We start from the raw sequence: 144,179 nt of genomic DNA, 5'->3' as shown, positions 1-144,179 counted from the left end.
GGCCATTATATTTGCCATTGTGCCTGTTCCGCGGCGAAACCCTGTCTGATTTACCGGTATTTTATTGTTGGTATCAGACCATTTTGCGAGATCCGCTAGTACCAGGGATGCATAATATTTAGCTTCCGCGTCAATGAGGGCAATCAGACGATAATTGGCCGGATTTTTGCGGTCACCGCCTTTGTAAATTGGATTGATGATTGCTCCTCTCCAACTTTCTGGGAGCTGACGTGCGTTATTTATGGATCTAAACAGATGGTTAAATTTACTGGCCCAGTATTGAGGGTCCTCCTTGTATATTGCTTGCGGGATGCCATTTGGTCCAGGCGCACTGTCTTGCCTACTTTTACTAATTATTTGTGTTATTTGAAGTTCATCGCTAATCTGCAACAATTGATCTATACTTGCCTGTTGGGTTCTGGACATGTTTTGCCAATCATGAGGCTTATCTTTCGAGGCAGCAGTACTTGAAGATATTGCTGACGGCTGAAAAGCGGGTCTTATTGAAAAGGTGTCGGCTATGTGTTGGGACCATGCGCTTTCAGTTATACAGGTCATACTTATGACTTGTGACGGTCTGCTCAGGGAATTTACTTGCTGCCAAAAGGCCCGGCTATTGGATTTTTTTATGTTATACAACATTTTAGTCCAGAACTCGTTGGCTTGATTTTTTTTCTCTGTCCAGATTAGCTTCTTGTAGAGTTTTCTTATTGTTCGAACTTCTTGCCTAGCACTTGAATTGGCAGTATGGCCTTGGGCTCGTCTTGTGAGTTTCCGCAAGCGTTTTCTCAGGGTGAGTGCTGCCTTAGAAAAAGCAGTACTACTTGATGAATTGGTGTTCTTTTTGATATTGGTACTTTTCCTGGATAACCTGTTTAGATAGTTAGTCCAGGTCTCGGAGCACAGATTTTTATCTTGGATCAAAGATTGAAGTTCGTTCTTGGCATCCAGCGCTATTTGTGGCAGGGTGGTGCTTGTCCACCTCAATCGCTTCAAATTGATTGTAGATACTTCGCCTACCATTGTTCGTGCTTGCTTGTACCTTGATAAAGTCAGGTTCATTTCGATGTGCTGCATTGAATGATCACTATCTAATGAACTGATTATTTGAAAGTTTTTTATCAGTCTTAACAAGGGTAATGTGACTATCGTGTAGTCTAAGATTCTGCTTGTGCCTTGACCTGTGTAGGTTGTAGATGGTGGTTTATCTTGCTTGCATCTACCATTTATCACCCTTAGCCCAAGATGCTCGAGATCCCACATCAATTGCCTGCCAGCTGAATCGGTCTTCTTTACAGGTGGGATTTCTTGGGGGTCAACGCCCCACTGCTCGTTTGCTATAATGAAGTTATCCTCTTCTTCCGGCCAATGCAGGAGATTGGCATCGAAATCGCCTGTCAGTATGATGTCCCATCTTGGTTGTTCGAGCCGAAAGTCAGAAACAACATTATTAATGCGTTTGAAGAATTCTTTTTTGGCTGCATATTTCGGGTGGGCATAAACGTTAATCAGGATAGTTGTTCGAGTCTCTCCCTGGGTCTTCACATCCAATTTGATCATTTGCATATCCGCCGAGGATATGGGCAATTGAGAGGCCTTGATCTTAAGTGCGGTGGAAACATATACCGAGAGTCCCCCTTCGCACGCCCGTAACGTTGAGTTCGCGTCGCGTTGGCATGGAAACATAGTCTACCAGGTACATTGATTGGCTCCGTTAACCATGTTTCCTGGAGGGCTATAATGTCATACGTGCTGCAAGTGTCTGGTTTTCTAGTGTCATTTAAAATATCTTTTGCTCCGGCGATGTTCCAGGAGAGAAGTTTAATTGTATCTCCCTCTAGTCTGCCTGTTACATGACTGGTTCAATCATTGTTGGAGCACTGTGTCAATCTTGGGCTGTCATAGTTGTCATTATCTACTACCCTAGCGCCATGTAGTATGGTGTACGTGGTTTGACTTGTCCGTGTATGATCTCCTCTTTTGGTCTGCTTCCTTAAAAGGGGGGTTGGATATCCCGGTTTTGCCTCTTCTTTCAGACTGATTCCCCACTCCTCAAATTTAGTAGTTTCGGCAAGAATGCTCTTAACGATTCCCTCATTCCTCCATGTAGCCAGTGTGCCTTCCTTTGCTGCATTATCTCCGAGGGAGATACATTCTATTGACAGTAGGTCGGCTGTTGTTATTCGGCTCAGGCTTGTAATTGTAGATATTAGATGAAGAATGTTTCCTCGATTTAAGTAGTCTTGCTTACCGTGTACTTTATAATTGGGGATGAAGAGTAGTCTTCCAACTGTTGGGGTATTCAAATTTGGTGATAAGACTCTGGTGGAACGTACGTTGTCATTTGGTCCTGTCCATCTTGTTTGATTACTTCCGTGAACCCATGTATCAACACACGGGTGGTTTATTATTTGCTTGTTAGCGACCATTTGAGACTGTTCCATTAACATTCTGTCTTTCGAAGTTCCATTCCTGCAATCTCATTTTAGGCCACCTTTTTGTATATGCCGTCCATTTTCCCTAGCAACTGACGTGGGACTCGATCTATGTTTTACTACATTTTTTAAATCGATGTTTTGTAGTAGTTCTGTGTTGCCTGAGTTTATTATTACTTGCTTTTCATCGTAGCGACCCCTATCAACCTTGACTGTAAATGATCTAATGGTTTTGTTATCACTTTTGCCTGGTCTCGAGTCGGCGATTGGGACAGTGATCTGGATGGATGATACCTTCTTGTTGTTTACCGGACCTTTAATGGCTGTCCTTTGGCATCCCTGATTAATGTCTTCACGCTTATTTTGAGCAGGCTCATTAAGGTTGTGGTTTTTGCTCTTCGGTGGTGTGCATGCTTTTTTGTTGCAAATTATCGCCTTGTGTTGCGGGTCACTTTGCGGACTCGCTGCAGATTCTTCCAGTTGTGCTGCGTCGCTGTCCACTTGTTCCATGCTCCAATCCACCTCACCTAGGGCGGATGATAGGGTCGTAGTGTCAATATTGGTTCTGCTACCAACACCTAAAATGTGTGGTTGTGTAATCCCCTCAGAGTGCATTAGTGTTTTAGAAGACACCCTGTGCATCTGGTCAGTTGCTTTTTTGGACATGGATTTGCTTCTCTCTTTTTGGGGTATGAGCTTCAAATCTTTATGTTCTTTCGTTATCCTTGTGGGTGATGGTTGCACCCTTAGATTAAGGTCAACTTCTGATTTGTTTTGAGTGTTTACACGGTTAAAAATGGGGTAGCTAATCAGCACCTGCTTCTCGGCCAGCTGATTTCTGTTCTTTCTTGCTCGTTTTTTTTGCCGCTTTGTTAGACCTTTTTGAGTTATTTGTTTTTCTTTCCCATCCGACTCGGGTTTATCTTTCTCAGTTGGTGTATGATAATCCATTTTAGATGTATTGTTATCAGTAGATTTATAATTGTTGGAGTGTCCCACAGGGAAATTGGTTCTTGATGTTTTGGTATCCTCTGATGGAGCGTCATTAAGCTTTAATAATTCGTCCTGCCTGGTTTTATGATCCAGTATTTGTTGTGCTGACACTTCTGTTTTGTTTTCATGGCTCTTTTTGGGGGTGACTGTGTCTTTGATTGGAGTGTTTATACACTGCACAAAAGAGATAAGGTTGCTTCCATTTGGTGTGGTGATATTTCTCTGGTTAACTAGCTTGCATTCATGCAAAATATCTTTTAGTATGATTGGCAGATCTTTCAGTTTTTCCAGTATAGGGTTGCAACTACATATATTGGTTGGTCGCCACAGTCGGGTTTGCTCCTGGAGCGTATCTAATGTGCTGACCATGGTGTCTAGTTTTTTGTTTATGCCGGATATGTATCCGGCCATGGTGCTCATTAGTTGTATTTGTATGTTTGTTTGTCAGACTGCATATTTAAGGTTTTAATTGAGGTTTCCAGTATGCTCCCCAGTGCAGTATGTAATGCAATTATTGATTCCAGATTTGTATTTAGTTCTTTCCTTTGGTCTTGCTGATGTTGGTTTAGTTTATTGTAAGTTGCGTCAATTTTAGGGGTCTTGACTATATAAATGTAAATATAAATGTAAATGTCGGAATTTGTAAAGCGCACAGCTACCTCCACCGGAGGTGTCCCGGCGCTGTCCGTATACCGCTTAGGAACCCTTCCTGGCTTTCCTGGGAAATGTCCACTCCTGGGCACCCCCCAGGTGCAGCCAGGCATCCCAGCGCTTTTGGGGCCGTTGTGGAGACTAAGCAAGCTATTGCCCAGAGTTGCAGCGTGGGACCCATGATCAGAACAGGCACTGAGGCGAGAATATCCAGTCAGGGGAATTAATGAGCCAGAGACCCGCCAAGGAGGGAATCGAACCCTGGTCCCTAGCCAGAGCTCTGCATCAAGGTCTGCCTGCTCTAACCATTGAGCCACACTTCTCCACTGGAGCAGCTCCTTATCTTTTTTATGTGATTTGCCCAGACTTTTTATTGTTGATAGGCCAATCCCCACTGACACACTTGAAATTTCAATTACTGATGTTTCTTTGAGACCCTTTTCGCTGTGGCCTACAGGCGGGTGTGAGGTTACGTCCATGTCCCCAATGTCTGCACAATGATTCAGCCTGCTGGATATCTCGATTATGTTTGAGTTTACGGTATCCATGGTTATTGTGTTGTTTATATTTTTCAAAATTACTTCTTGGGGCTCCACGTTCGTCCCTTGCGATTTGTTATGGGGTTTTGTTTGCTCCAGGTTAGATGCTTTTGTATTGTCGTTTGGTTTCACCATGTGTGTTGGTGTACTGCCTTTGTTGTCCGTTTGGGTTTGGGGTGGGGGCCCTTCCCAGGGTTGTTTATTGACCTTTGTCTCTTTGTTGTGGTTTGTCGTTGCTTGATTAAGCCACGATTCGTGCCTTGGAGTGGAGTGACTGTTTGGATGTTCGTTATGAACTTCGTTGTAGGAGCTGATGTTGCACTGCCCTTCGTTACTGCAAAAGGCCTCTTGAGTTTCAGCCATTAAGTCATCCAAATTTATATCGAATGTCGGGGAGACAGGAAATGTGGTTTTCCTTTCAATTTTGTTTTGTTTTTTACTTATTTCCGTTATTGGTGAGGTCCCTTCACGTATATTATCCATGCTCCTATTGATTGCTTCTGGTAATATTTGGTGTTTTACTTGTCCCGGGTCTCCATCCTGATTTTTGTTTTCTGTGTGCACTTGGGCTTGAGTTTGTATCGTGTGTTTGCTATTTTCCTAAAGCATATCAACACCCTCAGTTTTTACCTCTACATCATTTACCCTCCCTGGGGTCAGGTTAGAGCTAGATTGTGATAATGCCCTTATGTCTGTTGTCTTTGTTGTTTTTGTTGGTTTGCTTGGTGACATTGGAGACATTGGCTTTTGAAGACCGTTCGGTGTTGCTGAAATAGTGTACATTACGGATACTGGGTCTTTTAAGAAAGTAAATTTGCCAGTGGAGTTCATTGTACCGAAGATGGGGTAGATAGGGGGTATTAGTGTGGTAACCATACTTTCCTCAGTGGAGGGGGTAGAGGTTTTGTTCTTGGCTTTCTTTTTAAGTACTTGCGGGGCGGGTTTCGTGTCCTCCCTGACCTCATCTCTCTACCGCCGCTTCCCTTTTTTGTTGTAATTAGGATTCTGCTTTGGTTGGTACGTTGGTGTTACCTTCCTCCTTACGTGAATTCGAGCAGCTGCCCCTTCTTTTCCCCTTCTTTGTACTTCCTTGGCAAAACTGCGGCGGGAGGGTTGCTTGAGAGAGTCCGGCCCGCAAGCGGAGCACGCGGGGGAACCGCAGGCAAATCAAACCCAGTCAGACTGCCTTCCCGGTCATCCCCTGGCTCTTACTTTGCGGCTGCCTCTTCCGGCAGCCACGCTCGCGTCACGTCTCGACTCCCGCACCCTACACGACCTCACTTCACTTCCTTTCTTGATTAGTTGTTGAGAGTGGTATGCTTGGTCGGTGCGCCCTCTTCACCGCCTCCTTTAATGCTTTTACTCAGAACTAGTTCTTATCAATATATTGTTCTGTCTTTGGCTGCCATGGTGGTGCTTAATGAAACGGTTGTGCCACCTACATTTCTAATTTGGTTACTATTCTATTCAACATGCCTTATTCTCCAATTTAAGTTTTGTCTCATCCAGGCTGATCCCGGCTGGATGGCAACCAGAGCTGAGATGAGACATATTAACTCTGCTATTTGACAGAAGACTTTGAATTTCAGACTTTGAAAGGTCAATTTTGCTGTCTTCTGGTTTCACCCTTTCCTGCATTTGGCCCACTTGGTTGTTGAAACAGGCAAGACTGTGGTTGGGAATCTTCAGATGATCCTGGCTGCCATCTACTAAACCGGCAGACTCATGCAAATGATCCACTCTACTTACAGGGTCTGGGATGAGATGAGGAAGATGGTGGGACATGTTCAAATCTATTCACCTGCACTTCTCCTCATGAATAACCCTTTAGGTCCACCAAAAGCAAGTAAATATTGTTATGGATATATTGGCTAACTGGGGTCTGTCATGCATTGGTCACCTATGAATGGTTGATCAATATTCAGGGGATATAGAAAACACATCGCTTGAGCTATTTACGCTCTCTAGATTGTGACAGCCTTTGCAGCTATGTGTTCTTTCCTTTCCTGACGAATCATTGGGGGCTGAGCCACTGACACAAGTGATACTTGCCCAAGACCCTAGATGACTGGTCTTCAAACTAGTTTCACAATGGCATGTGTGAACGTAGCTATCCCAGGTTGCACATCCCGGGAGGTAGATGTGGTCATTGATCCCACATAATCCTGCCTGTTGTAGGTCTTCTCACCCTAATGCTGATTTTATTCACTTGTACTGGAACTACCTGGATGTTTGGGTTCTGCAGATGGAAGTGGCTGATACGATATCTAAAATTGTTTGCCTTGATCCGGCACCATAGATATTGTTGATTGGTCAACTACTGGACATACTTAAAACATAGCCTTGCTGATGCTCCCAGCTGAATGATGAGTGACAATGACAATGTGGCCCTTGCCCACATTTGTGGAACTGGCAAGGAGACACTGGCCCTTATTAGAAGTTTGGCGTTCTAGGGTGTGGTATTTACCATATGTGGTAAATACCATTACCCCAGGGCCAAGTGTTCTCCACTGATTACAAATACCTCCTATTTAGGGATTTTAACAGGAAAATGAGCCATAACATTAGTAATAGGTTTAAAACATAATAAATTCCGCATATTTTTTCTTTTTTCTAAACCTTTTCCTGCTGATATATTTTGGCAGATTTGAGCTGTCAAAATTTATCAGGAGAAAACTGTGAGGGTACGGTAATCATCAGACAAGTTTGAATTCCAATCCATATGCAAACTCTTGTTTGAATAGGGAACAAAATTTGGCCCATAACTTAATATCAGGGCCACTACTTTTTGTAAAGATAATATTGAGGTGTACTGAGCCTTGCCCTTGGCCCCATTCTTGGCACAACCACGTGGCCTGCACACCTATCTTTATAGTTCAGAAGCTGAGGTGTGATGTAATATGTGTGCACATATGCTATTGGTCCATTTTAAGCTGTCTTCTTGCTACCCCTTATTTAAATGTTTCTCATTTAGATCCCAATGCCTGATTGACTTTACGCTTCCGGCTTTGTGGAAGTGTTCTTAGATATCCTGTCTCAAACAAGACAATGGCACTGCTTCATTCATGCTGACTCTGTTTGATAGTGTATATCTCTACTCAATGTAAACTAGAAGCATGGTTTCAGAGTACCTGTATTAATAAATGAATTTATAAATACATAAAAAGAATAAAAAAATCAATACATTGTACTGAGAACAAATAAAGTTCTTTGAGCACAGTAAACAGGTTATCTGTAACTGCTGAAAAAAACACAGATGAAATGGCAAACCAAATGGCATCCGCATAAAGTGGTAAACCCCCAGCGGTGTTATGATGAATATGATGTGTCTTGAATCTTCCTCTGTTGATGACAAGTAAATCCTGCTGAATTCTGTAGAATCCTTAACGTGTCGCCTGAATTGCTTAGTGGATGCCTATCCGTCCAAATTGCCAAATTCAAATGCCTCAGGTCGACACATATTCTTAAGGGGTTGTTCCCCCTTACAAACAATAACAATTGGAGTCAATCATTTTAAATGGCAGCCACAGCGTGAATTCTTAGCAGATGCACTCAGCAGGTGCTCTGCTGTCACACCAAAGGCAAGCCCACCTACTCCTGTTGGACCCTGTACTGCACCAGGAACACTGGTACAACCCTAAGTCTTCACTACCCCCACTGTGCTCCTCTAGGCCCTCAACCCTGGTCACCCATCTCCTTGCTGCTGCTGCGCCACAAAACACAGGAGCCTTCGCCTGCTCCTCCTGACGCTTCATCTGCACCACCACATCCACACTTGTCACCCCAACACCCACCACAACCACACAAACAGCACACAACACTTTCCTGGATCAAGAACGCTCAAACCAGACTCCATCTACACCCCACTCCTCACTCTCATGCATGCTCCTCAACAACTGCTCACTCAGCAAATATGGCACAGAGGCCTAGGACCTGCTGAACACCTCCACCAATAACCTTCTTTTCCTCACGAAAACATTGATGATACCACTTCGACACCAGACATCGCCACGACCATCCCCGCTGGATGTAAGATAATAAGGCAATACCACCACCATAGGTATGGGGGTGAAATCACCATCATTTTGAAGTATACCATCTGCTGCACCATCAAAGAAACTTAAACAAACTACATGGAGCAACCTTTAAGATGTGAATCACAGCCAACTACACCCTCTCCAGAACCCTGGTCTACAGACCGCAAGGACCCTGCACCAACTTCCGCAACAACACTGCGGACTTCGTCACTCCACTAATGACCGACCTCTGCACCTAAATCCTCTTAGGACAGCTCAACTTTCACCTGGAGGACCTCACAGACTCTAGCTCAGCTGCATTCCTCGAAAGCCGCAGAAACCTCGGACTCACCCAACATGTATTCAACCCCACCCACACCACAGGATACATTCTAGAGAAGAACTCAGAATGACCAAGCGGCAGTGCAAAGAACTGGTTCAGAGATGGAGAACAAGCCAGGGAGATGCGGATAATGATACCTTCAAATCTCCCTCCTCTCACATTTCAGTGTCTAGAGTTAGACAATTCTGCAATGCAGACAATACACTTCTACTCTCTGGGGAGACTGCACCACAAACTCTATTTTGTGCCATTTCGATATGTAAGTTTTAATAAAATAATATTGTTGAGCACCCAACCTGATTATTATTATGACTGGAATTGTGGTACATTATGACCAGAAGATATCGCGTTAGTATTATTTGAAGGCATCATTACATTAATAGTATATCCTGGTCCATCCATGATTTCTTGGGCAAAAATTGGAGAATAAGTTTATAGTATAGTGATGAAAGAAAACTCTCCATATCCCTACATTTTTTAAGAGCGTTTAGAGTTCTGCTTGATGAACTACTTCTAGGGAGGAGGCAAGTATGGAAAAAAATCAACAGAGAGGTACACATTTTATCAAACACCAAAAACAGAGTGAAATGGTTTATGAATATGTCGTAGGTGTAAGGCTTTTGATTGTTGATTACAAGTTCACTTGGAATAAAGACTAATATATTAAAGACCAATTGAAGATTCAGTCATGCGCTCCTAAAGTTCAAAAGAGTTTGTGGATGGCATGAGACCCCAAATTTAAGGAGGTGGCTACCAATGCATAAGGAAAAGAAATGGGGGTTGTTAGACTTGGCATCTTTTGGCGTGTTTCCCTGTCTTTTTGCTTTCAGACCTCCCGGTTTTGACTCTGTTATTGCTAGTTTAGTGTCTAAGGTATGCGGAAGGTACCCCTGTGGGCAGGGTTCTGTGTATGTTAAAGGTAGGACATGTACTGATTTGTGTGACATGTCCTGGTGGTGAATTACAGTGTATTTCGTTTTTCACCATTGCAAGGCTCCCTGTTCCCATAATACAGAATGGGGAGTTTGTTTATACCATCTTATAAACATAACTACCCCTCAGAACAAGGTAGAAGAATAAAGTTTAGAATGTCTGGACTCAGAATGTTAAAATGCATCTTTTATTGAAGATTTTTACATTCTGTGTTTGAAAATACCACTTTTAGAAAGTAGGTCTTTTCTTGCTTAGCCATCCTGTGCGCCTCTGCTGGGGTTGTAGATGGACCGTCTGGCTTTTGGATGACAGGGGATGAGAGGGGTAGTGGCTCCAGAGAGCCTGATGGGTCAGGGCTAGGCTGAATAGACCTGGGCAGCATTTAGAGTAGTGGGAGGAGATTCCCTTGGACCTGAATGGGCCTGGTCTGCCTCAATGCCGTCTCCACCTCCTGCCAAGAAACTGCACCAGTGAGGACAGAACTGGTTTGGGCTGGGTACAGACACCCTCTGCCTTCGGAGAACAAAGGATTTGCGGTATAAATATTGGGGCTCAGACTCCAGAACTTTAGAACTCTTTTGGAGCCAAGAAGACTACCTAGAAGAAGAGCTGGAGAAGCTGTGAGGAGGGACTACCACTTTGCTGTGTGCTTTGCTGTGTTGGCCTGCAGTGGCTGCTTCTGTCTTGGGCAATAAAAGGACTGGACTGAACTTTCTGCAATTTCTTTTTGTGAGTTTCTTGAAGGGCTTGAGGTAGAGCTTGCCCCCTGTTCAAGAAGTCTCAGGAACAGCACAGACTTCAAGTTCTTCTGCCCTCAGCACTAGGAACTGTGTGTTTTGTGCTGCAACAGAAGAAAAAGTAACCAAACACCGCCTACGATGCCGCTGCCGACTCTGTGTCCTGAAGGCACTGCCGCAACGCCGCACCCCAACCCTGGACTCACCGACGACGCCTGCTGATGCCGCCACTGAGCCGCTGCTTGCACCGCGACCTGTGGGCACTACACTCGGCACCGCCTCACTTCACATCGTCGCCGTGGTATCCCTGATGAAGCTGCTTCACTTCGAAATCGATGCTGCTGCTTGCACCGTGGTTCGAGGGCACCACTCATAAGTTACACGACTCACCATCCTCATCCTGCACCACAGCCTTGGCCTACCGACCCCGGCGCCATTGACACCAGTTCGTCAGCCGCCGGCATAGCTTTGGCAATGACGCCGCCGCTGCTTGCACCGTGGCCTGCCCGCACTGCGACGAGCATCACCTCACTTCGCACCATAGCCCTGGTGTCACTGACGCCACTGGACGACCATTACCGAGCCGCTGCCTGCAACGCGACCTGAGGACAAGCACGCCGCACTTCGCAGCACCTGACGCCTGCCGACGCCAGCGCTCCTGACTTCAACCGCGATGAGTTCGATTTGCAACGCATGTGACTTCAAAGGCCCAACAACTCCTGCACCGGCCTCCGGAACAAACGCCTGCGGATGCTGTGCTTTCGGAACTCAACGAGAGGTCACGGATGCACTGCATTTCTAAAAGGTACTGTTTTACGGGTATTCGTGATACCGTAGCTGGCCCACGATGCTGCGGTCAGACAGAACTGTTTGGATTTGTTGTTCAGGACGCCGTGATAGCCCCAGACGGAGCTATCGACTTCAAGGAACTGTTTTTCAAGTTTATTTTGATAACTGAAGTACTGTATCATGGATTTTTATGGTTTTTGGGCTAGTCTTAAGTATATAAAAATATTGGATACGTTTTCTAAACTGGTGTGGTGTCCTTTTGTATTGCTTACACTGTATTACTGTTGGTTATGTGCAAATGCTTTACACGCTGTCTCTAAGATAAGCCTGACTGCTCGTGCCAAGCTACCAAGGGGGTGAGCAGGGGTTATTTTAGGAGTGTCCCTGATCGTGACTAGAAGGAAGGGTCCCTACTTGGACAAGGTACAAACCATTAACAACTAGAGACCCCCATTTCTAACAGGGGTTGACTGTGACAACGCAGTGTATGAGTAGAAAGGGGGTGGTGTTGTAAATGTAATAAAAAGACAAAGTGTAAGAGATAGCAGAAATAAAGTTAATGACAGCCACAACAAAACTTTCAAGAATGTAAAATAGAGTACAGGAGCAACTGGATTCACAGGCTGGCAGCTCTAAAGACATGGCCATGTTGGGCAATTGGCCAGTGTCTTGGAATGTTCTAAATGAAGGGGTGTGTGCAAGTAGTATGGATGGAATTGTTATTTTGCCAAAATATGCCACTGTACAGGGTTCAAAACAAAAGTGAGATGTAAATCTTCTTGGAGAAAGCACTCCTTTTATTGATGCCCCAATAAAGGAACTAAATCTGTATACTCTTGGGAATATTGCATTTAAATAGGAATCTATCTTGTATAATTGCTATGGACTAATATGTCTGGCTGTCTAATGAACAGGTGAGTGCTTCCTCCTAGAAGATTTATGTTTGACTTAAAAGGTTGGGTTCATTGGTGGCTGAACCCGAAGGGGGTTGATATCACACTATAAAATGCCTCGATTCAGCATGCGCAATGTGTTTTTCCATAGCTGCCTTATATTTTGTGTGATTGTAGAGAAGCGAAGTGTTAACCTGCTAAGGTGGTTCCAATGGGGATTGTTGCATACAGATCTGGGTGATGAAGACGGTGACTAGTCAGTATGTGATATGGTTGTGGCGGTGCCTGATTCAGCTGAGGAGGGAGGCGACGAGGAAGGGCATGATATGAGGTTGTCAGTTCAGGTTTGGGCTCTAGGTGTGGTCGCTCTTGCACAGAGTCAGTATCGTCACTACCTGCTGTGAGAGCCATCACCTTTCACAAAGACTGTGTCTGCAGAGCAGAACAAACCCAAATATGAAACGGAACCACCCAAAACCGGTTCTAGGGCATTGACAGTGAGATCAGCCTCTCCTGTCTAGGCTGTGTGTATAACAGTAGGACCCGAACTAACCCACGGGGTTCCAGATCGGGTTTTTGAAGACCAAGGAAGAGACTGCTCCGCAGAGTACTCGAAGGACTGCTGAGACCCAGGGCTGGTGTCTGTCAGTCAGTCTCCCAAGAGTGAGGGACGTTGCATCTTGCTTCAAGAGCGGTGGGTCTGCCTGTGACCCATGAACTCGCTTGACTTGCTGAGAAGGAGGAGAAGCATATCTGCCCTACACATAAATGTAAATGTAAATGTACAGGAATTTATATAGCGCAAATCACCGAGCGGTTTCTAAGCGCTTGCTTAGGGAACCCGTCCTGGTATTCCCCTGTGAGATAACCCCGGCAGGGTGTCCGCAAGGTGAAATCCAGGCATCCCGCCGCGAGGGGCCGTTGTGGAGATTAAGCAAGCTATTGCCCAGAGTCGCAGAGTGTGAACCCATGAATCGAGTAGGCACCGGAGCGAGAATTGTCGAGTCCATGGACATTTTAGGACTCAAGACCCGGCCGAGCCGGGAATTGAACCCTGGTCCCGGGCTGACCTCTGCTTCCAGGTCTGCCTTCTCTAACCAGTGAGCCACACTTCTCCACATACTGACTACCCGAGGAAGTAGCAGTGCTTAATTTGTCAAAAAAAAGAAAAACATAAGTGCTGGGGCCCGAATTTTTGCTCAGAAGCTACCACTTGTGCTGCAGAATACCATGGACCACATAGTCGATTCCTTGCAATTCATGTTAATCCATCACCAGACACTCGCTGCCCCTATAGACATTCCTATGCTTTCTTTTTAATCTGTTTTCTCCATTTGCCACTGTTTACCCATCTTTCCCCTTCTCTTTCTTTCCTTCTTTCCCTCTTTTGTGTTCTTGTTTGTGTCAAAGTCTGATGAGGAAAAGTAAGTGTCTAAAAAAAAAAAGTGCTTGGGGGGAGGAGCTACGTGTCCACACAAGATGGCTGCGTAGGCCAGTGGCTCCGTGCGACCCGCGCCTCGCTCCTAACATACTGTCTTTCTCCTGTGGCGCCGTTGATCGATTTCTCTGGCGGAGGGGTAGCGGTGCAGGCTGGTGCAACTCCGGGCTCGCGATGTGGAGGAGAGCCGGAGTTGTGGACCCGAGAAGTTTAGGCCTCTGCCTGCGGTGGAGCCAGGGACTCGTGTGGTCGCGGCGGCGGCCTGCCTGAAGTGCGACAACACCGGGTGCGCAGACCGGAAGTCGCCAGCCACGCCCTGGAGCCAATCGAGTGAGCTGGCTGATGAGGCTGTGACGCCTGAGGGGCCACTCCTGGAGGTATCCTGCCGGTGGAGCGCAGGAGGACGACTCGGCCGCGCCTTCCCGGCCGGGTCGAAAGTCGGTGCCTGAGTGGGGGGGGGGGGGCCCACGAGAGTGCGTCCGTTGAGGCGCGACCATCAGAGATGGTCGCTGGTATCGCGGCCATCTGAGCGCCTGTGCTGTGCTGCTGACAACCCCCCTCCGGGTCAGACTCTGCCAAACACTGACCGGGCGGTGGTGTGGGCAGCTGGGAGGTGCCGCGGAGTGCCCGATCGCCTGGGCAGAGAAACGCCTACATACGAGAATTGGGCCCCCAGCAAACACGGACGGACCTTGCATAATCATACCCTGGGCCCATAAGTCTGGCACAGGTGTCGGCCCGTGGCGCTGAACTCGGTCCCCCCCTGTTTTTGGTTGGACCCTTGGGCCGTGTGGCGCCTTGACCCTTCCAGGGCAGAGGGTAAGGTCCAATGGTATACATCAGCCCTGCGGTGGTCCACACCTGTCAGTCTGCCGTCTCAGTACAACCCTGGCCAGTTGATGACCTACCAGCAGTGAAGTGACTGTTGGTGTGCATATTGCTGCAGGGGACTGGTCTCTGTCCCACCAGAACCGGATATCCTACTCTTTGGGATAGCAGCCTGGTGTTGAATTTCTTTTGTCCTGGCTGCTGAATAAGCACCTCTTGTGGAAAGAACTCCCAGCCCACCTGATAATGCTCTGTGGTCTCTGGAGGGTAACGTGGAGACCAGGCAGGGAACAGATCACCCACGCCGTGGAGCTCCGTGCGGCATCCTGAGGAGTTGGCCGTTGGTGTTCGATGGTCAGTCGGAGTATGCGATTTCTATGGAGATGGCCCCTGCAGTAACAGTCCGGAACTGGTGTGATTGGCTGGTGGATGCTGGTTCCCTCGGAGGGCTCCTCCTGATGCCGCTGGGTTATTGATAAGCTGTGCCCCGTGTAGTCGTCTGCTCGCATACCTCCTTACCTGACAACAGTGCCCGTGGAAGACTGAGGGTTGGGCCGAAACCTGGAGAGTTGCCTGGTGGGTCTGCGACGCTTACCTGTCCGATCTAGTGAGCGCTACGGGATGCAGGTGCGGGTTCACGTATCACAGGGCTAGTGGACTCCGATCTGGTGGGGTGCCATACCCGCACTCCGATATATTACTGTCGCAGCTGCTGTGACTGTGAGTTCGCACCTTCCGAGTACAGACCCAGAATGGCGGCACGGCCTGAGGGCGAGAGACAGCCTCCTAGATCGACTAAGGGATCCCGGGCCGTACAATCTAATAAGCTGGACCACTACACGCTGCCCAAGGGCTCGCCCTCTGGATCAGGACGGATATTGGAGGGAGGCAGGGAGTCCGTAGACTCTGCGTCAGAGCCTACACTACAGGATGTAATGGCTGCCATTGATGGCCTCAAGACTTCCCTGGGCAGCAGATGGAGTTGCTGGACCACAAACTGGATACTGTGACTATTGAGGTCAACCTGATTCGCGCCGATCTCACCAAAACCAGTGAGAAGGTTAAGTCGTTGGATATCAAAACCGCGAGCTTGACGGACGATGTCTCGCAGCTGCAGCGGGATGTTCGGGATCTCAAGGCTTCCGGTGACCTGGCACATTGCAAACTGGATGAATACGAAGGACGGGTCCGAAGGAATAATATACGCATAATTGGAGTTCCGGAGAAGGCTGAAGGACTGACCCCTGACCTCTTTGTGGAAGATATTATCCATAATTATTATTATTATTATTGGGACATTTGTAAAGCGCTGCGTTACGCACACCGGCGTGTCCACGCGCTGAAAGTGAGAGAGGCAGAGAAACAAAAACAAAAAAACAGGGAGCAGAGTAACTTACTAGTCATTTACTTCGTATAGAGGTGGGTTTTTAGTTTCGCTCGAAACCTCGCTTCTTCAGGTTCCAGACGCAAATCCACTGGGAGTTTATTCCAGTAGTTTGCCGCTAGACACCTGAAAGATCTGCCTCCCATGCGCGCTTTCTTCACCCTGGGGACCCTAAGCAGACCCCCATCGGCAGATCTGAGCGCTCGAGCGGGTATATAAGCTTCAACCAGTTTCCTAAGTGGTCGAGGAGCCCTATCATACAGGATACGGTGACACGTGCAGAGGGCTTTATATTCAACTCTGCGCCTCACCGGAAGCCAATGCAGCTTCTGCAGTGCCGCCTTCGAAGGCGCCCTTTTGGGCAGCCTGAGGATGAGACGGGCTGCCGCATTTTGCAGCACTTGGAGGCGAGCCATGCTCTTATCTGGCACCCCCAAGTAAAGCAGATTCCCGTAATCCATCCTGGCGGTTACCAAAGCATGTACCAGGGCTTGGCGCGCTTCCATCGGCAATAAGTCCAGGACTTTCCTCAGTCTTTTCAGTACCCCAAAACATACGCCTACCACACGGTTGATCTGGGGCCCGAAAGTAAGACCTGCATCAAACCACACCCCTAGATTTCTTGCCTCCAGGCAAGGGGTGGGGGTTGGTCCTAAACAGGGTGGCCACCATGCCGATGACCAGGCAGACTGGGCTCTCCCTACCACTAGCACCTCTGTCTTGTTGCCATTGAGTTTTAAACAGTTGATGGCCATCCAGTCGGCAAGTTCTTTCATGCACGACCGGAAGCCATCTGCAGCTAGACAGGGTGCGTGCGATAGGGAGATGACCAGCTGCGTATCATCGGCATATGATACCAATTGGAGACCATAGTTCTCCACAATGGAGGCCACCAGCGCTACATATAAATTAAAAAGGGTAGGACTCAGAGACGAGCCCTGAGGCACGCCCTGGCCCAAAGGTACCCCCCTTGAATAGCAGTCGCCTTGCCTCACTTGAAAGCTTCTTCCCGTTAGGAAGGCCTGGATCCACCTCAGCGCGGTATTGGTGATACCACCTCTGTTCAGACACTGTAGCAAGGTGGTATGTGCTACAGTGTCGAACGCCGCGCTGAGGTCTAATAGGATCAAGGCCATCGTTTGCCCCTTATCTACGCCCTGTCTCAGATGTTCCGTTGCCATGAGAAGGGCGGACTCAGTAGAATGGCGTGGTCTAAAGCCAAACTGTGTGGCATGCAGCAATCCCATCTCCTCCACATGTTTCATGATTTGGGTGTTAACCACCTTTTCCGCCACTTTGGACAGAAAAGGCAGGAGAGAAATGGGCCTCAGATTTTCCAACACCTCAAAACCAATGTGGGATTTCTTCCGGAGAGGGAGTACCACAGCCTGTTTCCACCCTTCAGGTAACATACCCGATTTGAAGGAGGTATCCAGGACATGCCTTATGTAAGGCTCCAGCACTTCCAGGCTGTCCCCCAAACGTTTAGGGGACACCGGGTCCAGGGGAGAGCCCGATTTGACAGAAAAACATACCCTGACTAGCTCTTCAGGGGAGGGGGTGTTAAAGTTCGTGAGGGACCCCTCTGTCTCCATGCCCTCCGTTGTTGCCACAAACTCAACCCCTACAGGGGGAGGATTAGGAAAAGTCGAATAAATTTTCTCGACTTTGGTGGAAAAATATTCGGCGATTCGATCGCACGTTTCGGGCGAACAACTCTCTGGGTCTGCCGATGAGTCAAGAGTAGTCAAAGATTTATAGATACTAAAAAGTTCTTTGGCCGAGTTTTTTGCCCCTAAAATTTGTCCTGCATAGAAGGCTGCCTTGGACTTTTTAATCAGCCTATGGTGCTGCCGCCTTTTTTCTAGGAACAGTTCCCTCGCCTGGGTATCATATGAGACCCTCCACACTCTTTCGGCTCGCCTGCATTCCGCCTTTGTTTGCCTCAGCTCTCCACTAAACCATGGGGCAGATCTTTCTTTACGGCCGGATGCAGATGTTCGACAAAGTGGGGCGGTCTGGTCCAGCGCTAGAGTGATGCGCTTATTGAGGTTCGAAACCGCTGTTTCAATATCCTCCCCTCCAGGTTGGCCGTCTCTAATCAGGGCATGATTAAAATCCTTCAATGAGAACTTAGCCCACTTCCTCCTTAAATAATTTAAGGGTGCCTGACTGGGTTTAGTGGTTTTAGGGGTCTTTATAGAAAAGACCACCAGAGAGTGGTCTGTCCAGGGGATAGGTTCAATAGTGGACACCTCAACCCCTTCCCAGTTAGCAAAAACCGGGTCCAGGAGGTGCCCCTGCCGGTGCGTGGGGCTCGAGAACTTAAGTTCAAGCTGAAGGGCTTGAATATCCCGGCAAAATTCCTCCACTCCTTTATCCTCTGGGCAGTCTAGATGCAAGTTCAAATCGCCCAGTAGGAGGAATGTGTCCCTACGTAGCGTTGCCTCTGTTAAGTTTTCTAACAGACTCTCCCTGAACTTGGCGCAAGGCCCTGGGGGTCTATAAACCAAAAAGCCTTTGATCGTCTTGCCCCCATTGACTTTTATAGTGAAAGCTCCCACCTCACTCTCAGCAACCAGCGTGCTTTCCAACAAGCATCCCAAGGGTTTCCTAAAAATAATTGCAATCCCCCCTCCCCTCCCCACTGGCCTGTCCTGCCTAACCATCGAGTAGCTCTCAGGCATAGCCTCGATGATGTCCGAGCCAGAGAACTGGTCTAACCATGTCTCCGTGATGAACAGTAGGTCAAACTTTCTCTCCGCAAGCAACTCGAAAATGTCGATTCTGTGCCTGCGCAGTGACCTCACATTGAGGAGACCACAGTTAAGGGCAGCTAGCTCCCCGACGTCTGGCAACATGGTGGTAAAGCAGAAGCCACAGTGAGCACAGACTATGTCATCACTCGACATACCGTGCCTGCATGTTGGTAACGTGGACGGACATAATCTGAGGAGCTGCTCCCTATCCCAGCAGATCTTAACAGCCGGACCAGGGGTTGTCGCCCTAGCCCGCCGTCGCCCGCGGACGGGCGCAGACGGGCTCGACTTTGGCGACACTTCGGCGCGCCTTCGTCGCGCCCGCTGCGCTTCCGGGTAAACATCCTCCTTATGAACCCTCAGCCCGTCTGCCTCCCATCTGAAACCGAAAGGGTTGGGGAATTTATTCACTATAGAACGTGCACATAGAATTCCGGGAGGAAGCCCGAAGCCGGGGGCCCCGCCGCGTCTGATGATCGCAAGGGTGCTCAACTTTAGAGATAGAGACGCTATCCTGCAGGCCTCCAGATCTGGAGGCCCCTTGAGATATGAGAATTCCACCCTTAACTTTTTCCCGGATTTTACTCAAGCGGTTCAGAGGCAACGACAGAGTTTTCTTGGAGTCAAGAGGCGGCTCAGGGTTAGGGGTTTGAAATACGCTATGCTGTTTCCTGCCAAGCTGCGGGTTGAGACCGAGGAGAACGTTTGGTTCTTTGAAGACCCGACAATTGCTTCTGACTGGCTGGAAAGTCTTTTGCTTTGGGGGATCCACGGGGGGGAGGTGGCGAGGATGGCCATGGTGTACAGGAACAAGAATGATAAGTATCAAACTGTATGGTTAATGCGGGGTGGTGGGTGAAGAGCTACTGGCAAGACATTTCTATGAGACTACCCCGTTCAATTGTGTGTTGCATTAGGCGTGGGATATGACTACGGGGGGCGAGGGCGGGGATGCGGGGTTCTGACGTCCTCCTCTAATATATATTTAGATAGTTGGTTAGTTAGACTATGGGGCGACAGGCACACTGCGAATTGGGGGTTGGCGAATGCCGAGAGCAGGGGTGCAGGGTGGGGGGCGGTGGGATGGGACTCTTTTTGTGTGGTTGTGAATTCTGTTCTTTGCTTTTTTCCTTTTTTCTTTTTGCATCAGGTGATAACGATGTTGTGAGACGCTTGCTATTCGGGTCGAATGGCGCAGGGTAGTCGAGGATCGGGGATGAGAGTGCTGAGCTGGAATGTAAATGGTTTGGGTGACAAGATCAAGAAAGGGATGGTTAGCCAACTTATCAGGAGGCATTCCCCAGATGTAGTATTGCTGCAGGAGACACACCTGGTCGGTAACAAATGTATGGCCCTCCATAAAGGGGGGTATAAGTTGGTGGCACACGCTGGGTTCACCTCCGGGTCCGGGGGGTAGGGATTTTGGTCAAAAACTCCTTTTCCCTGTCGGTGCAGGCTACATGGTTGGATCAGAGGCGCAGGTATGTGGGAGTCTCGGGGCTTGTGGAGGGTAAGACTGTCACCTTATTGTCGATATATGTACCTCCGGGCCTCCAGGCAGACACCTTTCGAGATCTGAGTTCGGTTTTTCTTGCGTTACCCCTAGGTAGCCTAGTTTTGGGGGGGTGACTTTAATGCTGTGCTTGACTGAGAGATTGATTGTAGCCCACCGCGTGTGCTTAGGCAATCACAGATATGGCTCTCGGAATTTTTAGAAACGTTAGGTTTGGTCGATAGCTGGCGAGTACGTAACCCAACGCTAATGCATTTCAGGCACGTGTCAGCTGCACACGGTAGCTTGTCGCGATTGGACTACATCCTGCTGCCGGCGGCTATGCCGCCTACGATCCAAGAGGTGAAATACCTCGGCAGAGGGATCTCTGACCATTCCCCACTGTGGCTTCAGCTACTACCTGACAGACCTGCGGTGGGTAGGGTGGCTCCACTTAGTGCCTGGCAGTTAAAAGACCCGGCCATTAAAAAAGAGGTCCTTCGTAAGGCCGACCGCTACTTCCTGGAAAATGTGGGGTCAGTTGACTCGGCACAGTCCCTCTGGGAAGCCTACAAAACGGTCGCGAGAGGCGAGGTTCTGTCCTTAGTTGCAGGGAAGAAGAAGAAAAGTCATGCCGAGTTGGCTCGGAAGGAAGCGGAGGTTATACTCTTGGAAGAAAGAGTGGCTGTGTCGCACATGGCTGCGGAGCTCCACCATCTGAGACTTCGGCAAAACAAATATAAAGGCCTTGTGCGTGATAGAGCGATCGCGCATAATAGTGCAGTGCAGAGTCGTATATACGAGCATGGCAATAAAGCAGGTAAATTGATCGCATGGCTTGAGCACGGTGAAAGGGCCTCTAGGCTGGTACCGGAATTAGAGGGATTGGAGTTGCGTAAAATTACAGATCCACAGGCGGTGGCAGACGAGTTTTCAGTGTACTATAAGAAGGTATATACTGCTGGCAGTGGGTATTCAGAGACTGAGAATAGCGATATGATTAGAGACATTGTTATGCCGAGTCTGTCGGAGGAGGATAGAAGTTATCTTGACTCTCCTATCTCTGATGATGAAGTGGCGCTGGCCATAAGGCAAATAAAATCAGGTAAAGCGACGGGCCCTAACGGGATACCGATTGAGTTGTATAAATTAAACGCCAGCCAACTCGCCCCGCACATTCGCGCCATGTTCCTGGAGAGTAGGAAGAAGGGCCAGATTCCCTACGACCAACAAGTGGCTAATATAGTGGTCATACACAAAGTGGGTAAACCCAAGACACAATGTTCTTCGTATAGACCTATCTTGCTCCTCAACGCGGAGCCCAAAATATTAGCAAAACTGCTTGCCACTCGGCTGGTCAAGGTGATTACGTCTTTGATTCACCCGGATCAATCTGGCTTTATGCCGCGTCGTAATACGGCACTGAATCTGCGGCGGCTACACGGTATCCTTGGGGGTTGCTCGCAGATAAATGAACCAACAGTGTTGGGGTTTCTAGACGCCACTATGGCGTTTGACAGGGTAGAATGGCAATATCTCTTTTGCGGTGCTGGCAAAGATGGGCTTTGGGCATGAGTTTATCGGTTGGGTACGACTGTTGTACGCAGAACCCCTGGCTCGGGTGGTAGTTAGTAATTATAAGTCCAATGATTTTTCTTTGGAGAGGGGCACGAGGCAGGGATGCCCGTTGTCCCCATTGCTTTTTGCGCTTGCGATGGAACCTTTAGCGGCCTGAGTCTGATGGGATAGAACGATTCGGGGCTTACGATGGTCACCTGACTGGGAAGATAAGATTTCACTGTATGCGGATGACGTTTTGCTTTATCTTACTAATCCCAAGGACTCCTTGTGCAAATTCTTGTATGTACTGGATATCTTTGGTAGGTACTCGGGACTAGCCATGAATTGGACAGATTCAGTGCTCTTTGTCCTTGTGGGTGATTCGCCGGTGGTCCCGCGATCGTGTCCAATTCAGATTGAGACAATAGGGTTTAAGTACTTAGGCATATTTATCACGCTTGATCCGCAGTTGCGATTCACCAATAATCTTGCTCTCCCATTGGACAGATGCAGGAAAGATGTGGAGCGCTGGAAAGCTCTTCCGCTGTCCATGCTCGGAAGAGCCGCTCTTTTCAAAATGATGGCCTTACCCCGGTTCTTGTATGCCTTGCAGAACTCGATGGACTTTGTACCGGCCTCCTATTTCAGGGGGATAGAGGCTCTCCAGAGGCAGCTCCTGTGGGACAGTAAACCCCGAATTGCGTTTGTCAAATTAACTCTCCCATGGTACGATGGCGGGGTCGGTCTCCCAGACTTAAAGAAATATTACTGGGCTTCACAATTGGCAGCTGTGAACCACATTGTTTACAGACCCCCTGGTGACCCAGGATATGCCATGGACCGAGGTCAGGCACCGGTAGGGATGATAGATAGAGCTCTATATGCCAAGCCGGGGAAGTTTGCGTTAACAGGCCTGACCGCACATGCGGTGCAGGTGTGGCATGTTGCTAATAGATATCTAGGGTGGGAAGGTAGGCTCACATTGGCCACTCCCCTGTTGAACTCAGAGAAATTGGGTAGCCTTTGGAAAACTAAGGGGTTCGATAAATGGTACACTATTGGGATCACTCGTATAAAGGATGTTTGGGGGAAAGGCGCGGTGCATACATTCGAGTCTCTTCAAAAAATATATAGTCTACATAATAATGAGCATTTCCGATATTTGCAGGTGAGGCACGCTCTTGACGCGCATTTGCCTAAAGACACGATACTTCCAGAGTCGTCGCCTCTTGAAGATCGGGTGCTAGACGGGCATATTCCCGAGAAGACTATCTCTTTGATATATAGGAAGCTGGTCAACAACATGGAGACCCCACTGGGGCGAATCAGAGCCAGTTGAGTATGGATGGGTTGGAATTGGATGATGAAGACTGGGTGGAGGCAGTTTCCTCTCCAAAGGTTGTGGCGATTCAGATGAGGCTCCAGCTAGTACAACTGAAGATACTGCACAGGTCATATATCACCGCGCCTCGACTGGCACGAATGGGACGAGGAGGGAGTGGTGAGTGTAGGAGGGAGTGTGGAGAATCCTGCACCCTAATTCACATTTTATGGCACTGTGTGGCGATACAGACTTTCTGGACAAAGATTCACGAAGTACTAAGAGATGTTTTGGGGCGGAGTTATTACCGGAAGCCCGAAAGTGTCCGGGAGCCTACGGATCTGAATGTGTAGCAGAAGCAGTGGGTCACTCTGGCATATATGGTGGCCAAGCGGAATATCGCTCAGCTCTGGGGTGCCAGTCAACCGCCCGAGTCACTAAGTGGGCCGAAGACCTTGACTGGTGCATGTTCAGGGAGAAGTCAGTGTTTGTAGCCAGAGGATGCCCGAAGAAGTGGGGGAAAGTGTGGGGAGCATGGAATACTCACCAGGGAGAGATTTGTGGACCACCGCTGCCAAGTTTGGGAGTAGAAGAGCAGGAATCCCCATGATCCTAGTATCGTATATTATTGCTTGAGATTCTGTACCTGGCCACAATGACCTATGTGTTGAAGACTGTACGAGATCACCTGGTATTTTTATTATTTGTTTCCTTTTTTGTATTGTCCTTGTTTTATTTAATAAAAAGAGTTTAAAATAAATAAATAACTAAGTGCTTGTGGGCACCACCTGCACCCACCGGCTCAAATTAAGCACTGGGAAGGAGAAACCCAGCTGCCGAACTCAGAAGAAGGGCGACCCAAAGAGCATATTGCTGTGGGAGAATAACTTGAGATGATCTGAATCTTCCCGAAGGCCTCCCCACCTCCTGGAGTGTTTGTAATTTCAAGCAGCGTGAGCAGAACCAGCTTATTGACCCCTCCGCATGCCCGCTCCAGTGACCACCAACAGAGGAACACAATAGGCGTGTGCTGACTCTATCTTCTGCACTCTGGAAGCCGCACACCAGCAGATGGTGAGCCAACCTTCAGAGATGTCCAATCGGAGCGGACTTCCCCAGAACCACTGCTTGTGCACTGAAGCCTACACGAAGCGATGGCGGCAGGCTGCCTGGCTGAGTCGCTGCACCAATGAGCGCATCCCCTCGTCTCTGTGCCCTACATTCTAGACTCTTCCCTCTTCTATCCCTCCATTCTCCTTTTCAATCCAACTAACAGACTCACATGTCTACCGGTCAAATTAATTTATATTTCCCTATAGTGATTCACCGCTGATCCTTTTTGGGTTCCATAGTAGCGTGCTACTCGAGGAAAATCGCTTCAATGCCAAATCAGGGCTGGTAAGAATATATGATGATACAACGAATTCCGTTGCAACGCATGCCTTTACCACGCATGCGTTACAACGGAATTCGTTTAGCACGCATAAACCTTTCACCGACTATTTGCGTGGTGACGTCATACGTCGTGAAGAGAAAACGGCATTTTTTTTACCGATTTCTCTTAATCGACTCTGATGCCGACATGACTTAAGGTGAGTTGTTTTATTTGGGGGGGAGACCCCCCCAATCCCCCCCCCCCCTTTTTTTAACTTTTACCACATATGCCTTTACTACAAACATCGTAGTAAAGGCATGCGTGGTAAAGGCATTAGTTGTAACCACGCATGCGTTGTACTGCATGCGTGGTTAAAGATTTCGGGGAAACGGCTTCGTTGTAAAAGCCGTTTCCCGGCTGGTAAGCGCTATATAAATACAATCACAATAACAAAGACCCAACAAGCACATAACATCTCAATCAGAACCACTGCCTGAACTGATCATTGACTGGGAGCCTTACTGGAGCTGTGCTGTAAGGACTACCCCACTTAAAGAGAACCGTCTAGTAAAGGAAATACAGGCTAGAGGTCGCGGACACCGGTGTACCTGTCCATTCGTATCTTTGGGTCTAAGCTTTAATCTAGTCTCCTGATTAGTGAGCAGGTAACCCCGGTAGAGCCACACTACTCGACCTCATATTGACCAACATTTCTTGTCTGTAGTTGCTCTTTCTCAAGATTGAATTATTTATATTTTCTCTAAAAGGCCGGCTCTTGGCTGGACTATTATTGTTTCTGTTGTTGGATGTTGAGATCTGAGTCTCTTCTCCCGCACTACGTCCCTGAGAAGCCTGTGACTGCTCGCCCTCGCTACCCTGAGTCAACTGCGGCAAGAGGTGTACTGGGACCCATGTGCAGAGCCACAATAGGCCAGTCCTGGGACACCGGTGCCCAACGACATAAGCCAGCAGGGTTGGGGGCCAATAACCCCTGCCGGCCCTAGGTCCCCCAGGACCAGGTCTGGTAGCCTCCACAGCTGAAGAGACCCTCTCTAATCACAGTGCAGCCAACAGGTAGCTGCGCAGAAGAACGAGGTGCTGCAGAAAGTCTGAGCACAGATGCAGGCTCCCCTGAGAGTACCTGTGATGCTCCTTTATCACAACACAATGCGTATTTATAACACAATGTGCATTTATAAAAAGTGCTGAACAACGGGTGTTTATTGTTGCCAACTCAATGGAACTCATTTTATCAACCTCAGAAGGATGAAAGGCTGAGTGGACCTGCCAGGATTTGAACTTGCCACCATGAGGTCAAACACAGGCCCCTGCAGTGGGCGCTTTAGTCCACTAAGCCACCAGACTCTTTCTACTGTCTGTTTCTCCCTTTCCTCCTCTCTTCTCCAACCCCTTAATATGCCCCCTGGTGATGTGCCCTACCCAGGACTTGTTAGGAGCAACTGGAGTGATCAGATTGTAACTGATGTCTCATAATCAATAACTATTGGCACTGGGACAATTAAACCTCCACCCAGTGTGCCCAAGCCTACCTCCACATGTCTGTTTCTCCATCAGTGACTCACCCTCAAATCCCTTTAAAACCCCAGAGGATCCCGAAACATCCATCACACTGCAACGCAGACATTAATTATTGCAAATAGTTTTAAACCTATTCTAAGCCTATATACACCGGTCTTTATACGGAGTGGTCTGGTGGTACTGGACTTCCGCCGGTAGAGGGAGCTACTGCATCCCCGGCGAGACCTGGCCACGAATAATGAAACCCCGAACAGCTCTGTCTTGCATGAATTTGCATACACATTTGCATACATCCCAAGCTTCACCCTGGCAGCGGGAGAGCACAGTACAGACCTGCTCCTGGTATAGCATTTTGTGTCACGGGGCCTCATTGTGCCAGTACTGCCCTCTGGCCCTGCCAGGGCAGTGTTCAGGAGAAGGGTACTGCCCGGTGTGGGAGGAGCTGGGAGCAGGAGCCGGCGGGGGCTGGAAGAGGCAAGGATGGGGGAGGGAGCAGAGCTAGGCGATTGGCAGAGAGCTGGTAGGGGTCTGACATGGACTGGGTGGGAAAAGGGCAGAACTGGGGCAGGCGTAGTGGGAGTAGGTGGGTTTGGCGATGGGTAGGGGGCAGGGCTCTGTAAGGATAGGGTGGGAGGGAGAGTACTGCTTTGATAGAAGAGTTGGAAAGGGACTTGAATAGTTGCCTGGGTGGGTGCATAGAGGGTGGGGGCAGATTATATTGGAAGAAGGATCTCTGGGTGAATAGGTGGGTCTGAGGGAGGGTCATGGGTGGTCACTGGGAAGGACACTGGAGGTTTAGCCCACCTTGGGGTGGGAAGATGTGGAAGGATACAGGGGTGGGTATCCTGTGGAAGGATGCATGGGTGGGTATCCTGTGGAAGGATGCATGGGTGGGTATCCTGAAGGGACAGATGGGTGGGTATCTTGAGGAAGGACGCATGGGTGTTTATCGTGACAAAGGACGCATGGGTGGGTATCCTGTGGAAGGATGCATGGGTGGGTATCTTGAAGAAGGAAGCATGGGTGGGCATCCTGTGGAAGGATATATGGGTGGGTATCCTGGTAGGACGCATGGGTGGGTACCCTGGAAGGACGCATGGGTGGGTATCCTGTGGAAGGACACATGGGTGGGTATCCTGTGGAAGGACACATGGGTGGGTATCCTGTGGAAGGATACATGGGTGAGTATCCTGTGTAAGGACACATGGGTGGGTATCCTGTGGAAGGATGCATGGGTGGGTATCCTGAAGGGACAGATGGGTGGGTATCTTGAGGAAGGACGCATGGGTGTTTATCGTGACAAAGGACGCATGGGTGGGTATCCTGTGGAAGGATGCATGGGTGGGTATCTTGAAGAAGGAAGCATGGGTGGGCATCCTGTGGAAGGATATATGGGTGGGTATCCTGGTAGGACGCATGGGTGGGTACCCTGGAAGGACGCATGGGTGGGTATCCTGTGGAAGGACACATGGGTGGGTATCCTGTGGAAGGACACATGGGTGGGTATCCTGTGGAAGGATACATGGGTGAGTATCCTGTGTAAGGACACATGGGTGGGTATCCTGTGGAAGGATGCATGGGTGGGTATCCTGAAGGGACAGATGGGTGGGTATCTTGAGGAAGGACGCATGGGTGTTTATCGTGACAAAGGACGCATGGGTGGGTATCCTGTGGAAGGATGCATGGGTGGGTATCTTGAAGAAGGAAGCATGGGTGGGCATCCTGTGGAAGGATATATGGGTGGGTATCCTGGTAGGACGCATGGGTGGGTACCCTGGAAGGACGCATGGGTGGGTATCCTGTGGAAGGACACATGGGTGGGTATCCTGTGGAAGGACACATGGGTGGGTATCCTGTGGAAGGATACATGGGTGAGTATCCTGTGTAAGGACACATGGGTGGGTATCCTGTGGAAGGACACATGGGTGGGTATCCTGGAAGGATGCATGGGTGGGTATCCTTTGGAAGGACACATGGGTGGGTATCCTGGAAGGATGCATGGGTGGGTATCCTTTGGAAAGGCGCATGGGTGGGTATCCTGTGGAAGGACACATGGGTGGGTATCCTGGAAGGATGCATGGGTGGGTATCCTTTGGAAGGATGCATGGGTGGGTATCCTTTGGAAAGGCGCATGGGTGGGTATCCTGTGGAAGGATACATGGGTGGGTATCCTGTGGAAGGATATATGGGTGGGTATCCTGGTAGGACGCATGGGTGGGTACCCTGGAAGGACGCATGGGTGGGTATCCTGTGGAAGGACACATGGGTAGGAATCTTGAAGAAGGAAGCATGGGTGGGTACCCTGTGGAAGGACGCATGGGTGGGTATCCTGTGGAAGGATACTTGGGTGGGTATCCTGTGGAAGGATACGTGGGTGGGTATCCTGGAAGGATGCATGGGTGGGTATCCTGTGGAAGGATACATGGGTGAGTATCCTGTGGAAGGACACATGGGTGGGTATCCTGGAAGGATACGTGGGTGGGTATCCTGGAAGGATGCATGGGTGGGTATCCTGTGGAAGGATACATGGGTGGGTATCCTGTGGAAGGACACATGGGTGGGTATCCTGGAAGGATGCATGGGTGGGTATCCTTTGGAAGGACACATGGGTGGGTATCCTGGAAGGATGCATGGGTGGGTATCCTTTGGAAAGGCGCATGGGTGGGTATCCTGTGGAAGGATACGTGGGTGGGTATCCTGGAAGGATGCATGGGTGGGTATCCTGTGGAAGGATACGTGGGTGGGTATCCTGGAAGGATGCATGGGTGGGTATCCTGTGGAAGGATACGTGGGTGGGTATCCTGGAAGGATGTATGGGTGGGTATCCTGTGGAAGGATACGTGGGTGGGTATCCTGGAAGGATGCATGGGTGGGTATCCTGTGGAAGGATGCATGGGTGGGTATCCTGTGGAAGGACACGTGGGTGGGTATCCCTGGAAGGATGCATGGGTGGGTATCCTGTGGAAGGATACGTGGGTGGGTATCCTGTGGAAAGATGGATGGGTCGGAGAAAGGGCCTTGGGAGGCTACTTTCCCTGGCATTTATGGGGGGCGGAGGCAGGGCCCTGGAAGGGCAGACCGGGCTCTGGAGCGTAGAAAGGTGGGTGTGACTGTGGAGAGGGGGGTGAGCCCGGCTGGGGGGGGGGGCGGGGTTAAGACTGGCAGATGGCAGAGGAAAAGAAAGAGCAGTGACTCGGGTGGGAGGTGGCAGAATTGCAAGGGGCAGGTCCGGGAGGGGCTGTCTGGCTCCGAGGGTTGTGGGAGCGATCCCTGGTAGGCGGGGCCTCAGAAGGGAGCGGAGGGGGGGGCGGGCTCTGAAGGGGGGGTGGGCTTGGCAGGTCCTAGGAGGTAGCCGCGGTGGGCGGGCCTTAGAAGAAGAGACTCAAGCCTGGGAGGGAGCGGGGGGCGTGAGCGGAGCTGCACACAGTCAGAAGCATTGAACCCCCATCCCCAGGCCGCCGGATGAGGGAGAGGAGAGCCGGGCCCCCCAAGTGACCCTGGGGTCTGAGGTCTGCGTGAGGCCGGACTCAGCGCTGCCCCTGCTCCAGGTCTGTGGCTTCCTTCATGTCGGTGTCTCGCTTCAGATGAGCGGGGATGAGGGCGGCATCCCCCCCCTGGTATCCCGGGGCTCTATCCCCCCCCCCCTCTCCTTTAGTCTTATTCAGCCCACGCTGTTATTTCCTGTGGATTTAGGTGTTAGGACAGACCCATCGCTCTATTTTCTTATTTGTAGTTGCACACCCACACGAGTAGGACTACAATTCCCAGCATGCACCGTTTGTGAGTAAAAACCAAAACTATCCTTCCATTTGCCCTTGTTTTACTTTTGTGTAGCGCGCATTGAGCAGCGGTTCGCGTCTATGCGCTTACCAGTACGAGATTCGCGGCGCGTGAGGTACCTTGCAATCTGCTATGTGTATTCTTGGACCTCTCGGGGCTCTCCTCACGCATGCCCCAGCCACGAATGTCTGCCCTCGCATATTTACATCTCGCCCTGGGCCACCGCCCCGCTCGCAGTCCTCTTACACCTCCTCCTTGTCTGCCCCCCCCTCCCCACACGTTAGACCCCCGTGTCCTCCTTTCTCCTCCTCCACCACGATTTCCCTCTCGCCCGTTACCATCTTTATTGGCCTTTTAACCCCTCCGCCCTCTAAGTAGCGTCGCTTGTACGGCTTTCGCCTTTCCATTTTTCACTTGTTTTTCGTTTTCACTTTGACCAAGTCTTGAACTTGTCTCTTCAAACCCCGGACTTCCTTTCTTCCTCTGGTTCTGTCTTTCTTCCTCTGGTTCTGTCTTTCTTCCTCTGGTTCTGTCTTTCTTCCTCTGGTTCTGTCTTTCTTCCTCTGGTTCTGTCTTTCTTCCTCCGGTTCTGTCTTTCTTCCTCCGGTTCTGTCTTTCTTCCTCCGGTTCTGTCTTTCTTCCTCCGGTTCTGTCTTTCTTCCTCCGGTTCTGTCTTTCTTCCTCTGGTTCTGTCTTCCTCCGTTCCTTTCTTCCTCCGTTTCTTTCTTTCTTCCTCCGTTTCTTTCTTTCTTCCTCCGTTTCTTTTTTCCTCTCTCCTATTCCTCCCGCCTCCCCCGTCTGTGATGTATTATAAAGGGACCAGCTGTTGCATTTTTCTAGCATTAACACACCCGACACATGCGCGCGCGTCCTCCCCTCTCCACCCATACACTTGTTTGGCCTCCATCTCCTGGCTGCGGGGCGCTCCCTGCTCCCACCGAGAAAAAAAACACAAGCTAAAGGCAACAAAAAGTCCTTAAACCCAGCCTTTCAGGAGGAGAGGCTTTTGGGGAACATTAGAGGCAAGGAAAGTGGTGACTTCTGTCGACCCCGAAAAAGCAGTCGATGAACTCACATTTATTTCTCTTTTTGTAGGTCTTGAGAACACAAGTCAGTCAGCCCCGGGGTGAGACGGGTTTTGTGCACTGACTGCCGAAGAACCAGTTCTCATTCGCGTCCTGACTCGTTGCATTTGTACATCAAGAGTTTTTTTTTGTAATCGAATGTGAGCAGTGTTTTGTAGATTGGATTTGATACAGCAATTTGAGAGCCAATATTCAATCCAGCTGGCGATAGTGCATTGGGGGTATTAACCACCTTTTGGATGGAAAAATAACTTTTTTGTGATTCACCTGCTTCCACCGTTAAAAGAAGATTCCATTTTTCAACCACTTTTTATGACCAGAGGATTTTTCTGCAGTGGGCGTGTGTGTCTTTGTCGGCATTTGATCCACCAGGAATTACTGCTGTCGGCCACGATGATACACCTTTGACTTTAGTTAGGCCTTGCTGGAATATATAACAAAAGTTATTGGGTCTTTTTTCGCTTTGGATGCCAAGAGCTGTTCTTGTAAACGGGTCACTTGAGTTGGAGATTTTCTTGTCATCATTTAGTCCACTTGGTGTTAGTGTGTCCAGTTTCATTATCCTTTGACAATGGCCTGTCTCTCCTCCTTTGGCAAATACACTCACGCCGTTGTGCGGGCGATACCGGAGTCGCTGGGTCAGGAGACTGTGCCAGAGGGTGAACCGGGGTCTCCACCCTCATCGCCAACACGTCGGCGGGAAAGGCAGGAGCCTGTGGACCTGGCTAAGGCCCACCGGCAATATGGTGTCTACACGGGCATCCTGAGGCAGAAACTGGGCCTGCAGGTGATCGAGATCGCTGCTGACGAGGAGTTACCAGAGGCCGTGCTGGTGGAGGACCTGGCGGTGGTGCAAGGAGACACGGCGCTCATCACTCGGCCCTGGGCCCCTTCCCGCAGAAAGGAGGTGAGTAATGTTTGGTGAGTGTGAGGGCTTGAGACTGGAGCATGGTTAGGGCCCCTCCACCTGTTTCTACCTCCGTTTGACCTGCCTCAGTACAACCACAGCTGACACCCCCCCTCCTCATTATGGAGGTGTCTTGAATGGTTGCTGCATGGGGCCCTATCCTGGACAAGCAGGAGTGCAGCAGGTATGAAGTGGGTTACATTGGCTGATCCCTGTGTTTGTTCCAGGATTGAGGTACATTGGCTGATCTGTTTGTGGGTCCCAGTACTGGAATGGGAGGGCCACTGGCCAGGACTGTGATTCATTAGAGGAGATGTTTGTGGTTCACTGCTGGAGTACCGGAGAGGGCTGCAGGTCCAGACTGAGGTGCATCGGCTGAGCTGAGTCTTGGTCTCCGTGCTGGAGTAGCGGAGGGGGCTGCAGGTCCGAACTGAGGTGCACCGGGTGAGCTGAGTCTTGGTCTCAGTACCAGGGTAGCAGAGGTTCCATGGGCAATGTTTGAGATTCACTAGCAGAGATGCTCGGGGTCCCACTACTGGAATATCGGGGGATTTGAGGAAAGCGAGGGGACCCGAGGAACTTACACCCCTCAGACGAGGCTACAGTAAGCCAGGGCGGAGTTTAAGCGGAACTCCGCGAAGTGACAAAAAACCCTGCTGCGCTACACGGAGTTCCGCAAGCAGCGGAGTGCGTTAGGGTCATGCCGTTTGCGGTGATTTTGAGCGCCAGGTTTTTTTCCTGCACTGTAAAATCATGTTGAACAGTACTATGCGCAGCTTCCTTTCGGCTGCTTGAGTTGATTTTCGACTCGAGATGCAGCTTTCTCAACGCAAACGGAAGGTTTCTCTATCGAGTGGTCGCAACCTGCCGCAACCACTCGCTTTGAGAAATCCGGCCACCCACGTTGAGAAATCTCGCCAGGAGCTTGCTTTTTCGATTCGCCATCTATACGTTGAGGAGGGTGAGCGAGGAAAAAACTACGCTCTGCAGAGCGGAGTTTTGGGGAACTCTGTGTGCTCTGCTGAGTGCGTATAACTAAGGGTGGGCGTAGTTCGCGAAGTAGCGCTACGCGAAGCTACGCGAAGTGCACTTCGCGAACTTCACGTAGCACTACGCGAGCTGCGTAGTAGCATGTTCGCACTGTGCAAGATGCGTTTTCAATGATTGCACAGTGCGAACAAGCATCCGGCACTGTGCAAGCATTGAAAACGGCATCTTGCACAGTGCGAGCTGTAGTTTTCTGCTGCTCGAGTAGATTATTACTCGAGCGGCAGCTTTCTCAACGCGAACAGGTAGTTTCTCATTGAGAGCGGTCGCGAGCATGCGCAACCACTCACAATGAGAAACCTGACCTCCTCGCGTTGAGAATCTCGCTGGGATGTCATTTTGCTTGCTCGCGGTCGCGAACATGACGTTCAGTACCGCGAACAAGCAAAAAATGACCGCTGCACTACGCTACGCTGCACTACGCATGTTCGCACTGTGCTACGTGCCGCTCGCGTAGTGCGAAGTTGCGAAAACTTCGCAAACTCTGCGAGCGTAGTGTAGTGCTTCGCCCAGGGTTACGTATAACTCGGCGAACGGAGCAGGGTTCACCGCCCAGGGTTAGGCTACAGTCAGGTGAGTTGTGTCCTGGTGTTTCCCTGAGATGGGTAAGTCCCCGGAGCCTTTGGAAGTCAGGAAATGTCAGTACAGAAAATACATTTACCTGGGTTATGTATTTTTTAAATATATATATAATCTGAAGCACAGATCTATTGATACAGTTTCTTTATGGAAAAGCAAGTACTGCCCCTGTCCTCTCTTGTTTCAGTACTGTGTGGGGTACAGACAGCACGTGCTCGGGCCCTAATGACGCTCAGGCCAGGGGGGTTTCAAGGCTGCATGGTTATACAGATACAATAAAACATTCATCCGTTGGTTTGCTGCTGGTCCAAACACGCGATACTCCCTGAAATCTCCTGCAAGTCACGCGAGATCCCCCGTACGACACTGGAGACGTCATATGTGAGGGTGGGATTGGCCTTTGGGGCCCTACTGGAGTCCACCCATGAAACAGACGGATCTGACTGTGAATATGGGAAGAGAAAATCCCAAATATGCCGCAACTCCTATTAATATCCAGGAATTTGGTAAAAGGGCGGTGCTGTTGGTCCGGATGGAAGTGCAATGGCAGAGCTGCGTATGAGTCCCAGAAAATGAATATTAGTGGAGCTACAGGTCAGAGGTGATCTGTGCGAGTCTGCGTGCACTGGCTGAGCTGTGTGTGGGGAGGTGCACTGGCTGAGCTGTGTTTGGGGAGGTGCCCCGGCTGAACTGTGTGTGGGGAGGTGCACTGGCTGAGCTGTGTGTTGGATGGTGCCCTGGCTGAGCTGTGTGTTGGATGGTGCCCTGGCTGAGCTGTGTGTTGGATGGTGCCCTGGCTGAGCTGTGTGTTGGATGGTGCCCTGGCTGAGCTGTGTGTTGGATGGTGCCCTGGCTGAGCTGTGTGTTGGATGGTGCACTGGCTGAGCTGTGGGTGGGGAGGTGCCCTAGGGGAGGTGCACTGGCCGAGCTGTGTGTTGGATGGTGCCTTGTCTGAGCTTTGTGTGGGGAGGTACCCTGGCTGAGCTGTGTGTTGGATGGTGCCCTGGCTGAGCTGTGTGTTGGATGGTGCCCTGGCTGAGCTGTGTGTTGGATGGTGCCTTGTCTGAGCTGTGTGTTGGATGGTGCCCTGGCTGAGCTGTGTGTTGGATGGTGCCCTGGCTGAGCTGTGTGTTGGATGGTGCCCTGGCTGAGCTGTGTGTTGGATAGTGCCCTGGCTGAGCTGTGTGTTGGATGGTGCACTGGCTGAGCTGTGTGTGGGGAGGTGCCCTGGCTGAACTGTGTGTGGGGAGGTGCCCTGGCTGAACTGTGTGTGGGGAGGTGCCCTGGCTGAACTGTGTGTGGGGAGGTGCACTGGCTGAGCTGTGTGTTGGATGGTGCCTTGTCTGAGCTTTGTGTGGGGTGGTGCCCTGGCTGAGCTGTGTGTTGGATGGTGCCCTGGCTGAGCTGTTTGTTGGATAGTGCCCTGGCTGAGCTGTGTGTTGGATGGTGCACTGGCTGAGCTGTGGGTGGGGAGGTGCCCTGGCTGAGGTGTGTGGGGAGGTGCACTGGCTGAGCTGTGTGTTGGATGGTGCCTTGTCTGAGCTTTGTGTGGGGATGTGCCCTGGCTGAGCTGTGTGTTGGATGGTGCCCTGGCTGAGCTGTGTGTTGGATGGTGCCTTGTCTGAGCTGTGTGTGGGGTGGTGCCCTGGCTGAGCTGTGTGTTGGATGGTGCCCTGGCTGAGCTGTGTGTTGGATGGTGCCCTGGCTGAGCTGTGTGTTGGATGGTGCCCTGGCTGAGCTGTGTGTTGGATGGTGCACTGGCTGAGCTGTGTGTTGGATGGTGCCCTGGCTGAGCTGTGTGTTGGATGGTGCACTGGCTGAGCTGTGGGTGGGGAGGTGCCCAGGCAGCTGTATGTTGGAGGGTGCACAGGCTCATGTTGCTCCTCTATAACACAGTGGGGGCGCCAGTTAGAGCTGCCCCTCCTCATCCATGACAACTACCTAAATATGAATGCACATATCGTGGGTGGACTCGCCCTGCACCCCCAAGGTGGGGGTCAGTGAAAGTCCTGGGCATACTGGGGTGGATGCCACCGGTCCCCGCTGGTGTGCTTGAATCAGTCTCTCTCTATATTCTTGGTGGTGGGGGCTACTATTTATCCAGCATGGATGTGGGGGCAGAGATCATGCGGGGGGGGTGATTATGGGTAGGAGGAGTCTGAGTACAGTGCCAGTCAGGTGCGTGTTTTGAGGCTAATTGGGGGTCCTAAAGAGTCGTTTAATATGGAGAGAGATTTCCACTCTGGGACGGACGCTCGGCCGCAACTTGTGACCCTGGGCACCTTTGGGGATTCTAGTTACCGAAGAAGTCAGACTGTGATTGGTCCTTAGATAATGTTGTTAAGTGCTTTGGGAATCCGGGCCTTTCAGGGAAGGTCAGGGCTTCTGAGGTAGTGGCCGGGTCTGAATCACTCCTGTATCGGCCTAACCCCTGGCATACTTGCCAACTCGCACGGTGCCACAGAGCGACACACGATTTCGGCTCCCATCACACGGTCACCCGGCGAGGAGCCGATATCACACGGTGGCATGGAAAACGAGCTGAAATCACTGTAAATAGTGGGTTTCCAGCTCCGTTTCCGAGGCTTTGAACTGCCGACCACCATTCAGGGGCGGGAAAACACCCCCAGGACATCGGCACCTGCCTCGGCAAGCTTCTACAAAAGGGCCTCCTAGGTACTAATGGCACGAGGCCCCTCTCCCTTCAAGGCCACGCCTCCCTCCTCACACGGCGAGATTGTTCTTCAAGTTGGCAGGTATGCGCTCGTCCGGCCTGTCCCTTCCCCAGTGGCAGTGGTGTGTGTGTGTGTGGGGGGAGGGGGGGGGGAGTTTGGCCTCTCTGACGGCCAGCTGTTGTCGTAGGGATAGCTGCCCATGGGTAGTGATGTGACATTGATGGGGGAGGGGCCCACTCCGTGGGCAGGCGTGTGTGGGGGGTGGTCGGCTCACTATGGGCGTGCCTGGTTCACTGTTCGTGGCGTCACCCCCGGGTGGAGAGGGTGTTTGATAACTAGGGAGACGCCACTGGTCTGTGGATGGATGTGTTTTTGTAGGTGGTGGTAAAACAAACACAGAGACATGGTTTTGTAGGCTCTGGAAAAAAACTGTGGCTAGAGGTGTGGTTTTGTAGGCAGTAGTTTAACTAACCATGGACAGGGACGTGGTTTTGTAGAGCAACAAAGTGTGGCCAGACAGAAATGTGGGTTTCTAGATAGTAGTATAACAAACTTTGGACACAGATGTGGTTTTCTAGATAGTGGTATAACAAACGTTGGACACGTGTGGTTTTGTAGACAATGATAAACTTAGGACACAGATGTTGTTTTCTACATAGTGGTTTAACAAACTTTGGACATGTGTGGTTTTGTAGACAATGACATAACACACTGTGGACACTGATATGGTTTTGTAGATAGTGGTATGACCCAGCGTGGACATAGATGTGGTTTTTAGATAGTGGTATGACACTGTAGAGACAAGTGGTTTCTAGATAGTGGTATGACACACTGTGAACACAGATGTGGTTTCTAGATAGTGGTATGACACACTGTGAACACAGATGTGGTTTCTAGATAGTGGTATGACACACTGTGAACACAGATGTGGTTTTTAGATAGTGGTATGACACACTGTGGACACAGATGTGGTTTCTAGATAGTGGTATGACACACTGTGGACACAGATGTGGTTTCTAGATAGTGGTATGACACACTGTGGACACATATGTGGTTTCTAGATAGTGGTATGACACACTGTGGACACAGATGTGGTTTCTAGATAGTGGTATGACACACTGTGGACACAGATGTGGTTTTTAGATAGTGGTATGACACACTGTGGACACAGATGTGGTTTCTAGATAGTGGTATGACCCAGCGTGGACATAGATGTGGTTTCTAGATAGTGGTATGACACACTGTGAACACAGATGTGGTTTCTAGATAGTGGTATGACACACTGTGGACACAGATGTGGTCTTTAGATAGTGGTATGACACACTGTGGACACAGATGTGGTTTCTAGATAATGGTATGACCCACTGTGGACACAGATGTGGTTTTTAGATAGTGGTATGACACACTGTGAACACAGATGTGGTTTCTAGATAGTGGTATGACACACTGTGGACACAGATGTGGTTTTTAGATAGTGGTATGACCCAGCGTGGACATGGATGTGGTTTCTAGATAGTGGTATGACCCAGCGTGGACATGGATGTGGTTTCTAGATAGTGGTATGACACACTGCGACACAGATGTGGTTTCTAGATAATGGTATGACACACTGTGGACACAGATGTGGTTTTTAGATAGTGGTATGACACACTGGAGACAGATGTGGTTTTTAGATAGTGGTATGACCCAGCGTGGACATGGATGTGGTTTCTAGATAGTGGTATGACCCAGCGTGGACATGGATGTGGTTTCTAGATAGTGGTATGACCCAGCGTGGACACAGATGTGGTTTCTAGATAGTGGTATGACACACTGCGACACAGATGTGGTCTTTTGATAGTGATATGACACAGTGGACACCGATGTGGTTTCTAGATAGTGGTATGACCCAGCGTGGACATAGATGTGGTTTCTAGATAGTGGTATGACCCAGCGTGGACACAGATGTGGTTTCTAGATAGTGGCATGACCCAGCGTGGACACAGATGTGGTTTTGTAGATAGTGTTTTAACAAACTGCGGACACAGCTGTGGTTTTCTTGGCTGCGGTACAATGTGTGCTGAGAGATGCCGTTTTGTAAGTCATGTTTACGTGTGAGGCAGGCCGGGTGAAGCACTGGCGTGAAACCAATAAGGTGACCCAGTAAATATTGCACTTGCTGCTGAAAACTTCGAAAGGGTAACGCTTTTGAACAGGCAGTGGGGTGACTCTGCCTTTCATCCACACAAAGCCAATACAATCTGTTCCGTTGACTCTGGGTGATGCTGAAAGTCTGAAAAGAGACTTGAGGGCGATAGATTTACTAAAATACACACGCACAGCTCACACGCGGAGACCTCGGCACAGACCCTGTTTGTTGATAAACACGGTCACAGCTGCTGATGACGTGTAATAAGCGTGCGCTGTGAGGAGAGCGCCAATCTGCGGATTGAGGTATTTAAAGTATAAATCCATTCTTTTAAGCGGGTCAGTGCAAGACCCTGTCAGAGCTGGGTGTGCGATAGCCTGCGGGGGGGAGGGGGCGGGGCTTCAAGTGCATCGCGACCTTCACCCTCGCACATCTGCCACCGTCCGAGGAAGAAGCCCAGATGTAAAACCGAGCCCGCGAAGCTGGCAAAAATCATCTACACTTAGCAGGGCTCTAGGCTAGACCCATTTCTCGAGTTCACCCCGGAAAAGTGATGCACAGAGCGTGGGGTTTTCAGACTCTTTCGCATCCTTAACCACTTCTATCCGCAAGATGGCCGCGGTTTTTGTTGTTTTAGATCATAACTTTGCAACCACAAATTTCCGTCGCAAGATCCATGTCGTTCATGTGAGCTTCACGGATGAATGATTACTTTTTCAGGGTAGAACGTTGAGCAGAAGGGCGGGCCTTGCATGGTGTGAGTGACAGCTGGGTGTCTGCTCCGGAAGCTGCTGCCCACTCTGATGGCTTTGGCACGCGGTGTCGTGACGTCACAACTCAACCACCATCACAGGAGGGAAGTGATGTCATAACTTGACTGGAATAATAAAATGACACATGGTTCAAGTTATTCATTTTATTGCTAATAATAAGTTGGCCAAGAAACTTTATTTTGAAAATCATCAGTAATCTGGCAAATCCCTTGTTTTCTGAGAAAAGTACGTAAACAATGCAAACTAATGCAATCTGCAGGCCTAAAACTACAGAGCAACAACTCTAGTAGCTTCCTACCTCGAGTGTGGCAGTACTCCAGTGGTGTAACACCCACCCACCCCCACACACACAATGTGACGAGGGGCCCCTTCGGTCTCCCATGCCTGTTATTCCTAGATCTTGGACTGGAGGGGGTCACCTGGAGAGCAAGGCCCCCCTGTACCCCAAGGGCTGCAGGGGCCTGGGTTACGCTTGCAGTGCCCTCTTCAGGGGCCTGCGAAGATGGCACCAGACCCCTTTAAAGGGTGTCCTTTACGTCGAGTCTTTAAATCCCGTAAATAAACATGACTATATCACACCTCTCACTTGACGTCACTAAATGGCGCCCGCTTGAGACAGGTGCATCAATTAACCTGTCAGCAACATGCAGCCCTCGAGGCTTAATCGCCGCTAATGATGTCTCTCTGGCAACAGAACATCTCCAGGGAATACTGTGTGCTTAGAAGCAGAGGAAAGTGGCGCCTAGCGATACCTTTCTGGAACTCTCCAAGGTACATGACTGGGCTCTGGGCTCACTAACCGTCAGGATATATATTATAAGAATGGAACAAGGCGAACAACGACAGACCGGGATAGCCGCACTTCCCTGCTATATTCCCTGTGTGGTAAATCCAAAGATGGTTCAAATTGGTGTGCACATACAACTTCTGCACCTGCCGTTGTTGGGTGCCAACTGCCAAGCAGAGAAAGAACGACACCAAAGTTTGAAGTGGTGCACTACCCATATGGTCAGTTCGGATGTATGACGTTACAACGCATGCTTTTACCACGCATGCTGTTACAACGCAGTTTTTACAACGCATACCATTACAACGCATAGCGCTTTGGGGTGCTGGATAGTGAATAGTTTAATTTACTATTCCAACTCCAGTGTCCGTGGACACTAGGGAAGGTGTTGGATAGTAAATTAAATCTATTCCCTATCCTAGAGCGCCTCCCAGCGCAATGCGTTGTAATGGTTTTTGTTGTAAAACCTGCGTTGTAATAGTACTGCGTGGTAAAAGTTGCGTTGTAAAGGATGTTTACCGGTCAGTTCAATAAATATGTTCACTTGTTTCGGGTGTATCAAAATCAATCCTTTATTTTCAATGTCATCCGACAATACAAAGTTCCAGCCAACGCGTTTCGTTCATTAAGCAATGATCTTCTTCCGGTCTGACCGGATCGGGACGCACCCAGGCGTACTGCGTTTTCAGAACCACGGATCATTGGCCCTTATCAAGGAGGCCGCATCTGTTTCAATATTGAGACTATTGGCAATTGTGGAACTGATGCTTTTTTTGTGACAAACAACACAGGCTCAACAGAGCTGGCCCACCCACGCGCATCACAGTTCAGGGCTGTAGGACGAACTTTTCTCCTCGCCGTCCCATTAACCACGATCGCCCTGAAGAAGTTCATTGTTTAATGAACGAAACGTGTTGGCTGGAACTTTGTATTGTCGGATGACATTGAAAATAAAGGATTGATTTTTATACAACCCAATCAGGTGAACATATTTATTGAACTGACCACCTGGGCAGTGCACCACTCCAAACTTTGGTGATGATATATATTATAATACTGAACTCTTTCAGACCTGGAAGTGTCCCTGGCAAGGCGCCTTTTCGAGAAATACCGCACACCTCTCGTTCACCTGAAAACCAGGTGATCTTCCGCACAGTTTTATAAGACATAGCTAGGGGATGGCTTTTAGAAAAGCTAGTGCGTCTCAGATACAATCTTTGGGAATGAGAACCAATCCCAGCGCAGGCTCCTGCTCGTGCACCAGAGGCTATTGTGAGGCGCCCTGGGCTTCTATGCGCTATTATGAAACATTACAATCATTTGAAAGCGGGCCTCTTGCTGGCGCGGGGCCCTGTGCGATGGCCCCTATCCAGAGCCCAGCCCCGCCCTCTCTGGTCTTCCTCCCCTTTGAGGATGAGGAGGGCGGGCAGGCCTCGCTGGCTCTGTTTCTGGCCGGCCTTCCTCTGAGCTCAGCAGCTCCGTCAGCGCTTCCTGAGAGGGGAATTAATGGCCGGGGCGGGGAGGGGCGCGCCCGGGATGAGGCTGCAGTGAGGTCTGGGGGAGGGGAGGGGGCGGCGGGGGTGCTCTTTCTGTGCCCCGCCCCCCATTAAAAGGGCAAGTATTAGTGGGAGAGACTGGGAGACAACGTGTATCATGGTGAGGGTGGCGGGGAGACAGAAGAACTAACGTGTGAGGAAGGAGAGAGGGAGGGAGACACTGGAGAGACAGAAGAACTAACAAGTGTGATGGAGAGAGGGAGGGATACACTGGAAGGACAGAAGAACTAACAAGTGTGATGGAGAGAGGGAGGGATACACTGGAGGGACAGAAGAACTAACAAGTGTGATGGAGAGAGGGAGGGATACACTGGAGGGACAGAAGAACTAACAAGTGTGATGGAGAGAGGGAGGGATACACTGGAGGGACAGAAGAACGGATGTGTGTGGAGGAGAGGCAGAAGAACTAACGCGTATGATGGAGGAGAGAATGAGGGAAACACTGGAGAAACCCAAGATCTAATGAGTGTGACTGAGGAGTGAGACAGTGGATGGACAGGCCAGGAGAGGCCAGTCTCTCCTGTGTCTCGCTCCACGTAGGCCCAGGTGACGGCTCTGGTGCCCTTCCATAAAACCTATGCATTATGTCGTATTTTGTGTCCACGCCCCCCAGCCGCATCGGCTCACTCATGTGACCTCACACCTGTCACCAGTAAACACCTGCGCAGCGCCCCCTGGTGCAGCTGCGCCGAGAGAGCATGCCTCCCAGTGCCACCCTCCTCCCGGACTGGGGGTCCAGATGCATGTCCCCTGGTGCCATTCTTCTCCCTAACTCGGGGTACTGATGCCCCCTCCCCCTCTAAAATTGAGTTCCTCACGGGGGCACCTGCTTCCCGCCTTCATCCGATTAACTGTTGTTTTTAGGTCGAGCAGACAGAGTGTCGGCTCGAGACCTATTGCTGCCCGTATTTGGGAATGTAGACACGAGAGAAGCACGAGCGCAGATTTCACCTCGTGGGCGCGCACGGCGCCGTGCCCCTCTCGTGCCTCATATTCCCGTGCGCAAACACACTCACTCAGCCACACTCACGCATGCGCACATACACAGCCACACGCATACACAGGCACACACACACACTGCATACACACACGCACCCCCCTTAAACAGACCCCCGCGCACACAGACACTCGAACACACACAGACACACGCGCGTACCCCCCCCTCCACTTACCGGACTCTTTCCGCGTGTCCCTCGGCAGCCAGCATTCTGCGTGCAGGGTTCCAGGACGTTCTCCCGGCAGTTCCTTCCTGTTGCTTTGCAGGCCCCGCCCACGTCCCAACAAAGGCTGCCTGACTTCCGCTAGTTTCACTTTTGTTGCCGGCTCGTTTCGAAAAGCGTGTTGTGACTGTTAAGTCCTGAGGGGCAGAATCGGGCACCTTTACTTTTCATTGTCGCGAAAACTTCCTGGAAGACGAGGAGTGTAGGAGAGCACGAGCTCTCTGGCTGTGGACTCGGCAGGATGCTGCACCTCGTCGTTTCTTGGCCCCCGAATGAGTGCACTTGTGAAACGGCACTTACCTTCCGTCTGCTCAGTTCGTTCAAGGACCGTGAAGCGCCTGCGACCTCTGCAGCAATCACAGCATGTTAAATACTGTGTAAAAGTTGTTGCGATCACGGACTACAAATAAAGAACAAGCGCCAGTCTCCGTTATTTTGCTTTTATTAGACAGCTTCGTAACATCACTAACTATATTAGCTTGATGAACCAGAAGATCGAGGCTCAAGTAAGAGACTTAACTGATTGTATGAGGTATGATTAATCATGCCCGTTCCAGTGTGACCCCTCCTTGTCGCACACTCACATTCTGCTATGCAGTAGGTAGAGCCAGACAATACAGCACCACATGAAGTCGCACCACAGCACAAAGTTAAGCAAGTGATTTTTCTGCTTAACTCAGCATTGCCGTGGCTTCGCCCATTTTCACCAACTTTCACTGTAAGCTTGCCTGCCTGAGTAGTTCCCGTATTAATAGCTGTGTTTTTGCGTCACAAGTCAGGAAATTGTCGTGTTAGAGAGACAGGTGAGCTGCAGCTCCGCCTGCGGGCCCTAAGCACCACGCTGGTGCCAAGGTGAGCACAGATGGATGTTAAAGCTCCCTTACCCACGATATGAATTGATGACTTCAGCTCATTTCATTCCAACATAAGCATCACTAAATAGTTTCAGCATGCAATTTAAAGGGGCACAGCAGTGTAGGAAAAATAAAAACATCTCCTTGCATCTCTAGTTTTTAGATCCTGTACTCTGAGCTCTGTAATAAACACAACGGCATGACCCTGCTGGGAAGTGCACTTCCTGAGAGCACTGAATGTGCGGAGGGAGGATAAACGTTGCAGAGCTTCAGTTCAGACTCAATTAAATCACGTCACCGAAACACAGGAGACGAGGACGCGCTGAGTCACTGGTGTCCTCTCCCGGAGCAGGGGGGAAAGGTACCAGTGCCTTCTGCAGAGCAGGCGGATAAACACGGGTGCCAAGTGGCAATTCGTTCAAAAGAGCACCTGGGCAAACGATGCCAGGCGATAATTCTCTGCCCGCTCACACATAGTAGCTAATATTGGTACAAGGTCTTATCCCAAGGAAAACATAGGTTATCATGTCCAACTGGGTCGAAAGGCCTAAAGGAAAAATATCAACGTTAGTTCTGCATCAGTACACGGCATTGCCCACCCTTACAAATAGTTGAATAAATACTATGGGTGTACTTTCTTTCAGTACAGCTAAGGTTTGCGCTTAACGTCTCTTCTTAATAAGACCTACAAAGAAACTAGAATTGGCAATGCCAATAGCTCTGGCTTTTAAATGAAAGGGCCTCTTCAGTCATTGATGAGTATAAGCACTCAATACGTCGTCATACATGCAACTTTATCACTATGCACTCAAGCATCCATCCAGTCACCTGCTGACTGATTTTTGCATCCATTCACTTACACAATTACAATAACACACACACACAAAACACCATGTGGAAGATACACTCATGGAATGAAGTAAAAAAAAAACATAAAACATACTGCTGTCTAAACAGAACAGGCATACAAATGTAATAACAATTAATTAAACATAGCAAAGGGTAGATGCCTTGTGGGGAAAATTCCAGCATGGGGGGCACTACCAACCAGAATATAAGATCCTTAATTATTGCCCGGCGATGTCGCCTCTTGAACCCACAAAGAAGTTAAACTATTGAAGAGGCAGGCGCTGGAGACTGGAAGGCAGGAAACAAGGTTTTTATTCTCTCCGGAGGAGAACACAACGAAACGGACAGAAGGTATCGTTCTGAGGTGCTCTAACTGCATCCCTGAGGCCTGGCCTCTTATACACAAGTTTATCTCTTTATTACATGTCACACATTCTCGTTGATACTTTGATGTAAGGAAAGACATCCTCAGAATCCCCCCTTCCCAGCCCGTTCCCATGCAAGGCTACAGTGGAAGTCCCCGCCCCGTTCACAACAGGTGATGATCATCGCGCAGCTGGGTATTCCGCCGATTCACGGAGTGTGCGGGTTTCGATCGGATCTCGTGGGATGGGGGGGGGGCTTTGATCATCTCGGGGGTCCTTTGAGGAGGGAAGCTTCCTATTGTATGGGGAGGGGCGAGAGATTGGTATCGGCAGAGCTAGGTGTCGGCCTGGGAACGGGGAAGACAAACGGGCACACGGGGAAAAGGGGGTTGCATCAAAAGGGCCGGGGGTCATGACGGGGAAGCAGGGAGGTGTCGCGCTGGGAACAGGATGAGGGCCTGGGGCAGAGCAGCGCCGAAGAGGGGTTTATGACTCAAGGCAGGTGCAAGCAGGGGGGGGGGTTGCCAGCGAAGTTAGGAGAGAGAGAGAGAGACGCGCTGGCTCTCGGCGAGAGCAGGGAAGCCATGGTGTCCAAAATGGCGGCTGTTTTACGCGCACAAAAGGTTTAAGGAGAGCAAGAGGGCGCCGATAATGTTGACGGTTTTCAGCCTAACTTTTAACAGTCCTCCCTTTTCAACATATCTAGCCAACTTGCTTACTCAATGTCAATTTTCATCAAATTCCTAACTTCGGTATCATATAATGCCCTCATATGTTCGCTTCCAATGTCCACAGTTTTGGGAAAAATACAACTCGCACATAAAGAACACATAGGTGGCAAACATTGAATTCCTAAGCATAGGCCACATATTACAACTACGGGAATCAGGATAATGGTGAGCAGTCTCCAGCCCCAGCTTTTGACGGTGTCCCAGAACCAACCACCAAGCGACCATTCTTCTTGCTCTTGGTGAACTTCCGAAGAGAGTCTGTGAAGATGTTCGATGGCTTTGTACACTGAGGGTGAGTTGTCCGGTATGTATGTACAACAGCTGGCCCCAATAATGCGGCATGCTCCTCCACGGTCCGCCAGAACCACATCTAGAACGAGGCGGTTCTGAAGAGCCACCAAACGGACCGCTTGGAGCTCGGCAGTGTTGTTGGCAAAGATGCCCGCTGTGATGTTCATGGTTGTCTCGACTGCCTGAGTCAAATGTCGGATGGCACGGCTGTTTGCCATCGGGCCCCAGAGGGGGACGAGTCCTTTCATAGCATCGAGGAACTGTGCCCCTGTTGAGTCGGCTTGCTCAACGTCTTTGGCTCGTTTTTGTCTGTGGTGATTCGCTGGGGCCACATAAGTTGGAGGAAGGACGAAGGAGATGTAGCAAGTGCCCCCCCAGCCTTTGGGGAGCCAGGTGTAGGCCTTCGTGCCACAGATGAAATACATGTTTGGGGATGACACAAAGGAAGGTGGATCCGTGGAGTCCAAAGTTCTGGTAAAGCGGCAAGCGCTGTGACCCACCAGCTGTGTCCCAAGTCCTTCTACACACATGTGGCCTGTGACGTTGATGACCGTCAGGGCCACAGTCAGAGTGGCAGCCGTTCGTTTCCGCAGATAGGAGAAGGTGGGTCTGGTTGGATTGTTGAACACCTGCATTTCGATTCGTTCTTTGGCCGGAATGTCCATTTGGATTGAGTCGCTGGGGGTCAGCGGGCAGAAGTGTGTCTTTGTCTTGTTTCGCCCGGCCCCATGAGAAGAATGTGCTGCAGCTCTGCTGGAAGTGGCATTTCCCGTATAGCTCTCTTGCAGGAGGATCAGCCAGGCAAGGCAGGAGCCGTGGACGGAGAAGGGTGAAGGGATGAATGGTATTGAATGTCCAGTGGCATGGGGTAGCAACCCACAGATCCAGCAGTTGGTGGCGTTGGTGGCAAGATTGTGCTGGTGAAGTAGCTGCACGAAAGAGTTGTTCCAAAACTCCTTTCGCCTCTCTCTTAGTTGAGGAGAGAGCGAAATTAGATAATGTTCCTTCATGGTGGTAGGCTGAGCAGTGGTTAGGAATGTTTCGTGAGCAGGTGCGTGTTCTTCCATAATCCAGAGCGTAGTCATGAGGAGAAAACAGAGGAGGATTACGATGAAGAGTGCAATTGTCTTTGAGCTATGGAGTCTGTCTGTTCTCGGATTTCTGTAGTGGGTATTTCCTGTTGTCTCAGTCGGCTTCTTGTTTGGCGCTTCCATCATCTTCTTATCTGGCGCTTCCATCATCTTCGTCTTCAAGGTGCTCGGTAGTGGGCAGGACCACAGACTCAGTTTTAGCTTCTCTCCAGGTAACCCTTGGTAGTTTGGGTCACCGTTCTGAGATTCTTTAACCTAGTCCGTGGCCTACTTAGCCGAAGCTCCCTCCTTTCGACGCAGGAAATACCCTTCTCGAGATGGCACAGTGGGGTCAGGATGTTTTGAAAGTTCAAGTGTCTCTGTATCAGGGTAGCAGTTCAACGATGGTCGGTCCCGGTTCAGGAGCTCTTCTTGGGTGCTGACGGTGTCTGTCGTGGCCAGGGCTGGAGAGACCTTTTTGCAGTGATGAGCGTGCAGCCAGTGTTTCTTCCCCTCCACTCGAAGTGCGGTCCGAGTGGTGATCAGCACTTGCCAGGGGCCCGTCCACCGGGGTTCCAAACTCTTTGATCGCTGAAAGTTTCGGATCAGCACGAAGTCCCCCGGCTGGATGGCGTGACCCGGACCCCTGGAAGCATCGGGGATGGCCTGCCGCACCTGCTGATGAAGGACAGACAAAGTTTCAGTCAATTTGTACAGATAATCAGACATTAGGACATCCGGAACGTCATGAATGGACGTTGGTTTCGGGGCAGACCAGACGCTCATGGGTCGACCGAAGACAACTTCATAAGGGGTTAAGTGATGTCGGGTGGGGGTAGAGCGCATCGATAGCAATGCCAATGGGAGGGCGTCTGGCCATTTCAGGCCCGTCGTAGCCACTATTTTGGCCAGTTTAAGCTTTAGTGTGGCGTTGTGTCGTTCGACAAGCCCAGCAGATTGAGGGTGGAAGACTGCGTGGAATTTCTGTTTGATACCCAGCCCATTTAGGATGAGCTGGATAACGTTGGCTACGAAGTGGGGGCCATTATCACTCCATAAAACACGACAGAGGCCATAACGGGGGAAAAACTCCTTTAACAGGACCTTTGCAGTGGCCATAGCGGTGTTGTCACGGGTTGGATATGCTTCCACCCATTTGCTAAATGCGCACACCACGACAAGTACATATTTCAGGCCTTGGCATCTGTCTAGCTGGATGTAGTCCATCTGCAGGACTTCAAATGGGTGGTTTGGGACCCCAAATCCCCCCCGGGGTACTACAGTTCCCTTCCCGGGGTTGTGTTGCAGGCATATTAAGCATTGTTGGACCAGGCGTTTGGCGGAATCTGGGATCTTGTCATTGTGCCAAACCCTGGAGACAAGTTCGATCATGGGGGCTGATCCTATGTGGGCTGGGGAGTGTGCCATGGTTAATATGGAAATCAAGTATGAATCAGGTAGCAACCATCTGTTCGTGTCTTTTGTCCGCCAGCAGCCTTCATCGTCTTTCAATCCCACCCGTGCCCATTCAGTCAATTCGTGTTGTGTGCTAGCCGTTTGTATGTCTCTAATTGTGTCCTTGGCGTCAGTCCAGTTTTCTGCTTGTGACCTGGTCACGTACATACGTGTTGTCGTTCTATTTTCAGCTGTCGTTCGGGCGGTGATGTCGGCTAGTGCATTTCCCTGTCCAATAATGTCTGTCACCTTCTTGTGTGCCTGGCATTTGATAACGGCAAGTTTGTTGGGGAGGAGGACAGCTTCGATTAAGGCGGAGACTAAATCCCCGTGCAGAATGGGTGTGCCGTGTGAGGTCAAGTATCCTCTCTCCCTCCAGAGGAGCCCAAAATGGTGAACCACCCCGAAGGCATACTGGCTGTCGGTGTAAATGTTCGCCGTGGTTCCTGTTGCCAGGATGCAGGCTCTCGTCAAAGCAATCAGTTCCGCTGCCTGGGCAGATCGCTGGGTGATGCGGGCTGTTTCTACTACAGTTCGAGCCGTGGTGACTGCATAGGCAGCGGAAGTGGTACCATCGGAGAGTTTGATGCAAGAACCGTCCACCCACAACTCCCCGTCGGGGTCAGGGAAAGCTGTGTCTCTGAGATCGACCCTACTCCTGGTCTGTTCGTCCGTAAGAGTCACGCAGTCATGTACGGGGTGCACATTGGGGTCGTTCTCTGGCAAGGGTAACAGAGTTGCTGGGTTCAGTGTGGTGCATCTTTTCAGGGTGATATGGGGGGCAAGCAAGGTTAGTTCGTATCCAGTCAGTCGTGCACTCGTCAGATGTTGCGTCTTGGTTTGGTTCAGGAGGGTGTCGACTGCATGGGGTACCAGTACCGTGAGGGAATTCGAGAGTACAATCCCCTCACTCTGTCGGATAGAGACTGCAGCAGCAGCTACAGCTCGAAGGCAGGCAGGCAAGGCTCTGGCGACAGGGTCAAGAGTGGCAGAGAAGTAAGCGCACGGTCGTTGCTTAGGACCGATGGCCTGGGTCAGGACAGATAAAGCGCACCCCTCCCTTTCGTGAGTGTAAAGGGAGAAGGGCTTTCTGTAATCAGGGGTACCCAGGACAGGGGCTGAGCAAAGGGCATCTCGTAGTTCTGTGAAGGAGGTTTGACACTCAGGAGTCCAAGGGAGTGGGAAAGGGACGTCTTTGTTTAGGAGAGAGAGCAGTGGTTTTACAACGAGGCTGAAGTTTGGCAACCATTGTCGGCAGAAGGAGGTGAGGCCTAATAGGGAGCGAACCTGCTTCTGGGTTTTAGGGACAGGGGTGTCTAGAATGGTCTGGATTCGATCAGGGGTGAGTTTCCTTCCATCTTTGGACAGAAGGTGGCCTAGGTAAGTGACCTGGGGTAGGCAGAATTGCAACTTCTTCTTGGAGACCTTGTGGCCATTTTCCGCAAGGAAGTGCAAGAGTTGAATGGTGGCGGTAACCGCTAGAGGGGTGGTGTCGGCTGCCAAAAGGATGTCATCGACATATTGTACCAACACCACCCCGTCGGGTAACCGGACTTGGTCTAGTTGCCTTTTGAGGGCCTGGCTGTAGATGCTAGGGCTCTCCGTGTAGCCTTGAGGGGCTCGGCAAAACCTATATGAGCGGGATTTTAGGGTAAAGCCGAAGAGATATCGGCTGTCTGGGTGGATGGGGATGGAGAAGAATGCGTTCTTGAGGTCGATGACGGAAAAGGTGGTGGCAGTGGATGGAATCAAGGTCAGGATGGTGGTGATGTCTGAGACCACAGGGTACTGGGGTACCACCACTTTGTTGATCTCTCGGAGGTCGATGATGAAACGGTATGCTTTCTCATCTCCCTCTCCCTGCTTCTTGATAATGGGCAAGATAGGGCTGTTGCAAACGTTGCTAACCACTTCCTCTACCACTCCTGCGTCTATCAGTGACTGGATAATCATTACCAATGCCTTCTCGCCCTCTGGCGATATCCGATATTGTGGGAGTTTTGGGAGTGTTGCGTCTGGTCGGACAGTAATGTGCACTGGGTCAATTAACATACGCCCTACGTCCGAATCCGCTTTGGCCCACAGATACGGAGGTAGGGTGTCAAGAAGGGACGCGTCGACGTCGGTGATGGAAAACATGTGTCGGGGGGAACAATGTTTAAGCAGAACGGGGTTGTCGTAAAGAAACACTCGAACTCCATCTTGAGAACACCTAATCGTCGCTCGGAAGTGTTTCAGTAAGTCAAGTCCCATAATGGCGTCAGGGCTATTTGAGGAAAGCAAGAACGTGGCGTCGGTGGTGTTGTTTTCTACGTCAAAGAGAATCGGGGCAGACAAAGGGTTGGTGGAGGGCGTTCCATCGAAACCTGTCGATGTTATGAGTGAGCCAGACAAGGGTGCCCTTGGAATCAGTCGTTTAGATAACGCACTACGTGTTGCGCCAGTGTCTACCAGAAATGGAGACTTGGTACCCAGGACCTTAGCAGTGACATAAGGGCCCTGCTGGTCAACATAGAGCTCGACTGGATCCCTCCCTCGCCCTTGGCTGTCCTATGCAAAGGTGTGAGTGTCGTCATAGTCAGATTGTTGATATTGGTTCTGTCTGGGTCGATCGAACGTATTCGGTCTGCTTGATCTGTCATTAGTCGCGTCATTTGGGGGCCCTCGTTGTGGTCCCTTAGGTCTCGGTCCGTTTGCTACATCCCTGGGGTCTCTGTTCCTGATCATTTCCAGGAGAACTGGGCACTGGGATTTCCAATGGCCAGTCCCTTTGCAGAAAGCGCACTGGTCATCTCTAAGGTCTGTGCGTCCACTGTAGGGAGTCAGAGTGCGGTCCTGGGGAAATGCAGTCTTAGGGACGTTTGTCTGGTAGTTTCCCCGGTATTGGTCTCGTCCTATAGTCACCCCTTGCAGTTTGGCAATCATCACCCTCTCTTTTAAGTCTTTCTTCTTTTTCTCTGTCGCCCTATCGTTTTCATTTTTCTGATGCTCATAATATTGGGCCATTTGGAGAATCGCTGTAGGTTTGGAGGCTGCCCAACTACTCTCGCTGGCCTGTAGTTTCTGAGAGATGTCCAATGATAGGCCCTTAACATAATTCTGGACAAACAGATGGTGTCCGGTTGCAGTGGTCATGTCCTGGCCGCTGTAATCGGAGAACACCGTTTCAAACCGGGAGAAGTATTCCGATACATCCTCCTGGGGTTTTTGGCGACAGGCTGTTACTATCGACCAGTCCACTTTCTTTTCTGGGATTAGGGTTTTTAATTTCTCTACAATTTTATCTGGGAGGTCTAGAATGGATTTCAACGGCTTTTGTCCTGGTCCCCGTTGTTTGTCCAAGTCATCGAGTTGTGGCCAGGTATGTCCGAACAGCTCAAGGTGGTCGACTTTCCGGATTTGCTTCCACACATCAGCTGGTAGACATAACCCGAAGAACAAGTCGATGTCAGCCAGAGTCATGATAGTTGAACCCAGGGCTGTACCCAATTCAGTATAGAAGGCAGTGGGGTTTTTACGTAGGTCGGGTAGAGATTTCCGGAATGTCAGTATCTCTTGCCGGTCCCATGGCTGGTAGACCCAGTTGTATACTACCCTTCCCTTCGCATCTTGGTTGTTTGCATCATCGTGAGTCCCTGTACCCCGAGGAGGAACCCAGTAAGGGGCAGCCTCACGTATCGGCATCATGGTGTTAGATTGCTCGGTTGGTGGTTCGGTCACTACGGGGGCCGCGGATTTAGCTCCCGGCTTTCGTTCAGTGAGGTGGCGGAAAACCTCAAGCGTACGCGTAAGGAGGTCCGACACATCACACTCGCCCTCATCCCCGATATCGACCTTCCGGTACAGAGTCCTTAGGCTCTCGGGACCTTTGTCTCGATATCGGTCCTCGTATGCATTCAAGACATGATAACACAGTCGTACGGTAAAATGTCGTCTGTGACTCCCTGTATACGAGCTGAACATATCTGTGATGTACTCTTCATCATCCTTCCTTTCTACCAGTGTCCTTGCTATTTTGTCGATCCCCGCTCGCTCATCTTTGTCTAGCCTGTTTGTTCTTGCAAGGCCAGCCCCTCGAGTCTCATGCTCGTTTAACGTTGTTGTTGATGCGGGTTTTAATACAAGGGGTTCGGCTGGCACAGAGGCCATTGGGGCCGACGCTGTGGCGGTACCTTCGTTTGTACCTGGGGGTGGCGCGTGCTGCGCCAAGGGTTGAGAAGGGGCATATGGAGGGGGCATGTAGATGATAGGGGGACCTAACAGCAGGTCCTCATTGGCTTGTCGTTTCGAGGGTAAATCAGGGTAGAGCATGGAGGGGGTTCTAACCGGACACTGGCTTGGCGTTTCCCTTTCTAGTTTCTGTTTAGCTTTCTCTCTTTCCTCTATCTCCTTTTTTAGTTTCTGAGCAGCTAGGTGGGCTGCTTTTTGCAGCTCTTTTTCCAACCTACTCTCAGTTTTCTTTTTACGCTGTTCAGTTTCTTTTCGCCACATGCCGAAGCTATCAAGCATAGTAGGTGTTGTCTTGTTTTTACCTAGGGCAGTTTCTAGCGTTTTTATTTTATCATCATCGAAGGATCCTATCAGGGGCCATTGACTTTCTTGACCCTGTTTTGTATATTTATGCCATAGTTTACTATAGGCAATAGCGGTCAATCCATGCTTCATGAACATGTCCTTATTAGGGGTGCCTTCCAGTGGGGCTGGATGGTCCATCTCTAATAAGCGGTCCGGGCTAAACAGGCTACTAATCAGTGGGGAGAAGACAGACATGACGGCTCGTAACGAGGGACTAAAAAGTCAGCACTGCCTATCTTATCACTAGGTGCAAAGACTAGACAGAATATTTCTATTCTACGTTGTTTGCAGGCAGTGAATACCTCATGGATCACAATAACCAAAGACCAACAAATAACAATGGGGAGAATGAGTAGGTCCGCAAAGATCTGCGTTACCTACCTTTTTCACTATCTGCAAAAAGGGTGGTCTCTTCCCTGTTTGCAGACAGGGAATCTCCAGGAAACAATAATTTTGCGAACAACAGTTCAGTTTCAAGCAATTATAGGGTGGGGGAGAAAAAAATAAGCACGGCTGCTACCCTACCTATCCTCCACTGCTTGCAAAGAGAGAGACCTTTGTTTCTCCGTTTGCAGACAGTGAATCCCTCATAGATCAAGATAACAAAAGACCGATAAATAACAATGGGGAGAATGAGTAGGTCCGCAAAGATCTGCGTTACCTACCCTTTTCACTATCTGCAAAAAGGGTGGTCTCTTCCCTGTTTGCAGACAGGGAATCTCCAGGAAACAATAGTTTGCGAACAACAGCTCAGTTTCAGGTGACTATTGAGTGGGGGAGAAAAATAAGCACGGTTGTCTGCCCTACCTATCCTCCACTGCTTGCAAAGAGAGAGCCTGTTGTTTCTCCGTTTGCAGACAGTGAATCTCCAAATAAACAAAAAGAGCAATACTAGTATTTAACAAACAAGCAATCAAGCAATTTTTCGCAATTTGTCGTGGTAACACGACCTTACCCGGACCGCATGGACAGTTTCCTGACTTCCGAATCCAGCGCCCGATCGTCCTCTCTTCTTCGTTATCCTCGCGGCACTCCTGATGGTTCCCAGTCAGGACCGTAGATCACTCGAGAGAGGTCTGTTCGGAACCAGTGAAGTTCGGATGATCGGCTGTCAGACGAGGGTCTATCGGACAGACGCGTTCCCGATCGTTGCAGTCGTTCACTTTGTCGTCAGGACCTCTCCCACTGGATCCATGGGTCGCTGATGGGCCCCACGTTGGGCGCCAATTGTGGAAAAATACAAACTGGGGGGCACTACCAACCAGAATATAAGATCCTTAATTATTGCCCGGCGATGTCGCCTCTTGAACCCACAAAGAAGTTAAACTATTGAAGAGGCAGGCGCTGGAGACTGGAAGGCAGGAAACAAGGTTTTTATTCTCTCCGGAGGAGAACACAACGAAACGGACAGAAGGTATCGTTCTGAGGTGCTCTAACTGCATCCCTGAGGCCTGGCCTCTTATACACAAGTTTATCTCTTTATTACATGTCACACATTCTCGTTGATACTTTGATGTAAGGAAAGACATCCTCAGAATCCCCCCTTCCCAGCCCGTTCCCATGCAAGGCTACAGTGGAAGTCCCCGCCCCGTTCACAACAGGTGATGATCATCGCGCAGCTGGGTATTCCGCCGATTCACGGAGTGTGCGGGTTTCGATCGGATCTCGTGGGATGGGGGGGGGCTTTGATTATCTCGGGGGTCCTTTGAGGAGGGAAGCTTCCTATTGTATGGGGAGGGGCGAGAGATTGGTATCGGCAGAGCTAGGTGTCGGCCTGGGAACGGGGAAGACAAACGGGCACACGGGGAAAAGGGGGTTGCATCAAAAGGGCCGGGGGTCATGACGGGGAAGCAGGGAGGTGTCGCGCTGGGAACAGGATGAGGGCCTGGGGCAGAGCAGCGCCGAAGAGGGGTTTATGACTCAAGGCAGGTGCAAGCAGGGGGGGGGGTTGCCAGCGAAGTTAGGAGAGAGAGAGAGAGACGCGCTGGCTCTCGGCGAGAGCAGGGAAGCCATGGTGTCCAAAATGGCGGCTGTTTTACGCGCACAAAAGGTTTAAGGAGAGCAAGAGGGCGCCGATAATGTTGACGGTTTTCAGCCTAACTTTTAACAGTTGCTTTGCAGGCCCCGCCCACGTCCCAACAAAGGCTGCCTGACTTCCGCTAGTTTCACTTTTGTTGCCGGCTCGTTTCGAAAAGCGTGTTGTGACTGTTAAGTCCTGAGGGGCAGAATCGGGCACCTTTACTTTTCATTGTCGCGAAAACTTCCTGGAAGACGAGGAGTGTAGGAGAGCACGAGCTCTCTGGCTGTGGACTCGGCAGGATGCTGCACCTCGTCGTTTCTTGGCCCCCGAATGAGTGCACTTGTGAAACGGCACTTACCTTCCGTCTGCTCAGTTCGTTCAAGGACCGTGAAGCGCCTGCGACCTCTGCAGCAATCACAGCATGTTAAATACTGTGTAAAAGTTGTTGCGATCACGGACTACAAATAAAGAACAAGCGCCAGTCTCCGTTATTTTGCTTTTATTAGACAGCTTCGTAACATCACTAACTATATTAGCTTGATGAACCAGAAGATCGAGGCTCAAGTAAGAGACTTAACTGATTGTATGAGGTATGATTAATCATGCCCGTTCCAGTGTGACCCCTCCTTGTCGCACACTCACATTCTGCTATGCAGTAGGTAGAGCCAGACAATACAGCACCACATGAAGTCGCACCACAGCACAAAGTTAAGCAAGTGATTTTTCTGCTTAACTCAGCATTGCCGTGGCTTCGCCCATTTTCACCAACTTTCACTGTAAGCTTGCCTGCCTGAGTAGTTCCCGTATTAATAGCTGTGTTTTTGCGTCACAAGTCAGGAAATTGTCGTGTTAGAGAGACAGGTGAGCTGCAGCTCCGCCTGCGGGCCCTAAGCACCACGCTGGTGCCAAGGTGAGCACAGATGGATGTTAAAGCTCCCTTACCCACGATATGAATTGATGACTTCAGCTCATTTCATTCCAACATAAGCATCACTAAATAGTTTCAGCATGCAATTTAAAGGGGCACAGCAGTGTAGGAAAAATAAAAACATCTCCTTGCATCTCTAGTTTTTAGATCCTGTACTCTGAGCTCTGTAATAAACACAACGGCATGACCCTGCTGGAAAGTGCACTTCCTGAGAGCACTGAATGTGCGGAGGGAGGATAAACGTTGCAGAGCTTCAGTTCAGACTCAATTAAATCACGTCACCGAAACACAGGAGACGAGGACGCGCTGAGTCACTGGTGTCCTCTCCCGGAGCAGGGGGGAAAGGTACCAGTGCCTTCTGCAGAGCAGGCGGATAAACACGGGTGCCAAGTGGCAATTCGTTCAAAAGAGCACCTGGGCAAACGATGCCAGGCGATAATTCTCTGCCCGCTCACACATAGTAGCTAATATTGGTACAAGGTCTTATCCCAAGGAAAACATAGGTTATCATGTCCAACTGGGTCGAAAGGCCTAAAGGAAAAATATCAACGTTAGTTCTGCATCAGTACACGGCATTGCCCACCCTTACAAATAGTTGAATAAATACTATGGGTGTACTTTCTTTCAGTACAGCTAAGGTTTGCGCTTAACGTCTCTTCTTAATAAGACCTACAAAGAAACTAGAATTGGCAATGCCAATAGCTCTGGCTTTTAAATGAAAGGGCCTCTTCAGTCATTGATGAGTATAAGCACTCAATACGTCGTCATACATGCAACTTTATCACTATGCACTCAAGCATCCATCCAGTCACCTGCTGACTGATTTTTGCATCCATTCACTTACACAATTACAATAACACACACACACAAAACACCATGTGGAAGATACACTCATGGAATGAAGTAAAAAAAAAACATAAAACATACTGCTGTCTAAACAGAACAGGCATACAAATGTAATAACAATTAATTAAACATAGCAAAGGGTAGATGCCTTGTGGGGAAAATTCCAGCATGGCCACCACATTTAGCATGCAGGTCACCTGAGTTAGAGGCTGTGGCCCTGCAGTATGCAGTGCACTACAGATGAAATTAGTGGTATGATGTGGCCCCCTGCCACCTTTTTGTCTTTTTGTTCATTTTTATTTATTCATCGAAGATGGATCGTCAAATTAAAAAAATAAAGTAGTGCAAAAGATTGGTTTAAAGTGTAGCATGAACGAGCACCACCGCAACTACACCACCACCACCACCACCTCAGCGCAGCATCACCCCAGCACAGCACCACCTCAGTATCACTCAGCAGGACAGCACCTCTTTAGCGCCACCTGAGGACCACCCAAGCACCATTACATCAGGGCAGCACTACCTCAGCACCATATCAGCATAAGCGCAGCACCACTTCAGCTGCACTACCGCAACCCCACATGAGCGTCACTCAGCTGCATCTGAGTACTACCACACCACCTCAACATTGTTCAGCCCCAGCACAGCACCACTTCAGCCCCAGCGCAGCACTACCTCAGCACTAGCACAGCACCAGTGCTGCATCAACTGACTACCAACAAAGCACCTCATCATCACATGGCACCACTCAACGCTACAGCGCCACTTAACGGCACAGCGCCACTCAACGGCACAGCGCCACTCAACGGCACAGCGCCCCTCAACGCCCCAGCGCCCCTCAACGCCCCAGCGCCCCTCAACGCCCCAGCGCCCCTCAACGCCCCAGCGCCCCTCAACGCCCCAGCGCCCCTCAAGGCAAGGGCATCCCTCAAGGCAAGAGCATCCCTCAAGGCAAGAGCATCCCTCAAGGCAAGAGCATCCCTCAAGGCAAGAGCATCCCTGAGCGCCACAGCATCCCTGAGCGCCACAGCATCCCTGAGCGCCACAGCATCCCTGAGCCCCACAGCATCCCTGAGCCCCACAGCATCCCTGAGCCCCACAGCATCCCTGAGCCCCACAGCATCCCTGAGCCCCACAGCATCCCTCAACGCCACAGCATCCCTCAACGGCACAGCATCCCTCAACGGCACAGCATCCCTCAGCGCCACAGCATCCCTCAGCGCCACAGCATCCCTCAGCGCCACAGCATCCCTCAGCGCCACAGCATCCCTCAGCACCACTGAAGGCCACAGCATCCCTCAGCACCACGGAAGGCCACAGCATCACTCAGCACCACGGAAGGCCACAGCATCACTCAGCGCCACTGAAGGCCACAGCATCACTCAGCGCCACTGAACGCCACAGCATCACTCTGTGCAACAATTCAACAACAACTGGTTCTAATATGTTCTCTGAATGTTTCAAGCTTTATTACAAATGTCACAAAAATATGTTAATATTTCACTGCTGTTCTTGGATTTGCATCACAATAAAATACAATGAACATAATCTTCCCAAAAGATATTTACAAAAGTTTAAGCTATTGCCATTATAAATTACAAAAACTTTTATGTAAGTATTAATTATTTAAAAAAATAAAAGCCATTGTTATTTGTAACATTAATACATCTAAGTCATGTAAATACAACACAGATTGCATTACAAATGCTATAGGTGTCACGTTTGCGAAAGTTAAAACTATTGGCATTGTAAATGACAAAGCTATTATCGCTATTTACAAAACCAACACATAAATAAAATATTTGTCACTTACAATACCAATTGCTCAAACTTTCCTAATGCGAGACCTATTGCATTGCAAATGCTTGTTGCATTTGTCACCCCGAGTGGGATGGGCATGCTCAGACGTGGGTCCCGTGCTCTCTACGCCACTAGAGTCAAGCTATCCTGGCTGATGAAGGCTGATAGCCATAAACCAGTCCTAGGATGCTTGATTCCGTTCCAGGAAAGACATGGCTTGGCAGTTCGGACTGGACTGTTCCCATGAGGCACAGGGTCAGACTGATTTGCATATGGCCATGTCTGAACAGGGGTGGTGTGGAGTGCCAAAAAACGATGGATTTAGGCCCAGATCTCTGTACTGGGGTGAATGTATGACATTGTTCTGCATTCTGTCCATCAACTGTTGTTTTTCAATTTGTCACCCCGAGTGGGCCGGGTATGCCCAGACGTGAGTGCCGTGCTCGCCACATCTCTGGAGTCAAGCTATCCTGGCTGATGACAGCTAGAAACCGGTCCTAGGATGCTTGATTCCGGTCCAGGGAAGACATGGATTGGCAGTTTGGGCTGGACTGTTACCATTGGGCGCAGGGTCAAGACTGATTTGCATATGGCTGGGTCCAAACTGGAATGGCATGGTGAGCAAAAAAACGATGGATTTAGGCCCAGATCTCTGTACTGGGGTGAATGTATGACATTGTTCTGCATTCTGTCCATCAACTGTTGTTTTTGCATTCATCCGATTAGCTAATTCACTTAATGCGCGGGGTAATTGGGCTGCTGGAAGCATGTCTGGGCGGAGATGGGGGGCAGGCGGGTAGCCTGGCCCAAAATGGATGGGGAGGGGTGTTCACCCCAGTGACGCCCCCATTAGGATCACTCCTAATAATTACCCGCGGATATCTGTAGCTTCCACACCCCCACCCTTCCTTTAGTATTAAGGTCCGAAACCCCATTTGAAGCTCAGTCTGTCCTCTTTCGAAGTAAAGAAAAATTCTGAAAACCTCCGGATTATTTTAATTAGCAGTACAGTGTTGCAACTGCTCCTCCCCCATCCACCACCCCACTCATCGGAAGAAATGGTCGGGGCTAAAGAAAAATACAATAACTAAAACAGGTCTCCAGACATATGTAGGATAAAGTCCAGTGGTTCAAAAAGATTTAAATGACATCTTTGTGTCGGATAATCGTTATGCACAGTGCTACGAAACCACAAATCTGCTCGCAGGCACTCTATAAAAAAAGCTGCCATAAATTAACCTCATGAGAACCATTCGCTTTTCCCTCTTGCTTTTATTTTGCTCAGTTCTAGCGAGGATTCCCCTTTGCACTCCACCGCCTTGAACCTCACCTCAGTCGCCTCCCCTCGCCCCCATCTCTCCCCCCCCCCCTCCCGCTTTCTTCTAGTTCTTGGTTTTGTCTGGCCCAGCCACACTTCTAAAATCCTTGGTCGCCATATGCTCACCCCCTTCCCTTGAGATCCAACCCCCCTCCTGTGGCGCGCGTTCCCTGGAGCTGTCACTCAAGGTTCCCTCCGTTCCCCTGGCAACCGCATCCGTGGGGCGGACTGCTCTTTGTGGAGTACCAAAGATGGCATGCCCTCCGCCAGCTACCCGTCTCCTAGGAGACCCGCGCCATGACATCATTCCCCACCCCCCCCCGCTCCCGCGCCTCCCCACCCCCCACCATTGCATCATCTGTAGGTCACTGCGCCTGCTGCACGGAACCTTCAAGTCGCATCATGTTTGAAACCTGGTTAAAAAAAATAGCCTGGTAGGTTAAGGCGCCTGCTGCAAGGAATTGCGTCAGAGTTGTAGGTCTGGATCCTTGAAAGTTAGTCCTGTAGGTTAATGCACCTGCCTCAGAAATCGTAATGTAGTTTGCAGGAAGTGATCATAACCCCTCGGCTTCAGTCCAGCTCTTCATGCTACAAAGATCGATAAAACGAGAGCAGCTCAATATGGTGTGTTCATAACATTTGACCCATGTCCTGTTTGCAGCAGAAACGTGTAAATAAGCGCTATACAAAACAAGTTAGCAACCGCTATACAACACAAGTTATCCATTTTTTGCCATTTCAACCCAGCCTTGGCCGGGTAGTGTGGGTAGGTTTAACGCTACAAGGGTGTAGTTTTATCGTGGTAGAAGTGTCTAGGCCGAGGATGGGATCTGGTAGAGGGGTTCGCCAGTCTCTAGCCGGGCCCTGGAAGAGGGGTACAGAAGAGTCTAGGCCAAGGATGGAGCCTGGAAAAAGGGTTCCTGTACCCTGTTGTTCCTTTCTCAGAGTACCTATAGACACATCCAGCATTGTCCTTGAAAATATCTTTTTCCCCACCGGCCTGTTCCCCAGGCTGGCAGTGAGATGCCTGCGTCTGAAAGGCCGTCTCTGCCCTCTCACATACTGGGCTGTTTAACCCGTCAAAGGCGATAAGACAAATAGGCAGAACGCCAGGAGCTACTTTCTATTTTACATTTCACACGTCTGCCAGTTGCTACTGTCACACAGGATGCCAACAGGCCTTCCTGGCTTGCAACCAAATCCATGTTGCATTGTGGGGCTTGTAGTTTTTACTTTTAAGACTTTCATTATGGGCCCAAAATGCCAGCTGAAAAGCGCGGTTGCCTAAAATCCAGAATTGGTGGCGGGTGTTATGTTGAGATGGTGCCGCTTCACTTGTCAGGTGTGTTTCAAACACTGCTTGTTTCATGCGTAAAACCAAAAGTAAACTTCTCTCAAGTATTTTCTAAGTTTGTTCAATCACATCGGGCATTTCAATAAGGACTGGCAAAGTAAATCATATATTTATTTTTTGTGTTGTGGAAAGAGTGCAAACGTCCCTCTCGCATACGGCAGTTACAGCCGGGGCAGCAGTGCAAGCTTCCCTCCTTCAGAGGACAGGTACAGCTGGGGCAGCAGAAAGGCAAGCTTCCCTGTCTCGCAGAAGGCAGCAAGTGCAATCTTCCATTCTCTGCAGAACAGATACAGCAGGGCAGACAAGCGCAAGCTTCCCTCTCTCATAGAAGGAAGCAAGCGCAATCTTCCATTCCTCATAGAACAGATGCAGCAGGGCAGACTAGAGCAAGCTTCCCAGTCTCCGAGAAGGCAAGAAGTTCAGACTAGAGCAAGCTTCCCAGTCTCAGAGAAGGCAAGAAGTTCAGACTAGAGCAAGCTTCCCAGTCTCACAGAAGGCAGCAAGTGCAATCTTCTATTCCTCATAGAACAGATCTAGAAGTTCAGACTAGAGCAAGCTTCCCTCCCACACAGACCGTGTACAGTTGACTCTTGGGTGACATGTAGGTTACAGAGAGACCTGTTTAATGAACGCTCAAGTCACTGAGAGGAGTGTAGAGGTGGATGAGTGGGTGAATATTTACGGTCTGACGCAGATGTCACATAATATTCCGGGTCCGCAGCTCGAAAGTCCTGCTGCTGTCACTCAGAGACCGGCTGCTTGTGTCGCTTCCTTTGTTTTCACATTTTGTGAAGTTGCCGTGACCCAGTGCGGCATTGTTTATTGACGCTGCCACGGACTGAGTAACCATGCTGCTGCAGACAGGCGCACGGGTGCCAGCCTCTTGTCCACCAGGTGCTAGCCCTGTCAGAAAGGGCCAACAATGTAGTACAGCGCTGTGTGGAGGCCTTCCCAAGCGCCAACCTTTAGAGCAATGTCTTCGAAGCGCCTCATTACAGTTAAATCGTCCAAGTAGCTTTATTAGGGCTCCTTCCACATCAGGGACCCACGGCCAGTCCAGTTACAAAAGGGAACTGGAATTGACCTTTTGGACCCGAACGCGACTTAAAACGTCTTTACCCCTGGAAGCGTCCAGGCTAGGAGACAGTTCAAACTGTTTCCGTATCCATTCCAGGGGGCCCCGCCCATGGCGGAGATGGCCCCGTTTCCCTCTGGGGCTGGAAGTAGGTCTGTGCCTGCTGAGAGCAAGTTTCAAGTTTCTTTATTTTGCATAATTAACTAAAACCCTTGCCGTATTAGCATTTAAAAAAGAAAAGAAATGTAGACAAATATTCAATATGATTTAATCTAGCATTGCCACCTTTTTGAACTTTATGAGCAGGACGGGCCGCTGACGCATGTACTTGTGACCCCCGCCCCAGGCAATCGTCTCTTCCGTCACAAGTGTCAGTGTGGCCCTCGAGGGCCCCGTTGTTCACCCGCCTCCGAGGCTCAAGGGGGGGTCGGAGCAAACGAAAGTCCAGCTTTATTCAAAGCTTAAATCCTCCCCCGTCCTGGCTTCACTGAGCTTTTCCAGACAGGGTGTCTCCAGCCAGACCTCCTCAAGGTCACTTTGTTTTTTTTTAGACTGAATATTAAAGCCTCGAGCTGCTGTTACCAGATGTGGCCAGTAAGGGCAGAAGAGAGTGGGGAGGGGGGGCTGTACCTACCTCCGACCACACCCCACCAGTCAAGTCCGGGAACCATAACAGCGTTAGGTTTATGTGACGTGTAGCCACCCTGTTGTCTCTGGCGTTCACTCATGCCCTCTCCAGCTGCCCCAAGACTGGCACCGGAGCCGGGCCCAGAGATGGCCCTTCATCAGGGCTGCATAACCGGCCTCTGTGGGCAGCCAGAGTGGGCATGTGCTGGGCACTGTGGTGGCACCGGCCAGTTGCAATACCACCCTCATCTGGACAGGGAGACGTATACCTCGGGCCTCGGGGAATTGCAACCCAAGTTCTGGGAGGTTTATCTAGGATCGAGGAATAGGGTCAAGGGTTAGGAGAAATCAGGCGTTCATTGGTGGAGCAGGTTTACAAGAGTGAGGAATGTCCATGAGTGGGTCAGCTCCTATGGAGCCTGCGGTCACCGTGATCTCATGGACTGTAATCTCATTGGTTCACATATGCATTGCCATTGGCCTTCGCGGCGTTACCAGTGTGAGCGAGGCGCTGTAGAGAAGGGTGGTCGTGGTATCTGGTGGGGTGGTCCCGAGGGGGCAATGCTGGGTGGAACGCTAGTGCCTGTGGCTGCTGACCACGCCAGGGGCCCCTTTAAGGGTGCCCGCCCCAAGCTCCCTGTGGGCACCTGACCTGTTGGACTTTTGCACCGCTGAGCAGCTGTGTTCCTAAACGATGGGCGTGTTTGGGTTCAGACCTCTGATGCCAGCTGAGAGAGAGACTGCACTGGGAAATGTTATTTGTCTCTTTGCGATGCCTCCAAGCCACCAACTTGTGCCCCCTGGAAGGTGCCAGAGGCCGATACTCGAAAGTGCCAGAGACCAGTGCCATTGCCCGGTACCATAAAGAGACCGAGCCCGGTACCAGAAAGGGCAAGGGGTCGGTACCAGAAAGAGCCATAGCCCAGTACCAGGAAGTGCTATAACCCCGTACCAGAAAGGGCTCGATCCTGGTACCAGAAAGGGCTCGATCCTGGCACCAGAAAGTGCCAGAGGTCGGTACCACAAAGTGCCATAGCCCGGTGCCATGAAGTGCCATAGCCCGGTACCAGAAAGGGCTTGATCCTGGCACCAGAAAGTGCCAGAGGTCGGTACCAGAAAGTGCCTGAGCCTGGTGCAATAGAGTGCCATAGCCCGGTACAAAAAATTTCCTGAGACCAGTATCGGAGCGTACCATAGCTCAGTTCCAAAAACTGTACAAGCCCGGTACCAGAGAGTGCTCCAGCCCGGTACCAGAGAGTGCTCCAGCCCGGTACCAGAGAGTGCAGTGGCCCAGTACCAGAGAGTGCTCAAGTCTAGAACTCCATCCTCGACCCCTCCCAAGCTGGATTCCGCAGCACCGAGACAGCTCTATTCGTTGCCACAGACAACATCTGCACTCTCCTCGACCAAGGCCACACCGCGACCCTGATCCTACTCGACCTCTCTGCAGCCTTTAACACCATCTCCCACCACACACACCACCAGATTCCACGACACAGGCATACAGGGACCCGCCCTCGGCTGGCTCCGCACCTTCTTCACCGACAGAACCCAAAGAATCAGACTTCCACCCTTCCTCTCCAAACCCACAGAGATCAACTGCGGAGTACCCCAAAGACCACCGCTCTGCCCCACGCTTTTCAGCAACTACATGGCCTCCCTCGCCTCCATCCTCAGACAGCACAGACTCAGCCAAGTATCCTGCGCCAATGACACCCGGCTCATCTTCTCCCTCACCAAGGTCACCATCACCACCAGACTCGGCTTCCACGAAGGACTGAAGGACGTTTCATCCTAGATGAGCAGCAGCTGCCTGAAGCTCAACTCGTAGAAGACAGAGGTCCTCGTCCTCCGACCCTCCCCCTCTGCATAGGACAGCAGATGGTGGCCCACCACCCTCGGCAGCCCCCCCACTCCCACAGACCAGGCCCGGAACCTCGGCATCCTATTCAACTCCTCCCTCTCCATGACCCGACGGATCAACACTGTCGCCCCCACCTGTTTCAACACCCTCCTCAACTTTCAGAAGACCTTCAAATGGACCTCCCCCTCCGAATCAAGAAAGAACGTCACCCACGCACTCATAACCAGCAGACTGTACTACAGAAACGCCCTCTATGCCGGGATCAACAAGTCTCTGCTACGCAAACTCCAGACTATACAGAACACCGCAGCCAGACTCATACTCGGCATCCCTCGACACAAACACATCACCCAACACCTGCGAAACCTCCACTGGCTCCCCGTCAAGAAGAGAGTAACTTTCAAGGTACTCCACCACCCCTACAAATGCCTCTACAACACCGGACCCCAATATCTCAACGAAAGAATCTCCTTCCAAGTACCCAAGAGAAACCTCTGATCCGCCAACCTCGACGAAGCCCCACGCATCCGCAGAGCGAGAACAGGTGGAAGGACCTTCTCCTACATACCAGCCAAGACCTGGAACGAGCTCCTGATTGACATCAGGCGTGCACCCACTCTGCACATCTTCAGGAAGGCCCTCAATACCTGGTTGTTCGACTGACCAGAGCTACTCCCCTCTTCCCCCAAGCACCCCGAGACCCTCCCGGTTGAGTAGCATGCTTCAAATTCCCTGATTGATTGAGTACCAGAAAGTACTCCAGCCTGGTACCAGCGAGTGCCCGAGCCCGGCACCAGCGAGTTCCCGAGCCGGTACCAGAGAGTGCTGTAGCCTGGTAGTGCTGGAGCCCAGTGGCCAAAACATCTGTGCAGGGCCGTCTGTCCTCTCCACAAGGACACCCCGCTGACATACTCCCAGGTTGTGAGCCCAATTAAGTGCTTCAAGTGGCGTGGATCTCACCGTAGCGCTGGCTCACATTGAGAAAATGGTGACGCAATGGTGCCCCCTGATCTCAACCAGAGACTGCAGCCACCAGCGCGAGCTGCCTGCTCCACCAAGTGCAGCTGCCTGTCGCATGGGCATCTTGACCATGACTGAGGGTGGCCCTTTGTGCTGTCTCCAGGCCCCGAACACGGCACGATGCTGGCCTTTCCATTGGTCCACTGTCCGCAGCTCCAAACGCGTCACCATCCTGGCAGGTGGTACCATCACCCTGCTGCGCTGGGCTGGCAGGTGGCCAGCATTCATCCAGGCAGGTAGTGAGCCACCCCTCCTCGTACAGGCCACTCTCCTTTGTAACCCCTGGTCCAAGAGGAAAACGAGATGCGCAAAGACAAGACTTAATACGGCTCACCCTGTGGGCAAACACCAATGCCGGGAGCCAAATATCACAGGATACCAGGTGAGTTCCAGCTCCACCAGGTACAAACGATACAACGGTCCGGCCAGCCAGAGCAAGAGACGCTGGTGCCCTCCAGAGCCAACCGTAACATCCAACCAGTAGTGGATTCTGACCCGTTCGAGTCCAGTCCCAACAAATCTTCCTCCTTATACTTATCACATAACTGAACTATAACAAGAAATTAAAAAGGAAAAAATAAACTAACGTATACATGGAAGACAAAACCTAAAACGACAAACTGACGCACATTACGACTTGTTATATTATAGCAGTTTTCACAAATTTGCCACTACTGTGACCGGACACATGGGAGAAATATAATAACAGGTTACATATAGTCCTGCAATCTTGTGGGCAGTCTCCTCACACACAACGGACTTAACATACGAGTACTCCCAGCACACACAACATCACCCCATTTACATGAACACTTCCATTACATTGAGGCGATAGCCACGCCTGGTTTCACCATTTGTTATCCTCCAGCAGGACTACACAAGCCTTGACTCTTATGACTCTCCTAGGTTGAGAAAATCTGTATCGACCTTTCACCTCAAGGCCTGGAAGTTGTACTTTGGCCCAATCCCCAGGTCTGATAGATAAAATATGAGCCCTTTCCCGCTTCATACCACCAGCATACCTCTTCTACGGAATCTCATGTTTCAACTTTACAGATGCTAGATCCTTTCCTTTATGGACCCCCACATCCAAGGACCAGACAACTTGGTAGCATGCTCACGACCCTTGAGGAGGGTGAGCGGAGACACACCGGTGGTCGCATTAGGCATTGTGCGAATTGCCCACAACAAATACCTCGTTTCCTTGTCCCAATCCAAACCTCTGGCAATGGACAACTGAATGTTTTCTTTAACAATCCAGTTACACCACTCAACAAGATCATTACTGCTAGGGTGGTACAAAGAAGTTTTTGTGTTTGACACGCCAAGAATACAAAATTTGTTTCAACTCTCGAGATGTAAACTGAACTCCATTGTCCGTCACAACCTCATCTGACACACCTTCTCTTATATATACTGTTTGCTGGAATCCAACAGCCTCTGCAGAATCCGCTGGCCTCACAAATTCAACTTCAGGCCATCCTGAAAAAGAATCAATAAGCACAATACCATACCTACAGCTTTCCTTCACCATATTAATAGGTCCAATAATGTCAATCCCCCCAATTTGCACCATGCTCTGTTTGGAATGGGTGCAGCCTCCACTGGACTAGGCACAACGACTTTCGACTTGGCACATGCCGTGCATTCCCTCATAAAATGCTTGACTTCCTTGTCCAAACACGGTCACCAAAATCTGTCTCTTCTCCTTCTTTTCATTGCCCTTATCCCAACATGGCCTTTATGTGTTAGGTCGAATACGTTACCACGTAACCCACTGGGTACACTCTGTTCTAGACAACCCATCCACGCTTGTAAACACCAACATGAATAAAAGACTTTTCCTTGGGCCAGTCTTTGCCCACAAGATTTCTGATATCCAGCAAATCTTAGTCACTTTCCAGAGCAGATCTCCACTCGACCTCTGAAAGGCACCCTTTTGTAGCTAGCTAGCTCTGGCACCCACTATGGCAAAATCTTCTATATCCGTGTCAAAAAACATTCTTCCCACCATTCAAGAAAAAACCGGACAAACAGTCTTCAAAAATGTTCCTCGCCCAGGAATGTACTCCACTCGGTACTGAAATTCTGAAAGCCTAAACTGCCATTTGGCTATGCGTGGCATTACATGCACCTTTGGTAGTAAATTAATTAGGGTTAATTAGGGTTGTGGTCCACCCTGATAGTGAATTCCATACGTAATTCCTGCAGTGGTTGACCCCCCACCAATAGGCTATGGCTTCATTTTCAATAATTGAGTATGTACTTTCGGCCTCTGTCAAAGCACGAGAATCGAAAGCCACCACTTCATCCCTCCCCTCACACATTTGCAAAACAACAGCAACCAAGTCCATATTGGCTGGCATCAGAGACAATGGCCAAAGCACTGTGTGTCAAACGGGTTTAAGGGATTTGCGTTGGCAACTTCCTTTTTGATCACCTCGAATTCATGATCTACTTCCACACTCCCCACAAACTTCCCATTTCTCTCGAGAAAACGCCTCAAATTGCAAGTTATTGCCATACATTTGGGTATGAAACGGAAATGAAATTTCAACATGGCCAAAAATAAAAACACCTGATCCTTTTTGGTGGAAATAGGAAATTCCGAAATTGCCCTCACTAAACTCTTCTTGGGTTTCACCCCTTTTATTGCAATTTTCTAACCCAAATAGTCCACACTCTCAACAGCAAATCTACACTTACCTGCCTTCAAAGTCATGCCTTTATCTCTGAAAGCTGACAAAACCATTGCCAACGACTTGTCATGGGAAGACATGCCCTGACAAAAAAACAGGATGTAGTTTTAAAACACAGGACATTGGGTATGCCCGTTCTACAGCACTCTGAAAAATAGAGGAGGCCAAAGCCAAACCAAAATGACATGCATGTAAATCTGAATGCACCTTCTGGCATGATAAATGTTAAATGCCTTGATTCATATCTCAGCGAAATCTGGTGATAAGCGACCATCATGTCTAAAGTTGTGAAACCGTGGCATCCTTCAAGGAGGAGAACGTTTCAGTTATGAGGTAGGGGATGCCTATCTACCCAAGTTCTATCATTTAGGTCCTGTAAATCAATGCACATCCTCGATGATCCATTAACCCTCCTTACTAGCATAATTGGGTATAACCATTCCGAACTCCAAATGGCCTCAATTATGACTGTTAAGTTCCTTCCTGAGCTTTTCCCTCATAGTTAGTGGCACACACCTCACTTTGTCCACCACTGGAACAGCCCTAGACTTTAATATAGTTTGATGGGCGAAACACTTCACTTTTTCCCAGTTTCTCATGGAATATTTCTAGAAAAGCTTTCACCCACAAGCATTCACTCATAGTTTCCACACACTCTTCCTTCAACAACACTTGCTCTGAACTATTGCGATCAAGGGTTATCCACAAGTTCCTTTGCTCCAGCCACCCTAACAGACACGATCCATCTTTGGCCACATATACGGTAGCCTGCGCTTTGTTCCCCTTGAAAACCAACACTGTATCAAATTCTCCAACAATCTCTTCGGACTTCCCTCCATACACAATGGGTCGCACATTTGACTTTTTTAAACTAACGTTTTTAAATCTTTCCCACTCTTTTGTGGCAATAATAGTCAAAAACAAACAAGAGTCCGCCATCATATTTACAGAAACATCGGACACATTCACCATCACCCTATTATCTACAACATTCTCTGCCGCTTATACACACAATAGGACATTCTCGTCAGATTCGAACTATCTCCCTTGTTGACCATGTTTTCAACCACATGAATCCGTTCGGGAGTAGACTTCACATTACCACCTTGGCGAAATGGCCTTTTTTCTTGCATTTTGCATACTTTTTATCTGCAGCAGGAAAAGCTGGTGAAATGCCTGAATGATTTCTATTCTTACACCTGTAGCATGCTGTGATCTTTTCTTTGTTTACACTTTCTTGTCCTTGTGCATCACCAAGTCTCTTCCCTGAATAGATTGTACATGTGACCCAAGTGACATGTGTTCCATGAAAATCGTGGTAGCTTCTATGCTGCTAGCAATTTGAATAGCTTTTGTCCAAGGTCAGGGCATCAGTTGTTAATATTTTTTCCTGTATCTTTCTATTGTTGGTGTTTTCCACAATTTGATCCCTGACCATCTCCCCCTCAAACACCCCATAGCTACAGGTAGCAGCTAAAATTCTCAATGACCTAATGTAAGATTCAAATGAATAACCAGACAACTGTTGTCTGGCATTTTTGCCTTTCAATAATAATAATAATAATAATAATAATAATAATAATAATCTTCTTTATCTTGAACCAGGCATCTAAAGTCTTGATGGCCGGGTCTGGTGGCTCAGTGGACTAATGCGTCCATTGCAGGGGCCTGTGTTTGACCTCATGGTCACAGGTTCAAATCCCGGCGGGTCCACTCAGCCTTTCATCCATCTGAGGTCGATAAAATGAGTACCATTGAGTTGGGTAACAATAAACATCTGTTATTCAGCGCCAAGTCACCTATGGGTAATTGTGCGCTTTACAAATACACCTGTTATGTTATGTTGCATACTCTTCCAAAACATCCCCCACCCAACACTCTAACACTAGGTGGATATTTTAGCACTTTCTTGCCCGACTGACCCAGGGAATGCCTTAAAATTGCGTATTTCTTCTTTTGGGTGAACACTTCACCTTCTAAGACCACCAGATGGGCTTCAAACCTCTCCTTCCACGGTTCCCATTGAGTTTGAGGATTAGCAGGGTTTGCCAAAAAGGCAGAAGTTGGAATTCTGCTCTGCTGCATGTCGCTTGAAACACTACTGACGCAGTCAAAACCTCATCAAACTATACATGTGTGTCTTGTATATTTATATGTCCCCCTTGAGGTGTGCAGATCAACGTGAACGGCAGATGCAAATGACACAAACAGCTTCACGAGGTGTGAGAAACACTGTGACTCGCCTCTCAGCAGATGGAGGTATGATAAATACAAGCCACACAACACTAAATGTGCTTGCCAATAAATTAACACCAGAAAATAATTTAAGGCACAAAACATTTAAATGGTGTGTGGATCACAGTACATTTAACTCCATCCTTCACACTTACTCCACCACACTGTACATGTATACTCGACAGCTCTCTGGGTGTAGAGGCGGTGTAAAGAGTGAGTACACCTAACACCATCATTCGCACTAACTCTACCACACTGTCTATGCATAGAAGGCGGCTCTCTGGGTGCACTGGCGGTGTAAAGAGTGAGTACACCTAACACCATCCTTCGCGCTGTAATCCCTGGCAGTGTAAGGGGTGAGTATATTTTACGCCATCCCTCTCACTAACTCTACCACACTCTAAATGTATAGAAGGCGGCGCCCTGGGTGCACTGGCGGTGGTAAGAATGAGTACATCTAACACCATCCTTCGCACAAGCTCCACCACACTGTAAATGTATAGAAGGCGGCTCTCTGGGTGTAGCGGCGGTGTTAAGAATGAGTACACCTAACACCATCCTTTGCACTGTACGCACTGGATGTGTAAGAGGTGTGTATATCTCACTCCATTCTTCACGCTTCCTCCACCACACTGTTAAATGTATAGAAGGCGGCTCTCTGGTGCATTGGCGGTGGTAAGAATGACTACACCTAACACCACTCTATCCTTCTCACTAGCTCCACTACACTGTTAAATGTATAGGAGGCGGCTCTCTGGTGCATTGGCGGTGGTAAGAATGACTACACCTAACACCACTCTATCCTTCTCACTAGCTCCACTACACTGTTAAATGTATAGAAGGCGGCTCTCTGGTGCATTGGCGGTGGTAAGAATGACTACACCTAACACCACTCTATCCTTCTCACTAGCTCCACTACACTGTTAAATGTATAGAAGGCGGCTCTCTGGTGCATTGGCGGTGGTAAGAATGACTACACCTAACACCACTCTATCCTTCTCACTAGCTCCACTACACTGTTAAATGTATAGGAGGCGGCTCTCTGGTGCATTGGCGGTGGTAAGAATGACTACACCTAACACCACTCTATCCTTCTCACTAGCTCCACTACACTGTTAAATGTATAGGAGGCGGCTCTCTGGTGCACTGGCGGTGGTAAGAATGACTACACCTAACACCACTCTATCCTTCTCACTAGCTCCACTACACTGTTAAATGTATAGAAGGCAGCTCTCTGGTGCACTGGCGGTGGTAAGAATGAGTACATCTAACACCATCCTTCGCCCTGTAGTCGCTGGTGGTGTAAGGGGTGAGTATATCTCGCTTCATCCTTCTCACTAACTCCAGAACATTGGTGAAAGATGCACAAGACGCCGAACACGCCTCTCTGTCCGAGTGTGACTCACAGTGTGATCCCTGGTAAGGCCAGATGTTGAATCATCTGGAAGCCCCTGGTTTTCTCTGGCAGATGTCCCTGAGCTGGGGCGGGGTGCCAGAGACTGCCCCACACCCTGCTCCTGCCCCTTCGATAAGGTTATTGCTCACACTTTCCTGGGTGGCTTCACTTCTTCTCCAAGCTGAAGCCGACCACAGATCCTTCCAACGGAGTCTGACCCTCCTCGCATTCCGTAGAAGGTTCCCGCGCTTTCCACAGCTCTGTCACGAGGCGCGGAGAGGTGCTTTCTTCACTTGTCCTGGATGTTAGAGTTCCTGCTGCTAAGCACCGACAGTTTTTACAGGGGGCCTCGAAACGGGTCTCTATCGGATTCTGTTTTGTGCCCTGGCACAGGCGGTCCGTTTTTTCCGGACAGCCGGTTCGGATTTCCCTTCTCTTTTTTAAAACTCAGGAGCAGCAACATTGCTGTGGTGTCACGAGGGCTTCAAGTGGAAGCTTTTTCAATATTCTATACAACGAGCCATAGTTGCTGCTTATTTATCTTATGCAACTAACAACCATTGACAAAGGCAATAGTCCTGACTTGGTTTAGGTATGATATTACCCGTTGTATCATATATCTGGATGCAATGACAGAAACAGCAAAATACAAGTTGGTCGGCTCACTATGCTAAGAGCAGATTTTTAGCTTAGGTGGTTGTAAGCCACGCCCTTAATTACATTGGCCACGCCCCTTTGAGAGACCCCCCCCCCCCCCCCGTTTTTTCATCTCACTTAAAGCCCTGGCAGAGGGTGAGGAGGCGCGACCCATAACCCTTTTGTGAGCCCGCTCCCCTCCAGATGAGGCCAGCCACCAACTCCACCCACTGCTCTTGCCCAGTTTCTTGGCTTGCACACTCCACACCTTTTGTGCAGGTTTGTCTGGGCAAGATTTGTTATGTCTCAGGTGTTATGGAAATAATTCCAATTCCGCAATGGTTTTTAATTTGTTGCTTGGCCGATTTATTTGTTCTCCATTCACAAAGAGTAGGTGAGAGAGAAAAAGCCAACACGTGTTTCGCCCCTTAAATGGCCATCCAGCCTGGGGCTTCCTCAGGGCGGGTAATGATTAAATGCAGTCTATCAGCGTCGTCGGTCAGGATGAATTCTCAAACATTCTTGAAATTCTAGGCATAATGCCAGGGCGGAATGCGGCGGTCCGGTGAAGTCGGTGTAGGTAGCTACACCCACGTGACCGGACCGCCGCATTCCCCTCACTTCTAAAAAACACTACACACCTTTGCTTGAACCCTTTTCCATGTCTATTGCTCCGGCTCGTTCCTCGCTCCCAGTTGGCTTCTCAGACGTGGGCTCTTGGTACTAGAACGTCACGGTCACAGAGGCCATGATGGCACACCGACCTCCCGCCTAGCGGTACCTTCAGCTCCCCCAGGAGCCGTCCCAAGCCACGCCTGGCACGCACCTGCTGTGAGAGCCACATGGGACAGTGGGGCTGGAGGCTCCGTGGTCTGTATGGCCGTGCCACTCTGCATTATTATTATCAATTCGCTCTTAAAAATTTAACAGTGAATGTGCTATTCCTGGTAAAATTCACCCCAAACGCACGGGAGCAGTGGAACACGAGCTGCTGGTGTTCAAGATGCTTTTGATTTTTTTTTTTTTTTTATCATTTTATTGTTTTCATCACAGCAGCACTTTGTACCAACATAACATACGGCAGTTTTGGAACATTTCTCAACTCAATATTGCATATTTCTGCAAAACATATAGACATCCTATTCTTCCAAATCGTAGATGATGCTTTTGATTTTTGTACTTTTTATTTCTTGTCTGCGCAAACAAACACAATCTTGCATCCAAAACTGACACAAGGACGCATTTCGTGCCAAGATCTAGCACTAAATGATGGATTAGCATGTTGCGTAACTACGAGTCATTTTGTGGTAATTCCACGAACGTGAATTTCGCACGCCACTAGATATTATGGGATGTCAATCATGTTCATGGGCTCTGAACCTAGGGAGCATTATGAGATATTCATCTATAAATCAACCAAAGTGCACATGTAAACCCAATTGGTTCCCCTAGAATTCAAGTGCTGCACCAGTTCTGAGTGGATGGAAGGTTACCCCAAGTGCACTCTGAGGATATCCCTGCTTATGTGTATGAGCCCCCAAAATCGACTTCACCCTTGACCCGCAATGGAACCTCTGAGGTCACCCGGTGAAGGTTTGATCCATCCACTGATGGTGGCAGCAGCAAAAATTGTCTGTCACCAGTGAGGTCCACACATGGGTGCCATCCTTGAGTGACATCGGGCTACGGGGTGTCTGCTGACCACCGACAAACCAGGACTGTGAAGTCGGACGAAGGGTCCCAGCCCGCGCCCACAGATGGCAGGTGCTTTAAGGAAAACATGATTCTTTGATAGAATACTCTGGTTTAAAGCCTGGTATAATTGTCCGGACCAGTTAGTGTCGCGGGATGAATTTGTGGCTGCGGTGCTGGGTTTAAAGACTCTCATTAAACTAGTTAATGAACAAATCTTTACGAGATGGAACACTCGTGAATCTGTGGCGAGGTCACCAGTTTGTCCCCTCTTCAGAGAGGTAATAATCATGGGCCCAAGTATGCAGATGAGGTCTGCCCAGCCTGAGGATACCTACAAGACACCAGACCACACCAGTGTTGTAGGGTTGAGAGGCTCTGGGCACCAGTGCCATTGATAGCGCCCTGTGTCTCAGCAGGCAGTGGCGCCACCATCCAGGGGTGCAGAGGGTAGTACTGTCCATGATGGTGGGCATCTGGGTGTCGAAAGTCCAAGTTGTGCCAGCAGGGGTCTGCCCGGCCTGAGTCTGCCTACAAGAAACCGGACCATACCAGGGTCGAAGGGCTATGGACTCGAGCACTGTCGGAAGAGCCCTGCATCTCAGCAAGGTGGGGCACCACCTGGAGGTATTCGAGGGGTGAAGAGGGTGAATAGGGTACCACTGTCCATGATGAAGGCCATCTGGGCGTTGAAGGGCCAAGTGTGCAGGCAGAGGTCTGCCAGGCGTGAGCCTGCCTATAAGAAGCCAGCCCATGCCCGTGTTGTAGGGCTAAAGGGCTCTGAGCACCAGAGCCATTAGCGTCCTGCACCTCAACAGTCTGGGGCACCACCTGAGGTATCCGGGGCTGCAGAGGGCACCCATGATGAAGGCCATCTGGGCGTCGAAGGTCCAAGTGTACAGACAGAGGTCTTCCCATCCTGAGTCCGCCTACAAGAAACCAGACCATGCCAGTGTTGTATGGTAGAAAGGGCAGAGCACCACAGCCATCAGCGTCCTGCATCTCAGCAGGCTGAGGCGCCACCTGGCGGTATCCAGGGGTACAGAGGGTACCACTGTCCATGATGATGGCCATGTGGGCGTTAAAGGTCCAAGTGTACAGACAGAGGTCTGCCCGTCCTGAGTCTGCCTATAAGAAACCAGCCCATGCCCTTGTTGTAGGGTTGAAGGGTTCTGAGCACCACAGCCATCAGCGTCTTGCATCTCAGCAGGCTGGGTCGCCACCTGTGGGTATCCGGGGGTGCAGAGGGTATCACTGTCCATGATGATGGCCATCAGGGCGTCTACACTGCTATTCTTGACAGAGCATGATCCATTAAGTGGAAGAGAAGAAACCTTTCTTCAGGAGCAGTAAAGTTAGAAAGGCTCATTTTGAGTTTGGCATGTCTCCTGCCCTGTTTAGATCTTGGGGTAGGGGTCGGGGGGTGGAGGCAGAGGACTGCAGAGTTAACACCCGGCGAACCCTCAGCTGACTGTGCAGTGGAAGCCCTGGACGTGTTGGCCTGTTTGCCACACGGCTACTAGGTCATAATGACGTCCTCCGGCCATAATTAGGATCTTGCAGTCATCACTAGATTGCCCTGCAGGGGATCATCTTGCAAGGCATGGTGGTCCTGGCAAGAAAAGCAAACACTGCAGGGATAAAACTCTCTTGTCAATATTTATTTTTTAACAAAACAAGCTGGTGCAGTGGGAGTGTGTTTTTGAAAAACAAAAAAGCTTGATGAGCCTGGCAGAACGACATGGCGCCCACATTGCAAAATCTTCTGCTAACAATCAAGCACCATGCTGCCTGGCATTCTGGAGGCAGTCAGAGCCTCTCCGTGGAGGTGGGGGGTCTCACAACAGGGCAGGCAGGCTTCCGCCAAGGGACTGGAGGCCACAACCCACACTCTAGTGAGCTGCCAGGCCCACACCCACGTGCGGGCGGAATTCCGCTCTTACGCTGACTTTTGCGAAACCGCATGTTACGTGACGAGCTGGGCTCGTCATCAGCGTGCAAGGGGTTAAAGGACTTCCAAAGTCTTGCTCCAAAGCTGTACTTAGAAGTTTAAAAGGCTGCAGCTGACCCTCTGGCACTGGGTGGCATTCATTATACAGCTATCTGAGATCAGAAATTCATTCTTGAGCTGTGTTATGCAGAGGTTCTGTCATGGCTGCACAGTAAACTCTTACTCCAGCGGACACATGCAGAAAACCTGGCTTTTAACCCATAATGCCCCAATGAAGACAACTGACCCAACATGGAAGCATTGGCCAATGACAGGCCAGGGCAGCTCTTCCACGCGTAGCTATTCGCAACACAGATTCATGTGCCTACCTAATGTGTTGGTCTTCTGGGAGCATGTGAACATGTGTAACCATGAAGGTCAGACGTTTTTAGCTGGAAGACCACAAGGTGATTTTGAGAAGACTAAAGTGTTCCGCCCTTCCAGTTGTGTATTTATATAGCGCACAACTCACCCGGGAGGGTATCCCGGCACTGAGTTCTAGCAGAAGGTCAGTATGCCTGGGTTTGATTGAGAGTAAGGCTCCTCCGATGGAGGGCGCTGGCCCTAGTCTCCTGGTTGCTCTTGGTAGACATGTCATCGAGGCTAGAAACCTCCGCAAGTTCACCAGACTCCCGGAGAGCCACAGTGGAGACAACAGCTGTCGTCCACCGTGCCCTGAACCAACGAGCACCCTCCTCTAGTCCTTAATTTATGTTAATTAAACACCGGGGGCCCGATTCACAGAAGTAACTTACGACAAAATCCTAACCTTAATACTCATGGTATTCACAGAATGCACTTACGACTATCCTATGTTTATGTCCGCACTCGGGCCCGAATTTCTGCACCCAGAGTGTAAGCTCCACGCCCGGGGTGAAAGCTCCACACCCAGAGCGGAATTTCCACCATCGGGCCGGAATACCCGGGTGAGGAGCTTACTCTCCGGGTGCGGAAATTCCAGCCCGAGTGCGGACGTAAACTTAGGACAGTTGTAAGTGCATTCTGTGAATACAATGAGTAGTACGTTTAGGATTTTGTCGTAAGTTAGTTCTGTGAATCGGGCCCAGTGAGTCTAAGGGTCACCACATGAAGGGGCTTCAGAGCACTTTGGGTGATAATTGTAGGGTCCTGATAACCCATAGCAGATATCGGTGCATTATTCCACCTTCCCTCATGTCATTAAAGGTGATTAATGGGTATAAGGTCCATGGACACTGTGTGGGTGATTTGTTGGGGCATGTTGGGAGTTGTATTGTGAATGGGGTGGTTTTCACTGTTCACTTCATGCCGTGCATGTATATAGTCTGTTGTTTGTCTCTCTGATTAGTAAGCGTTGGGGCACCAGGAGGTAATCATACAAAGAGGAGATTAAAATAGACCGTGTCCCACCAGAGTTTATTTGTACTAAACTAGGAACGAGGCCGCCTCTCCAGAGGCGGATGGAAGGACAGCATGAGAGACGGAGATTTAAACAGTTAGTCTCCGTCCATAAGAACTGGATATTAGTGCACTGGCGCCATTTGGAGTCATGTATGAATTAAAGCTTAAGATCTGGTAGGCACACGGCGAGACATCTGTTTAATAGCTTGTTTTTTGGTGAAGGGGTTTCATTTGCAAACATGCACTTTCTTGGGGTACACGTTTCGGTCACGTATTTTTAGGAAGTTGACATTGATTTTATTTATGGAGTGGTGTGGCTCACTGGTTAGAGGCGGCAGACCCGGAAGCAGAAGTCTGCCCGGGACCAGGGTTCGATTCCCGACGCGGCGTCAGCGGACTCGATGATTCTCGCCTCGGTGCCTACTCTAACCAGGGGTCCCACTAGGCAACTCTGGGCATAAGCTTGCCTAATCTCCACAATGGCCCCATCAACGCCGGGGATGCCTGGCTCCACCTTGGGGATTCCCAGCAGGGACCATCCCACAGGGAAAGCGAGGACAGGTTCCCCATCGGTATACAGCGCCAGGACGCCGACTGGCAACAGTGTGCTTTACAAGTATACACATCACATCACATTTAGCAATATGATGGCTGGTTTCAAAAGCACTCTTGAGGTGTCTCAAACGAGGATTACTTTTTTCAACTGAGGTCACTGCAGGTTTTGTGTTTTTGGTTGGTCGGAGCAGCAAGAAATAGTTTGAATTTGGCACAAAATAATCACATCGTATTAGGCACAATGTTTAGAGAGTTTGTAGTTTCTGCAGTCAAGTTTTACATTATATTGGTTCTGCTGATGGGTTATTTTATAAAATCTTGTATTTTAGTCACCCCTGAGGAAGGGAATTATCCCGAAATGCAATGCGTGCATTTTAAAGACCCCGTGACATGAGGAGTTTTGAACTCTCTTGCGCTGCTGTACAAAGCCTGGAAAGGCAATTTTTGAAATCTATGCAAAAGATGAAATGAAGAAACATAAAAACTTTGAGATTAATAAACAGAGACAATGTCAATAAAAGAACAATAAAAAGTGATAAACTGGTTAAAGACTTTGGATTCATCATTTATTCAAGTGTCTGTGCATTTTGTCTGGGGACCTGACCAGGCGCCTTTTCTTCCAAGATGCCCTCTGTAATTGGCATGGTGTAAGACCTTTCAGAACTAGCCCATTGTTGCCCATTGAATGCGTATCTTTCATAGCCACATCAGTGTCAATCATACAAAGAGACGCGATCAGGAAGTGTATGTATATGGTGTGGAGTAGGCCAACAGAGACGGTGACTCCGACAGTGGGTGTAGCATAGTTTACAGAGGCGCTACCGTTCATGCCTGGACATGCAGCGGATACAAGGGACACCTATGACCGACTTGAGATTTCTAACACAAAGTGTGAGCCCTACACGCCCAGGCTCAAGAATGAGCATGTTCATGCCCTGCAAGTGCGTAAGAACACACCTAACATTGTGGTAGTAAACCTTGCCAAGGATGAGGACGGTGTACGAATGTCTTCCGGTATATTTGATGTTCAGGTTATTGGTATGACTGTTGCATCAGTGGTAGGAGCCAGGTGAAATTGTAGCCCGAATCCTGTCTTGGCCAAGTTTTTGATCCCATGTCCGGTACTTGAAACAGAATTATGTAAGCTCTCTGTGGCAGTAAAACATGTTTATTGGGCTTGGAAGACCCACAGCGTTCCACAAACTGGCTAACATTGGCCAGGAAATCATAATTTAAGTTGCAGAGAAGATCACAATTTATCGACTTGGCCACCAGGCCACATTCTTAAACCCTTCCTCCCAATCAAAGACTTCCAAACTGCTGTACAAGCCCTAGTCATCCCCCGCATAGACTATGGAAATGTGGCCCTCAGCGGACTCCCTCTATCAACAACCGCACCCCTAAGAGCCTCCTTGAATGCTGCCGCGAGACTCATTACTGGCTCAAGAAAACACTCTCATATATCCCCTGACTTGAAATCCCTGAAATGGCTACCCTTTGAAGCCAGAATACAGCTGAAAATAACTGTTATGACACACTCGGCCATTCACCACAAGGCACCCAACTACCTCACTCAAAAGTTGACTATATCAGGAGGTTCGAGATCCAATAGAAGTACAAAAAGTCTACTCCTGAAACCTCGCAGATTCCGGAAGGAAAAAACTGACAAACGCTCCTTCTCAGGAATGGCACCCAGGATATGGAATGCACTCCCTCCTGAAACAAGACTTATCTCCTCCACGGCATTCTTCAAGAAAGAGGTGAAAGCCATCCTTATGGCCAAGTTCACCTGAACTCTATGGTTGTTGATTAGAGACCTTGCATCGCTTTTGTATCATTGGTAACGTGAGTGTCTAATGATTTCGTATTCATACATGATTGTGATCCTATTATGCTACTCACTTACTACCTATTACTACACTGTGCACAGTAGTTTGTTGAATCACCCCCTTGATGTCCCCACCCCTTGTTCTCTGTAACTCTAAGTAAGTGATATAAGACATCCTTATAGCCTAAGCTCTCCTGATCTCTATTTTAGCTGGATCAAAGACTCTGCACCGTCTTATATTATTGTCTATTTGAGTGTTTACTGGTATCTCATGATCTCTATTGTAGCTAGATCAAAGACTCTGCAGCGTCTTATACTATTGTCTATCGGAGTGTTTATTGGTAGCTTTGTGCACATGACTGCTACCCGTTTATGCTATTGATTACTATACTGTAACCAATAATATGTTTAGTCACCCTCCTGTTGCCCTCCTCCCCCCTGTTTCTGTGAAGCGCTCTGATATCTGCAAAGATCTTGTTCGCGCTATATAAAACTTTGAATAAATAAATAAAAATTCCAACTTAGACACCAGAGTACATCTCAATTTGACCACACAGTAGTATCCCACCCCAGCCATTTGACATCTGTTGACCACAAGTGAGAATCTCAACTTGACCATTAGATGACATCATGACACAAGACCCCCATTTCAATTTAGCCACCGGATCAGGCCTCCAGCGTGATACCAGACTACCCCAGTACATAGACATGGAAAAGACACCCCGTTACCCACTCCGCATTGATCTTCTATCCCTCACAGAAGCCCCCAACCCATCGTGGTGTAAGATGTTCATCTCAATAGGAAGCAAGAAAATCGCTGATCCCTCGCAGGATGCTATTGAAGGACAGCGATGGGAGCTCCATGGACCAGGGCCAACATCCGCTTCTGCGAGAACCAGCAGAACCAACCGTGTGTGTCTCCTCTCCATCCTCGGAATGAGAAATGCTGAGAAGGTCAGCGGCTGCGCTGGGTCGGAGCCAGGTGGAGCGGCACCAACAGAGAGCAAGGCTTTGTACATTATATTGTTTTTTGGCAGCAACAGATTTTCCAATAATTTGTCCATTAAACCGAGATCAGCGATCGATCAGCGGAGAGTTCTCATGGGCAGCAAGACTAGACGCCGGGCATGAGGGAGCCAGAGATGCTCTGGCATCAGACAGGGATTAAAACTTGGCAAATGTTTTTACAAGGACAGTGTCGTCGGAGTGCTATGATGGTCTTAAGCCACCTGTTTCGACTAAGCCCATGTTCGTGCGGACTGTCAGCCCGAGCTGACATAGTCCTGCTCCGACTGAATTATTCTTGTGTCAGATGATCCTCAATATTTCAGCACCCTGAGCAGATGCTAGGTTTAAGACCTATTTTTGGTCTTCCAGATTAGAATTTACTATTTTGAACAATTTATTTTCTCTCTGCCGTCTTTATTTAGGGGTGGCATTTACAGCATGGCCCGGAAGGGACGGCGTAAGATATAGTCATCACATGAGAGACGGTCACAGCCGCGAGCTATACTTTGCCAAGAGTTGTTGTGGTGTAGGCTGACCTTCCGTGAAGGTTTAAAAAATAGGCAGTTGGAAATTCCTGCAAGTTCATGTACTTTATGGTTTGCGTCTGGTGTAGGTGGCTGGATGTGAGTTTGACCAAGTTACAAGGATCAGCTGTTCATCTGATGATTTTTCTTCCAACATTTGAGGTCCAATTTCTTTTTCTGCAAGATTGCATAGAGTTTTCTCCAAGTATATGTACAGGATGACTGAAGGGCTGGGTCCATGCTGGATCTTCAAGATACCCACCTTGCGAAAGAGTTCAGTTTTTATGGATTGTATGTACATTTATTGCATGTGGACATCCTGCAAACTTGGCCTGGATCCAAAACATACATTGGAGTACGCTGGCTTAGACCAGTGACCTTGTGACCAGATGCAGGATGTGACTATTATTGGGTTTGGTTTCTCACAGTGGATTTTGGACTTTGCCTCAAGAAATGGATGAGTTGCAATTGAGAAGTCACTAAAGTTGACCCAGTTGAGCATGAGGGCTGTGGGCAGGGTCAACTGAATGGTTTGATATCCTAATGGCGATGCAGTGGATTGAACATGTCTCCATTTATCAAGACTGCTCATGCTCTCAGCGGAGGGTGTTACCCTTCTTCTTAGGGTGTGCACTAGTGGGGGCTGAGGGATTGCTGCCCCGCCTCCCCTGCTCATCCCTTCCATGGCCTCTTGGACAGACTTTGCAGTCTTCAACTATTAGTAAGAAGTGAAAGCTTGAGATTTTACGTGTGGATGGTACCACCAGTCGCCTCTTTCTGGACCTGCACCATGAGCACCTTCCTAAGCTAATATTTACCCTCCTTTCTGCGAGCTTCTTAAGTGACCGTTACAGGGCTATCTTGAGTGTGATCTGTCCCTGGAGTGTTTTACCACCAATATTTGTAGTTGGCCAGAGAGGACAAGTTAACTGTGTGTCATCGCCCTTGGCCGCTGAACTTTGCCATCTTGTGTTTGAATTCTGTGTGACATGCAAGAGCGGGGATGCACCTCACTCCAGCGAGGAACCGCAGGGACTGGAATGCCCCAGTGGCCCTTTAGTGGTAGGATCATATGTGAACGGCTGAGTACGCTAGTCGTGGGGGGAGTAGATATGATATTGGTGTGTTGTGCAGAAACCTAAAGGCCCATGTTTTCCCAGAAGCTTATGATACACATCAATACGCCTAAAACGTGTTTGACATGGTATTGGCAGTGGTCAAGGTACATTTTGTCAGCAGGTGGCTGACTACTTGGCTGGTTCCAGGCACCTAAAGCAGCACCCATAAAAACATTCAAGTCACTGAGAGATATTGCAGCCCCTTGCGGATTCTTATGTCCTTGTCTCTTTTCCATTACCCTCTACAATCTATAGGGAACTTCTCGTGTTCCTTGGGATGTAAGTCTTAATTAATAAAAATGCAAGAGTGCATGCACTGCAGTCTTCTGTCTGTCTTCTGCTGCCATTTGATTTTGCCAGGATCCACTTACGAGATCCAATAAATAAATTACTAGCCATTTATTTCATATCCCGCTCAAGGCACCAAAGTATCGGTGTGGAACCGTCCTTTTATGTCTGCTGTAATCTACGCTTATCCGGTTATCCTTGCTTGTTTTCATTGCCACCACAATGGAGGAGGTAAAGATGGTGTATGATTGTTTAGAGCAGAGTTTGTTCACCTGTGGTTTGGGAACCCCTGTGGATCTATGATACTTACTCAGGAGGTCCACACTTGCTCAGAAAATTATATAACATTAAAAATTAACAAAATATATTGGGGATAAAGTCCCATCTGGGTTACATTTTAAGGATATAGCAAGTCACAGAGGAGTTTCTTTATAAGGTTATGGAACTCCGAGGTGGCTTTCAATATCCTAAATTATGTATGCCAGGGGTACTTTATCCCATATAATACCATCACCTTTCGCATAAACCACTTAAAACTTTGGTGCATAGCAATTCCATAAGAAAGACTGAGCATGTTTGCAAATATGAAGAGCTCAAATAAAACCTCTAGTGAAAAATAAAATGCATACAAAACCTGTTCGATATTTGTTGCACACAGATATTAGAAAAAGTTCAATACAAGCCAGTTTAAAACTAAAGAAATCTGCAGTAGCTCGGAACATGTGGAAACATGCAGAAAGATTCAAGCTTTTCTCTATCTAAGGAGTGCATAAAATAAACCTATTCTTTCTGCTTGTCATTTCAAGCTATTAAAGTAGAGTAGAAGAAGAAAAGCAATGTTCTGTTTGTTGCTTTAAACAGCTGCTTCAGTTACAATCCATGACGTGACTTGCCTTTCACCTCGGTTGCTGGCTCTGGCAGCAGGCATTGTGACATGAGATCTCAACTGTAATAGCCTTACAATAGTCGAGTTCTGACATGTTTTCTTTGTAAACTGCCACTTGGTGCATCACAGGTCGCAGATTATAAAGAAATTAGATACTGCAGTTCATACAGGGATTACAGAATCCCATTTATTACATATAAAAAATGAAAGAATAAAATTGTACATTTTATAATATTCCGTAATGTGAAGGAGTTTTAAATTCGAGGCTAAAAATGATGTTCAGTGTCCTCAGATTAATTCGTGGGACCAGAGCAACTGCTTCAAACAGAATAAAGCATGGACAGTGAGTGACCTCAGTTGAAAAGCCCCGCTTTCCAATTAAAACAAAAAATTTGAATTTTATTTTTGTGGATAAAAATAGTTAATCATTTGTCTATTTGTTTGATGAATACTCGTTTCTGTATTTTTGTGTATGGTTTTGAGGTTCAAATCATCGAAAATGCCTAAGCGGGGGCTCTGGCTTCAAGGAATGACTCAGTGGGGGTTCTGGGCTTCCAATAATGTTTCTTTGGGGGGCCCAGATTCAAGTAATGATTAAGTGGGGGTACACAAGTCAAAAGGCTAAGCACCACCGGTATAGAGGATGCAAAATGTGTGTTACATAATTCTTATAGAGAGACAAGGATAAGATGATGGGGTTCACTATCCATAAAGTCTAACCTTTATACTCCATCGATAGACTATCCACTCCCATGCTAGATCGTGGCATTGTTGTGAAGGATGAAAACCAATGTCCTCAAAGGTTCTCAAAATGACTCCTGTGATGTCAAGAATAAGTATATCTCCATTGCAGCACGTGAACCTGCTGAGGGGAGGGAGTGAGACCCCATTGAAGTGATTCAAACCATTAAAGTGAGACACACTAGAGACTCCTTTTAAGTGTTTGGGCCCTTAAGATTGATGCCACAGATGGATGTAGCATGTCCTAAGCACAACAGTTCCTTTTTGTGGAAGTGGGGAATGTGAGTTTGCTGAAAGCTAGAAATCTCATGCCAATGACACATTTGAATTGTGAGCAAATGTTGCTTTTCGCGACGGTCGGCACAGTTCGCGGTTCCAGCACCAGGACTGACTTTGGTGCGCCTAGATTTTTGAACTGGGCCTTGCTTTTTTTCTTGTTCGAAGCGTTACCTAAGAGGGTGAGTGGAAAGGGGCGGTCTCTTCCTGGGTGGGATGTCTCAGAATGGTGAGGGTGTGTGTGCCGGGAAAAGGCAGCAGGTAGAAGTAGCTCTAGTAGCCTCTTGGGGGCGCTGTTCCTCTCAGTAAAGATTGTCATTGATGCTTCAAGTGCTCAAGGGTCTCTCTTTCTAACCAAGTCCTTTTCTCATTCCAGATTGACTGCGTGAAGAATGTTCTGGAAGAGCTGAAGCTGCGCGTGGTGGAGGTGGCGGAGGAGAGCGCCACATTGGACGGTAGCGACGTTCTCTTCACAGGTGTGTAGCGGGGTATTGTTTACTGTTTGTTTTCATTTGTTTTTTACCAAGCTCCTGCCCCAAACTGCTGCTTCTTTGCCCTATTGGAGAGTGGTTTAGGGGGGACAGAATCTCCATAGCTGTTCTGTGCTCTAGGATCTGTAGTCCGAGTGGAGCAGGCGAGCCTTAGGTCCTCTTTAGAGTTTCAGGTGAGTTCAAGGTGAAGGGAACGTAGAGCGGAGTTCTGAAGCAATGAATGCCCCATACGGTTGTTCTTCACTCAACTGGTCATTTCTGAGAAGATGGCCACACGCTTCTGCTTGGCTATGAAGACAGGAGCAACCTAGTGGGGTGTCCAGATGCGAGGCCACACATCGCTTCATGAGTCCTGCAGAAAGTCTTGTTGTCAACCAGTTTGCAAATTTCATGGCCTGCAACATAACATATTGTGTAGTTGTTAAGTACAGGTTCATTCAGGGGTATCCCGGGGCTGAGACCTAGCTCAATGGTTCTTATTTTGTCGCCCGTCGATCGATAAAAGACTGAGTGGACCTGCTGAGTTTAAAACCTGGGACCCTGAGCTCAAAGCCAGATCCCCACGGTGGATGTGTTACTCCTCTGAGCCATTAGAGATGGGATCTGCGGTGGGTCAAGTACGTGACTGGTGGGTCCCGGCTTTGGCTATAAGCCTAGTGTACAATCCATTGCAATGTTCAAAGTGGGGTGCAGGTGCAGTGCAAATCCACGTAATCACTCGTGAAAGTGTTGGCGTGGGAGACTGACCCACACAAGCCTTGGATTGTGCAAGGATGTCTTGGAGGCCACACTCACGAGGCTTGGAAGATAGGCTGACCTTCAAGGGAACCTGTCGTTGAAGATCACCTGCTCCGCGGTGTCTGGGGGAGCACATACGTGAATGGGAGGCCCTAATACGCCTCAGTATTTGAGGTGTTCAGGTACAATTAGTTGCTATTCAGTAACCTATACAATACTAAAAGTTTTTACCCTGGACTTGTTAAAATCCATACTTTCACTATGTGGATGTTTAATTATCAACCTAAGAACAACAGATATAACTTTGATGTTAAAAAAATAATCAATTATGCTCCAACAGCAATATTTAGAATCTCATAAACATTTAACAAAATATACATAAAATACTAGTGACAATTGTTAATATAGTTTATCATCCATTGGATCAGATACATCATCCAAAACATTTAGTCTAAAAATAACATTGAAAACAACTGTGTACAAATGTATTGTGTCAACTCAGCATTTCTGTGGCTCCTTGACCTTTACCCCACCTTCTTCGTGACCAATAACTGAATTAAAACTAATATTTAAGACTTTGTTATTTGAAAGCCTGCAGCTGAAATTTACGTGGGTAAACAAACCATAGCAAGTCTACTGTTCCATTCCTGCCCCAAGCAAGATGCAGATCTCAGCAGTCAATAAATTGCTCCTTAAAGCAGCATTTTCAATTACTTGTCTGTTTGGCGCGGTTTACACACTTTGTTGATTCTGATAGTTTACGAACCAACACAAGTCTTGCAGGCTGACAATATGGTGCCCTGTGTTTCTTGTCAAACTCAGGGTGCAAAAGGAACATAAACAGTTGTCCTTTTTTTGATGCATTCAGAAACCCTCCTGGATCTCAAGGGATATAAAGGAACTGTGGAGAATATCTCTAAAGCAGACAGATCTCTGCTAGACCATGGTAATCAAGCCATCAGCAGATATTGCATGGTGTCCTATGTTCTCCGCCCTGGTGATAATTGAACAGGTCTTTGCTGTAAGTGGGAGATCTCTCTGTGGGAGATTTCATAGGGTGAGATGTCCCCTCAGAAGGTATGACGTTGCAATGCATACATTTACAACGCAATCCTTTACAGCGCAGTTTTTACTTTGCAACATCCTTTACAACACATTATTTTACATTGCATGCCATTACATCGCATTTTCAGAAACTACCTTTACAACGCATTCCATTACATCCCATTATACCTTAACAACGCATACCATTATATTGCATTTAAGGTAAGTGTTGGATAGTATAGGGGTAATAAGTACTATTCTAACTCCAGTGAGTGCAACAATAGGGTAAGTGTTGGATAGTGTAAAGGTACTATGCGTTGTAATGGTATGCGTTGTAATGACTTGCGATGTAATGCCTGCCTTGTACTGACATGCATTGTAATGGCTGCGTTGTAATGACATGCTAGGTAAAGGATGTTGCGATATAATGACTGCTATGTAAAGGTAGTGTGATGTAATGACTGCTTTGTAAAGGTTGTTTCCCGTCCCCTCATGTTGGTTGTGCCATATAGAGGCTGGAAGGGATTGGAGAGTAGCTGGAGCTAAGAATATCTCAAGGGTTCATCGTCGTTGAAATAGGCTCAGACCTTGGTCCGGAAGTCACTTCTCTTTAAACATCGGGTCATCCTATGTAAAACACCCATCAGATGTAGGGGGCCTCAAATGTACATGGAGTTATACATATGGCTGTACCTGGGGTGATACCCCACCATGCCTTTACGCGCAGTAGATCGCGGTTTTACCATTCGATGCACAGGCGGAGCAGCCGGGAGGTGGGATGTCGGTGAAACGTGCCTGAGGTTTCCAGGACACGTAGCAGAATATCCGTAGGAGAACATCAAAGAGATGAAAGGCCTTCACATCAGAGACCAGAGAAGATGGCGTAGATTGGAGCTCAGCGGGATGAGTCAGTAATTTGTGATCTGCAGCAAAACCTTTCAACTAGGTAGAGGCGCACAAGAAATGAGCCCTCCACCGTACCCGCGGGCCGATCGCTCCACAGCATGAGACCTTCATCCTGATCAAAGCCCCCTTCTCTTTCACTGAGTTTTCTTCCATTTGTTTATTCCTATTTATGTCCTGTATCAGTCTCAAATCCCTGAAGCACCTGGATTGGAAAAACCTTCCAGACCCTGGCTGTCTATTGCAATATAAGTTCAAGCACCCTCATTTTTATAGTGCGAACCACGGTCGACTCACGAGATCTATTGTAGACTCAACGTGTCCTCCTAGACTCCAGTTGGGCGATGGGGGTAGGGCACAGACCCTTCTTTACGCACTTTGGAGGTATTGGTGTTTCAAGCTTTGTCGGCAGCTCTTTGCGCCCTTGGGCACCTGGTCCTAACCGACAGATTGGTTAGGGTGGGTGGCTGAGATTTAACGCCCAACAACCGCTGGTTACAGTATAGGTTTGTTACTATAGAACTGTACACTTTCCTGCTCCACGTAGGCAGCACGCGGCTTCCCCAGGCTCGGCTCAGCGCCATCTTGTAGACACAAAGCCCTTGCATGAACCCGGGGGCCAGCGCGAGCTCCGCCCTGATTGCTGATGGGTTGGAACACTCACTATGGTAAAACGTTTGGGCTCACCCTCTTGGCGTCACAGAGCTCGAGGCCATGGCGTTGCGTACGCAGACGCTCAGGCACCCAAAGGAGTTCATGCTGTCCCTCCCTAAAATAAAGCTTCTCCCACTGTGGATTGGGGGCGGAAGGGGATGGACCAGGGCTGGCGCGTCCACTAGAGCACACAGCTCTGGGGGGGGGGTCTAGGGGATTCCAGCTGCCGGCCATGCAGCAGGGCTGGGCACAAAGGTGGAGAGGGTGGACATACCTTGTAAGAGTGGGGAGCAGAAAGAAGGGTGAGTTCTTTGTCAAAAAGTGTAAGATATCTCTCAAACAAAACTAGAAAACAACACTTCAACAGAACCACACAGGAAGAGAGGTGAGGAGAGGAGGCAATATTTGTGTCACTGGGTCGCTTATAATTCAAAACAGATGTTAAAAATCAATATATTCATACCTTAAGTAAGAGCATAGAGCGCCTTGTAGGATGAGTAGTGTGGGTGTCGCAGCGGACAGAGTGCTGTGCATTGTGGCCTTGTCAGTCTCCTGCTGGTCAGAGTCCTTTATTTATGTTCCTGCTTGTCTGTTGTGCCCAGCGTTAGTTGTAAGCCACTGTGGAGATAATGTGGCCTAACGGCTAGGGCGGTCGACCTTGGAGCTGGGGAACCGGGTTTGAGTCTCGGCAGGGACGCTCAACATCCTGTCATTCTGGGCAAATCACTTAATCCCCCGTGCCTAACAAAAATTAATGTTTTCGTCTGTAATGTAACTGGTGCTCATATAAAGCGCTCTGATACCCTTGGGTCTAGTTCGTGCTAAATAAAACTACACACACACTGTGAGTGGGGTCTGTGCCATGTCCCCACTTGAGGTGGTGGGCAACTGACTGTTGCAGTTTTGAAGACTCATACCGCTTTGGGGGGTTCACAAATTACGCACCACTTTGGGCGGTTATCTAGTGAACTGTTGTAGTGTGAACGTGATGTATCACCACGGTAGTGTATATGACGAGGCCCTTCACTCGTGTGAAGGTTGGATGCCAAGCATTGGCAGACGTGTGCATTCTGGAAAGTTAGCAAACTCTTGCACCCGGTGGTAAATTGTTCCTGGTGGGCAGGTGCCGGGTGGTGTATACCACGTGTTTGTGGTGTTTTACACTTGAATGCCATTTTCCTGCCTGATTGAGTTCTGACATTACGTGTATTTGTAAAGCGCCGTTTACCCAAGAATATCTTGGCGATGAATAACAGATGTTTGTTATCCAACTCAATGATACTCATTTTATCGACCGTAGAAGGATGAAAGGCTGAGTGGGCCCACCGGGATTTAAACCTGTGACCAGGAGGTCAAACACAGTCCCCTACAGTGGACATGTTGGTCCACTAAGCCATCAGACCTGACCAGATCTGTGAGAAGGGTGGTGAGTTGTGGCCTGTCTCCTGTTGCTCAGTGTCCTTTGTCTCTGTTTATGGCTACCCCTGCTCACACAGCATCTGACCCACACATTGATCTACCTGGCAACTGTTTCGCGGTGACCACTGCGCTGAATCGAGGGGCCAGCTTTAAACATAGTGGCGCGTCCACCCCAGCGTGTTCACCCCGGTTACACACATTTTACATCTCTTTAACCTACACGTAAGAGTAACTGAAAGTAAATCCTACATTGAGGATGTGCACACTCCATGATGGCGGCCAGTTCTGTGACGTCATTCATGGGCGCGGAGAGAACAGAGCTGGCTGCAGGGACTTATCTGCTGATAACGCCCAACAGTCTGTGTCGCCTTGTATGTAGCGGCCCGAAAAGCGTGCTAATGTCACGGGTTCGGATACTTCAAATTGAACCTTCAAAGCAAATTCTGCCCCTCCCTTTTTTGCTCTCTCTTCCAAAATAATGCTTTTATATATTTTGTTTACAGTCAAAGCCACCTGCTGCACACACTCTCTTTTAAGCCCGCTCGCGTCTTTATTACTTTTCAGCCAGCTGCTGCCGGCACGTTTTATATACTAATTTCTAGCCAAACTACACCATCACACCTCTTTTCTTCATTATTTTCAAGTCAGCAGCTGTCTAAACACTTCATTTAATATATGAATTAATTTTTAACCATCTTTATCTGTGCATTTTTATTTTAAAGCAGCAGCTGTTCACTTCAGAGATTCAGTCATACACACACACTTTTTTTGTAGTCTTGCTTGACAGGACAGCTGTCTGTGTGACCTATTGTTAACAATTCTTTCACATATACAGAGAGTGGGCTTTGGCTCCGCCCACAGGTGCGTTTCCCTCTCACCTCACGCTATTGACTGTTCGCTTTGTCATTTCACCTTGTACGCAGTGCCTGAGGGACTCTTTTAGTCATTACTCATTAAGGGGGCATATTATCAAGGAACGACGTTAAAATTATCGCCGCTTTAGCGGCAGGAAACTGCAGCTAAAGCGGCGATGATGGGCTTGATAATATGCCCTTGTGAATTCCAATAGAAGCGCATGTTCTGGTGCTAACATGGGCTTCTATTGGAATTCTCTACGGAATATTATCAAGCCAATTATCACCGTTTTAGCGGAAGATTACTGCTGCTAAAGCGGCGATAATTTTAACGCCGTTCCTTGATAATATGCCCCTATATTCTTTATCTCATAGCTGGAGAGACCAAAGTGGGCAGGTCAACGACGCTCCCAAGCTGTATTAATTTGATCAAAATAGTTCCCATGTTCTTTGTTTAACAAACACAAGTATTCCTGAGGGGCTGAGTTGCTGCAGGTCGGTACAGGTAGTGGCGGTGTGGCGAGGGCGGGGGGAGTCAACACACGAGGGAATAGGGGAAATAAAATAAATAAATAAAAACACTTACCTGATGCGGCAAGTGCAATGTAAGTGGTTTTATTTATTTATTTTAGTCCCGCCCTGCTCCACGGCTCTTACCTGTACCGACCTCGCCTAGAAGTGAGAGAAGGGAAATGCAGGTAAACAAGCAACAAGTCTTCTCGCCAAGATGCCTGCTACTGGAAAGAAATGTAAATGTGTGCAATCGGTTATTCCGAAAATCTAAATACTAATGGGGAGCCAGTACAAGCTTTAATTGATGACATTTGGGATTTGTCTTTCAAACAATGGAAACATATAAAAATGGTTTACACTAGGTACACTTGGAGTATCACTAAAAACATAACTAAAACACTGTATTTCAACAAAATATTTTTGCACATTTCGTGGCAGCCAGTTTTACCCTGTGCAGCCTAACTTATACTGAATGTAATACATTTTTAAACCAAAGACTTACTTATTCCCATTGTTTTTTGTAACGTACGTTGACCTCTTAGCACTATAAATACACATCACTAGTTCCCCAGCGCACTGACTGGAATTCAAATGACTGACTGACTGACCGTTCTGTTACACCCACAGGCACTGAAGTGATTGCATTAACCAGCTGAGCTGTGCTCCCAGAAATGTACATTTCCCACAAATAAATGTAAGTTACTTTTTTTTCTAATTAAGCTCCTCATCAAGACTCTTCAAGTAAGAGCTGGCCTCGGCGAGGTAGTTCTCAAGTGGTTTTCCTCCTTTCTACATAACCGCTCGCAAATAATAAAAATGAAGAACTTCACCTCTGAAACCCAGCAAGTCAACAAGGGTGTCCCCCAAGGATCAGTGCTTTCTCCTCAGCTCTTCAACATCTATATGGAACCGCTCGCCAAGCTACTCAGGAATGCCAATATCCACTTCCACCTCTACGCGGATGACACGCAGATTTACCTGGAAACCTCTTCCCTTAATGACATCCACAGACTAAATGATGTCCTAAATGATGTCCTAAATGATGTTCAAGATTGGCTGACAAAGAATCACCTGAAACTCAATCCCGACAAGACCGAAACTCTTCTCATCTCAAACAAAGAAGACAACCCTCAAATCACCGAGTGGCTGAAGTCGATCGATGCTCTTAAAGGTAATCTCACGCTAGCTGACTCCGTAAAATCTCTGGGTTTCACCCTAGACCCCAAACTAACCTTGACAAACCACATTAAGAACTCGGCAAAAAGTGCATTATTTAACCTCAGACTTCTGAACAAAATTAAACCTTACATTCCCAACAAGGACCTCAAACTAGCCACGCAATCTCTAGTTCTATCAAGACTGGACTATGGGAACTCAATCCTAACAGGCATCCCCAAATCGCACCTGGCCCCACTAAAAACAACACTTCATGCGGCAGCGAGAATGATCACAGGCTGCAAAAAATATGACCACATCCCCCCAGCACTTAAAGAACTCGAATGGCTCCCTGTGGAAATGCGTAGTACTTTCAGAACGGCCTGCCTAACCCACAAGGCCCTCCATACCGGAAAACCAGAATACTTGGCAAACCAGCTCAAAAAAGCAGGCCAAGTTAGAAATATGAGAAGCTCTGACTCCCTGCTGCTCATCCTACCAAAAACCAGAAAGAAGAGAACTGTGGACTGCTCCTTCACACGAAATGCCCCCAAAATATGGAACTCCATCCCCCCGCACATCAGAACCATACCGTCCTATGCGGAATTCAAGAGCCAACTCAAATCCTTGCTCCTTATCCGTTCCCTAGGTTGTGGGTAACTAGGATCAGCAAGCATCCCCAGAACTATGTGGTATCTCTGTATCCTGTTACCAAGAAGTCCTGCTGTCCGAACTTTTCCTCCTTCCAAATTGTCTTTCGTTGATCGCTTTTACTTGTTACGTGTCTTGTTGTTCACTTTTTCATTCCCTTTACTGTAAAGCGCTCTGCTACCTTCAGGTCTTGGTAGCGCTATAGAAAACTTCTAAATAATATTTTATATGCATTAACTGTAGGGTGCAGATAGAGATAAATGTGTACTCGTACATCGTCTAGGAATGCTAGAACCACACTTTCTGGTGTTCAATTAGAGCTACTCCAGACCACATAACCAAAGATGCCAAGGGAAGATAATTTAGCAGGTCAGAGGCTCTAATTTATTGTCCCCCTCTTCTATGTCTAAGTCTAAGGTGATACCGACTAAGAGGAAGCACACAGCAGTGATGTTAGAGTGAGGGACACTCCAGGTATCCTGTGGATAGTCTTAGACTACAGACATTTGAACAGTAATAAACGCACCTTTGAAATACAAAATACACAAAGCATGACACTGATTAATAATATTGTTCAGAGACCATGCAAGACAGCCTTGGATATTTCCACTGGTTTCTTTAGCAAAAAATGTAGAACCTGAAACTAGAGATTGGACAGCCTTTTCGGCACTTGACTTTCAGCGTCACTTTGCACGACTCGCAATGGGCTATAAGAACAGTCAAGGACTGTTTGCTGCCTGCACAGTGTCAATTCTACATGATATTGACCATGACATATTGTTTTATGTAGATGATATCTATCTGACGGATGATGAGTTAAACCCACACTTGGCCAGAGTGGATCTCATAATTTTTGTGTTCACTTCATAGGGCAATACATTCAACGTTAAGAAATCTCATTGCATTTCGAAAAGTCATTTTTTAGGATATGAACTTGCACATGAGGGTAAGCATCTATTCACTTACTTTGTGGAGAAGGGTGTTCAATTGCAACCTCCAAATAAATTAAAGAAACTGCAATCCTTATTAGGATTCCTTAATTTTGGCAGAACATACATTTCTGATTATGGGCAATGCATTAAATCACCATATAAATTAATAGGTAAGGGAGAGGAGAATTCCTCTCTGCCTCACCTGCCCTCCTAACCGTCCCATAGTAATAGGTAAACTGACAGCCAAGAACACAACTCTTTAGCCCCAGGGGGGACCGTGGAAATGGATAGTCACCTTTCTTTTTCTCACACATGCATGTCCATAATAAACAAAAGAAAGACCTGGGGAAAGCTTACAGTATTTATTGAAACTTTTGTGCTGTATTATAAAGCAACTGTGCTTCAATTACAAAACATATGCAAGCTAGCAAAGTAATCAGCATTACCAGTAAACTGTATACAATGAAAATCTCTACCATGGCGAATGATATACCTGCCCTGGGAAACATCCTTTACAACGCAACTTTTACCACGCAGTGCCTTTACGACACAACTTTTACAATGCATTGCGCTGGGGGGCGCTCTAGGATAGGGAATAGGTTTAATTTACTGTCCAACACCTTCCCTACTATCCACGGGGACTGGAGTTGGAATAGTAAATTAAACTATTCACTATCTAGCGCCCCAAAGCACTATGCGTTGTAATGGTATGCGTTGTAAAAACCGTGTTGTAAAGGCATGCGATGTAAAAGTATGCGTTGTAACGTCATACATCCACCTGCCCTAGCCTATCCTCATGCAAAAACAACAGTTGATGGACCGAATGCAGAACAATGTCATACATTCATCCCAGTACAGCTATCTGGGCCTAAATCCATCGTTTTTTTGCTCACCACCCCAGTTCAGACATGGCCATATGCAAATCAACCTTAACCCTGTGCCTCATGGGAACAGTCCAGCCCGATCTGCCAAGCCATGTCTTCCCTGGACCAGAATCAAGCATCCTAGGACCAGTTGCTGGCTATCAGCCGTCTTCAGCCAGGATAGCTTGACTCCAGTGGTGTGGAAAGCTTATCCTCACAGCGTGGGCTCAGTGATATATCCGAAATCTCTGGGATTATAAACAGCCCCCTTACCTGACATTTGTGGTTAGGTGGTCTGCATCTCATGTTGCGCCTCTGTCTCAGGACCTTTTTCTCTGCAAGAATTCTGCACATTTTCAAAAAGGCATTTCTCAGTGTATATGATAAGAGGTATCTCACTGGAAAACAGCAGATGTTCCTCTCTGTCTAAATGCCAAGCTATGTTGCTAACTGATCACAGAAAACAGTTCGAACTTGAACAAAATGTTCAGACTAAGTCCCAGAAAGAAGAACTGAATCATAAAAACATGTGCAGTGCATTTCTAAAATAATATTGTGGAATAAAAACAACATGCCGTGTGTAATGTATGCAAAGCAATGCAGTCTACAGCGTGCAGTTAGGCTAAAATAACGGAGAACTAAGTGTGCCCTAAAGGGAACCCGCAAAAACGACACCTCTAAAGAGCTCTGTCTCCACACCTGCCTTAGAATTCGAATGGGGTCAGCTCCTCCTACTTGTGGGGTGTCCAGACGCCATTAAAAAATGGAGCCACATGCCCTTCTCCTGACTGTTCTCCTGTCCCGTCAGTCCCTCTCTGGTCACCCTCTCCAGCTTTAGTTTTTTTTCAAAATTCTCTGTTCTCATCTTCTGTTAACAATCCTTCCCTACCCTCTCCTGCCCCTCCACTCCCCAGTCTTCCTGTCTCATCTCCTCTTTCCAGTTAGTCCTGGTCCTCCTTTCTCATCTCTTCGATCCTCTCTTGGACTTTTTTCTCATCGGTCTCTGGTCACCGCCCTTTCTCTAGTAACTCTCTGAGCCCCGTCTTCTTGGTACTGCTGTTGCGTTCCCTCTTTCTGGAGGTCTCCTCCATCTCCTGGTCTTCATTTCACGTCCTTCATTTCTCATAGTCTCTGTGTCTTCCACTAGGTCGAGAGTTCTTCGTTGGAATCTCCAAATGGACCAATCACCGAGGGGCTGAGGCTGTGGCGGACGCGTTCAGGGTAAGTGGTGACAGGTAACCTTCTGACTTGGTGGGCTCTGTAGAGAATTTTATGTACTAACCCCAGCTCCACATTGTGTTTAAGCTACTTGTACTTGGTGGTGTGCTCTGGGTAGGATTCCTTCACTACGGTTTCCCACTGTTCAGTCATACTTTCTTCTGTTTTTTATACATGGGGACTTTTAGGTCGAGCCTACTTAACCAATCTTGCTCTGTCATTGTGGTTTACCACAAACATTAGAGGATCTTGCGGCCTGAAACATTTCTTACTATTGGCTGAATTTCCTTGTTACTTTCATTTGCTTGCTGCTTATTGGTGTCACAGCTTGTCAATCTAGTGTTTGTCCCTCCCATGGAGCATTGCTTCTATACAATCCTTTTTTGACAGGCAGTGCTGCTTGTTTTTCATGCACCACTTTTTTCTTTTGTGTGAAGTCCCGCATTAGAGTGCATGTGTTGTTGAGCTTTTCTCCTTTGTGTACTCCCCACCCCCCTTGAACTCAGTGTGGCTTTCTGTTGCCCAACTGCTTCTCGCCACCCCCGCTCTCTTGCTCTTACCCATGTGCTTCTCCGTACTGCCTCCCCCTCCAGCGGCCCTCTGTGTTGCTTTCCTCCAATTCCTGTGTTTTCACTCCGCCCTCCCCCTTCCTGTTGCTTTCAAATATGATGTTGCTTTCATATACCCTCCTGTGTTGCTTCGGCATTTGCCCACCGCCCTCTTCTGTGTTTCTTTGACATCCTGCGCTCTTCTCCGTGTTGCTTCTGCTCCCCCACCAACTTTATAAAAAAAAGTAATAATTATCAAGTTTTATTTTCTTTTTAATTACCGATCCAACTCAGATCAGTAACAAAAATATGAAAAAAGTGCCTGTTTCATTGTGGAGGTGCGCACATGCGTGGTGCGATCACTACAAAATTATGCATTTGGCTGCTTCACTTTTCTGTTTGTAGCCAACCTGCACAGCAGCTTGGATAAAAGCCATTGGGAAAGCCAATAGGTCACAAAGGCGAGGCCTATCGGCTTTTCCACTGATTGTTTGCACAGGTTTGTGTGGAAGATATGGGACTTACACCCACAGTGTTCTAGGACTATATTGTCTTGAGGCTCAGAATTGCGATAAGCATGGTTTAACTACTAACAACAGAACCGTCCGGTTCAACAACATTGTACAATTATGGACAAAATACGTTATCCCCAAGTGACGCTCCAACCTCCATCCATGCATCAGTTCTGTCCGGTGCTTAATTTGAGCTGTTTTTTTCCGGTGCTCGGCACCGGCGCTTATCACAGTCTGCCACATGGTGGTACTGTCTGGCTAATTTAGAGATGACCACAACAGTTAATTATTAATCCAATATACATTAAAAATGACTATTGCTTGCTGCCCAAGCCCTTATAATAGCTTTGGAGGCCTGGAATAGTCTGAATTGTCAGTGTGATGGTTAGTAGTTGTGTTGTTACTGTCATTGGCAGCGTTGGCATGGGCAACTTGTGGTGCAAGTTGCAGTGGCCTCCTGATAAAAGCCCCAGCACTTATCATTTTACAAACTAAGCACTGGTCTATTAACTGTGGAAACTGGGAGTAATTAATATAAGGCCAAAGATTGGGCGTTATAGGCGGGCATTACAGATTTTTATGAAAGTGTTGATAAATGTATTTTTTGGAAGGATAAAAGCTGCATACACTTACTTTGCAAAACATTTGATAAATTGACGGTTATAATGGTAGTGATCTTGCCTGGCAGTGCATTCTGTCACAAGACGTGAGGTAGTGTCCTTCTCCATGATGTAACTGATTACCTTTACAGGCCAGTGATTTTATTAGTAGCACAAAGCCTTCTAATCCGAGCGGTAATGCCAAATTCTCACACTCAAAAGTCACACATCACTAGTTGTAGAATATTCCCCATTCCGGTGCAAAAGAAGTTTAATTTCAGAGTAGTGCAAACCTACCAACTGCAGTAATATGATTACTATGCTCGTTTCCTAATGATGATTGAGCGCTCATCTCTCAATGACGGCTCATTTACACTGGTTTGTGTCTGCTTTTTTTTTCTCCTTTTAATCATGGGAGAGGTGTGGCGCAACAGCCAGAGCGGCTGAATCCAGAGCCCTGGGCCCACGGTTCGAGCCCCAATGCTGACGGCAGCTCAGCTCAGCACCATGTGACTCTGGGCAATAGCTCACTTAATCTCCCCAACGGCCCCCAGCGCCTTGAAACCTGAAGGGGTGACTTGTTCGCGCTTTTCAAATATGGATTATTATTAGTATGTGGAAGTCTACACCGACCCACAATTGGTAACGCAAGAGCAGACTGTGGTTCATGAAGTCATTTAGCACAGTGTGGCTAGGGCCTGCCTCAAGGGGTGCAGAGGTGTCTGCAGGGGTGCTTGGCATCAGTGGCATAACAAAAGTTGAGGGCCCCCCCCCCTGCAAGGTACACGGAGGAGCCCTCGCTCCGGATTTAATCCGGAGCTCTCAGGCTTGAGTACTGTGCTGAAGGGGGCCCCTGCAGCTAGCCCCCCCTCCCCTCCTGCACTGCAGGGGCCTCTGGTATGCACCTGCTTGGCATTCACAACCTGGCTGGTTCCACTCTCCCTGGTTTTGTGACAAACTTAAAGCCACCACTGAAATAAGCTGAGAGAATCTTGTCAATACTTTGTTAGTTTATAGTTCTCTCTACTGCATACCTGTAAAGTGCTGTGAATAACCGCTGTTACAATTGCCGAGTTTATGGTACTGGAATCACCGATCTCGGATATCATTGCAAGCAGGCTGAGGCCCAGTAATGTAAAATTGCAGTCTATTATGCTAACGAAAACACGCGTAAATAATCATTATTTTCGAACTAATAAAAACCCTCCCAAAGCGAAGGCGGAGCCAATGTCCGTGATAAAGGCTGCAATATGTGGCAATAATACAAGTGCATGAATCTGGTATAGATTCCTATTCCTGCCGTCTAGGCATTGGGTTGGAAGTATTTCTTTTTAGGGGTTGTATGACCGAAGCACGCATGGCTAAACCATGCGTGCCTCTGCAACGATGCCCGAACAACGAATGCGTCTGAACAACACATGCCTTTACCACGCAATTTTCTCTTAAAGGCATAACTGGTAAAGGGATGCGTGGTAAAGATCACACCCCAGCCCCCCCTCCCCCCCCCCCGCCCGCAGTCCAAATATCTACCCAACCCCCTCGAGTCCTAAACACTACCCTGACCCACCCCAAGCCCTAAAAGCTACCCAACCTTCTCGAGCCCTAAACACTACCCTGACCCTAGTAACACAAGAAGGGTACAAAGTTCCCCGGGAGAAGAAAAAGCTATGTGGGAGTACTAAGGAGAGCGAGAAGGGGGGAATTGGGGAATTCCCTTGTTGGAACTAAAACCCTCACACACCCAGTAAACTAGGTGTCATGCTTCATCATATGGGTTCTGCTCCTCGTCAGACTGGCGCTGCAATGTCTGACGGCCTCCCGAGACCGGGGCTCTTTATGGGAGATCTTTTGTTCCAGCCATATGATGCATGCGTGTGAGAGGGCAGGGAAAGTGTAGTAAAGTGAGTTAAAAAAGGTGGGTCAATCCGCAATGTACTTTATTAGCGTGGTTGACTCCCTTGATTAAAAGGGTGGGAGGGGAGATATCTGCTTGGAAGAGTTACAGTAGAGTATCTACAGCCCTCAGGTCAGGTCAACATGTTTCTTGCCTTAATGGCAATTCTTCAGGACCTAAGTGTTCCGTACTACACAAAGAAAAAATAAAGAAAGAAATACACAATGTGAGATACAACCTTAGTAGGTAGATCTGTGGGTGGGCAGGCCAATTGGTCCTGCTTAGGTAATGCGACCTAGAGGATAAAAAACACAGCACAGAGCATCGTAATGAGTACAGCACTCTGTTGTATACTAGTACGCACATGCTCTCTGTTGTACACACGCATAGGAGTGAATTAAGGCATAAACAAGTACAGTGGGTATTTGTGGAGAACAATTACCCTAGTTATGCAGTGACAATCTCATTTTGAGCAAGAAGAAAACAATAAGAAGACCCTCCCAGGCCCTAAAAGCTATCACGACTCCCTCTGAGCCCTAAACACGACCCCTTCCCTGAACCCTAAAAACTATCCTGATCCCCCCCCCCCCCGCCCCCCACCCGAGCACCCGAGCCCTGAAAACAACCCGGACACCCTGATCCCTATAAAACTACTCCAACCCAGAGGCTTACCCCTCAACCCTTAAAAACCACCCCATCTTCTCCCTATCCTTCATTTTCCTGTACCCGCCAATTCCAGCATGAAGACCGCGTACTGTTTTAATTACCCATATGTGTGGTTAAGGCATATAGTGGAGAAGTGTGGCTCAATGGTTAGAGCGGCAGACCCTGATGCAGAGGTCTGGCCCGGGACCAGGGTTCAATTCCCGCCTCGGCGGGTCTTGGGCTCAATTCCCTCGGACCCGATAATTATCGCCTCGGTGCCTATTCTAATCATGGGTCCCACTCTGCAACTCTGGGCAATAGCTTGCTTAATCTCCACAACGGCCCCAACAGCGCTGGGATGCCTGGCTTCACCTTGGGGGTGCCCAGGAGTGGACATTTCACATGGAAAAGCCAGGAAGGGTTCCACAGCGGTATGCGTTGCAACGCCAGGACACCCCAGTTGGGGTATAAGTGCGCTTTACAAGTACAAATTTCATTTCATTTCATATGCGTGGATAGGGCAAGCATGGATCCGATTTCGCGGAAATGGAACGCTTGGCTCAGCCTTTGTCGTAAAGGCTGTTTCCCCTTTTTAGGTTTGGGCTGCTCAGCACTTGCAAAATCTCTTGGGGATGGGGGGGGGTGGCTTAGAGCCCGCCCATTTCTTACAACTGGTTGTCAACCACATCACTCTGGATTCCTTTCTTCTTATTGGTCACCGCAGTCAACTCCCCTCTGTGGAGAGGTGTGATGCGGCGGCCAGGGCAGCTGACTTTGGAGCACAGGGTACAGGTTACGATCCCGGGCTCCGGCAGTAACTCAGCTCAGCACCATGTGACTCTGGGCAATAGCTCACTTAATTTCCATGATGGCCCCAGTGCCTTGAGACCGTTAAGGGTGAGTAGTTTGCACTTTACAAATACCGATTTGAGTTTTTTTTTACAACTGTCCTCGCGCTGTCAGTTGTGTGTGCTCACGCTGCTGTTAAAGGTGTACAAAAAAACATTGGCAAAGCCAACAGATATCGCTTAGGGGAAACCTATTGGTTTTACCAAAGCTTGTTTTTTTTTTTGGAAGACCCGGCGATAGTAACAGCAGTTATTCACAGGACTCAGGAATGCAGTAGACAGAACTATAAAAAACAAAGTATTGACAAGATTCTCTCGGCTTATATCAGTGGTGGCTGAAAGTTTGTCACGATACCAGGGATGGTGGAACCAGCCAGGCTTGTGAATGCCAAGCAGGTGTAAGGAATGTGTGTAAAGACTCTATTGTGTCGAGACACAGCTCAGCGCCGTCTTCTGATGGCTCAAGTCGAGAAAAGTTATGGAAGAAATGACAAAAATATCTATTGAAAGTACCTGAAGGAGTGCGCGAGGCCCGCGCCAGCTGTAGCGCTGCAGTGCCCACAGAAGTTGGCACCCGTGCCCACGCACGCTGTCGCACGGTGACGCGAAGCTTCCCACTTGCTGAAAGCACCCGGGGATCCCGGCTGGTGTCTCGGTTATTTGTAGAGCTGCTGTCGATGGGGGGGAAGGGGGTCCGCGTGACTAAACCCCCCCCAGATATTGTCGGTAAACTGTGTGTGTTTTTCACACCGCACTCAAGGTGCAAAACTCAACCAACCACAAAGTGCCGCAGGCGGAGGGGTGCAGTGCACTCTGCTGCGACCCCAGCAGGGGTGTGAACCCCACCCCCGAGAGGGGGCGCATGGAAGCGATCAGCTCTGTGAGATACTCAATCCTCGTGAGTTTATGTGGGTGCTGAACAAACTCGAGCAGCGCCTAGAAGACCCAAGAACGGGCAAGCCGCGCAGCACGACCTCAGAAATGCAGGCAGGGCCGGGATCCTTCGATCGGTATGAACATGCTGCAACATTCCCCCAGTGCCCTTTTAGAGGCTGTGAGATTCTAGCAAATGTATGGAGAAATTGTGCTTTCCATGCACTTTGTGCCCCAATCTTTTAAGAATGTTCTTGGGGGGGACGCCCCTGCGGAACATCCATGGAAGAAATCTGGGGCCAGATGTAGGTAATTCGTATTTACCGATTCTTAAATACCGAATTTTACCGATTCGGTATTTATGAATCGGTAAATATGAAGGGGTGAGATGTAGGTAATTTCAGAATTGGAAATACCAAATCTGAAACATTCGGTATTTACCGATTCGGTAAATACCGAATCGGTATTCCCTATTGATTCCTATGGGCTGTGAAGCCGATAGGAATCAATGGGAAATACCGAATCGGTATTTACCGAATCGGTAAATACCGAATGTTGCAAGGGTGCAGGGGGTGTCACTTTGACACCCTCTAGCACCCCAAATTCAGGCACGTGTGACATGTGGCACACAGACATGCCCCAGGGGCATGTCTGTGTGCCACATGGCATAGGTGTGCATGCACACATGTGCATGCACACCTGGATTCTGTATTTTACCACCCTTAACATCTTGATTCATAGCGCTCTAGGAAGGACTTGGTGCTCACAGCATATTACTGCAACTCTGCTCTGTTTAATTCTGTTTTAATCGTCCCGTTTTTGCCTATTTTGTTTTGCTTCTTAGTTTACCTTTTTCCCCTGTTTTTACCTGAGGCCATCCGCAGACTTGCACGGCTGTCACGCTTACCCCCACTCTAATTGTGAGAACACCGCGTTATCGCGGGTCCCTTGCCCACTGTCTCGTTTGTGGTGGCCATTTTGGGAGGGGGTACACTGCCGGCGGCGCGGTCAGCGCTCTAGTTTATTGACGCTGGGCGAACATAAAGCCAGCCATGCTGACGCGCAGCGTCATCGCCGGAACGTCGCCGGAGTCTCGCCAGAGTTAAGCCCGTCTGGGCCCGGAGTCTCGCCAGAGTTAAGCCCGCCTGGGCCCAGACGGGCATAGGGCGCATTACTCTGCCCAGCTCGACCGGACTCACGGATCCTACTCGCAGGTACTCCAGTAACACTTTACTTTCGCTACGCGTTCCTAGAGACCCTAGTTGCGGCTACCAATGGGCAGAAGGTGTCTCCTTCAAGAACTGCTCCTTATGTTGCTCCGGTAGTTCGTCAAAAGATCACATTCAAATTTCTATGGCTCTGCTTAATTGCAGGTCATTGCCCTGTCACGCCACGGAAATTAATTTGTTGATTCTGGACCACAGTTTAGACGCCTTGCTTCTCACTGAAACTTGGCTGACCCCATGCTCAGGACCTGATATTGTCCAAGCCCTTCCTCCTGGATATCTTATGTTTCATTTAGATAGGCCGGTCGGGAGAGGGGGAGGAGTGGCCATTTTGTACAGAGATAAATTTACGTGTAAAGCCTTAGATAGCGGTATGGATAACTGTGAAGGCTGTCAATTCTCACTACTTATCTCTCCTACCATTTCTATTGCGGGCCTTCTCGTCTATCGGCCTCCTGCAGCGATAGGGAATTTCACTGATTCTTTTCTTGAGTCGGTTATACAATTAGCCGCCACGTCTTCCAACTTTATAGTCCTTGGGGACCTCAACCTGCATTTTGAAGATCCGAGCGATGCAGTGGCGAGAGACCTACGAGGCATGTTGGGAGCACTTGATCTGCAGCTCATTAACATCGGAGCTACTCACAACAAGGGTCACCAGTTGGATGTGGCTTTCTCTAATTCAGAGAACCTACAGGCCCTGCCGCCCCTGGCGCTTCCTTGGACAGACCATTGCCTAGTCCCCCTTAGGTGGCAGTTGGAGAAGGGGAGAGATCCTGTACCCAGACGGTATACAGTTGAGCGGCTATGGTCTAGGCTGCCAGTGTGCAGCTGGGCGGTTGAGTTGGCGAGAACCTGTCCTCCTCCTGTCTCTGACCCAATTACAGCTGACCAGCACGTGGAAAATTGGCTGACTAGTTCCCTTGATCTAATAATACCGAAAAAGAAAAGGCCTACCAGAGAAAGAAGAACTGGTTCCGCTCCCTGGTACACTCCTGAACTTAGGTGTCTGAGAACAATCTGTAAAAGATTGGAACGGGCATGGAGGAGAGAGTGGAATGAAGAGATCCGGCAAGACTATAAGGTAGCCATGAGGAAATACAAAGTTGCTTTGAAGGACGCGAAAATTAGCTACTTCAGTGACAGGATTGATAGGGCGAGTAACTCCTCAGGGGAATCCTTTAAAATCTTTAAGGATCTTCTGAAGGCTCCGGTCCCTCCAGTCTTGCATGGTAACCCTCAGGAAAAATGTGAGGAGTTGGCAGACTTCTTCCACTCTAAAATAGTGAAGATCTTGTCCTCTTTGCTGGTGACGTCACATATCTTGGAGGTGGGTTTTGGCCCAGTAACATGCCCTTTTGAGCTGTCCTCCTTTGGCCCTTTTACAGAGGAGGAGGTTGTAAAAGTCCTGAAAGTAATGAAGAGTGGGTCGCCTAGTGACCCGGTGCCTATGAAATGGCTTAAACAAGTGGCCAACATTCTTTCCACCCCGCTTACGGACCTTATCAATCTTTCCCTCTCTCAGGGTACGGTGCCCCAGAGTTGGAAAAAAGCAGTTGTTAAAGCACTGCTGAAAAAACCGGGCTTGGACCCTTCCAATTTGGCCAATTTTAGGCCCATTTCACTTTTGCCCGGGTTTTCTAAAATTGCAGAAAAATTGGTTAATTGCCAGCTCTCACACCATCTTGAATTCCATCGTTTGCTGGGAGACTCCCAGACTGGCTTTCGCCCTGGTCAGGGGACGGACACGGCCTTATTGGCAGTGGTGGAGGAAGCAAGGAGCATTCTTGATTCAGGGGGGTCAGTGGCAGTGATCCTCCTGGACTCGAGTGCTGCCTTCGACACCGTTAGTCATCAGGTGCTCCTCCAACGTCTGTCAGAGGTGGGCATTACGGGAATGGCCCTGAAGTGGCTTGAGTCCTTCCTCTCAGACCGTTTTTATCAAGTCTGGGAAGGGGCAGAGCAGTCGACCTCGTTCCCTCTTCAATGTGGAGTCCCCCAGGGCTCATCTTTGAGCCCTACTTTATTTAATGTTTATATGACTCCACTTGAAAGAGTGGTCTCCCCTTCAGGTGTGAAGATCATCAGCTATGTTGATGATACTCAGCTGGTAGTAGGTCTGACCCAGCTGGCGGAACGACCTGAGGTTCTCCACGACTGTCTTGCCAATGTACATCGGTGGATGTCCCACTCTGCTTTGAAGCTCAATGGAGAAAAAACTGAGCTGATGTTGCTTGGTAAATCCAGGCCTTCACTCATAGCTAGTTGTTGGCCTCGGTCCTTGGGCGTTCCACCATCTCCTAAGAAGGAGATCAAGAGCTTAGGAGTATGGTTGGAAGAAGATCTGTCCTTCAGGACACACGCCAGGAAGACAGCGGGGATTTGTTTTGGCCTGCTGCGGTCAGCTTGCAAGGTGTTACCGTTGCTCCCTGATTCATCAAGGAAACTTCTGATCCGTGGTCTTGTTTTGTCTAGACTCGATTATGGGAACGCGTTGTTCCTCGGTGCCCCGGAGTCGACTTTTAAGACCCTCCAACAAGTTCAGAATGCAGCCGCTAGACTGCTGATGATGGTCCCTAGGAGACAATCAGCTGCTCCGGCCCTGAAAACTCTTCACTGGCTCCCTGTTAAGGAGCGGGTGAAATTCAAATCCTTATGCACTGCACACAAAATCCTGCATGGGAGGGGCCCCTCCATTTTGATTAATATGGCACGTCCATAGAAGTCTACACGGGCTCTTCGCTCTGACCAAAAACACCTGCTTCAGTCAGCCAGAGTTAAAAGAGCTCGTTCGGGTGGCCGGCGTTTCTCGGTGCAAGTAGCGGCACTGTGGAACTCCCTGCCCCTTAAGATACGCTCAGAGCCTAACATCTTGCACTTTAGAAAACTCCTTAAGACCCATCTGTTTCCGGTGTAATGGCTGAGTTTGAGTCTTTTTTCCTTCGCTGTGTCTTGCGCCGGGATGCCCCTGGGTAACTGAGCGCGTTATAAATTTCATAATAATAATAATAATAATAATTGGATTGGGTGGTAAAATACCGAATCTGTAAGGCCTGTGGGACTCAGAAGAGTCCCACCTACATTTGGATTTACCGAATCGGTAAAATTACCGATTCGGTATTTTACAGAATCGGTAAATTTACCGAATCGGTAAATTTACCGATTCTGTAAAATAAAGGCCCCTACATGATGAAAATCCATTTACCGGTCGGTAACGGCCGAAATCGGCCGTTACCGATCGGTAAATGGCCACCTACATCTGGCCCTTGTTGGCTCCCTCTGTGCTCGCTCTGTAGAATTCGGGGCCGGTGTTACACCCCCGCACCCTGTGAAGAGACCGCCAGTCACCACTGGAGGACAGACGAGCAGGGGGCAAAGAGGGCAGTATATGAGCTGACATTGCGTATCGACCTCAGAAGGATAACACGTTGGATCTGCCCGGCCTGACGTAAAAATCTGACCTTCTGGTTGCCCTACATCTCGGCAGCGAGCGCTTAGTTCACTGAGCTATCTCAGCCAGTTTATGACACGAGCCTCTGTGGAAGGCCCCACCCAGGCCTGGGATCAATCGTGCTCTTTAGTAACCCTGCGTCCCTCCCATGCCCCAGGGATGGGGATGGGCGGGGCCTACAGAGCATCGCGGCTGCCAGACATGCAGAAGAAGTAGCTCCCACTGTGCCAGATGGGAGTGTCACTCATGCAGCTTCATTCAGAAAAACCTCCTCGAACGGGGTCACGCGCCCCACCCAGCCGCGCCCTCCTATTGTCAGTGCGTGACATACTTACCAGGCGCACGGGTGGTAGAAAGAGAAAACGGACTGCAGGGAAAAATATCTAGCAATGTCTAGTTCATTACTTGAACATTTAAATCGAATACATCCAAACCGGTGCAGCCGGCGGGCACTGGGGAAAGCTGTGTGTGGATACACATTTTGAAGCAGCAGGGGGTGCTGGAGGTCCCTTCACGGAGCTGTAGTGGGTTGCAGTGTACAGGGCCCATGCACTGGATGAAGGGCAGAGCACAGGAAGAAGGGCAGAGCCACACTGACACTGGAAGAAGGACAGAGCCACACTGACACTGGAAGAAGGACAGAGCCACACTGACACTGGAAGAAGGGTAGAGCCACACTGACACTGGAAGACAGGCAGAGCCACACTGACACTGGAAGAAGGGCAGAACCACACTGACACTGGAAGAAGGACAGAGCCACACTGACACTGGAAGAAGGACAGAGCCACACTGACACTGGAAGAAGGACAGAGCCACACTGACACTGGAAGAAGGGCAGGGCCACACTGGCACAGGAAGGAGGACAGAGCCACACTGACACTGGAAGAAGGGCAGATCCACACTGACACTGGAAGAAGGACAGAGCCACACTGACACTGGAATAAGGGTAGAGTCATCTTGACACAGGAAGGACAGAGCCACACTGACACTGGAAGAAGGGCAGGGCCACACTGGCCACTGGAAGAAGGACAGAGTCACACTGACACGGGAAGAAGGACAGAGCCACACTGACACTGGAAGAAGGGCAGGGCCACACTGGCCACTGGAAGAAGGACAGAGTCACACTGACACTGGAAGAAGGACAGAGCCACACTGACATCTAAACAAAGGGCCCCAGACACTGTAAGACCGGTAGAGTCATATTGTCACAGGAAGAACAGAGCCACACTGCCATGTGAATCGAGGGCTCCAGACACTGGAAGACGGGCAGAGCCACACTGACACTGGAAGAAGGACAGAGCCACACTGACACTGGAAGAAGGACAGAGCCACACTGACACTGGAAGAAGGACAGAGCCACACTGACACTGGAAGACAGGCAGAGCCACACTGACACTGGAAGAAGGGCAGAGCCACACTGACACTGGAAGAAGGGCAGAGCCACACTGACACTGGAAGGAGGACAGAGCCACACTGACACTGGAAGAAGGACAGAGCCACACTGACACTGGAAGAAGGACAGAGCCACACTGACACAGGAAGAAGGACAGAGTCACACTGACACTGGAAGAAGGACTGAGTCACACTGACACTGGAAGAAGGACAGAGTCACACTGACACTGGAAGAAGGACAGAGCCACATTGATACTGGAAGAAGGACAGGGCCACACTGACACTGGAAGAAGGGCAGAGTCACACTGACACTGGAAGAAGGGTAGAGTCACACTGACCCTGTAAGAAGGACAGAGCCACATTGACACAGGAAGAAGGGCAGAGCCACACTGACACTGGAAGAAGGGCAAAGCCACACTGACACTGGAAGAAGGGCAGAGCTTCACTGGCACTGGGAGACAAGCAGAGCCACACTGACACTGGAAGAAGGGCAGAGCTACACTGGCACTGGAAGAAGGGCAGAGCCACACTGACACTGGAAGAAGGGCAGAGCTACACTGGCACTGGGAGACCAGCAGAGCCACACTGACACTGGAAGAAGGACAGAGCCACACTGACACTGGAAGAAGGACAGAGCCACACTAACACTGGAAGAAGGACAGAGCCACACTGACACTGGAAGAAGGACAGAGCCACACTGACATCTAAACAAAGGGCCCCAGACACTGTAAGACCGGTAGAGTCATATTGTCACAGGAAGAACAGAGCCACACTGCCATGTGAATCGAGGGCTCCAGACACTGGAAGACGGGCAGAGCCACACTGACACTGGAAGAAGGACAGAGCCACACTGACACTGGAAGAAGGGTAGAGCCACACTGACACTGGAAGAAGGGTAGAGCCACACTGACACTGAAAGACAGGCAGAGCCACACGGACACTGGAAGAAGGGCAGAGCCACACGGACACTGGAAGAAGGGCAGAGTCACACTGACACTGGAAGGAGGACAGAGCCGCACTGACACTGGAAGGAGGACAGAGCCGCACTGACACTGGAAGAAGGACAGAGCCACACTGACACTGGAAGAAGGACAGAGCCACACTGGCACAGGAAGAAGGGCAGAGCCACACTGACACTGGAAGAAGGGCAGGGCCACACTGGCACAGGAAGGAGGACAGAGTCACACTGACACTGGAAGAAGGGCAGAGTCACACTGACACTGGAAGAAGGGCAGAGCCACACTGACACTGGAAGAAGGATAGAGCCACACTGACCCTGGAAGGACAGAGCCACACTGACACTGGAAGACAGGCAGAGCCACACTGACACTGGAAGAAGGACAGAGCCACACTGGCACTGGAAGAAGGACAGAGCCACACTGACAGGGGAAGAAGGGCAGAGGCACACTGACATGGGAAGAAGGGCAGAGCCACACTGACACGGGAAGAAGGGCAGAGCCACACTGACACTTGAAGAAGGACAGAGCCACACTGACACTGGAAGGAGGACAGAGCCACACTGACACTGGAAGAAGGGCATAGCCACACTGACACTGGAAGAAGGGCATAGCCACACTGACACTGGAAGAAGGGCATAGCCACACTGACACTGGAAGAAGGGCAGAGCCACACTGACACTGGAAGAAGGACAGAGCCACACTGACACTGGAATAAGGGTAGAGTCATCTTGACACAGGAAGAAGGACAGAGCCACACTGACACTGGAAGAAGGACAGAGCCACACTAACACTGGAAGAAGGACAGAGCCACACTGACACTGGAAGAAGGACAGAGCCACACTGACACTGGAAGAAGGACAGAGCCACGCTGACACTGGAAGAAGGGCAGAGCTACACTGGCACTGGGAGACCGGCAGAGCCACACTGACACTGGAAGGACAGAGCCACACTGACACTGGAAGAAGGACAGAGCCACACTGACATCTAAACAAAGGGCCCCAGACACTGTAAGACCGGTAGAGTCATATTGTCACAGGAAGAACAGAGCCACACTGCCATGTGAATCAAGGGCTCCAGACACTGGAAGACGGGCAGAGCCACACTGACACTGGAAGAAGGACAGAGCCACACTGACACTGGAAGAAGGACAGAGCCACACTGACACTGGAAGACAGGCAGAGCCACACTGACACTGGAAGAAGGGCAGAGCCACACTGACACTGGAAGAAGGACAGAGCCACACTGACACTGGAAGAAGGACAGAGCCACGCTGACACTGGAAGAAGGGCAGAGCTACACTGGCACTGGGAGACCGGCAGAGCCACACTGACACTGGAAGAAGGACAGAGCCACACTGACACTGGAAGAAGGACAGAGCCACACTGACACTGGAAGAAGGACAGAGCCACACTGACACTGGAAGAAGGGCAGAGCCACACTGACACTGGAAGAAGGGCAGAGCCACACTGACACTGGAAGGAGGACAGAGCCACACTGACACTGGAAGGAGGACAGAGCCACACTGACACTGGAAGAAGGGCAGAGTCACACTGACACTGGAAGGAGGACAGAGCCACACTGACACTGGAAGGAGGACAGAGCCACACTGACACTGGAAGAAGGACAGAGCCACACTGGCACAGGAAGGAGGACAGAGTCACACTGGCACAGGAAGGAGGACAGAGTCACACTGACACTGGAAGAAGGGCAGAGCCACACTGACACTGGAAGAAGGGCAGAGCCACACTGACACTGGAAGAAGGGCAGAGCCACACTGACACTGGAAGAAGGACAGAGCCACACTGACACTGGAAGAAGGACAGAGCCACACTGACACTGGAAGACAGGCAGAGCCACACTGACACTGGAAGGACAGAGCCACACTGACCCTGGAAGGACAGAGCCACACTGACACTGGAAGACAGGCAGAGACACACTGGCACTGGAAGAAGGACAGAGCCACACTGACAGGCGAAGAAGGGCAGAGGCACACTGACACGGGAAGAAGGGCAGAGCCACACTGACACTGGAAGACAGGCAGAGACACACTGGCACTGGAAGAAGGACAGAGCCACACTGACAGGGGAAGAAGGGCAGAGGCACACTGACACGGGAAGAAGGGCAGAGCCACACTGACACTTGATGGGAGGACAGAGCCACACTGACACTTGATGGGAGGACAGAGCCACACTGACACTGGAAGGAGGACAGAGCCACACTGACACTGGAAGGAGGGCAGAGCCACACTGACACTGGAAGAAGGGCAGAGCCACACTGACACTGGAAGAAGGACAGAGCCACACTGTCACTGGAAGAAGGACAGAGCCACACTGACACTGGAAGAAGGACAGAGCCACACTGACACTGGAAGGAGGACAGAGCCACACTGACACTTGATGGGAGGACAGAGCCACACTGACACTTGATGGGAGGACAGAGCCACACTGACACTGGAAGGAGGACAGAGCCACACTGACACTGGAAGGAGGACAGAGCCACACTGACACTGGAAGAAGGGCAGAGCCACACTGACACTGGGAGACCAGCAGAGTCACACTGGCCCCGGAGTAAGGACAGAGCTGCCCTGCTATTTAAACACAGGGCCCCAGACACAGTACACAGGCCAGACCCGCACTGGGACTAGCAGACAGCTTTTTACTTCCGGGGAAGGTGGGTGCTGTTCACTTATGCTTTGATGGGGATCATGGTCCCCCCTTCTACATATATTGCTTCAGGGAAACATTTTTTAATACACCTTTGTACCAACAAATGGGTAAAACAGGGTCCGAACAGAAAATGCAGATGCATCCCTTCCAGGAACGCAGGAAATGCAGGAGGCGGTACAGCCCTTAGAAAATAGAGTATACGCAGCACCCGAGGCCTTGCAAGTACGAGGTGCGAAAAAAGGGGGGCAGCGCATGTTCCTAAAGTCTCATTATCTCATGCAAAAAAGACAGTTGCTGCCCTGGGCAGGAAGGCGTCGGTGTCGGCCACGAGGCTGCCAGGCAGAGGGTTGGAGCCCAAGTCCTGAGAGAGTGCGAGGCAGGAAGGTCAGTCTGAGGTCAGGCCGCCTCCATGAACTGGGGGTGGGTGGAACTCACAAAGTTTCACTACATAAAAGCTCCACGAGATTCCACGGAGTTCCACAAACAGGTGAAAATCTGCACGTCACGTGGATTGTTAATGCCGGCAGCTTGTTTCGTGTTGCAAAATCAGCATGAACGGCACCAGGCTTTTTTGCTGCTGCTTAGGTGGACTTTCTACTCCAGCCGCAGCTTTCTCACGGTGAACGGTTGTGACCGCCCGCGTTGAGAAAATCTGCCAGGTGCCCTCCTAGTACCCAAAAATCATGATAGGGGACGTCAGTTCTCGCTCACCAACTTACTGTTGGTGAGCTGCATGCGAGAAAAAACTCCAGCACGTGTCGGTTGGAGGAGTTTGACCGGAGCTCCGCGTTAGAAGTGTAACACTTAGTGGCCAAAACTCATCCAGCAGAGCGGAATTTATCGCCCATCCCTAATTTGAACCAGGTGAGGGCAAAAAGAAGAGTCTGAAAGAAGATGTCACTGTGTCTTTCAGACTCCAGAGGAGAGTCAGAAAGGGTGACTTGAACCTCGACATCGAGGGACGTGCCGGGGCGTAATGCAGGCCCCTTCATCCCCTGCGGCTCGGGGGTGGTCCCAATCCTCCTGGAGCCCTCTAGCCCTTCCATTGAGCCTAAGACCAATGAATATCTGTGAGATATGGGAGACTCATGAGCCCCTCATCACATTCAGAAGGTGGGGGGCATCATTTTGCGTTACACCACTCGGAGTGTGCAGTGGGGAGGATGCAGGGTTCGAGGCAGATATTCTTTAGCACTGGAAGGTTAAAGTACCCCAAGGAAGGGCAGGAGGAAGACTCGAACCATCCATCAACATGATCTCTCAGTCTGCACGGGGGTCAGTGATGGGCATCGCGATGCTGTATCTGCACAGCTGCATGAAGCTGCTGCCAAGGAGGTGGCGGCTGGGCAGAAGTGCAGGGCAGAAAATGCCGTATAATTGTGGCCAATCTGCGTATCCTCCGTGCAGCCACAACAACAAGCTACTTCGGGACGCAAGGGCTGCACACACAGTCTCTGGCCTGCCGCTACCCAAGGGTGGAGCAGTTCTTACTGAAAGGAACCTAGTCAATGCCTAAAGAGTACAGATACAAATTTATTCTAATAACTGCGTCTGGTAAAGAGAAGCTATGTACATTGTTCCGTTATTGACCCGTGACAAATAGGCACGGGTCATGAAATATCCGGGTTGTGAATGTGTGAAGCATTTGTCATTGGTGTATCCGGTGGTCTGCACCTTCCTAAACTGCAACAAACACATAGATGGACATGAATCCCCCGATATGTCTCTATCCTGACTGGTGGGTGGCTGCCGGTGCTTTGAAGATGACTTAGAGAAGCATAGGCACTATATAAATGAACTACTGCATAACTCCCACCCTGAGACGATTTAAGGCAAAGTTAACTTTTTTTTTTCTCTAGCTCCCTCTGTCGATTTCCATACCTCTGCCTCACTCTCTCTGCCTACCTCTACCCCGGAGTCTCGCTCCCTATTTGCTCGGTGGCATCTAAAGGTTATTTTGGGGGTCCTGGAAAGGCCTATTTCAACTGTATTTGTGTGAACCCCCAATCTGAAAGTTTGGCACCAGGTGGGATCTTATTAGCAAAAATTGGGCAGTAAAATTATGATTAACATGTCTTGTCAGAAGCCCCAAAAATCCTTTAAAGTACACTGCTCTCACTCACCAACCCCCTCTGTTTTCCTAACTTTTTAATAACATGTTTGATATCCAGCTGGGAAAGGTGTCCATTTGCAAATATTAGTAAGGCTTAAAACCATCTGCTCTGGAACACGAAAATGTGAGGCCTGTTTTAGTTGAATTGTCCTGAGTCTTAGCTCACATCTTAGTGGGGTTATCCTGTTTAAGATGGCGCAGTTGCAGAGCCGGAAGGAGGTTCTGACGTATTCTGAACCAGGAGCGAGCAGTCACCCATGTGCTCTCTTTCCTGCATGTTTGTGCTTCTAAGGAGTATGTTGCACAACCACTAACGGAGGGTTCCCTCTCTTGCCCCTGTTCACAGGATTTCGCTGTCTCCACCGTGCCAGTGTCGGGAGATTGGCATCTGAAGGACTTCTGCAGCATGGCGGGGCCGGACACCATCTTGCTGGGCAGTAGCGAGGTGGCCAGAAGAGCATTAAAGGTGAGCATTGTCGAGATTCACGTCACTTCCTGTCCAGCAGTCTGCACCCTCTTTTGCCTCCGGGCTTCCCATTTCCTCTGCATTGCTTTATTACAATTTTCTTTCCGCTTTATCCTTCTCAAATGTCTGTGATTACATCTGCACCCACCCATGTGAGACCAGCCCCTGCCCCCATCTTCCCCTTCAAATCCTCCGTGATGAAGCCTCTCCACCCTCCATAACCACCGTCCAGAACTGCCCCACCACCCTCTGCCCCAGTGCTCAAGTCCTAAAAAAGAAGTGGGGGTACTCACCAAGTTAGGCAGAATGGGTTTAATATCACCGCACATGACCTCACAGGAAGTCCCATTACTCTGTGTGATCTCACAGGTAGTGACATCACAGCACGTGACATTGCATGTGGCATCACAGGAAGTTGCATCATAACCCATGACCTCACAGGAAGTGACATACGATCTTAAGACCTCACATATGTTTAGCAGGTCTATCATGAGTACCTTTGTGCATATTACAACATTTAACAAATTAGATTTTGCATTGAGGTTGTCCCAAAATATTTATGCCACTCAAACGCAAAATATGGGCATTAACTTATAGATTATTTTTTAAACAATGCCACAAAGAAATTGGCAATAAGGAGAAATATGGCAGTAACTCTGTTCTGCTTAATAGGGTGAAATGGCTGTATTTCAAAATATCTTGTGGGGTTAAGGCACCTGCTACTAAGATCTTTGTGTGCCCGCTAAATCTCAGGGAATAATAATAATGGTAAGATAACTCTGGAGGATAACGTATTTGCTGGAGAGATCTGTGTTCTGCCTAGTCCTAGTTTTGAATCACAGTAGCGTAGAGGGTTAATATTTCTCCTGCAAAGCACATTATGTAACAGGCAGATGGCAGATTTTTATTTTATGTAAATGAGTAAGTGGGTTGATGCGTTTAACACCGATCATTTTGTTACTTGCAGTTCATAAATTGTAATCCTTCTAATATAGCACAGTGAGGTATGAAGGACATGTGGCTCCCACACCTTGTAACCCTCCCCGTCTTATGGAACACATCCTTTATATTGATGTATACATATATGATTTATTGTCAATGTATAATCTGTACGTGTGATGTAAAGCACTCTGACACCCTGCATTGGGATGAATAGTGGAACACACGTACACAAATAACAATTGAAATACCACTATTTTATGTTATTTCTACTGCTGTAGTGCTAAAGTCCTATAAAAGAAATAAAACAAAATAGTGGTATTTAACTTATTTGTGTAAATACTGTGGCCACCACTACATCTGACATTCTTACAGTGCATGTATATATATCTCTTATATCCAGGTATTGAACAAAGTCGAAAGCATGCCTCTCTTAAGTACTTGTGAAGTGATGGGATGTGATCCTTGGTTTCCCCTCCGTTGCATCCAGGTGTGAGGCTCCCAATAGCTCCCAGCCAGGAAACTCCCACAAAAAAAGGCCTAATGGCTCCTTAACTTTGGCCTTTGTTATGGGTCCACCTTGCATCTGATCAGCCCCTTCCCCGCCTGCACGTTCCTACTCGGAACAAAAGCAAACAACGTGCAGACGCTGCTGAATAAGTTCAGCGCGTTTCTGTGAATTCCGGGAGAAGTAAGAAAGGAACGTGGCACTCTGCTGCAAGCGGCCAGCTTTGCAGAAAAGTAGACGGTGTCTACCCTCTAAAAATAGTGTGTAGACAGCGTCTACCCGTATCTACCCTCGGCTCGAGCCCTGCTCTGCTCATCTCTTGCACTTTAAGATTGTGACTCTTAAACACGGTCAGTGAGGGCTCCCAGGGATGCTTATTTTCTTAGAAGGGAGTCCCTAGGTCACCTTTGTACTGCACCTCCACCAGCACCCCTCCGCTGCTCTATTTGTGCACAGTCATACTTCACACTAGCGGCCTGATGGTTTAACTTATGTCAGCATCTCAATACCCTCCTCCACCCTTGTCTTATGACGGAGATCGACTCCAGAGCACTTTCCTATGGCCAAGAGCCAGACTGCAGGTCACTTCTGGGATCTCTTTACATCAGGTACACCACCTGACCACTAGCGGGCTCTTGTCCTAGAGGGGAGAGCCGCACTGCAGCACCCCATGTGGCTGAGATGCAAGTCTCTGGTATAGACTGATTTGGTGAAAAGTCTGCAATGGCATTTGTAAAGTTCTGCTATGGAGTCCGTTCATAGGGGGTGGGAGAGCAGGGTGGTCCCTAATTCTGCAGGTGGACGACTGTCCCAGCACTCCCTTTCGACCGGGAGCATAGTTTTAGTGCACTACATAGAGAGCCAGCTTCCTACGCTTGCTGTTCAGTTTACCTGTCTGCACTAGGTTCATATCCCCCCCCAAGACTGTAAGGCTTCTCCCGGTTTATCCTGCTCCCGGGAGCTCCCTTACCCTCTCGTCCATCAGGTGAACAAGTAGTCCCTCGGGTTAACAAACTTCGAACTGGGGGAAAATCTTTTGCCTATGCTGCCCTGCATCTTTGGAACTTGCTGTGACAGCCAAACTCATTGGTTCTTCACTAAGCATGATTTGGAATGACTTTCAAGCTCTTGTGCTGGCGCACCCTCACTTTGGGTTTGTGCCTGCTGCAGGGACCCTGCCTGCCACTTTCTCTTGTCCCGTCTGGTGCACCAGGCTGCCCATCCCTTCATTCTCAGGTTTCGTGTCTGCCATCTTTCACCATCAGAGACTGCGCTGTGACCTTTCTTCAAATGGCACTCTCCCATATCGGGGGTGTAAACCCTATAATGTCCCAGAGCCGCCAAGGTCCCTACAACCTTCCTCAGCCTCTGAGGTCCCTACAACTTTGTTTAGCCGCTGAGGTCCCTACAACCTCATTCAACCGCTGAAGTCACTACAACCTCGCTCAGCCTCCAAGGTCCTTACAACCTCCCTCAGGGCCCGATTCACAGAACTAGCTTAAGACAAAATCCTAAACTAAGTACCATTTTGGTATTCACAAAAGGCACTTACTCATTTTGGTATTCACAGAAGGCACTTACTCATTTCGGTACTTTACTACAACTACTAAACTGAGAAAAATCCTAATTTTAAGACTTTCGGTATTCACAGAATGCATTCAGGAGTCCTAAAGTTTGGATTCCTAACTTTACTACTCCAAAACTCAGAAAAATCCTAAATTTAAGACTTTTGGTATTCACAGAAGGCATTTAGGAGTCCTAAAGTTAGGACTCCTAACTTCTTTGAATACCGAAATGAGTAAGGGCCTTCTGTGAATACCAAAATGGTAGTAAGTTTAGGATTTTGTCTTAAGTTAGTTCTGTTAATCGGGCCCACAGCGTCTGAGGTCCCTACACCCTCCCTGAGCCTCCGTGGTACCTACAACCTCAATTCGGCCACTAAGGTCACTACAACCTCCCTTAGTCTCCGAGATCCCTACAACCTCCCTCAGCCTCCGAGGTCCTGACATCCTCCCTCAGCCTCCGAGGTCCTGACATCCTCCCTCAGCCTCTGAGGTCCCAACATCCCCCCTCAGCCTCCGAAGTTCCTACAACCTCCCTCAGCCTCTGAAGTCCCTATTAGCCTCTGAGGCCATCTCTCGAGAGCTTTACGCATGCGCAGTAAAGCCTACGAATTTCTGTTCAGCTGCATCACAAGGTCGGTCTGAGTCACTGGGACCTAATGTGTCATTCAACATAATTATTGCTCATTTCCCTGTGCTCTCCCTTGTCCTCCTGAGGGAGGTAAATAAAGAAATGTTTGTTCATATCTCATGGGTTTCATGGCGTTGACCCAGAGAAAGAGTAGTGTGCGCTGCCAGGATTGCGCCTTCTCGTTTGTTGCAGGCTCCACAGAAGGGCTCCTTTCATTGGGGTGGAGAAACCTCTGCAAAGGTCTCTGCAGGCTCCGGCGTTACCCTATCCTGCTACTGCTTGACTCCGGGGTCCCTACATCCTCCCTCAGCCTCCGGGGTCCCGACATCTTCCCTCAGCCTCCAGGGTCCCGTCATCCTCCCTCAGCCTCCGGGGTCCCGACATCTTCCCTCAGCCTCCGGGGTCCCGACATCCTCCCTCAGCCTCCGGGGTCCCGTCATCTTCCCTCAGCCTCCGGGGTCCCGACATCCTCCCTCAGCCTCCGGGGTCCCGACATCCTCCCTCAGCCTCCAGGGTCCCGTCATCCTCCCTCAGCCTCCGGGGTCCCAACATCTTCCCTCAGCCTCCGGGGTCCCGACATCTTCCCTCAGCCTCCGGGGTTCCGACATCCTACCTCAGCCTCCGGGGTCCCGACATCTTCCCTCAGCCTCCGGGGTCCCGACATCTTCCCTCAGCCTCCGGGGTTCCGACATCCTACCTCAGCCTCTAGGGTACCGTCATCCTCCCTCAGTCTCCGGGGTCCCTACATCCTCCCTCAGCCTTCGAGGTCCCTACATCCTCCCTCAGCCTTCGAGGTCCCTACATCCTCCCTCAGCCTCCGGGGTGCCGACATCCTCCCTCAGTCTCCGGGGTCCCTACATCCTCCCTCAGCCTTCGAGGTCCCTACATCCTCCCTCAGCCTTCGAGGTCCCTACATCCTCCCTCAGCCTTCGAGGTCCCTACATCCTCCCTCAGCCTTTGGGGTCCCTACAATCTCCCTCAGCCTCCGAGGTCCCGACATCCTCCCTCAGCCTTCGAGGTCCCTACATCCTCCCTCAGCCTCTGAGGTCCCTACAACCTCCCTCAGCCTTCGAGGTCCCTACATCCTCCCTTAGCCTCTGAGGTTCCTACAACCTCCCTCAGCCTTCGAGGTCCCGACATCCTCCCTCAGCCTCTGGGGTCCCCACATCCTCCCTCAGCCTCCAGGGTCCCCACATCCTCCCTCAGCCTCCAGGGTCCCCACATACTCCCTCAGCCACTGAGGTTCCTACAACCTCCCTCAGCCTCCGGGGTCCCGACATCTTCCCTCAGCCTCCGGGGTCCCGACATCCTCCCTCAGCCTCCGGGGTCCCTACATCCTCCCTCAGCCTTCGAGGTCCCTACACCCTCGCTCAGCCACTGAGGTTCCTACAACCTCCCTCAGCCTTCGAGGTCCCGACATCCTCCCTCAGCCTCCGGGGTCCCGACATCCTCCCTCAGCCTCCGGGGTTCCGACATCCTCCCTCAGCCTCCAGAGTCCTGACATCCTCCCTCAGCCTCCGAGGTCCCCACATCCTCCCTCAGCCTCCGAGGTCCCTACATCCTCCCTTAGCCTCTGAGGTTCCTACAACCTCCCTCAGCCTCCGAGGTCCCGACATCCTCCCTCAGCCTCCGGGGTTCCCACATCTTCCCTCAGGCTCCGGGGTCCCGACATCGTCCCTCAGCCTCCAGGGTCCCTACATCCTCCCTCAGCCTCCGGGGTCCCGACATCTTCCCTCAGGCTCCGGGGTCCCAACATCGTCCCTCAGCCTCCAGGGTCCCTACATCTTCCCTCAGCCTCCGGGGTCCCGACATCTTCCCTCAGCCTCCGGGGTCCCCACATCCTCCCTCAGCCTCCGGGGTCCCCACATCCTCCCTCAGCCTCCGGGGTCCCTACAACCTCCCTCAGGCTCCAGGGTCCCTACATCCTCCCTCAGCCTCCGGGGTCCCCACATCTTCCCTCAGGCTCCGGGGTCCCCACATCTTCCCTCAGCCTCCAGGGTCCCTACATCCTCCCTCAGCCTCCGGGGTCCCCACATCTTCCCTCAGCCTCCGGGGTCCCGACATCCTCCCTCAGCCTCCGGGTCCCGACATCTTCCCTCAGGCTCCGGGGTCCCGACATCTTCCCTCAGGCTCCGGGGTCCCGACATCTTCCCTCAGCCTCCGGGGTCCCGACATCCTCCCTCAGCCTCCGGGGTCCCTACATCCTCCCTCAGCCTCCGGGGTCCCGACATCTTCCCTCAGCCTCCAGGGTCCCTACATCCTCCCTCAGCCTCCGGGGTCCCGACATCTTCCCTCAGCCTCCGGGGTCCCGACATCCTCCCTCAGCCTCCGGGGTCCCGACATCTTCCCTCAGGCTCCGGGGTCCCGACATCTTCCCTCAGCCTCCGGGGTCCCGACATCTTCCCTCAGCCTCCGGGGTTCCGACATCCTACCTCAGCCTCCGGGGTCCCGACATCTTCCCTCAGCCTCCGGGGTCCCGACATCTTCCCTCAGCCTCCGGGGTTCCGACATCCTACCTCAGCCTCTAGGGTACCGTCATCCTCCCTCAGTCTCCGGGGTCCCTACATCCTCCCTCAGCCTTCGAGGTCCCTACATCCTCCCTCAGCCTTCGAGGTCCCTACATCCTCCCTCAGCCTCCGGGGTGCCGACATCCTCCCTCAGTCTCCGGGGTCCCTACATCCTCCCTCAGCCTTCGAGGTCCCTACATCCTCCCTCAGCCTTCGAGGTCCCTACATCCTCCCTCAGCCTTCGAGGTCCCTACATCCTCCCTCAGCCTTTGGGGTCCCTACAATCTCCCTCAGCCTCCGAGGTCCCGACATCCTCCCTCAGCCTTCGAGGTCCCTACATCCTCCCTCAGCCTCTGAGGTCCCTACAACCTCCCTCAGCCTTCGAGGTCCCTACATCCTCCCTTAGCCTCTGAGGTTCCTACAACCTCCCTCAGCCTTCGAGGTCCCGACATCCTCCCTCAGCCTCTGGGGTCCCCACATCCTCCCTCAGCCTCCAGGGTCCCCACATCCTCCCTCAGCCTCCAGGGTCCCCACATACTCCCTCAGCCACTGAGGTTCCTACAACCTCCCTCAGCCTCCGGGGTCCCGACATCTTCCCTCAGCCTCCGGGGTCCCGACATCCTCCCTCAGCCTCCGGGGTCCCTACATCCTCCCTCAGCCTTCGAGGTCCCTACACCCTCGCTCAGCCACTGAGGTTCCTACAACCTCCCTCAGCCTTCGAGGTCCCGACATCCTCCCTCAGCCTCCGGGGTCCCGACATCCTCCCTCAGCCTCCGGGGTTCCGACATCCTCCCTCAGCCTCCAGAGTCCTGACATCCTCCCTCAGCCTCCGAGGTCCCCACATCCTCCCTCAGCCTCCGAGGTCCCTACATCCTCCCTTAGCCTCTGAGGTTCCTACAACCTCCCTCAGCCTCCGAGGTCCCGACATCCTCCCTCAGCCTCCGGGGTTCCCACATCTTCCCTCAGGCTCCGGGGTCCCGACATCGTCCCTCAGCCTCCAGGGTCCCTACATCCTCCCTCAGCCTCCGGGGTCCCGACATCTTCCCTCAGGCTCCGGGGTCCCAACATCGTCCCTCAGCCTCCAGGGTCCCTACATCTTCCCTCAGCCTCCGGGGTCCCGACATCTTCCCTCAGCCTCCGGGGTCCCCACATCCTCCCTCAGCCTCCGGGGTCCCCACATCCTCCCTCAGCCTCCGGGGTCCCTACAACCTCCCTCAGGCTCCAGGGTCCCTACATCCTCCCTCAGCCTCCGGGGTCCCCACATCTTCCCTCAGGCTCCGGGGTCCCCACATCTTCCCTCAGCCTCCAGGGTCCCTACATCCTCCCTCAGCCTCCGGGGTCCCCACATCTTCCCTCAGCCTCCGGGGTCCCGACATCCTCCCTCAGCCTCCGGGTCCCGACATCTTCCCTCAGGCTCCGGGGTCCCGACATCTTCCCTCAGGCTCCGGGGTCCCGACATCTTCCCTCAGCCTCCGGGGTCCCGACATCCTCCCTCAGCCTCCGGGGTCCCTACATCCTCCCTCAGCCTCCGGGGTCCCGACATCTTCCCTCAGCCTCCAGGGTCCCTACATCCTCCCTCAGCCTCCGGGGTCCCGACATCTTCCCTCAGCCTCCGGGGTCCCGACATCCTCCCTCAGCCTCCGGGGTCCCGACATCTTCCCTCAGGCTCCGGGGTCCCGACATCTTCCCTCAGCCTCCGGGGTCCCGACATCTTCCCTCAGCCTCCGGGGTCCCGACATCCTCCCTCAGCCTCCGGGGTCCCCACATCCTCCCTCAGCCTCCGGGGTCCCCACATCCTCCCTCAGCCTCCGGGGTCCCCACATCCTCCCTCAGCCTCCGGGGTCCCTACAACCTCCCTCAGCCTCCGGGGTCCCTACAACCTCCCTCAGCCTCCGGGGTCCCTACAACCTCCCTCAGGCTCCAGGGTCCCTACATCCTCCCTCAGCCTCCGGGGTCCCGACATCTTCCCTCAGCCTCCGGGGTCCCGACATCTTCCCTCAGGCTCCGGGGTCCCGACATCGTCCCTCAGCCTCCGGGGTCCCGACATCTTCCCTCAGGCTCCGGGGTCCCGACATCCTCCCTCAGCCTCCGGGGTCCCCACATCCTCCCTCAGCCTCCGGGGTCCCCACATCCTCCCTCAGCCTCCGGGGTCCCCACATCTTCCCTCAGCCTCCGGGGTCCCCACATCCTCCCTCAGCCTCCGGGGTCCCGACATCCTCCCTCAGCCTCCGGGGTCCCGACATCTTCCCTCAGGCTCCGGGGTCCCGACATCTTCCCTCAGCCTCCGGGGTCCCGGCATCCTCCCTCAGCCTCCGGGGTCCCGACATCTTCCCTCAGGCTCCGGGGTCCCGACATCTTCCCTCAGCCTCCGGGGTCCCGACATCTTCCCTCAGCCTCCGGGGTCCCCACATCCTCCCTCAGCCTCCGGGGTCCCCACATCCTCCCTCAGCCTCCGGGGTCCCCACATCCTCCCTCAGCCTCCGGGGTCCCTACAACCTCCCTCAGCCTCCAGGGTCCCGACATCTTCCCTCAGCCTCCGAGGTCCCTACATCCTCCCTCAGCCACTGGGGTTCCTACATCCTCCCTCTGCCTCTGAGGTCCCTACACCCTCGCTCAGCCTCCGAGGTCCCCACACCCTCGCTCAGCCTCCGGGGTCCCGACATCTTCCCTCAGCCTCCGGGGTCCCGACATCTTCCCTCAGCCTCCGGGGTCCCTACATCCTCCCTCAGCCTCCGGGGTCCCTACATCCTCCCTCAGCCTCCGGGGTCCCTACACCCTCGCTCAGCCTCTGAGGTTCCTACAACCTCCCTCAGCCTCCGGGGTCCCGACATCTTCCCTCAGGCTCCGGGGTCCCGACATCTTCCCTCAGCCTCCGGGGTCCCGACATCTTCCCTCAGCCTCCGGGGTCCCGACATCCTCCCTCAGCCTCCGGGGTCCCTACATCCTCCCTCAGCCTCCGGGGTCCCTACATCCTCCCTCAGCCTCCGGGGTCCCTACACCCTCGCTCAGCCACTGAGGTTCCTACAACCTCCCTCAGCCTCTGGGGTCCCGACATTTTCCCTCAGCCTCCGGGGTCCCTACATTCTCCCTCAGCCTCCAGGGTCCCTACAACCTCCCTCAGCCTCTGAGGTCCCTACAACCTCCCTCAGCCTCCAGGGTCCCTACAACCTCCCTCAGCCTCCAGGGTCCCGACATCTTCCCTCAGCCTCCGAGGTCCCTACATCCTCCCTCAGCCACTGAGGTTCCTACATCCTCCCTCTGCCTCTGAGGTCCCTACACCCTCGCTCAGCCTCCGAGGTCCCCACACCCTCGCTCAGCCTCCGGGGTCCCGACATCTTCCCTCAGCCTCCGGGGTCCCTACATCCTCCCTCAGCCTCCGGGGTCCCTACATCCTCCCTCAGCCTCCGGGGTCCCTACACCCTCGCTCAGCCTCTGAGGTTCCTACAACCTCCCTCAGCCTCTGAGGTCCCGACATCTTCCCTCAGGCTCCGGGGTCCCGACATCTTCCCTCAGCCTCCGGGGTCCCGACATCTTCCCTCAGCCTCCGGGGTCCCGACATCCTCCCTCAGCCTCCGGGGTCCCTACAACCTCCCTCAGCCTCTGAGGTCCCTACAACCTCCCTCAGCCTCCAGGGTCCCTACATCCTCCCTCAGCCTCTGAGGTCCCTACATCCTCCCTCAGCCTCTGAGGTCCCTACATCCTCCCTCAGCCTCTGAGGTCCCTACATCCTCCCTCTGCCTCCGAGGTCCCTACATCCTCCCTCTGAGGTCCCTACACCCTCGCTCAGCCACTGAGGTTCCTACATCCTCCCTCTGCCTCCGGGGTCCCGACATCTTCCCTCAGGCTCCGGGGTCCCGACATCTTCCCTCAGCCTCCGGGGTCCCGACATCCTCCCTCAGCCTCCGGGGTCCCTACATCCTCCCTCAGCCTCCGGGGTCCCTACATCCTCCCTCAGCCTCCGGGGTCCCTACACCCTCGCTCAGCCACTGAGGTTCCTACAACCTCCCTCAGCCTCTGGGGTCCCGACATTTTCCCTCAGCCTCCGGGGTCCCTACATTCTCCCTCAGCCTCCAGGGTCCCTACATCCTCCCTCAGCCTCTGAGGTCCCTACAACCTCCCTCAGCCTCCAGGGTCCCTACATCCTCCCTCAGCCTCTGAGGTCCCTACATCCTCCCTCAGCCTCTGAGGTCCCTACATCCTCCCTCTGCCTCCGAGGTCCCTACATCCTCCCTCTGAGGTCCCTACACCCTCGCTCAGCCACTGAGGTTCCTACATCCTCCCTCTGCCTCTGAGGTCCCTACATCCTCCCTCAGCCTCTGAGGTCCCTACACCCTCCCTCTGCCTCCGAGGTCCCTACATCCTCCCTCTGAGGTCCCTACACCCTCGCTCAGCCTCCGAGGTCCCCACACCCTCGCTCAGCCTCGGAGAATTCTACAGCCACCCATAGCCTCTGATGTCCCAAGCACCTCCCCCAGGCTCTGATGACCCCACAGCTGAGGTCCCTCTGAGGTGTCCCTCTATCATGTTGCCTCTGACACTCCTAGTGAGGGCTGTGAGTGGACCTACTACTCGCTCCCTCAGCAATCCCTCCCCCTCGTCTGATCGCTGCCTTCCTTTAGCACCCAACGGGAAGTGAAACTGCCCTCCAGCAACCACCACAATCCAAAAGTGCCCTCCCTCAATACCACCACAATCAGAAACTGCCCTCTCCACAACCACCTTGATGGAAGGCGCTGTCTCTCAACCGCAACCACAGCCAGAACCTGCCCTCCCTCAAAACCCATCACATTTGTGATCCGCCTTTCCTTTGCACCCACCAGGATCAGAGGTCTCTCTTAGTCCCCAAAACAGTCTCCTCCGACTAAGTACCTGGAGTTCAGCTCCGACCTACTCACATGTGATACCTGGATTGTCATTACTGTTTGTAACTAGTTCTACACAACATGCATGTTGAATTAATTAATGACAGACCCCAAGGCTTGGTGCCTCGTAGTTCACAACTGACTTTTTTTTACTAGATTCCCTCTTTGATGTAGACTGATATCACAGTGCCTCCCACTGGCCAATGGACAAACTGCAGGGTGCTCATCTTGTGCTTGTCTTTAACCCTGTGCCCCGTTCTGCTGCCTTTTGTCTAGGTTTGCGCTATACAAATGCCATATACATACATACATACATACATACATATATGCGGCTCAACCTGAACACTAGTGGTCTCAAGATGAAGCGACCCTCAGCCCCGGTATCGCCGAGATGTGTTTGTTGCTACAGGGTATAATAGATGGCTGGTCGGGAAGTCTGTAATGGAATCTGTAAAGTCCTTCTGTGAAGCTCGTAGTATTTCAGAACATTGATAATGGAAATCTCGTCACAGCCTAAACCATGTGTACAAATATATTGCTCGAGTGAGAACAGATTTTCTAATAATTAAGCCCAGTAGGAGTTTATTTTCGCAAACAATATTTAAAACACTTTGTCTGCCAGATTCTATTTAAGCCACTGGACCATAACATAAGAAGGCAGAAGGTAGAACACATAAGAACAAGACGAATGTGGAGTAGAGCAAGGTGATGGGATTAAACTGATGTCCCATTTAGTGCTTAATTTGAGCCTGGGTTTTCCGGTGCTCTGCACTGGAACTTAATTGTCAACACTGGTGCTTGTGACAGTCTACCACAAGGTGGCGCTGCCTGTCTAATTTAAAGAACACCACATCAACAGTTAATTATGAATTCAATATACATTAAAAATTACCATTACCTGCCGCCCAAGCAGTTCTTATAGCTTTGGGGACCTTGAATAGTCTGAACTATCACACTTGTACGAGTGTGACGGGTTAGTAGCTGTGATTTTACTATCATTGGCACCATGACGGGGGCAATGTGTGAGGTAAGCTGCAGCAGCAGCTTCCTGACGAGAGCCCTGGCACTTCTTATTTTTTTCTTTATTACTAATTAAGCACTTGTAATAGATCTGTACATGCAGACATAATTTCACCAACAATGCCACACTCTGATTGTCCAGTGAGTGTCACTGTTGCAATAAGGAAGACCGGCATTACTGCCTTGCATGTGCCCCACTTGTTGTTTTTGCTTCTGCCTGCTGATGGCGCCATGTGAATCTGTAGATTTTTTAAGGGGGGTTCGGACATATTGTTTCAAGCACTTTATTTCGTCACCCACAGACCATGGAGCAGCTCACCGACCACCACTATGAGACTCTGACAGTGCCGGATGACCCGGCCGCCAACTGCATCTACGCGCGAGTAGGTCAGAAGAGCAGCGTCCTTGTGCACCGCAGCAGCGAGGAGTACCCCGAGAGTGTGCAGGTAAGAGAAAAATGGCTGCTCCGTGAGGGGGACGTACCAGGAAAAAAAAAACACTCCAATTTGAAATACTTTCTCCATATGTTGCTGCCTATTTTTGTTATGAGGGATGTTCGCCCAGCAGAATGTCAAACATTCCTGCCGGAGAGATGATAATGGAGTGGGCAGTGCTTAATTTGAGACGGTGGTTTCTGGTGCTCAGCACCGGCGCTTAATAACCAACACCAGCACTTATAGCATCAGTTAAGAACATCATCATTTTGGCAGGCACGGGGAGATTAAGCGATTTGCCCAGATTCACAGGATGTTGAGCCATGCCAAGATTCGAACCTGGTTCCCCAGGTCCAAAATCGGCAACTCTGGCCATTACGCCACATCCTCTCCCCACTTGTAAGGTTTCATGGTAAGTAGTTGGTTCTGTTTTGGGCGGTACTAGCAGGAGACTGGAGGATGGTGCAGACTGCCTCCCGATGAGAGCCTTGGCACTTATTTGTTTACAAATTAACCACTGGGAGTGGGTTCTTAAAAAGTATGTGATCTTGAGCAAAAGGTAAATTATTTGCTGAGGGCACCCTATCCCTTCTAGGGGTGTACACTAATGAGACTGCCTAGAAAAAGTAAGAGTTCCCAAAATGTGTTCTCTGCCTCAAAACAATGGCCTATCAATGTCCCCCCTGTTCATGCAATGTCTGTGAGGGTAAGACTAGGGTTAGAGCTTCCTCAATGCGACCAGATAACCTCAGATGAGTGGGTGCTATCCGTTGTAGCCCAGGGCTATTGCCTAGATTTTCGCACCACACCAGCCAGTATTCCCACCACGCTGGCACATATTACAAGAGGAAGTGCAAGCCCTGCCACAGTAGGGAGATATGGAGCATGTTCTACCTCATCATCTCTGAAGAGCACTTCCTAATCCCTGGGAAGGATGGGACAATAGAGCTGATTCTCCACCTGTGGCTTCTCAACCAGTACATCATCTCTGAGCACTTAGAATAACAACTCTCCAGGACTTCATTTCACTGCTCTGTGTTGGGGGCTACATGGCGACCCTCGATCTCCAGGACACCTGCTTCCACATCTCCCCTCCCCCAGCACGCCATCAGCATTTGAGGTTTGTTGTATGTGGCATCCATTACGAGTTCAAAGTTCCACTGTTTGCCCCAAGAGTGTTTGCAAATGTCTGGCAGCGTGGCGGCATACCTCCATTCCAGCTTGATCCATGTCTTTCCATACCTGGACGACTGGCTGCTGAAGAGCTACAGTTGACTGCAATGCCGCAGTCACACTAAACAAGCAGTCTCTCTTCTTTGTAAATTAGGTTTCACAAAGAATGCGAGAAAATTATCTCCTCTCCCCAACAAATACAATTTTTCTTGGGAGCCAAACTGGACACGGTAATAAACAATGACTAACCCAACCATATCAGAGTGATGGCATTTCAGAGGCTACTTCAGTTTTTTTTACCAATCATTGTGTTGCCTGACAGCAAGAGTGACCAAGAAATGTTTTGATTGCCGTAGTCCCAAATGTTTGTTTGCACATGCACTCACTACAGGAGTGTCTGGACATGAAACAGTCGCTTAGATTGGTCAATGAGAAGATCTAGTGTTGTTGGAGCCCAATGTTCAGCACAAACTACAGGAGTCACTGTTGCAGGAGCTACAGCCCTTTGATGTCCTGAAATGCATTTGCGGCCTCACTAGTCCACTGCTACTTTACGTAGCTACTTTACGTCCTTCTAGGTGAGCACTCTCAGCCGTTCTGATATCGTGGCCAGGTGTGGAATGAACTGGCTGCAATAGTTCGCCATCCCCAAAAAGCTTCTCATTTCTTTTTGTTTCTGAGGAGTTGCTGCAGCCCGAATCGCCTCCACTTTCGCCGGGTCTACAGTGCTAGAACAAGAACCTGCTACTGGACAGGTTGTTCCTCCATCCCCAGCCACAATTGTCCATAACCACAGACACCTTCAGGGCAGGATGGTTGGCACATCTGGTTCTAGGGATGTTTTCTGAAAAAACTTGTAATGCCTTGTAGCGCCATCATCCTGCCGTATTCGCCAGAAGACTGATATGCAACGTCTGTTGTTGAGGAGTCCACTGAATTCTAAGATGGTCCAGATGTTGGCATGGAACTTACACTTTTCTTTGTGTAGCGTTAGTCCTTGGTCTACTAGCCTTTGGAGTGTAGCTCACAGACGTTCATGGTGCTCTTCGAGGGACTTTGAAAATATCAGCACATCATCACTGACATTTATCACCCCCACCAGACCAGAGAGGGCTCCGCGAATGGCGTCTTGAAAGACCATCTCGTCTCTTCTGATGGCTTTGTTCGGCAAGCGCATATCAACGCACAACCTTATGGCACCCGGTTGTTGGACCGTAACAACCGGGTGCCATAAGGTTTGGCGTTGATATGCGCTTGCCGAACAAAGCCAATAGAAGAGAAAGGCACATCACCCCTACAATAGACGAGATGGTGGCAGACTTAAATGGTGCAAAGTGGTTCTCGAAGGTCGATCTCAATTTGGGATACCATCAGTTGCTGCGTGATGAGGCCAGTCGCTACATCACTACATTTTCTACACATGTAGGATTGAGAAGGTTTAAGGGAATCAGCTATGGGTATCATCAGCGGCGGAGGTCTTTCAAGACTAGTGAGGCCACGAAAGTATTTCAGGACATCAAAGGAGCACTGCTACAGGGGGCGACGGTGTTGTATTTTAAACCAGGGTGCCCCACCGAACTGGTAGTGGAGGCTAGCCCGGTTGGCCTGGGGGCGTTACTTCTTCAGCAAGATGTCCATGAAGAATGGGTGCCCATAGCATATGCCAATGAAGGAAGTGACCCGATTAGAGTCACTTGGGTCACTCACTACCACCTCTCAGCCTTCCTCACAAATGAAGAGTCGGTCAGACAGTAGAGAATACAAACCAAAGATATTTATTGAAAGTACACTCAAGTGGAGTCCGGTCTGACCTGTCTCCTTAGATTGCTGCAGAGGGACTAACTTCTACCAACAGAACTACATATAATGTACATTTCCAGGATCACTAAAGACATGCCCAGACTGGAAATTTCCAGTTTTTAGCTAGTGAACAATGGAGATACAGAAGGACGAGTTGCAATCCCAGGACCTGGTACATGTTATCTCAGAGCCAAGGTTCCTCAGCCTTGCACCCACCGGTCTAAGGGTGGGAGCAGGCCTATCTAGCAAGAAAGGTATGTGATGACAAAAACAATCTACTCATTAGCACAGCAAAGCTCAACCTTGGAGGAATACAGAAAAAAGAATATCGCAGCTGCTTTCTGTTGAGGCAGACAAAGAGAGACCGAAATTAGTTTCAATCATGGCTCAAGATGGCGGCTCAACTTAAAGTGGTGCTGCGAATGCTAACTTTACAATGCACTAGCAGAATGAATGCATAACATTTACATTTCAACACCAGCAGGACTTGTGGAGACTAGGTATGCACAGATCGAGAGAGAGACGTTGGCAATACGATGGGCCTGTCAGCACTTCGACATATATCGGTGTGGCACAAGTTCAGAGTAGTGACTGACCACAAGCCACTGGTTCCATTGTTTACCGGGACTGCAAGAAGTGGACCACCACCCAATGAAAGGTGGGCCGTACAGATCCAGCACTACAACTTTGAGGTGGTATACCGGCAAGGAGTTAACAACACGGCGGATTACCTGTCTCACCATCCCATGGCCATAGACCCAAGTCGGCAGAGAGCAGAGTTGTTCATTATACAGATCATTGGTGCCTTATGTCCTCGAGCACTGTCACTAGAGGAATTCGTGGTGGCAACAGATGAGGATGCGTGTTTATCGGCAGGAAAGGAATCATTACGCAATCATTCATGGAAGAACTTCTTGAAAGACGTGAGAAGACTGACGGCAGAGGAGAGAGAAGCAAGAACGGGAGTGTGGAGGTGCTGAGAGGAACTCTGTAAAAGCAGTGAGGGAGTAGTACTCAGAGGCACGAAAATCGTGATGCCGATAAAACTATGGAAAAAGACAATCGACCTAGCACACCAAGGGCATCAAGGAATCGAAAAAACCAAAGCTCGCCTGCGTGCCGAAGTGTGGTTTCTGGGAGTGAATCGCATGATCGAAGGAAAGGTGCGAAGTTGTCACGAGTGTCAGATCACTGGAAACGAGGCATCGGTTCCCCCAGTAATCACAGAGTTGTGGTCAACAAAATCATGGACTACAATAAGCATGGACTTCGGAAGCTTTCCGGATGGGAGGTCAACGCTGCTCATGCTGGACAGCTATTCTAAGCTGCCGGGCGTAGAGGTAGTACAATCAACCACACTTGAAGTCCTTAAACCGGCGATGGAAAAAACGTTTGCTTTGTTAGGAACACCAGAAGAAATACGTACGGACAATGGACCACCATTTCATGGGCAGGAGTTCTGGGAGTACCTTGAGCAATACAACACCCACCATCAGAAGGTAACTCCACAATGGCCACAAGCCAACGGCGAAGTGTGGAGATTTAAGAGGATGATGAACAAGGCATTGAGAATTGGAGTTGATCAACGTGAGGACCTGGAGGGGTGTCTGTACCGTTTTCTGAGAGCATACCGGTAAACACCACATTGCACAACGGGGTGTTCATCAAGCAATCTCATAATGAAGAGAGCTGTAAGGGACGTCGTACCGGCGAGTGAACATTGGGAGCCCGGAACAATGGACAGTGTGGCGGCACAGTCTAAGAGAGAAAACAGCGACAACCAGGCCAGTAAGAAGAGGAGAGCCCGAACGGTTGAATTCGGTCATGGAGACAGTGGTTGTGAAAGACAGACATTCAGGATGGAAATTTAGAACTCCCTTCGAACGGGAACCCTGGCATGTAGTTGAGATGCGAGGAACGATGGTGACTGCACAAAGAGGGTAGAGGAGAATAGTGAGAAATGTGTTTATAAAGCAAGTACTGCCCGCACAGGAAGACGAGGATAGGGAGCCGGGAAGCTCCCAGAGTGATCTGAGTGAAACAGAAGAGAGTGGAGCAACATCAATGGAAGAACTGGCAGACGATGGGGAGAGAGAGAGAGAGAGATGGAGTTACAAAGACAGGGGGTAGAAACAACAAGGAGGTCAGCTGAAATGGTTCCCCAGCGAGGACATCCATATCCGCTGCGAAAAAGCCCCCAACTAAGCCAAAAGCTGAGAGACTTTCTGTGTTAAGGAACATTGGAAGCAAAGGAACCTCCAGAGACTTGGTGGCATAACTGTTCATTATGTTAGTTCATTTTGTTAATTTGTTATTTTTGTTTCTTGTTTGAACAAATATGGATAAGGAAGGAGGGATGTAGTGAGCCACCTGGCCTGTCCACAACATTGTATCACACTCAATCTCCTGGACCAGGAGGGATATAATAAAGGTGACCCAGCCCGCCTGGACCCAGACACAGCCGGACTAGAGAGGGCACCTCAGCCTGCCCTGACCCAGGGACACCCTGACTAGAGAGGGCACCCCAGCCCTCCACGACTCGGGGACAACCTGATTAGAGAGCCCTCCCCCCTTCCTCGACCCTGGCCCCCCAGCCCTCATGAGCACTTGCCTAAAAATGGGAGAGGATGTAGCTCGTGGTGTGGTCCCTCAGCTAGACTGTCGACTTTGGTGCTGGAAACCAGGGTTCGAGCCTCGGGGTCGCGTCCACATCTTGTGATTCTGGGCAAATCACTTAATCTCCCCGTGCCTGAATGTGTAATGTAAATACGGTGCTCATGTAAAGCGCTCCAATACCTTCGGGTCGAGTTCGCGCTATATAAATGTGCAACAAAATAAAAAATAAAAGAAAGGCTGGCCAGCCCTCTTTCACCCGGGACCCAGTAGGTTAGAGAGAGGTGATCCGTTTTCCACCCTGTTCATGGGTTGTACAGCCCATGTACCTCAGACAACTGTCCACCCCACCAGGAGATGAACCCTCAGTGACTTGTTTTGCAGTTTTGTTTTAGTTACTGGAAGGGGCCCTGGTCACGGGGGCGACACACACAGGCCACCGTACACTGAATTGATTGTTTTTCACATGTTGTGTTCCTCGTGTTTTAAGAGCCGCAAGGCATATGTGACCCATCCTCGTGGCCACGCTGATGTCATTACATCCACGAGCATGAAGCATGACTTGTGCGAGCCGGCACGGGGCCCATCACGGGAGTATCCGTGGGACCAAGGGGGGGGGAACAAAAAACTCAAGATTTCAAGCTCCTGTGGCAGGAGGACTGGCCCACAAACCTGAACGAACCGAACTGTACCTGGCTGACCGTTGCAGAAACCACACACACACACCCGCACCCGCCCTCACCTCATGTCCTTCTCTTGACCTCCAACAAACAATTCATTTTTGTCCAAACACAAACATGCCTCCCTCCGCCTTTGTGTGAGGAGCGCTGCTGCCACCAAGCGGCCAAAGATAAGAAGTGCGCGCGCTGGTCCACCTGCACCCGCGCTGCATGGATGGACATTCTTACTTACCTCTGTCTGACGTCTCCGGTGCGTCACCCACGCCCCTTCCAGTCTTTTAAACCCAGAGAAATGCTGAAACGCCTCCAAAAATATAAGTCGGAAAGTTAAAGAGTGTTTTTTTAAACGAGCTAATATTGGAGCTTCGGAAGTATCTTAAACTGGTTTTTCGATGCATCTCGAACCTTCTCTGTGCTCAGATTTTCTGATTCGTAGATACGTGAAATGCCGCCAGGCACCTCACCCGACCGTTGATCTCGTGTTTTTTGGTGTGTTATTTATTCCCTAAGGTCTAGGCCTGGTAGTCACTCTGCTTACAATGAAGTTGAATGGCTTCCGACATTTTAGACCCATGCCGAGGAAGGCTCTGTCCTCTCCACGGGGAGAGCAAGATTAGCAAAAATACTGATGACGCAAACCTGAAACCTAAAGACGAGGTCTAACATAACAGATGTTGAGGGTCTTTTATTAATTCATGCAAATATTTTTATCGTTGTTTAGTCCTGGCATTTCTCTAAATGTGGGCTTCACCGCACTAGAATTTATTAGGGATGGGACCCATGGGTCCTTGCCACAAACATTTACTGTTGACTCAGCTTATTTTTGAGTATAGGCTTGGATTAAGGCGGTTGAATAGGACTTAAATGTGCAATTTGCATAATGTGTTTCTCGTAAGTACGTGAAATTTCGAAAAAAAACGTACAAAATTGAGAAGTATAAAAATCCAGCATTTACAGCTAGATGCATCAAGCATTTTTGCGAGTGCAAACGGTGCGAATCGCAAAATTCGGCCGTTTGCGCCCGCAAAAATGGCATTTGAGTTGCATCAAGGGTTCATGCACTCGCAATTTAAGAATTCGCAAATAATTGCGAGTTCTCAAATTGCGATTGCATTTAAGGAATCGCAATTTGCGATTCCTTAAATGCAATGCATGAACCATTCCAAGATTGCGAATTCGCAATCTGGGGTCGCTATTTACCGCAAATTCAAACTACGTGGTAAATAGCAAAAACTTAGAAATATGCAGCCTTATTCATCAACGGGCCGTTTTGCGAGCCCCTAATAGCGAATCATAGCGAATCGATATTAAGGACTCGCAAAACGGTATTCATGTAGGAATTGCTAAATAAATAGCGATTCCTACACATTCCTTATTTGCGAGTAGCAAATTGCTACTCGCAAATGAGGAATAACTCCCCATTCATTCCTATAGGCCAAAAAGCCCATAGGAATGAATGGGGAGTATTCCTTATTTGCGAGTAGCAATTTGCTACTCGCAAATAAGATAGCGATTGAAAGGGTGCCAGGGGTGTCCAAAGGACACCCTGTAGCACCCCTGAAATGCAAATTGAAACAGGTGTTGCGCACACACATGTCCAAGGGACATGTGTGTGTGCAACATGCAACTTAGAAAAATGCTTTTAAAAGCATTTTTCTAAGTTTTTGCTATTTACCGAGAGGTCTGATCTCTCGGTAAATAGCGGCCCAAAATTGCAAATTCGCAATTTTTAAATGTGTCATGAATAGCATTTAAGGAATCTCTAATAGAGATGAGGGCAGAATGTTCTAACAAATAAAACAAAGGCCTGTGAGTTTGAGAGGGTTTAAATCCCCTTGGCCAGAGGCCTTTGTGAAAACAACATTGGATTGTTGCTTTGCGGGCCTTTACCAGTCCATAGAAGCACGGAGCACTCCATTGTCTTCTATAGAGTGCTCCACATTCCAATGTTCTAATTTATATTATGAAGATTTTCTTTCATGAAAATGCATTTCGTTAGAACATTTCTTTATCCCTTGAAACCGTTTTCATTGTTTGACTTTTTCTTTGGATGTAAGTTGAAACCCTGCTTATGTGAAGAGGTTTATGAATGATACACGTGTTCACTTCTTTAAATGTACAGCAATATCTGATATGTTCAAGACTTCTTCCTACTCTCTGATACTCTATACTCTTGTTCCGCTCTTTGCCAGCTTAAGGCCACTGATCTCCTCCTTCACTTCTCTCCTCTTGGTCTTCAAGTCCTCCACGCACACTCTGCTACACCCTACTGTCTGTCGGCCTGCTGAGCCAACTTGCATGGATGCACCCCAATACCTTAACCGTCTGCTTTTCTTTTCCAGACTTTCCAGAAGCTTCCAGATTACACCCTGGTGCCGGCGGCCTGTACCGAGGTGGCGAAGCTCGGCGGCGCCCTCTCCTCCTGCTCACTTCTCATCAACAAGAAGCTGGAGTTGTAGCACTTACATTCCCCCCAAATTCTGTCCTTTGTGTGCCCCTCTAATGTTTGTGATGACCCTACCTTCACCCCGCGACTACCGCCAGCCCCCTGACCATGGCACTCTTCCTGTGGACCCGACCATCATCAGTGATCCCTGCACATCATGGGCCCGCCATCTCGCCTGTCCTCATTGACCAAGCTTCTCTTTCCTTCTCCCTCCTCAGACAAGCTTCATCTGTATAAACTCATTGGACAAGTGCCCTCCTAAGTGCACACGCCTTGGACAGGCTTCCTCTTATGCACAGCCAGCCTTCTTCTGAGTCATTGGACCTGGGACGGTTTTTATATCTTTCGCATGGCTGCCAATGTTTACTTGGTGTTGGGGTGGGGCATCAGCTGACTTGCTGGTGGACAATGTCTTGGTGAAAAGGGTAACGTTTTGGCTATTACAGGGAGTTTACTGTGAAATTTGATGTTGATGACTCGTGTTGACCCCCAACCCGCCAGGTAGCTTGTTATCTTTGCACGCACAAGAACTTCCACATCGCAGTGATTTGAAGATGATCTTAAACTAACCCTCAGGTAGTAAGGAGGTCAGTGAGTTACGCTTGCGCAGCTTCATCAAAGACATACAAGGAGGTCAGTGAGTTACGCTTACGCAGCTTCATCGAAGACATACTAAGCCCTATGTAGACCCACGCAGTCGCTTGGCCAATGCAGTACCTTTTTCTGCCTAGCTTCGAGCAGTAGCCTGACCAGATAAGCCTTGAGCCATTATTCCCTTAAGTTGTACCTGGACCCATCTACGCCTGAGGCCTAGCTTCACTGGATTAAGCTCCGCTGTACCTAGAATCGATTGTTTAATGGGTCAGCCGCATCTCCGCCTCACTGAGCCCTTATCCATAGTGTGTGCTGACCTGATCCAAAGCTGAGGCTTCGAACATGAAGGACCTGAGCCGCAACCACCATGAGATATGCCTACACCCGAGTAGTATGTTACCCCTATTAGGCAAACTCGGCCAGTCAGTAGAGTAATAGCTCCATCTAACCAGGCCAGAGTTGTAGGTGTAGATGACTCTACCCAAGTCCTAGCTTTCCCTGATTTAGACCTAGGTTTGGAATATATTGTTTACAATATCCGATCTGTGTCTTAACCGGTTGATTTAAATGAAGAATTTAGTTCGCTCATAGCAGGATGTCAATATGCATATATGTACTGGTTTTTTCTAGAAAGCCCTATAAATGGTGTAGCATAGAGTTTGCCCCCACAGGGGAATGGAGGGAGCAAGTGTCTGATTATATTTCCGTTCTGTGGCTCTCATGCAAGCTGTGTTGGGTCTAACCCCTTCCCATTCACACCCCATAATATATTCTGGTGCTTGTAAAGTGACTGCATTTTTGACCCAGAAGGCATGGCCGCCTTTACCTGTGGACTGTCCGATGCATTGGAAAGTGTTGCTTCGGCAAATGGTGGTTTCTGCTTTTTTCTTGATGATGGAGTTAATAAAGCTGTTTGGAATTCTCAAGGAGTAAAGTGCTTTAGGATGGGCTTTACGTGTCCCGTGAGGGAAGAAAGAGCGGGATATCTGTGCATTAGGGATTTGATGGGGAAGGAGAAAGAGGTTTGGGGAAAGCAAATGTGGCTGGGCATGTCGGTTTCTATTCACGTACAAAATGTCAGTGGTTACTAAAGTTGAAACTAAATATCCATAGCATGTGTGGCTGCAGATACACCTACACTTATTTTTCTTTGAAGAAGTTTCAGTTCGCTGGATTCTGTGTGACTCCTTCCTTAGTCCACAATGGCACCGACTACTCCCTAGATTCCCCCACACCCTCCAGTGGGATTGGATGGCTCCAAGATAGATGCATTCCTTCTGGCTTTCTCAGACCTGGTTGTTCGATAAACTCAACACCAACGATCGGAGAACAGTCTTTGCAAGGCTTTGATGACTTTTCGACCAATCTCAACCGATCAATCAAGGCGCAGGTGGATGGCACAATGGACTCAGTATAATCTGTTTTGTTCTCTATAAAAACCCTCAGAGAAGGCTCACGGGCAGAGGATGATGGAACAAACACCCTTCTGTTTTTTGCTCACAGTGCGCTACCAAGTATCTTTGGGCTGATCACCACGGCATCTACATCCTCTCATCGGAGGGTCGTGAGTACCACTCCGGCACCAAGCCCCAACCACCTAAGCACCCATGCACTGAGGCAGGGCGCCAGTACTGAGGGAATCTGGCATCAAATGATCAAGGAAAAAAGCTTTGGCATCTGGTGCACCAGAGCCATCCAGGTTCAGTCGACTCCGAGATAAGGCTTCGTAGCCAGCCTAGCTCCAAGCAAAAGGCGTTGAACACCACTACACGTCGACACCCTCTTCCATAAAGGCTGCCAAGTCTCCATCCTCTGGGCTATGGTTGATGCCAAAATTGCAAACAAAATGCAGTTCTTGAACCTTGATGCAGAGAACAGAGGTGTTCAACCCGCCTGACCCGCATCTTGGAAAGATATCCACAAAGACCGCCCCAAGGGGAACCTTTGACCACTTTGCCTTCAATTCCCAAGAAATGGAGGCTTACCTTCAAGGAAAACTGGCTTTTGAGACACTTTGGCACCCAGTGCTGAAGAGACACAAGGACAAGGCTACAAGTTCTTCTCCACTGCCTCCTACACCCAGTCACTCACCACGCCGAAGTCTCCAGAGGGATCAGTGCACCCTTTCTGTGACAACGGTAGCCCCCATGGGGAAGTAGAACCCTAGATCAACTCGCTGAAGAATGCGATAGAGATGGCCCTTGGGACGACTATACCATCAGCCCTAAAGAGGAGCCAGACCTTGAACCCCATCCATCCAAGCCAACCTCCCTGATGATACTACTGTGTATCGCAGAGTTATGCAGAGGGTGCCACGTCATTATAAGGTGTAAATGCATGACATAGAAGATAGCTATTTTTAGTGGAAACTCTCTCCAAATCTGAGCGCACTGTTCAGTTTCTACCAACGCGTACGGGCAGGCTTAAGAGAGTCCCTGATACCTTTAAAGACCCATTCAGAGCCAAGGTAGTGACTCCCTAGGTAGCTTAAGGCATCTCCAAGTGACCCTCTCTGAATCAGAGGATAAGTCCACCCCGCCCCGATTCCTTAGTGGTCCTTACTGCAAGGAAACAGGCATCCTCTCTAGCAACAGGGGACGCCCCCGATAAGGAGACTAAGCGTATCAATGCTGCTGCCAAGCGGGCCGTAGTAGGTACAACCACCCAAATGGCTAAATGCCAATTCGGTGGGTTTGCTGTCTGGAAATAATAGGTACAACTAGGACCCAATGGAGGCTCATGGAGAGCACCTGCCAGAGGCTTATAAAAAAGGGGTGAGGGACTGTTTGTGATGGGAAAGTCTATGTTCATGTTGTATAGCTCTTCTTCCCTCAGTGTCAAACCAAATACTCCTGGGCAGACCTCCACCAGGCATGTAACCTCTGTCTCTCTTCGGATCAAAATGAGCCCTTCTGTTCCAACCTCCTTGCCTTCCGATTGAAGAGAACATTGTGTCACCATCAAGCTCGTCGCCGCGCATCACAATCAAAGGTGCAGCAGCAAGGGGACAACACCTCTGATCTCTTCGGCATCTTAGATATTGAAAGTGGACCTCAGTGAGGCACTTCAGCCAGCGGGCCACTTATCTACTTTCCTGAGGAAAGATCCTGCTCATTATCGGAGTCCAAAGACCTTCAGCCGGTGCCAGTCCAGAAGACATTTCCTGTGAGTAAAGCATCTCACCCTCCTCCACCTCCTGGCACACACATGGAGGCCGAGCACTGCCCTCAAGGGGGTCAGGCGTTGGGCCCTAAAGCCCAGAATCAGGCTTCTGGTCTGCCTGTGCCTCAGGTCCATGGTCTGCACCAAAAACGTGCCTACAATCAGGCACCCAGCATCTGCCGGCACCGAAGCATATCTTGAAGCTGCGGCACTCCGTGCTGACACTGCCTTCAGATCCAGCATTGAAAGGTCCCTCCAAGCCATCCTCTGCTCCAAAGATTCTTTCGACACTGAAAAAAACCACGGTGCCAGCGCCTCCGAAACCTTCTTCTGCACTGAAATCCACGAAGGTGCCAGCGACTCAAAAGCCTTCTTCGGTATCTAAACACCTAGCGTCCAAGGCTCCATCCTCCACTACCTCCAAGGACCAAGACCAGTCCAGTCTATCTTGCAACGTGTCGAGGAAGAGCTTGATGCCATGCAGAAGTGCATCATGATCCACCCACAAGCTGGCAGGATCCTGACTCCGCCACCTCCATTGCTTTAGGACCCAGTGCCTCCTAACAGGAGATTTTGCGAAGGGCAGCCACTTACCACAAAGTGGAGATGCACAAAACACATGAGGATGCAGATTTTCTTGTGGAGATGCTATCCTCCACCCAGCGTCCCATGCAATTTGTGTCTAAGCTAAAGGGGATGTTAAAAACCTCTCCAGAAGTATTTATGAGGCCATTGAAGGCCAGGGTTGTCACTCCAAGGGTGGGCAAGAAATGCAAAGCTTCACCCTCAGACCCTGCAACATTGGGGACAACATCCTCCAGGTTCTCTGGTGGTCCATACAGCCTCCAAGTGTACCAATGCCCAAGGCACTGGAGTTGCAAAAACGCCTGACAAAGAGAGCAAAAAGATAGATGCAGCAGGTAAATGCGTTGTTTCACAATCTGCGACACACTGGTGCATCACCAATTCTGTCGTCTTTCTCTCAAGGTACGGCCGGATGTGCTCGGATAAAATAGAGGAGCTCCTCCAAGATCTCCCAGAGGAGTATCAGAAAAGAGGCCAAAACCTTGTCACAGAGGGTAAAATAAATCTGAAAACCTCTATTAGGTGTGCCCTTGAAGCTATTGACACTGCAGCGCAAGACATCAACTCAAATATCCTGATGCACCGTCACGTTTGGCTGCATGTTTTAGGTTTTAGGCCAGAAGTACAGCAGCATCTGCTCAACCTGCCTTTCGATGGGAAATGCCTATTTGGACCGCAAGATGACCAAGGCTCAAAAAAATAGAAAAGGACATTGATACCTCGAAGGCTATGGGGCGCTTCTAACATGTTGTAACTGCGGGTCTTAGCACAGGCCCCAGTACTGTGGAGGTGCCAAATCCACATGGAGGCTACATGGGTAACAGCTCATGGGTGGGGCTACTAAGGGCATTGCCCCCACCAAGCAGTGGCCCACTCACACTTCCTGATCACACTACACTTTCTGGGGGACGATTACTGTTTTTTTTTCCATGTTGAGCAGAAATCCCCTCAGATCAATGGGTCCTCCTTATCCCAGGGTCATTGCCTGAAGTCACTACCACCCCACCAAGCCTTCCTCCATTAAACTCTCCCTATCCCCAGAACATCAGCACCTTCTTCAGGAGTAAGTGGAGGCACTTACTCCCAAGAGGGCCATAGAACTTGTGCCGCTCCACCACACCGGCAAGGAAGCGCACTCCCTATATTTTTTTCATCCCAGAAAGGATGGGACTCTCAGGCCTATAAGCGTCCTCATGCCCCATAACAAATACATCCTGTTGGAGTCAATCCACTTGGTCACACTCCAAGATGGCATCCCTCTACTGCAGAAAGACCTCGACCTGAAGGACGCCTACTTCCACATCCCCATCCACCCTGCTCATCACTGGTACCTCTGGTTTGTCGTAAGTGGCCAGCATTAGATGTTCAAAGTGCTGCCCTTCGAGGTCACTACCGCCTCCATGGTGTTCACTAAGTGCCTTTCCTTGGTAACCCCTCCTCTCAGGAGAAACGGCATCCATGTCTTCCTTTACTTGGATGACTGGCTGATCAAGAGTGCAACCGAACAGCTGTGCTTAACCCACTCCCAGACCACCATATACCTTCTACACGTTCTACGGTTCACCATCAATACAGCAAAATCCCACCTCCAGCCCCTTCAAATACACCCCTCCTTGGGGGCAGTGTTCAGCTCAGTCACCAGGAAAGCCTATCCCTGCCCAGGTTTATGTTTCCAATCATTTCTCCCCGCCCCTTTTTCAGCCGTAACGCCAAGTAACGGTAAGGATGGTCATGTGCTCCTCGGCATGATGGCCTCTTGTTTTACCATTGTTTCTCATGTCAGGTTAGTTGTGTAGCTGTTTCAGGAGTGCTTAGATGCACAGTGGTCACAAGCGGAGGGTCACTGGGAAGATTTATTTATTAATTTTGTAGAGCGCACGATTACCCAAGGGTGTCCTAGTACTACCATACTAATTCATGATGAACACCTAATCCAGACTTCCCTAAACTATTATAACTTAAAACTAATTTAGGTAAAAAGATGAGTTTTTAAAGCCCTACCGATTTTTAAGATATTATTTTCCAATCATAGCTGACCGGAAACTTGTCCTTCCAGTCTTGTTCTGGAATTCCAGCACTGTAATCAGACAAGCGGAGGCCATGCAAAACAATCTAGACTGAAATGCTTACTAAACATGTCGGACATTTACGAGGTGTGGACTACTGGATGGACAGCCTTGTGACACATGCACAGGCCTTAAACCAGCATCCCTTATGGACAGGGATCCTGCGTAGCTGACCAATCTGGGATGAGATGTTATCAAACTTCCTCATCCCAAAAATCAAGCTTGCCGCCTCATTTTGAACCTATTGTAACATTTTCATAAGATTGGCGAGTAATGCAACATAAAGAGTATTACAGTAGTTTAGCCTGCTAATAATCAGAGCTTGCACCAGCAGCTGTCTGGAGTAATGAGGGATGACAGGAAGAATCTTTTTAATTGCTTCATTATCAGGAAGCATGTGGTCATTATTTATTTATTTTGAAGGTTTTATATAGCGCGAACATTAGCTTATTAACGTGGTGCTCAAATGAGAGTTTGCTATCAAATAAGATGCCCAGATTACGGGCAGTTTGCTGCACTCTCCTAATGGCTGGGGCCACCACATTGCTGACCTGATTGGAGGTTTACCAAATAACAAAACCTTTGTTTTGTCTGAGTTTAACCCGATGGAGCTAGGATTCATCCAGTGGGCCGCATTCATCAGACAGCCATTAAACTGCTCTTGGAGTGGTTTGATATTGCTTTCCATGAGGATGATTATTTGAGTGTCATCCACATAACCATAGAATTGTAAGCCAAAGAGGCAATCTGGTCCACCAAAGGGGAAATGTGTGTATTTAAAGGGGTAATACTGAGGGCAGAACCCTGGGAGACTCCACAGGAAATGTCTATAAAAGCTGAACAGAATGTTGCCATCTGAACAGCCTGTGCTCTAAATTTCAGAAATTATTCAAAGCATTTTAGCGAATATCTCTCGGGCCAATTACATTTAGGCTTTGCAGCAGGAGCGCGTATGAGACAATATCTAAGGCAGCTGACAGATTAAGGAGGATGTTAGCTGCTGAGCTCCCGCCGTCCAAGATAATGCGAATACCGGGGAATATTATCAAGCAGGGCGATAGGAAATTATCGCCGCTTTAGCGGCCGTTTTCGGCCGCTAAGCGGCGATAATTCTATCGCTCTATTAGCAAGATGTTAGCGACAGCTTTTTGGCGATAGCGAGCGGTTTGGGGCCCGCTTTGCATGTCAGCGATGTTTATCACTAATGACATTCAAAGTGGGCGTACCCAACCAGTTAGCGACTGAAAGCAGTCGCTAACGTCGCTATCGTCTATTAGCAAGGCAGGTGTAGCAATGGAAATATTCGCGCTAAGCCCGAATAGCTCAAAATACTAACACCTGCCCAGACCAGTTCTTAGCCATGTTATCCAATGGGAGGAGGATAACATGGCTAAGAGCATTTCGTCGCTAATGTGTGAATATCACTGTATTCTCAGCGATATTCACGCATTTCGCCGCTATCGCTGGATATTTTAGCACAATGGAGAAAAACGTTGCTAATAGCATGTTTTCTCCGCTAACATATCCAGCGATAGGCTGCGATAAAAAAAAAGCGCTAAGCGCATTTAGCGATAATTATCGCTATTCCTTGGTAATATGCCCCACCGTTTGTAGCTGCTGAGAGTACAGTTTCAGGGCTAAAACATGATTTGAACCCAGATTGATGTTTGTTAAAGACCCCTTTTCTGAGTATAAGTGGCTAGCTGCATGTTCACCCAGCTTTCCAAACGTTTTGCAGAAAAAGGGACAAGGGTCGATATTGGGAACTAATACCTCCTTTTTTAAAACAAAAAAAAAGAGGGCACAGCGCCCCTTGCTAAGGAGTTGTTGCACATGATAGTTGTCAAAGGAAACAAAAAGGAAGCTTGCTCTTTAAAGATTCCAATAGGACAGGGATCATGGAGTGAACCAGAGTAGATAGTTAAAATTCTGGATATCACCACCTCCTCTGTTATCAGTCTAAAATCTGACCAACAAGTAGAATGCCGAGATGCTTGATCAGATCTTTTTACAGCTGCTGCTACTCGAGTAAATTTTAATACTATAGCTGAGATCTTCTTCTGGAAAAACTCTGCCAATCCCTAGCAGAGCGTCTAGCGTTGATCTGGGGCTGC

At 49.6% G+C, this 144,179-nt stretch overlaps 1 protein-coding gene across 1 annotated transcript; it reads left to right on the top strand.

Annotated features, from left to right (window-relative positions):
- Positions 1-29,369: 29,369 nt before the first annotated feature.
- On the top strand, positions 29,370-137,178 carry DDAH2 (DDAH family member 2, ADMA-independent). The gene is made up of 7 exons (XM_078646043.1): positions 29,370-29,573; positions 30,901-31,797; positions 85,233-85,332; positions 96,221-96,294; positions 114,364-114,483; positions 126,815-126,958; positions 135,555-137,178. Exons 2-7 carry the CDS (start codon positions 31,462-31,464, stop codon positions 135,669-135,671), a joined length of 891 nt encoding a protein of 296 aa, XP_078502169.1. The 5' UTR covers positions 29,370-29,573; positions 30,901-31,461; the 3' UTR covers positions 135,672-137,178.
- Positions 137,179-144,179: the final 7,001 nt, after the last annotated feature.

This window comes from Lissotriton helveticus, chromosome 5_1 (assembly GCF_964261635.1).
Source record: "Lissotriton helveticus chromosome 5_1, aLisHel1.1, whole genome shotgun sequence".
Classification (NCBI taxonomy): domain Eukaryota; kingdom Metazoa; phylum Chordata; class Amphibia; order Caudata; family Salamandridae; genus Lissotriton; species Lissotriton helveticus.
Note: the sequence above shows the minus strand (reverse complement) of the source record. Positions and strands in the feature narration are given on the sequence as shown.

Coding starts and splice junctions, on each gene's coding strand:
- DDAH2 (XM_078646043.1), top strand. CDS start 31,462: ATGGCCTGTCTCTCCTCCTTTGGCAAATACACTCACGCCGTTGTGCGG. Junction 96,295..114,363: donor CTGTGGCGGACGCGTTCAGG/GTAAGTGGTGAC, acceptor CCCTGTTCACAG/GATTTCGCTGTCTCCACCGT. Junction 126,959..135,554: donor AGTACCCCGAGAGTGTGCAG/GTAAGAGAAAAA, acceptor TTTCTTTTCCAG/ACTTTCCAGAAGCTTCCAGA.